The following is a 129,706-nucleotide window of genomic DNA, read 5'->3' as shown; positions in this document are numbered from 1 at the left end:
TCTTCGTTTGCAGCGGATATTTTCTAAAGTTTTGGTGACACAATGGCTTCCTGATCCGGGGCAGCCCACCCTGCAGATGGCTGGGGCTGGGGGGGGGGGGCAGGGGGGGGGGGGGGGGGATCAGAGGGCTGTCAGCTTAACGAGCCGGGGGCCTGCGCCTCGGCTCTGCGGGGGACGGCAGAGTGTGAATGGGGTGTTTCCACCCGCCTCTATAGCCCCCCAACTGGGCATTTGTAAAATGATTTGTGGCAAATTTGTTGAATCAATATGGATGTGAGGGTGTGGATAGCCCCCTGAGCGGTGTCTCCCATTCTCTCTGGCCAACCCCCCCCCACCTCTCGGTCTTTCTTGTGTCTGCGTACGAATCAGAAGTCAACAAGTGCTTCCACTGTAGGTCAGCGCTAACCTGTTGCGTTTGTTGTGTGTCTGCATTTCTGTGTGTGTGTGTGTGTGTGTGTGTGTGTGTGTGTGTGTGTGTGTGTGTGTGTCTGTGTGTCTGTGTGTGTGTGTGTGTGTGTGTGTGTGTGTGTGTGTGTGTGTGTGTGTGTGTGTGTGTGTGTCCGTGTGTGTGTGTGCGTAGGGGTCCTTATAACAAACAAATAAAATGTTTGACAGGACAAAATAGTTCTACTTCGTAGTATGTTTATTCATTCCAAATTATTTTCAAGGGTTGTGCGTGGCCTGCGGAAAAGTGTAAGAGGCTGTAGGTTTATTTAGTACTGTTGAATTCATCTAATGTGCATATAAGCTTAGCCTACAGGCAGAGAGAGCAACAATTCAAATCTTCGGGTTTAATAGACTAACCATGGATACTGTTCAGGATCAAAGGATGAACCACACCTGTAGTATAACATACAGGTTTTATCCATGTATCAGCATCTGGGTTCAGGTCGCCATTACCTTGTTGTATTCAAACATAGTTAAGGTGCTCTTCCGCTTTGATGCCGGCCTCAATGAAAATGTAGCAAAGCATTTAAGCACTTTGGTCACACACTCTTTCACCTGTTGAATAATTTTCACAGTCCCTTGAACTTTTATCCTCCCTCTTTCTTCCTGTGTGTGTCAGTGTGGTTGTGTGTGTGTGTGTGTGTGTGTGTGTCTGTGTGTGTGTGTGTGTGTGTGTGTGTGTGTGTGTGTGTGTGTGTGTGTGCGTGTGCATTTGTGTGTGTGTGAGAGTGTGCGTGGGTCGATTTGGGTGTGTGTGCATGTCCATACGCGTGTGTGTGTGTGTGTGTGTGTGTGTGTGTGTGTGTGTGTGTGTGTGTGTGTGTGTGTGTGTGTGTGTGTGTGTGTGTGTGTGTTTGGATGTGTGTGTGGGTGTATGTGTGTGTGTGTGTGTGTCTGTGTGTGTGCTTGTGTTTGGCTATGTGTTTACGTGACTTCGATCGATCATCGTTCTGAGACAGATGTTGGTAGAATTCTTAATGTGATTCAGATTCCTCCAACCTGTCAGCTTTGAAAGGGGGAAGTGGGATAGAGAATAATCGGCATAACATCCCCATAAGTGTGAATGGGGTGCAGCAGATGTGTGGATGGGGGGGGGAGAGGGGGTGTACCCACTGGGCCTCCCGAAGGCCCATCTGACCATTGTTCTGATTGGCAGCCATTTTTTGGTTGTCACGACAACAGGGATACACCTTTTTGTGTATCTACTATTGGTGCACACAAATGATAAAGCATAATGATTTAAAGTAATTAACGTTGGATGAATGAAAATGCTCAATAGATACATGTGGGATGTTCTTGGACCTTGATAAAATAACACTTTGAAACAATCTACAATTTTACTGAACAACCACACATTCAATTGAATACGATTGAGTTTATAAAGTTCTGTACAGTAGTCTCTAGGCACATTCAGCTGTTCTATTCACAGGCCAGGAAGGGCAATCAATACTTGAGGTTAAAGGCCGTCTCTGGTTATTGAGAGCCTGTTGTTGATCCTCCTACAGTTAAAGCACACCAGGTGTCTTATAGTCTTTGGGCCAAAGTATTATGACCAGAGTCATTGTTATTCGCCTTTCATATACAATGGAAATGCTCAATGGTGGAATTAATAATGTCAACCGGGTTCATGATTAAGTTTGGTGGGATTCACCATCCATTTCTGTTTTAAAAATGAATGTAAATCTGCATGTGTTTTTTATTTCAAAGGGTATGATTTATATTAGGAACCTTTAAAATAATTAAATACTTAAATTTATTTTTACAAAACTTATTGACTCATTATTAAAAAATACATTGGGTGACTATAATAAAATACATACGTATTCATTTATTAAGAAATGGGACTTTAGCATGTGTATTCAATTTATTATATAAATAAGTGCAAATACGATTACCTGCATGCGTAAAATGTAAGCATCTTTACTTTTTGCTTCAGGCATCACTGGGACCATATTTTACTAGAACATACTTTTATCTGCCTGACACTCCCTCAACAAAACAACATTATATATCATTGTTGATACTGGAAGATCGACAAAAAGACTTTGCAGAAAGTTTTCTAAAACAGGAATCAGGTACTTTGAATCAAAATGAGAGAGGTGTGATGATTTCACTTATCTTATTAACATGTTATTAATATTAATATTCTATAATTGTATATATGCAATAAATATATATATAACTGTTTTATGAAAAAACTTTTAATTACTTTTAATTACTTCTTAATCTTCTTAATTGTAAGCATAATTCCTTAATGCAACATATATACTGACATTTTCTACAGCCACATATGAAGTCAGTGAAACATTTGAATCTCACAATTCCTCTTTACAAACTCTTCCTTTGACCCACTTGCTTTCGTGTTCTTTGTGAGAAGCATATAGAGTGCTCTGTTTTAATCCTCACATTGTATGAATATGGACATCACTTGCCATTCAGAGACCTCTCTAATGTAAATGTGGAGTGACGCCTACTGAGTTTGTACACAGCCTCTCACAGAGGCCTGTTTTCTGCCGTTCCAAAATACTTGTGTAAGCTATTGTGTATCTCGCGCATTCCCATAAGCTAATTAGAGGTGGGACTGGGCTGATATCCTGCATCCCTGTCCCACCGCTTCCCACCCTGTAAACGTTTATGACCCCCTGGCGCAGATTGCCTCTGAGATTTGAAGGATTGGCCCCCTGTTGACTCACAGCTGGATGGTGACTGGCCAACTGCTTCTCTATCTCTCTCTACCCTCTCTCTCCTTCTCTCTCTGTCTCACTGCCTGTTTAATTCATTTATTAGTAGCCCTGATTTCCCCTTTCCTGCTAACAACTGAAATCAGCATCTTAACTTAAAAAGTTAGGCATTGAAATGAAATGCTACCACTGTGATTTTGAGGAGGGCTCACACAAGGGCTCACACGAGGGTGGGGGATTTAAGCACTCCCCAAAAACACAGCGGTAGCCGCAGTGCTCCGTTACACAAACCCATAATAAGCAGTGAGCCGTAGGGAATTGACCAGACAATCTCTAGTCAATCAGTGGCTTACTGGGACTGAGAAGCGGACACAGTGGGTGTCTTTCCATACATACAGTATGTCCTTGTTTAACCCCCACATGCTCTATTGTTGTTATTGGGAGCACTTGTCATATTCACACATTAACAAAAGCGGGCCTGTTGGTATGTTTACCTCTGCACAGGAACCACTGGGCAATTCCCCGTTAAATTACAGCCATGTGTGGGCCAACTGATCTCTCCCCCTCACCCGCCAGCCTCCCATTAATAGAGCTTCACACTCTTTCACACTTCTTTGGGGCTGGGCCAGTTCCTTGTTGACCGTTGTGATTGCTATGAAGTGTTAGGGAACGAAAACCACACAGACTTTCCTTTGTCACCCTTAGATGAAAAATACATGTAATCATTTTTTTTTTTACGCTTAACATTTCGCATTTCACTGCAAAAGCTTTAACCTAAATTGCTAGAAAGGCAAAATGCACAAAGACTTGTTTCTCATAACAAAGTTTTACATAACAAAGAAGCTTTGCCCAGAGATGGAGAAAAATGCTAAATTGTATAGAATGCTGGGGAACATAAATTCCCGCAGCCCAACCCCCAACGTTCTCCTGGTGTGAGACAAATAAACAGCCACCTTGTTATCTCTGAGGACTCACATCTCTGAGTTTTAACATCAGAGTCATTGGTAACTCCTGTGTCCTCCACTGACTTGGTTCTCTGGATTTAAAGACAGAGTCATCAGTTTTTCAAGTTCCTCAACTCGTTTGGTCCTCCGTGATTAAAGACGTTCATCAGTACTTCCTGTGTCTTCAACTGGCTTGGTTCTCTGTGTTTAAAGACAGATTCATTACAACTTTCTGTGTCCTCCACTGACTGGGTTCTCTGTGTTTGAAGACAGATTCATTAGTACTTCCTGTGAAGCCAAGTGGATGGTTCTCTAAAGACGGATTCATTAGTACTTCCTGTGTCCCCAATTGGATGGTTCTCTCTGTTTAAAGAAAGAATCATCATTGCTTCCTGTTCCTCAACTGGCTGTGCCTCAGCTGGCACAGCCAGCACACATTAATTGCCAATTGTTTTTATTTATTTAATATATATTAACGTGTTTTTATTTTTTATGATGTGCTAGCATCGATATACATATATATAATTAATAACCTCAATTTATACATATCTAAATCATATTTAATTATGTAACCTCTAAACTTTCAAACTGCAAGCCGTGCATAGTGCTTTTCAAAGCTGCAGAGTTAAAAGTACATAACATGACCTTGGATCGACAGAAGTGAAATGTTTCCCCCTCAGTTCGCACTGCCTTTATTGTACACTGACCTTACCAAATAATAGAACAAAATACATGTGCTTCTGAAAGGGATTACCATTCAAAGGAGGTGCTTTTGATCAATAATAAAAGCCACACTATAGCAATGACTGCCTTGCAGCCTCTGTGTGCTGGATAATGCTGTGTTTAACTGACAATCATAGAAGACAAAAGAATGCGCTCAGATGGATTCGGAAAATGCCGAATGGGCCCCTTTAGCAGTGATTGTATTGTACAACAGCGTCCTACGTTGCTGTAACACTGCTGCCACAAAGCGCCAATGTTGACAACAATGATGTACATTGATTTTGAATTAATACTTGAAAGCAATAAGTTGGAAATCAATAAAAGAAGAAAAAGTCAGTGCCTTTCTTTGCACACATAATCGGTTCCTTTCGCGGTACATTTTGATGTTATGTTACAAAATGTTACATTTGAACATTTTACATTGATTAACAATTAACAAAGTAACCAGGAAGAGCCCACTGAGCCTGTTAATGGGACCAGAAATAGTCTTGTTCTATTGTCACAGTCCCAGTTCCTGCTTCAGGAAATGTCTTCACTTCTTAATGTTTCTCTGCTACAAAAACACCGGCTGACCATGGTTCCCTTGCAGGCTGTTCTCTGCCGTAGGTCGGTGGTGGAAAGGTCCCTGGTTTAATACAGCGCTGAGGAGTCTCCATGAGCCTCCAGAAGCTTCCACCAATCTCCAGCTATCAAGAGAAGGCTTGTAAATGCCAGAAGTTCGGATCTCAGTATTACTATAAAAGGCGGTGGAACTTGCAAACGGGTTCATACATGTTAGTTTTATGTGCCTCAGTAATGGTAAAGTATCCTAACAAGAAATGTGTAAAGCAAAGTAAAGCAAAGCTATAGACAGAAATTTTATGGAAATGACCTTCATGAAAGCATGCTACTGTTAAACCATCGATTCCGATATTAGGGTCACAGTTCTCGACCCCCCTACAATGTCAACTAAAGTTTCACCCTTGAGCCAAAGAATGATAACATGTTTGAGGACATTACCGCGTTAAAACCTGCTATTCAATCAAGAGTTTGTCTCCCATATGCTTTGTCTCAACGAGACCTAATTTTAGAGTGAACCAGTTGTACCTTAATTGGACAGAAACCAAAACGACTGAAACCAAAGGAACTGGTTTTTAGGGCCCGGCGATGAGACACATTGGAGGGTACGGCTGTGGGAATACTGAAACAACTGGAGACAGGGGCAGCAACCCGTCAGGCTGGAGTATGCCATGGCTTATATGATGCATTTGTTGAGAACACTATTTACGGAGTCCATCTGACTTAAAGGATTTTCACACAGATGTGAAATATCTCATCCTTCTTAAATTCCTTCTTTGGTCCTTTCATCTTTTACTGAGTCGTAATAAACGACACATGTTCAATTCACAATTCTCTACCAAGTGTTCAGTTGTCTTTGTTTGTCCACCTCAAGGCCACTGTTGTTACTGTCGGAGGGAGATTCATTGGGCCATGCTTTGCTTCCTCAAAATAGGCATGTTTTCGCCATCCTTTAGAAAAGGGTTAGGATATAGAAAATATCAATTGAATGGCAACCTTCCATCGGTTGTTTTCTGTCTCCATTATTGACCACTGATGAGGCTTTTATTTATTTATTTACTGGCCCAGGTCAAGGTTTTTAGAAGTCATTTGTACTATGGATTCTTTATTGTCATCTTGGAACACCACCGCTGTTGAGTTCAACATTTTCCAATACAAATATACACGCAATCATTTCCTGCAAACATAAATACAGCTTGAATATAAAAAAGGCTTTGAAAAATACTTTGTGGCGAGGGTGAAAGGCAAAGAAATATAAGTTGAGCTTAAACCATTATCATTTTGAAGGATGAATAAACACAATTGCACAATTCAATTCTGTTCCAGATCTCAATTTGAGTGTTAGGCTCGCTCTTTATTCCATATATCACATTATTCTGCTCTGAAGGAAGGCAATATAGAGGAAATTGGTCATGATTTGGTCAACAAGTGTGGATTTATGGCACAACTGCGAACAGTTTACATTGTTTGGATTGATTGTAGCAGAAGCAGTGTATTCAAGCATAGTTTCCTATTGGGGTCATAAACTGTCTAGACAACTATCCCCTCTTTTCCACCTTCAACCAGGGCCCATAAGAGCAATTGCTTTGCCCAATGTATTGGGTTGTATTTGTCTTACAATTATCACATATGGCGTCATAAAAATCCCCTTTCACATAGAATGAAAGAATTTCCCATTGCATGAATGCTTAGTCATGTATATCAGTGTTCCTGTATACTCCATAGTATCCGTTTACATTTAGTCATTTAATAGACCCTTAATCAAGAATACCTTCCAAGTGACACTTGGCATATCATCTATAGTAAAGCAACTTTATGTCCAAGCCCTTCATGACAACCACAAACAACCAGATTAAAGCATAGCTGCTCATACGTTTTTGAACTTTGCAGTATTATGATATATTATAAACACATTCTGTGCTGAATTTGAATCTTGATTAACCAAAAGGGACGCCATCCTCCCACCTATTGAGATACAATTAGTTTGATAGATATTTTGTTTGATTGTTTGTACATTTTAGGTCCTCAATTAAGCCTTCTGCTCCCTTGCCGGATCTCTTTGCAAATGAGAAATTACTAATATCTCGCCGGTTATATTCATATATTTCTATAAGAAGGTATTAGGCATATACCTGTATATTGGTTAATATTGTGTTCAGTGGATCATGGATCCGTGCTTTTGAGGAGTACTGGTCTTCAGCTTTGATGACATGAGCGAAGATGAGCTGCAACAAGACAAAATGGGTTGGACCGGTCTGTCTCTTAATGAGGGCAATAAATTATTTTCCACCCTTAACATTCACCACAACCTCATGGACACACAGCATGACAGTCCCAACCGTTAACATTAAGTTCAAAGCTAATGCTAAAGACAAATGGTGCTTGTCATAAACTTACTTACCTACAGTTTTCCCTGAAGTGGATAGACATTATCTGAAAGGAAATAAGGGGTTGTTTATTATATTCCCCAAAGACAAACATGGAAAACAAACACCTATCAAGGGTCCAAAATGCATTAGTTGGCATAGCAAAATAAGTGGTGGCTTAACCTACAGATTCAGCTTTGTGAAAACACAGGTCATATTGTTAAGCATCAGCTCAGTTAAGTTCATTTGCGTTAACCGAATCTATGTGCATGCAATACTCTATTGTGTGTGGAACATTGTCATTAACATTCAGGGTCGCTTTTTACACCAATTTCAATACAACACAACTGATCTTATCAAACAAATAACACCTTGAAGGCTAATATGAATGAAATACTACAAAGTCCTAAATAAATATATTTATAGGCCTAATATATCTATAAAAAAAACATTGCTATGATCAATGCTATGATAAAGGATATTAGTATTTTTTTCTGAGGAAAAATTGAGCTTCGACAAAGCTCTAAGAAAAACACACAATTATCAGTTTTAATCAAACTATTGGTAAGACATATATGAAGCAAAATACGTCATTTGTAGGCCTATTTGGTTTGAGACCACGCATTAATAATCCAAGATATTTCACGTAAAATATCAACGAGTAGGCCTATCTAGTTGAAAAGTCAGTAGGGAAGGATTTACATTACTTCGAAATACAAAAAGAATCTTGAAGAAGGGAAGAAGGGTGGACTGGTGCTCCTCCCTCGTCTATCCACTAGTAGCGCTCCTCCCGCCCCCTACGGCCCCTCTGCTCTTCTCATCAATAGCACCGATTTGAATAATGTGTGAGCGCTTGGACTAGAGCCAATCAGCTGTCAGGGGGGCATGATAAATCGCAATGCATTATTGATAATAATAATTACGTTGACATGCGCATTTCTACTTGAGGGGCTAATTTCCAACCCGAAGAATTTGGAAAGAAGGGAGAAATATTTCAGGACTATTTGCTGCTGATGGTTGCACCATGTCGAGGCGCAAGCAAGCAAAGCCGCAGCACATCAATTCGGATGAACCCGGCTCGTCAGAAATAGGTAAGAGAGTGGATATTTGGTTTGTGTCCGCAGAGTTTACTGAAAGTTTGCTCTAGTCCTCTGCTGTTTCTAAAGTAGCACTTTTAACTTAGCTACCTTGCATTGTTCTCTCGCACTTTGACCTGCAAAGTGACCCTTGCTGTTGACCAAGTTTCGGTCTTTAAACTGTCTTCTGAGTTTTTTCATCTAGCGAAAGTGTTTGATCAAAGTGAAGATAATAGGCTGAATCTTTTTCATTCATCGTTTAAGGACTCCGATTCTCTCGGACGAGTTCTAGTTGCTCATCGATAACTGATTATGGAGGCTCGACATGACCACGAGTAGGCTAATTTACCCGAGTGGAAATTATTACAGTTCACTTTTCAACTTTTAACCAAAAGCGGGCATTCAGTCGTGGTATTCCTCTCGTTTTGTGTTTTGATTTAAAGGACTACCTTTTGATTCTGCTCACGTTACCTTTTGGATTTCCAAACTTCATAGATTTGTTTTGTGTTGCCAGTAGCCCGCTGATGGTACAAGTGGCATTACTATATAGTGACTATTAGTTATATTGAGTTTGTATCAAATCATTTTACATTTTTGTCGTGTGTAGTCCTATAGGTTGGGTTATTTTGGTTTATATAATTGGAAATTGCCCTTTTGTATATTCGCAATGTTGGTGCTGGCACGACAATATGCAAGTTTCAACAAGGTTTGTTGTAGTGTATTTAACAGCACGTGTTTATTGAGGTTCTGCTTCAAAAAAAAAAAGTTTGCAATTTTTTTCTTCCCTCTAAACAAAGGTAGTTTACAAATCCGTATGAAATGTGACTCGGGAGTAAGCTGACCTAAAGGCAATAAATCCCCTAGTTTAATGCATGACTTGTTTCCTTTGGTACATATGGGGAGTGGTGGGGGGATGGAATATTCAGCTCTTTTTTGAGACGGGGAGGGGGTGCGTTTGGCGTTGCCCTATTTAAACCATGTCGTGGACAAATCTCCTGATGACACAAATGGGAACGCTAACAAATGTCCACATTAATAAATACTACGCCACATTACTATTTCTTTTTTTTTGACAATTTTCAATTCTCTACCTTCATTGATCTGCCAAGTTATTTCAACTATGAACCCTACAATAGGTGACCAGAATCACTCATCTAGATTGCGTGCCACGAAGTGGAAGTGTTTTTTAATTGCTAAAGGCCTATTACTATATATATATATATATAGTTGGATCTTTTTAGATTTAAACACCGCTAATATCCCCAGGTTTGACTTACGGCCACGTCTTTTGTAAAGTGTATTTAATGAATCATTGATGAAATATCAAGGACAAGGTTCGCCTATTTTTTCAAAAAGAATGCGGGAGTCCGTTTTTCTTTCCCCCCACTGTATGATGCCTGGTGAGCAATTAACAACTCTACCATTTTTGTGTGAGAATGCAAACAAGTAGGCTACTTGCCCCTCGCTGAGTGCATTAGCATTTGACAATGCCCATACATAGGCCATTTGAGGAATGCACCATGGTGAGAAGATTCGCTGAATAAAAATGTATTCAAAGTTTAATTTGGCTAATGTAATTTACTTTACATTCAGATTGTTCTTGTAGGCAAATTAATCTCGCCAGCATTCATACCAACCTTGACATATGTTCAATGTCATATTAACCACCATATTTGTTATGAGCATGGGTTAGTCTCTTGTGGAATAATCCCAAATGATTTGGCATTGTTTGTTGTTGGTACCTTGGTGGTCCTCATGTACTTTTGAAAAGTAGATGGCGCCCTCTGCTGGACATCGAGATTCCATGATTATTGTCCTAGTGTAGAAATTCCTGTTATTCTAGCTACCTTTGTTATTTTTTAAACAAACCACTATCAATGTTTTCATTCACCACAAACCTGCTCTTATCAAGATTTTGTCTTTTCTTATTTTAGGAGTCACTTCATGTGGACAAGCTGAAGAAACAGGACGGGAGATGAAGAGATTCAGAATGGACAATACCAAGGTCTGCAACAAGTGTTGCGCTGAATTCTTTGATGAGACTGAATTCCAGGAACATGAGAAAAATTGCACTAAAAGTCAACAGGTGGTCATCTTGAGGAATGGCCATGGGAACGGGGTTCCGGAGGACTATTCACAAGGTTCTTCCGATGGTGCAAATAGTGACCCTGATGATGGCCAGTCAAGCAGTCACTCCCTATCCAACAACCATACAGAGTTGGCAGACGAGATCAAATCGATTGCAGAGGAGTCGGGTCAAAAAGACAGAACAGAGATGTCCCCCAGCTCTGAGATGACGTTCAGATCCAGCAAGATGCAAGATTCAAATGTAACTCTAGAGTCAATGAGTGCCACTAAGGTGGCTGTCACTCAGCATTCTTCAAAACACGCGCATCTGTCGTCATCCAAAGAGGCGCTGCAAACCATACCAATGATCTTGGAACAGTTGGTGTGTCTCCAGCAACAGCAGCTCCATCAGATCCAGCTGACGGAGCAGATTAGAATTCAGGTGGCCATGATGGCACCTCAAGGTCTCCACTCGGCTCTCGGGGCCGCAGTGGACCCACTCAAAGCCCTCGGTGCCCATCTCTCTCAACAGCTCTCTGCTGCCGCAGCTCTCATAGGTAAAAGAACAGGCAGTCAGAGCCTCTCCATGGAGACCATGAAGCAGAGTCGACTACCTCAAATCACTGGTATCCCCACCTCTTTGACTGAAGGACTGGGAAACTTCACCACTAAAGCAGACATTTCAAAGGGAGTTTCAGACCTGGCCCATCGCCTACCAGCAATTTTGCCACAGACTGCCGGGGTCAATGGTTTCCCCAGCCCCTTTGCTGGCCTTCAGGCTGGTATTGAGGCCTCTAAAAAAGCCAAGGCCAAGATGCTGAATCTTCCTTCTGAGTCAAAGAATAGCGAGTCACCATACAGGCACAAGTGCAAGTACTGTGGCAAGACTTTTGGAAATGATAGCGCTCTGCAGATTCACCTGCGTTCTCACACTGGAGAACGGCCTTTCAAATGTAACATCTGTGGTAACCGCTTCACCACCAAAGGAAACCTCAAAGTGCATTTCCAAAGGCACAAGGAGAAATACCCCAACATCAAGATGAACCCCCATCCTGTTCCAGAGCACCTCGATAACATTCCCACCAGCAGTGGCATTCCCTATGGCATGTCCATGCCCTATGACGAGGCCAACCTCACCGACGTGAAACCAGTGGTCGGCAGTCCAATGGCTGGGCCCCACCAGTCATCTATACCAGGGTTGAAAAATCCATTTGAAGGCATTATGAGTGATCAGTTCTCCCTGAGGCCCTCCCCATCACCAAGTGAGTCTGCATCGCTTTCCTCAAACATGTTTGGCCACGACATGGGCTTCGAACAGATCCAAGATTCTAAAGATCTGATCAGAGCACTGCACCACGTCAACGGAAGCGGCCAGTTGGGAGATCAAAGCTCTGGAACTGCAAAACTCCAGCAGATGGTCGACGGCCTGGAGAAAAGGACCAAGGATCCCAACGAATGTGTAATTTGCCACAGGGTGCTCAGCTGCCAGAGCTCCCTCAAAATGCATTACCGCACGCACACAGGCGAGAGGCCTTACAAGTGCAAGATCTGCGGCCGTGCGTTCTCTACAAAGGGCAACCTGAAGGCCCATTATGGGGTGCACAGGGCCAACACGCCTCTCAGGATGCAGCACTCTTGTCCCATCTGCCAGAAGAAGTTTACCAACGCTGTGGTCTTGCAGCAGCACATTCGTATGCACATGGGCGGGCAAATCCCAAACACCCCCATGCCAGAGAACCAAATCGAGGCTGCTGAAGCAATGGATTCCTTGTTGGACGACGAAAGGTCCATGGATATCAACGGCTTTGATGACAGTATGGATGAGCCAGAGGAGGAGCTGCATTCCAAAGAGATGCTGACCGAAGCGTCTCTACCACCTCCTACCACTGAAGAGCCAGCACACCAACAGCCCGCTCCTCTTGCATCTCCCTTTTCAAGCCTGGATGTTTTAAAGGATCTCTCCTCCGCTCTTTCACTGAAGCGCCAGAGCAGCACTGCCTCAGAAAGTGAGGGGATGTCCAAGGAGTCTCCCCCTACGTTGCAAGAGCAGGTCTTTCACAACGACCGTAGTCCTGCCATCTCGGAGGCTGCCATGTCCTACCATTCCTTCTCCCCCTTAACAAGCATGGCCAATGGCCACACAAAGTCTCCAGACTCTGAGGACGATTCCCCACAGTGCGCTTCGAGACCAGACTCTGATGGTGGTGCTCAAGAAGGCAACGAGTCCAGTGGAGCCCTTGACCTCACAGCTCCCAGCAGCTTCGTCCCTAAAGTTATTAAAGACGAACCTGGCCTGCCCTACACAAATGGAGATTATGGTAAATATGTTTTTTTTTTTTTTTTTTTTACATATTTCACAGATATTATTATGAAAATAATGCATTGTTGTTCCTGCCCTTAATATAATCTTTCTTTTTGCAGCTCACCTGCCTTTCACCAGAATGCCCCTTAGTCTTGCCGGTCTGGAGATGAAGATTCCTCCAGAGAATCCCCTGGGGGCCCATGGCTTGTTTAGCTCCCAGCTGCCACAGGGAACTGGCATGACGTCATCCAACTCCAGTGTGTCGCGAAGGTCTACCAAACAGCATCTCTGCAATGCCTGTGGCAAGAACTTCTCATCTGCCAGTGCCCTTCAGATCCATGAACGCACTCATACCGGGGAGAAGCCCTTTGCCTGCACTATCTGTGGGAGAGCTTTCACCACCAAGGGAAACCTAAAGGTATGCATCCTCTGGCACAAAAAGCTATCACCTATTATTTTATTAACACAACTTTTCAACAGAGCATTAATTATATTTTGTTTGTTTCTAGGTACATGTTGGAACCCACATGTGGAACAACACTTCGAGGCGTGGCCAGCGTATGTCATTGGATAATCCAATGGCTCTGATGGCCATGGGCTCCGAAGCGAAGATGCAAGAGATGATGCAAGCGCCCAAAGAGTTGGGTCCTCCAGCCATGAACTTTGACCCATCACTATGGAACCAGTACGCGGCTGTCTTCAGTAGCGGCCTGGCCATGAAGACGAATGAAATCTCAGTCATCCAGGGGGGTGGGATCCCATATCCTGGTAGCCTTGCTGGTGGGCCTATGGCTGGCTCTACCGGTGGCCTAATGAAGATGGACGGGTCCCACTCTGGCCTGCCTGCTTCCATGGCTGAAATGGAAAAGAACGGCTCTGGTGGTGTGTCAAAATCACAATTTTCCCATTTTATAGAAGAGGGTAAAATCGCTGTCAATTAGTCATGAAGGTTAGAGCCAGTTACGCCTGCAAACTACCTGTACAATCAATATCCTATACTGATAAATCTTTCACGGTGGAGAGTCTGTACTGTCATGCAGTTTTGAGTGTTAAGTAAGTAGTTTAAGTGTTATTTGTAGTTGACCTTGCTATAACTACTGTAGCTGTATTTACTTTTTTAACATGCGGGTATTTTTTGTGTGACTTGTGTATCCAGATGTTGAATGTATAACTACTTGAAACTGCTACACATTGTCTTTCTGACGTGCTTTTGAAGGATTTTCTCTAGGATTGGGAAACGTTTCAGGGTGTGACTGAATATGGATACTGTGTTGTAGTGTTTATGGGAATAATAGTGTGCTTAACCATATTTCTTTGTACATGACTACTCACTTTCCCCTTGTGTGCTATAGATTTTATCAAATTGTACAGTTTTTTGTTTTTTTTGCTTTTCGAAAAGAGTCAGAAGTTAGAGTCTGAATGATTCCAGCATTTTTTATTTTAACCAGATGCCCTTTGTCATCCAATTGACACAGATTACAAACTGGTTTTCACATGGTTACTGATGCTGAAATGTTGGTTGAAATGTATAATCTTTGTGCCTAATTCAAATTTATCTTGAATGCATTTCAATTACAATAAAGGCCCGTTAGACTTATACTTAAGCATGTCTTACAGTATAACATTGCATTTGTTTTTTCTTTTTTTTTACCCTTTTATTACAACCGTTTACAAACTCTGATTAAAATGTTTTTGCTACTCCATTCTAGTCCTCTTGTAGAACTGTTGGCTGAGCTACAGAATGTTCAATGCTGTCGTGCCTGCACTTTATTTATATTTTCAAATGTTGGATTTACATTCTATCATTGCATTTCAAGTCCCATGTTTTTTTTTGTTCTTATACATGCATTTCATGTTCTACTCGGGGATAGCAACTCACTTTGTTTAACTTTAACTTGTGAATTTCTTTTTTTTTTAGACTTTGTTTTGCTTAATCTGCAATTGTTCATGTTCTGTAAACTCATTATTTATATTACACAAATGTGATAGGGGGTCTATCCTACCTCATTTAGCTTATGATAGGTTTTCATTCTTGCCCCCCTTATATCAATGCAGAGTTTGTTAGCTGATACATTCGTGACGCAAAATCTATTTCATCCTCAAACTGCTGAGTTCAACAGTAATGAATGTATCACTGGACACTTTACACAAATCAGAATGGTCAGTAAAAGTTTACGGCTCCTCCTGCTGTAGGCCTACATTCCCCATTAATATGCATATGCCACGGTGTGCCTTTCCTAAAAAAAGAAATAATAAAAAAAAAAGCTTCTGAAACAGTTAAGTAATGTCTAGCCGTTTTACATGTTTACAATGTATTGTTTCTCACTAAGTGTTACTTCCAGGTCTTTAAAAAATAAAATCAATGTGACTTACCGATGGCTTTCCTTTCACATGTTTGGATGGTAGAAGATGAATGCATTTGGCTACACTAGGTTGGCTAACATGTAAATATAATGCTTTGGACGTATATTGTATATTTGAAAAGCTCTAACTTTTCACTACAATGAAGGGAAATAATATAATTCCTTCTACAAAATGTAACTTCTATAATATTGGGATGAATTTAAGGTTGGGTTGGATTCAGTGCTGTGTGTTACAGACTCATTACAACCCATTGAAGGACAGTTCTCGAGCCTCCGCCCAGAGCGCAGACAGCGGAGAGATTGTGCTGGAGCTCAGCGGAGGCTGCAGGAATGACGGACAATATTCCTTTACAACCCGTGAGACGCCACAAAAGACATGACAGTAAACACAGGAATGGGTAAGGGTGTTATACCGAATAAAAATCGCTGAAAACGTTTAAATATTTACAACGAAAAAGACCCGGTGTTCGCTCGTCACATACTGTCGATGCTGATGTCATTGTTTACATGTCGTCTTTTCGACATTGTCGAAACAGCGGAACAAGCATTTCTATTCAACATGGCAATTGAACCAATTTGACTGTAATATATAAATTGTAGTGTAATTATATATATATCATTTATTGTCTGACGGCTCCCTTGGCGCTGGGACATCCGTGTTCCGTTGGAACAAGTGCAGCGCGACGCCCATGTCAATATTTGCTCTGTTGACTATGGGATTGTCTCAAACCCAGACGGCTTGCCAACATGTACGCCATGGCGGGTTTAAAATTAACATACGTGGTTCGACACTTGCTATTATTCTAACCCGCCCGGGGTTAGGTTATCTCGGTGATAACCTTGTGTCTGGTGGAAAAGGAACGAGAATAGATGCTAGATGCTGGCTGCACAGATTCTAGGCTGGCGTCTATGGATAGCATCGATGATGTCACCTAAACACATGCTTAAGTACAGTCTTAGTGACATATTTGTTCTACTTTAGCGTAATGTAATCAATATATGTGATATAAAGCAGATGTATCAATTTATATCGAGAGAACGGCTATTATAAATATATCAGTTCTTGTCCGGTCTCAGCTCTGGTTGGCATCACAGGCCTTCATTGACCAGATAGAGAATACTGGTAGTTACAGTTTCCTTAGTTGTCTTAAATTTCACATGTATTCTGGAAGTCTCTATTACAAATCAATTGATGTAAACAATCAATCAATTAATCTGATTTCAAAATTAAATAAATATATATCTATATACAAAAGTAGCACAACATTAAATTGATTGATTTCAATACTTTCTAATCGAATGCTACAACCAATCAATCAATGAAGCTGGACTCAAACAATGTCTATCAATACATTCATGATAATTGAAAAAATAAGATGAATGAGATATGGATGCAAAAGGATGACCAGGCTATCAGCTAGACTAAAACAAATATTATATTTTCATGAGTAAGGCTTGCAGTTTCTCTCTTCTCACATGCCTAAAAAAAAGGAATCATGGTCATTCATAGAAAAGTAGGCTATGCAGTGACATTCCATAAGGAGTACAAATTTAAATTCATGGCAAATCATAACCGTAAACCTTAGCATAACATCATCTTAATATCCTCCTTTTCATAACAAGTAGCAAAAACCACAAAATAACGACATCCTACCTATTTGGACTATTTGGCACTGTTCTCTACAAATTCTTCCTAACGTATGAATGTAATTGTGAACCAGGTGCTGCCCGGTGTCTGGGTGCTGTGGCATGGGAGACCTCCGCCCCCGCACCGTGTGGCTCGGCCACCCAGAGAAACGGGACCAGCGATACCCCAGGAACGTCATTAACAACCAGAAGTACAACTTCTTCACCTTCCTGCCCGGGGTGAGTGTCAGCCACGGGTCACTCCCCAACACACTCCCCCAGCTCACCAGCCCTCAACACATGTAGGGACTAGTGTCAGACCACAACGTCTTGTAGGTACTAGTGTCTAGTCCTCAGACCACAACGTCCTGTAGGGACTAGTGTTTAGTCCTCAGACCTGTAGGGACTAGTGTCTAGTCCTCAGTCCTGTAGGGACTAGTGTCTAGTCCTCAGACCTGTAGGGACTATGTCTAGTCCTCAGACCCCAACGTTCTCTAGGGACTAGTGTCTAGTCCTCAGACCACAAAGTCCTGTAGGGACTAGTGTTTATTCCTCAGACCTGTAGGGAGGGACTAGTGTCTAGTCCTCAGTCCTGTAGGGACTAGTGTCTAGTCCTCAGACCACAAAGTCCTGTAGGTACTAGTGTTTATTCCTCAGACCTGTAGGGAGGGACTAGTGTCTAGTCCTCAGTCCTGTAGGGACTAGTGTCTAGTCCTCAGACCACAAAGTCCTGTAGGTACTAGTGTTTATTCCTCAGACCTGTAGGGACTAGTGTCTAGTCCTCAGACCACAACGTCCTGTAGGGACTAGTGTCTAGTCCTCAGTCCTGTAGGGACTAGTGTCTAGTCCTCAGTCCTGTTGGTACTAGTGTCTAGTCCTCAGTCCTCAACGTCCTCTAGGGACTAGTCTCTAGTCCTCAGACTTGTAGGTACTAGTGTCTAGTACCCAGACCTTAGTGTCCTGTTAGGACTAGTGTCTAGTCCTCACCCCTCATTATTTGGTTGATTAAACTAATCTCACAAAGTTCTTTTTTAGGTGATTAATTAACATATTTACAACAGTCAAAACAATCTTCATTAGTGGCCGATCTAATGACGCCCAGGAAAACTGGCTACGTTAGCTACTGAGGTCATGTGATCTTATGTGACTGTTAGCCAATCAGAAAAGGACACTAGCGAATTCTAATCTCATTCAATCTTTGCACATATTTAAAGTGTAAAATATGCCTTGTTGCCTAATTAGCAAGCATTCGCAGTATAAGGAAGTGTTCATTTCCACATCCAGACGTTTGAAATCATCTTACAAACTTGCAACATATGTAAGTACTGAAAAGTGGGCCAATTGTTATTTACAATAAGCCTTGTTAAAAGGTGCAGGTCACATCCTGTATAGGCATGTTTTGATTATTTGCTTGTGTTGAGCCATATGCTCATCACGGCCCATATGGTATTATACTAGATGCCGATATTAGGTCACATTTCAAGAATCAATAGAGGCGAGTGGTTGTGGTTTTCGCCCAACAATACAGTCTGCAGTCTAAGTACTGCTTATGCCAGCCACATATTCTCCACCTGTTTTACATATGAATTTGCTTTCCAGACATTCAGTGGTCTTATAGTCTTATGGGATTTTTGTGTATGGACTTAGCCATTAAAAGTAGCCCCAATTTGTTTGAAAGGGATAAGACAAGGCCAGCCCGTTTTTGCATTGCAAAGCGTGGTGCGTCTTTATTGAGTGCAATATCATAAACATATTGTAGAAATGTGTGCACTCAATATTTTCTAGCTTTCCGGTTCTATTTAGATTCAAATTTCCATTCGCATGTAGCAGTAATAACTTTCTGTCGCACCAAAATGGAATTTCCCTTGTTGGTAAACTTGCACATTGGTGGTAGGACACAAGAGGGAGTGGCGTGATATGACATGCAATGTCACAGCTTGACATTGCAGAAACAAAAGTATTTGTTTATCGTCTCCTCCCCTGTCTGCTCTTTGAGTTCTAGCTTCTTTTAAATTCTGCTAGTCTGAAATATGGTGTTTGCAGTAGGGAATATTCATTTCATTAAAATGTTCTAATATATTTCTTTATATGAATTTAAAGATGTGCTTACCAAATTAATGCAAAACTCAAAATGCATATGTTTGCTTTTGCTTGAATTAAACAAGATATTCAAAAAAGGCTCTTTTGCTTGTCTATTTTGTGTTTGCAGGTTCTATACAATCAATTCAAGTACTTCTTCAATTTATACTTTCTGCTATTGGCCTGCTCTCAGTTTGTGGACGAACTGCGACTTGGGGCTCTCTATACCTACTGGGTTCCTTTGGTAGGTAGCCCTTCATAGTTGTCGTTTTGGAAAAATGGATAAATTATCGGCCTATTGTTATGGAGAAAGCTTATTAAAAAATAAAGTACGCTGAATAGGCAACTTCTGTACTGAATAATGCTTTCGAATTTTTGTGTCTAATTGTATCATGATCTCTTCCTAGCTAGTGGTGTTGTTCATCACGATCGGGAGAGAGGCGGTGGAAGAGATCCGGTGTTCTATTAGGGACAAGGAAGTCAACTCCCATATTTATTCCAAGCTTTTGCCAAGGGGTAAGAGTGCCAGCATTTTGGATTGCTATACTTTACTTAACCACAATTATCAAAGATTGATGTACGCTTGCCTTGCTGTTTTATTTTCTCAGATGCTATAAGATGTTGGGGCTGGGTGCTGTTAAAATGTATAAGGGCTTGGGGAAATGGTTGGTAATTCAAAGCAGAGATTTAAAAGTGTACATAAGAGAGGTTGGTATAAAGTGCTACTAGCAATAAAATGCAGGAGACCGCTTGGGGTTTCCCTTGATGTGGCAGCTTGTCCGAACCATAAACAAAATGACTGGTGGCCTCCATGATCGCCGCCTCAGTGCAAATGTTGGCTGGTTGATGGTGTAAACTTAATGGTGTAATATGGTTGGATGTAGAAGCAAAGTTCACCACAAACATGTTTCTGTTGATTCCAATCAATGAAGCCAGTACAGCACCAATTCATTACCAGAAAACTTTATCGTTAAATACATAATATTCTTAGTTTCCAATGGAAGTTTTGTATAGCATAATGGGTGGATCTTGCACCATTGCGCAAACATATAATTAATGTTTTATCGTTATTCTTTTTTTATCTTGAAAAAAACCCATATAAGTAGTTAAGGGAAACATGAAACTATGCAAAGCCATGTGAACGAACTGCCTAGCAATATTAATGTGGTTTAATGTCTTACATATGCAAAACCTAGAGGTCACGGCAGGGGGCAGGGGTCAGTGACCCCCTCCCAACTCCCCAAACAATTTTGCCTCCTTATTCCAAACGGAATGAGAGGAAGGGCTGAACACACCCAGCATTCTTACATGAGAGTTTGTGTGCAGAAAATGACTTTGCTGCACACAAAATCCACAGTGGGACTGTTGGAGCACAGACCACAATATTCACAAGAGGTCACAGATTCACAAAGCATATTTTGCAGGGAGAGGTTTTACTATGCCTTTTGAATGACGTTAATGGTAACAGGATGTCAGAGGGCCATAAATCCTGTAGGATCCATGTTGAAAGTATACATGGATGGGTCAGAGTTTTGCCTGCTACCATCTGGCTGCACTCAGTCCGAAGCAGATTGAAATGTCCACAGAGCAGGTTTAAATTATTGTTCAACTTTGAATTACTATTACCACCGTTGTCTGCCCTTCATCTCTATCTTCCGTCGGTTTAATGATATCTGCCTTCATCTTTTCAGGCACGGTGAAAGTTAAAAGCAGTGGAATTCAAGTGGGCGACCTTATCATGGTGGAGAAGGTTTGTACTTTTCCGTCAAAGCAACACTGGTAATATAGGGGTAGGGCTGGTTAAGCCCTGTGCCCTGGGCCCTGTTCTGTGTCATCTTGTTCTGTTAAAGGATAGTCAGGTTCTATTTCCATGACAAGGAAGTTAAGGGACAAGAGGGCAGTTAATCTTCACAGCCACTAGACCTGGGACAGAGGTGAAAGGAGTTAGTAATGATTTTGCAATCTTGTGATCAATGCTTTGCTTCAGCCTGTCAGATTCAATACCCTTGTAGCGCATATACACCTTGAATAGCTTTTTGTTGAATCTCCGGCACAGATAAAATACAGCACTATTTATTAATGTTTTCCCCCCTCTCCTACAAAAACCTATAAGCATTTGGCAAAAAAACAAAAGGGTTTTTGTTCCATTTCACATATCTCAGCACTTGGTGTAAGCATACTGATTTCTTGATCCGCCACTCATTCTTGTGGCCGGGGAGGAATCTCTTAAGTCTGTCTGCGTGAAATATGAGATGCAGCCCGTCTTCAGTTTCCAACAGGAGACTTCTTTCTCAATCAACCAGTACAACACATCTGAAAGAAAGGTCACTCATGTGTGTTGCAACACACATTTCTCCTCAATGATTAATTGGCTTTAAACGTTTGCTGAATTAAAAAATATATATATATTATTATTATAACTTTATTCAAGAAACGGGAAGGTCCACAAAGATTGTTTTTATTGTTTTTAATATTGGCAAAATGGGCTGAAAGACATTCCCTTTTAGAAAAGTATCGGCAACAGGAGATCTGTCAAGAGGATCGGCCCAGGCAGTCAACTTGTGAATACATGAAGAGGTGTTACAGTGTGGGCTTAATGTTCAGGGTAATGTTAACAACCAGGCCCCATGGTTCCCTACATCACAGAGGGATATGTTACCGTGGGGGTCTTGGTGTTTAGCATGCCAGACTCCATGTAATGTGGAACATAAAACACTGAAAGTCTCACTTAATCCAGTTAAAGGGCGAACAAGGAGGCGGTGGAGGGAGGAGGAAACGTGCAGGATCTGGATATGATGCTTAAGTCCTGTGTTGTTGTTGTTGTTGTTTTTTCTTCTGCCTGTAGAACCAGCGTGTTCCTGCCGACATGATCTTTTTAAGGACCACAGAAAGAAATGGTAAACATCTGCCAGTCACTCATCCACATCTCCACGTACAGGCAAGCTACCAGCTTGACTGGGGAAACGGCCTGTAAAAAAAAAAGAGAGAGAAAAGAAGGGGTGTTGAGATGTTGGGATTAGCCCCCAAACGCCTGGACAGGAAGTTCCAGGCAGCATTGTAATTCGGTGTTGTGCTACATTGGTGAATGCATTGGTGGTGGGTGGTGACTCTTCTGTATAGTGTATGTGTGTTGAGATGGTGGCCATGCAAAATAACAAGCCTTTATTTTTATTTTGGTCTGTGCCGTTCCTTCTTTTGTCTTTCAAATTTAAAGATAATGGAAAGGCCATTTAAGGCATGCAAAACGAGAGAAAAAAAATGCAAAGACTTTTGCAGAAGGCCGTGAGAAGGATGCATCATCTGAATAATCAAATGGGGATTAGAGCAAAAGATTTGTCAACGATTGCACAAACTTGGGGAATTACGTTGCATTGTATATTTGCACATATACAAAATAGTCTTTTGTCCATTCAAAACAAGCCTCTCAGAAATAGAAAAAAAAAAAACCTGTAATGGATATGACAATTAAAGGTAACCCATGTGCGGCAATATAGAGATTGCATTGCTTTGTGGCAAGCCTCTAGTTTGGGAGCCTGAAGCCATTGGGTGTTGCGGTTGTGTCTTCCTGTTGCGGGAAGAAAAACACCAGCCTTGTTTGACTGGAAATAGTGCTTGGGTTATCTCTCTCCCATGTGGAGGCCATTAGGTCAATTATAAAGGAGCCTAGGCCAGCGTTGGGGGTTCTGGGCAGGATGACGCATGTCAGCCATCGGTGGAGGAGGAGGGAGGGAGGGAGGGTGGGGGGAGGGTGGGGGATGTGCTAGAGTGGTCTCCGCTCCCCCACTACTCTGTCCCCCTAGTTACATGTAGCCCAGACCCATTCAATAACTGCAAAACTAGTTGTAGTTTTTTCCCAAGTGGTTATTTACCATGCCCTCTATCGATCGGCGTTATTTTGGCTAATCATTCTGGGAGTGATTCTAAATAGTGTGAATAAGTTGTAAATTAAACAAACTAATAATGTACATTCGTTTTTACATCAACCATATAAGACACATTTGATTGTAATCAAATGGGACTAACACCCCTCACCCACACACCATGTAAATCCGATGTGTTGGCGCCCCCTAGAGGGTGAATGTATAAATCACTTATATCTCCCTCTGGCAGGCTCCTGTTTCCTGCGGACCGACCAGTTGGATGGAGAGACTGACTGGAAGCTACGCCTCCCAGTGGCCTGCACACAGCGACTCCCCACTGCTGCTGTAAGTCATAGGCTCAGCCTTCAGGCCCAACCTTTAGAGCAGGGGTGCCCAACCAGTCGATCGCGGTCTACCAGTAGACCGCCGACAGATCCCATTATTATTATTTTTTTAAATAAAATAAAATTTGCGCGGGACATATACGCGCGGTAGCACATGCGCTGTCAACAGCAGTTGAAAGCCGTCAACAGTAGTTACGCACTCCTAAACGTTGGCATGGCTGAGGGGAAACGAGCTTAGACCTACCATTTTCACCCTGAGTGGGAGGAAGATTATTGATTATTGTTGAGAAGGTGCCGCGCGCAGATGGAATGAAACCCCCACTGAACCCCCCCCCCCTCTCTCGGGCTACTTGAAAAGTAGATCTTGGGTCAAAAAAGGTTGGGCACCCCTGCTTTAGAGGCTCAACCTGTAGGATACTTTGCTAAGCCTACACTCCAGCTTCACAATTCAACAGTTGGGTGGGGTAAAGTAAACCCCTGGTATTCAACTTTGTTAGATTACCCTTGGGGGTATGAATTCTAAAATGTGTGAACGTGAATGGGTCCGTGTGATGCCTGTTAAACTAGCTGCAATAGGGACATTTCTGGAGCACAACTTTTCCCAGTTGTGGTGCTCATGTCAGTTGAAGATATATCATTTCAAAGGCCACCGTCTTTGTATTCATCAGATCTACTTAATTCACCATAACCACAAATGAGTTGTAATGCAGTTTCTGTGATGTTTATTTGCATCCATCTTGCACAAATCAGCTGTGTTTTTAAAATGAACCACCCGCTTTGCAACTTTATGTTTTTTAACCGAACTACGTTTTCTTTTTCCAAAGGATCTTCTTCAAATCAGATCGTACGTATACGCCGAGGAACCCAACATAGACATCCACACCTTTAACGGCACTTTCACAAGGGTACGTTTAGAACAAAACATCCGTCTGAGCTGATTGGTACATGTGTATACGCTCTCGGCACATTCTTATCATCACTTTGTTCTGTGTTGCAGGAAGACGGAGACCCCCCTGTCAATGAGAGCCTGAGCATCGAGAACACCCTGTGGGCGAGCACTGTGATTGCCTCTGGTAAACGTACTGGCTAGCTCACTCGCTTCAGCTTCCCAGAGTTTGAATCTAGTTGAATGATGACCTCCTGTTAGCTATTAGCTTACAGACTAGCTACGATCAATCATTATCTTTCCTTCCGCCATCACGGATATGGTAATCGATATTTTATCCTTTCCGAATGCATGTGGGTGGACAACATAAAGTAGCGCACACACACACACACACACACACACACACACACACACACACACACACACACACACACACACACACACACACACACACACACACACACACACACACAAACACGTTTGGTATATTGACAAGTAGCCAGAGGGCTCAGTAAGGCCTAACTAGCCCAAGTCAGCACGCTTCCTTTGTGGAGGAGCAGCCATTACACTTTAACCTATGGAGCCATGTGCAAGTCATTATGTAATTGGCCATCTACATCTTCTATTGGGAGTTACGAACATCTCTTCATGTCAACAGTTTGTCTGGGAAATCTCTGTGCTTGACATGTTGGGGGTTTTCAATGGTTTTCTGAAATGTTATGTTTTTGGCCTGAGATGATTGTGTGTTTATAGGTTCTATAGTGGGGGTGGTCATTTACACGGGCAAGGAGCTGCGAGGGGTCATGAACACGTCCAACCCTAAGAACAAGGTACGATGTCGCAGGGCACGCAACAACTGCATCTCACTGTTTACGTTGTGGTTGAAAAGTCCAACATAAGTCACTCATGGCCTTCAACCCATTGTCATTCCTCGCTGACAATATCAATATGCATACTTTGTGTTGTTCTTGTCTCTGTGATAGATGGGATTGTTTGACCTGGAAGTGAACTGTTTGACCAAGATCCTGTTTGGGGCGCTGGTGGTGGTGTCACTTGTCATGGTGGCCCTGCAACACTTTGCAGGACGCTGGTATCTCCAGATCTTTCGCTTCCTGCTCCTATTCTCCAACATCGTACCCATCAGGTGGGTTTCTCTGGACGTTGCCTTGTTTTAAATTAATACATTTCTACCTGCAGGCGACCTTAGCCAATAGAAAATGTGCAAAAGCCTTTGGTCAAAGGAGATACCGTCATGTGTTAGTTTAGCAAAGGCTTAGCTATTTGGGGCACTATTCTTCAAATATTCAATTGCTGTTTTTCTTCTTCTTCTTCCTCCTCATGATTACTGAATTTGTATTTTATGCACTTGATTTATTTTGTTATTGCTAATAGTATTCATTAGGTTGTTATTGTCCCCATTTCATCCAGTCTGCGTGTCAACCTGGATTTGGGAAAGATGGTCTTCAGCTGGATGATCAACAGAGACTCCAAGATCCCGGGCACAGTGGTGAGGGCCAGCACCATACCAGAGGAGCTGGGCCGCATCTCATACCTGCTCACCGACAAGACCGGTGGGGCTTCACTGATTTGTAGTACCGCACCCCAAGTCCATGTACATCCTCCTCTACAGACATTGGTTTTCTTGTTGTGTAAGACACAACTATATAAGGGCCGCTTACAGAGCCCAAAGTGAGTGAGTGTATTGGATTGTTTTGCCTGTTCTGCTCCCACCGCGTGCCACTAAACATGCTACTTATTGGTTCATTCAATCAAAAACGGGCCCCTGCTTTACACACCCTCCCAGTAGCACAACTTCTCCAGTGGCACTTCCTGAGAAATAAGCCATAACCTGTCAGATTTACAGCCGCCCCGCCCAATAAACCCATCAGGCATGCTCACCATTCAGAGCGCGAAGAAGCCGGTGGGGTCTATAGTTCAGATGTCAGCCTAATATATGTGCAGGGGCCTCTTAAGGTCATTTTGATATATGGACAGAAAATGCTTTTAAGGATGCCGAGGTTACAAAGGGGCTTACATCAGGATGCAGGGAATGGTTGCCTGGATTCAATTCACTTCTCTTTTGTTTTTGTCTATCAGAATCAAACAAAAGGGTTTAATTGTTAACTTATGAATTATGCTGGAAGTTAGATTTGGTTTAGAAATTGCTCGTAAATCACTTATAAAGTTATTTCTAAATCTGAGTGTATAATTTTTTTCAGGTGATGATTATATGCTAACAATCAACTAACTTTCTTTTCTAGTTAGTTGAAAACTGAAACTAAGCTTTAACCTTCTTCAAAACTTCGAAACCAGCTGGCAGAAATGTCTTAAGTCTGAGAAGAATCCGATGAGAAAATCCTATCACATAAATAAAAAAATAATGATTTAATTGGTTTTAATATCCCTGATTGAAACAATACATCTATTATCTTTGTCTTCACATTTACCAGGGACTCTTACCCAGAATGAGATGGTGTTCAGGCGACTCCACCTGGGAACCGTAGCCTATGGGATGGACTCCATGGACGAGGTCCAGAGCCATGTGTTCAGTGCATACACACAGGTGAACACCATGCCTCCAACAATGCACTGTTGTGGTCATCCCAAATGGCCATCTACAGTCGTTATGTGTTAACAATGACTGAATTAAGCCAGCTTGTTGGCATTTCCACTTTTTGTTTTTGTTGCTGGCTTTTCTGTTATGTGTGGTTAATCGCTGAAACATCTACACAATTTAAGGTTTTTATTTGAATTTGATTTTAAATCTGTGAAATCAGATTTAAAGGAAGAAACATGAGCAATAACAAACCAAACAAGAGTTGCTGTGCAAACAGCCCCGGGCAACGTGTTTTCAGAAATGCATCAGGTTTTGTCATTATTGTTTGGCTGAATGCTTCCTGACCTCAGATGGCACACTTTGTCCCTTTGACACCAGAGGTTAGCGAGACAGGAAACTGGATTAGTTAGCTAGTGCTAGTGCTGGCCGGACCTGTTTAATGACGCCTCAGTTAGCCCTCCGGAGCGCACAGCCTCCCAAAATAGAACGGCCATAAAGCCCAACGCTAATCAGTCATATTTTCTCTACACATCTGGTTTTGTTTATGAGCCACTGGCCTCTCCGCTAATGATATGAACAGAGGTCAGCAAATGGCTTCAGGGATGTTTTGAAGATGAACTTCCGCCAGTTCAGTCTTTAATATGCACACAGAAAAAAAAATACTCTTAGCGGTCCTGCCTCAACACTGCCTCAAAGCGCTCCGCACAAGCTTTTTCAAACAAGAGCCTTTTTGAAAGGCTCTTATTGAAATCAATAACCTAAAAATAAAGCACGACGGCAACAACAAACTGAACCGTCGGTTTGTCCTCCCCAGCCCCCCCACGACCCTCCACTGTCTAGGGCTCCGGCGGCCACCAAGGTCCGCAAGACCATCAGCAGCAGGGTGCACGAGGCGGTGAAGGCCATCGCGCTGGTGCACAACGTCACCCCGGTGTACGAGGCCAACGGCGTCACGGACCAGGCCGAGGCGGAGCAGCACTACGAGGACACCTGCAGGGTCTACCAGGCCGCCAGCCCCGACGAGGTACCAGCGCCCCACCTGCCCTCCGCCTTCGGGGGGGGTTTCAGACGACCTTATGACGCTGCACTGCATGCGTGGGCCTTGAGTCGCCTGTAGATGTTAAGACAGAAGATGGCACTGATAATTGGATACATTTGAAATATGGCAATTTGTTTCGGAGCCCAATAGGGTGAGAGAGGAAGAGAGGTGGAGAGGGAGAGGAGGAGAGGGAGAGATTAAGGTGGACCTGAGGGAGATTAAGGCGTAACAGAGAGAGATTAAGGCGCAGTAGAGAGAGATTAAAGCGGAGTAGAGAGAGATTAAGGCAGAGCAGAGGGAGATTAAGTTTTAGCAGAGAGGGATTAAGGTGTAGTAGAGAGGGATTAAGGTGGAGCATAGAGGGATTAAGGTGGAGCAGAGAGAGATTAAGGCAGAGCAGAGGGAGATTAAGGTGTAGCAGAGAGGGATTAAGGTGTAGTAAAGAGAGATTAAGGTGTAGTAGAGCGGGATTAAGGTGTAGTAGAGAGGGGTTAAAGTGTAGCAGAGAGGGATTAAGGTGGAGCAGAGAGAGATTAAGGTGGATCAGAGAGGGATGAAGGTGTAGCAGAAAGATGAACTGAACTGAAATAATCAACATCGATTACGTGTTAGTTATGGCGTCTTTTAGTATTAGAGCGCCGATGACGTCACTGGCATGGTAGGACTAGGTTGTTGCTGCACGGCGGAAAATAGTGATTTTAATATGGCTGGTTACGCGTTTGAGCCTGTGAGGGACATGCCTGTAGTGTCCGACTGCCACCCAGTAGAGAGGAATCAATTTCAGGCTCCAGGTCCAACTTCGGATCTTGTGGGTGTGACTGGTGTGCGTGTGGGTGCTGCCAGAGCATGGACACTGAGGTGGAGATTTTTAATTTGGGTGCACCAGCACGTATTTATGGTGCACCCAAGTTTTGAGTTGTTGAGGTGGGGGGGGGGGGGGGGCAGGCTCAACCATGTTATTATGGCTGCTAGAGCCACAGAGTAGGAGTAGGTTACCATGCCAGTGATGTAGCTGATTGTTGAAATCCAACATGGCGGCGCCCTGTAACACTTTCACCGTACAATTGAATCCCTTTTAGCAAGTTCAGCCATTTTTAGTTATTGTACCAATGAGAAGGCAGACAATACATCTGTTGTATCAACTAAACTTCAAATTTCAGTTCAGTTCATCTTTAAGGTGGAGCAGGGTAGGTCTGTTGGCGTGGACTCTATAGGCTGCGTCTAGGTTGTAGGAACCTGAAGGAGGAGGATTGTGTTCCACATTTATGTCCTTGATCAGTAGGAATCCTTTGAAGTTCAGGAAGAAGATTGTGGAATTCAACAGGGTCCATTTCCTGCGGTGTAAATACGGATTTCCTTAATGTGTTCCTCAGCCCACTGCACTGCGCTCCGGCCATTTCCCCCTATTTGAAAATTCCTCCTTGAGCCAACATATCTGAATGCAGTCATCGGCTGTTACTCCTTTCCGATGATCTATGGAATCTGTGTACTACATTGTTCACAATGATATTGATTTAGCAGGGTCATTTACTCACACTATGCTATGCTGGATAAGGTTATATGAAGTGTAGTGCAGTAATGAGCCACAGAAACCCCAGGGTTATTGTGTGCCAATGTTATTTTTGTAGCCGAATGTTCAATTGTGCGAAGGCTAGACCATGCGATTAATGTGTATCGAATTTCACCATGCTTAATGTCAAAGCTGTGATTGGTTATCATTCCTGGGGCCTTTCAGGAAGTCCTAATATAGACACGGACCATTTAGACTGTGTGGGCGCAAGGCTTTTGGCAGTTGCTCAAATTGTGTTTTTTTTATTCTATGTCTATGACTTTTCCGTTGGTGTTTTATATTTTTATACGATTACTGAGAAACCGTGGAAACCAATAAATGTGCTAATCTAATGATATTCACGATGGAAATAAAGCTGTGTTGACGTACAGGTCCAAAGTTGGAATCGATTTTATGCCGCTCAAGCTAAATTACGCCCAAATCACTTTATCATGTAGATCAAGGGTGATTCAAAGACCGTTTGTTGACATATGAATCATCTGCCTTGAAATCCTACTTAGAATGATGTCTGAGTCAAGCCACCCATCTTGAGCCCAGAAGCCAGGGCAAGTGATTCCAGAGAGCGGCTGCACAGGGCTGCTGTGGTGAATGCTGCCTCATGGCATTCCTCCACAGTGAATATCTCCAGACTGTGACTAAGACACAAGAGTCTGTGCACATTCCCGCTCCTGACGAAGGACGCTGAGGCCCTCGTCTGGTTAGAGCTCCAACGACCACGGGGGCTTAAGCACGACCCAGTGCAGTTCTTCCTCTTCGTTTCCAGAACCACAGAGAGGGGTTCCTCCTGGAACGGTTGCTGGATCACCGGCTTCCGTTTTTAGCCTCCCCTTTTTACGCCATCGGTCACCGGACTCTCGTCAGAGGAGCTGTGATGGATTGGCTGTGGGATCGTGGGTTGTAATCTCCGGTCTGGAACATTCTCTCTCTCTCTCTCTCTCTCTCTCTCTCTCTCTCTCTCTCTCTCTCTCTCTCTCTCTCTCTCTCTCTCTCTCTCTCTCTCTCTCTCTCTCTCTCTCTCTCTCTCTCTCTCTCTCTCTCTCTCTCTCTCTCTCTCTCTCTCTCTCTCTCTCTCTCTCTCTCTCTCTCTCTCTCTCTCAGCACCCCTTCCCCCCGCCCCCCACTTACAATTCATTAATGGATGTCATCTGTGGTCCTTCATGTTTGGACCAAAAATTTGATGTTTTCTTTTTTTTTTCTCTTTCTTTGGTCAATAGTCTAGAGTGCTGAAAATGATTAGGCTACTGATCACGGCCTGGATGGTCTTCGTGCTCTTAACCAATCAATCACACTTAAGTGTCCTTCAGTATTGTTGCAGCTAATTCGATTCATGTGCCGATGAATCTCATGGACATGATGGCGGAGCAGGGTTTTTACCATTAAAAAATAGTTGGTTAATCAATATTATGATAGACATCTTTATGGGCATGAATGGTGCTTTTAAAGTCCTCCAATGTAATTGTGGCAAGCACTTAAATGGTTTTCCCTGTTGGAAAGTACCAAAACAGCTTTCTTTTGCATTCATTTTTTCGTCAATATTATTGGTTGATGTTTTCCCCTCGCATCATCTTTTTTTCAGGTGTCTTTGGTGCAGTGGACAGAGAGTGTGGGCCTGACTCTGGTGGGAAGGGACCAATCATCCATGCAACTGAGGACCCCTAGTGGCCAAATACTGAACTTCACCATCCTCCAGATTTTCCCTTTCACCTATGAGAGCAAGAGGATGGGAATCATTGTTCGGGTAAGGCCTGGTGTAACCAGGGGGCGTATATATTATTTTATTATATTATCATTGTTGACAAATAGTGTAAGTACGGTGGTCTACAGTTTGATCAATATTAATTAATCGTTTAGGTGGTAGGGGTCTTTTTTGTTATCAATGTTAATTAATCGTTAAGGTGGTAGGGATCTTTTTTGTTATCAATGTTAATTAATAGTTTAGGTGGTAGGGGTCAGTTGTATTATCAATGTTAATTTAAACTTTAGGTGGTGAGGGTCAGTTGTATTATCAATGTTAATTTATAGTTTAGGTGGTAAAGGTCAGTTGTATTACCAATGTTAATTTATAGTTTAGGTGGTAGAGGTCAGTTGTATTATCAATGTTAATTACTATTGTTGGCGGTGGTGGTCATACAATTATTTTGTTTTATTATAGATAGAAGTAATCGAATACCTATGAATCATATGACTGAGGGCTAGGGTTTATTTGGTTTTATTACAAATATAAGTTATATAATTGACTCATTTGCAGAATCCCTTATCTGGGGTTCTGTTCATAGAAAATACTTTGATATCGTTTCATATTTGTACAAATTAGGAAGCAAAACAAATGCCTTTCAAAGAGTGATCTGAGAAAGAGCTCAACTTGTGGTGAACTCTGATGACTCACTTTATTATTCGTTGGCGTGGCTAGACTGCTCAAAAAGCAGGAAGCCTGGGATTGTAACTTGGCTTCCTTGTGTTTTCGAACCGCTTTACATCCCATGGGCATACCTAAATAAGCTCTGCTTCTCCCAGTCACGTGACCGCACACCTCTCCTTACCGCGCTGGACATGGCGAAAAAACAATAAACGTATAGATTAAACTGGCGTTTGTTTTGGTCCCTTTACATGGCCTATGCATGTAATGTGTGGAGTGTGTTGTTGGTTTTAGGATGAGTCGTCGGGAGAGATCACGTTCTACATGAAGGGAGCGGACTCAGTGATGGCCGGGATCGTTCAGTACAACGATTGGCTGGAAGAGGAGGTGCATATTGGTTGTTTTATTTTTCAAATGTAAAATGTATGAACATTAACACTATCCTTTTCTGTGTGCGTATTTAGATAATATATAGCCGCTACTGTTGCCGTATTTAGTTGAGTCACTTCTTACACGACTAGTCCAGAGCGTCATTTGTTTCTGTGTCTCCCAGCATAACAAGCAATAAAATACAGAGCCAGAGGCGAAACGTGGGCGACGAATTGCTAAAACTTTGACGGATGATTTCCTGCGGGGCTGTTTGTATGTTAACAGTGTGGAAACATGGCCCGGGAAGGCCTGCGGGTCCTGGTGGTCTCCAAGAAGTCTCTCACGGAGGAGCAGTACCAGGACTTTGAGGTGAGGGTCCTTGGGGGTCCGACGTGGGCCGCTCACCGCTCACAGTGGGGTCCTTATGTAAAGCACAGTCTTGGCTTCTCCTCTCTGGCTGCCTCAGTCTGTTGTTTGTTTGGCCTTGAGGGATAATTGAGCCTTGCTGAAGTCATTATCGGAGCTGCAGTCTGTAGGTGGCTGTTGGCCAGAACCCTTTTACGTAACTCAAGATCATTAGTATTATGTATTAGTGTAAGTATATAAACCGTTTTTATGTTTTCATTATTATTATTATTATTAGTAGTAGTAGTAGTAGTAGTAGTAGTAGTATATTAGTATATATTTTTTTAATTACATAAAAAAATACATATTTTTCTTATTAAAAGAGAAAGCTCCTAATAGCCCTTCTTCACACAAACATACAAACATGCACGCAACTGCCCATGCACAGACACACACACACGCATGCACCCCTCTTTTGCTATTGATATTGCATACCCGTCCCCAACCATTCAAGCATGGGCCCTTACTGATGCAGGGTGCAGAGCAGCCCTTTCACCCCATCCCCCTGGTCTCCTGCAGAGCCCCGTCTGTGTGAATGGGGGAGTGTGAACGTGTGAGAGTTTAGACAAACAGAGCCAAGCATGTGGGCAGCAGTGAGTCACTTAGCCAATGACTCACAGAGAGTTTGGGTTCCTGCATGAGTCATGCGGATTGTTTTAGCCTTATCTCACTTCTAAAATCACCAGAAGACATTTCAATGGCTCATAGTATTTGTGCGGCCACCCGAAACCATGGTAACTTGATCATTAGAAATGGGAGCCATCAGTAACATTGGGGTGACAATCTCTGTTTCCTCTTTCCAACGGGAGAAACATGCTTTTAATCATCTGGTCCACAATTGATTCGTTTAACATGCTTGCGATGCAGCAATTTCACAAATAAATAAATAGAACAGGATGGCTTTTTTCTTGATAGCTTCCTTCATGCGTGCATATGTTGCTCACCCTGCCCTCTAGGCGCGGTACGTCCAGGCCAAACTCAGCGTCCATGACCGCTCCCTGAAGGTTGCCACGGTGATCGAGAGCCTGGAGATGGAGATGGAGCTGCTGTGTCTGACAGGCGTGGAGGATCAGCTCCAGACCGACGTCAGGCCCACCCTGGAGATCCTCCGCAACGCAGGCATCAAGGTAGGCACCCTAGGGCTAAGCAGTTAGGAAGCACTCTAGGGTTTATAGCAACCTAGGGCTAAACAGATTGATGGGTCACACAGCACCCTAGGTTAGACAGATAGACAGCACCCTAGGGTTACAGAGCACGCTAGGGCTGGACAGATAGACAGCACCCTAAGGAAAGACGGCACCCTAGGGCTATACAGATATACAGCTACCTAGGGATACACAGCTCCCTAGGGTTGGATGACGAGACAGCACGCTAGTATGTGGTGTAGTATATACTCTACTGCTAGAAAATGTGTAGTGTAGTAGGCCTTTCACACATGCACCGTAAGCCGATTATTCTGTATGTGGGGGTTTATGTGTGAACGCAAATGTCAGAATCAACCCCTCATGTGTTGATGGTGTTTCTATCATGGGACTGGCGCGAAACCATGGGCACGGAGTGTAGCTGCGTCGTTTCTTTACCTCCCAACTTGCCTTTCAACTTCTGCTTTCCATGTATTGTATATCACCGATAAAAGAGTGCGTTAAAGTATTGGTAGCCTCACCGCCATTCTTTGATGTGTTGTAAACAGCACAATGCGACACACCGCTGCATACCTTTTTGGTGTTGTCCTGCCTCCTACATGCTCCACCCAGGAACCAGCCCTCGCCTAAAGTATATGGAGCATCTCCAATATGTGTAAACACGTCTGATGCCGCTTATCCCGGGTTGTGTGTTGCATGTGTGAAAGGGCGACTCCGGATCCTCTCCGGACCTGATTCTCCAGAGTTCATGTGCGAAAGGCAAATAGGTGTAATGGATAGGGTGGTCAACCCCAAATCTGAAAGGTGTGGGTTGAATCCAATGCAAAATACCTTAATAAATATCAGCCGAATGAGTAATGGCTGAATAGTGGTTTTTAGAAAGTGTAGTAAAGATAAGTTCATATTGAAGTTGCTCACATTGAAGAAACCAATATCTATCCTTACGGTAATTAGATTAAATGTTAAATGTGTCATTTCAAAACCAAACCACTCAGACCTCCCCCTGCGTCTTTGACCTGTTCAGGTGTGGATGCTCACGGGAGACAAGATGGAGACGGCCACCTGCACCGCCAAGAACGCCCACCTGGTCACGCGCAACCAGGACATACACATCTTCAGAGCCGTGAGTACACAAGAGAGGGACCCTCTCTTCCTCGTGTGTGTGTGTGTGTGTGTGTGTGTGTGTGTGTGTGTGTGTGTGTGTGTGTGTGTGTGTGTGTGTGTGTGTGTGTGTGTGTGTGTGTGTGTGTGTGTGTGTGTGTGTGTGTGTGTGTGTAGCGGGCAGCAGTCCATTGAAGTGCCCTGGGGCAGTGGGAGAGTAATCCGGTCATAACAGGGCACTTTTTTCCTGAATGGCCTCACGGGTGAGGGTTAGGGTAAGGCTAGGGGTAAGGTTGGCGTAGGGTTAGGGTAAGGCCAGGGTAAAGCTAGGGTAAGACTAGGGGTGTGTTAGAGTTCGTTAGGCTATGGTAAGGATTAGGGTAGGGCCAGGGTTAGGGGTAGGGTAAGACTAGGGTTAAGCTAGGGGTAGGTTGGGGTAAGGCTAGGTTAACTGGAGGGTTATGGAAGGGCTAGGGTTAGGCTAGGGTTGTTGGCCTAGCGCCCGTGGACCAGCCACTATACATCACCCAACCACACACCCCTCCCCAGCTCTCACCTTGGACAATCCCGGCCCAGACCAAATAAATCCCCTTGCCTGTCAAGCACAACAAAACCCAGGTCTAGCGCCCGGACCTCAAGGCAGGAGAACTCCCGGCCGGCCACTCCCAGAGGAGGCCCGGCGCTTCCTCATCTGTTTTTCAGGTTTTGAGCCCCCCCCCCCCCCCCCACACGCCTTCCCCTCTGGGTGGCTGCCAGGGGGAGAGGAGGGAGAAGGAGGTAGGCTTGCGTACAACGGTGGTTCAGTGGAAGTGCACAACAATGGTTGGCAGAGGTTTCAAAAAAAGAAAGCTCCCCCCCCCCCCCTCCCCTCCCCCTCTCTCCCAGTGGATGGGAGATGGGGGGGGGGGGGGGGGGGACTCCAGCGCTTGCATCTGGGTTGGCTTCCTGGACGACACCGGGGCCGTGGGCTGGATTGACGTACTCTGGGTTACCGCTGGTCAAAGGGTGTTGCTAGCAAGACCACTTGTTGACAGACTAACAATATACAAGATCAGCCCGATATTGTGATACCACAGTTATTTTGTACACACTTTTTTTGCGATGTCTGTAACAAAACAGTCAATTTTAAAACATGTTTATTTTCAACATGGGGGGGATAGTTAATAAGATAATTAATTAGATAATTAATATACTGTATAATATCAACTGCTGGGCTGCAGATAGAATGTGTCTACATATTTATCCTGTTTTTGTTGTATATTTGATGTCCCTAGAATGACTGTCATTATTTGTGTGTGTGTGTGTGTGTGTGTGTGTGTGTGTGTGTGTGTGTGTGTGTGTGTGTGTGTGTGTGTGTGTGTGTGTGTGTGTGTGTGTGTGTGTGTGTGTGTGTGTGTGTGTGTGTGTGTGTGTGTGCGCTAGGTCACAACACGAGGGGAAGCCCACCTGGAGCTTAACTCCTTCAGAAGGAAACACGATTGTGCTCTGGTGATATCAGGGGACTCACTAGAGGTAAGTGTGACAGACAGGCAGACAGACACTGGCCAGGACAAACACAGACAATGCACATCAAATACAGATAAACAGCACAAAGCAGGACATCATTTATTTTTTTAAATCAAAATAAGAATGACATCTAATGTTGTGTGTGTGTGTGTGTGTGTGTGTCGGTTGCGTGTCGATGCGTGATCCTCCAGGTGTGTCTGAAGTACTACGAGTATGAGTTCATGGAGCTGGCGTGCCAGAGCCCCGCGGTGGTGTGCTGCCGCTGTGCCCCCACGCAGAAGGCCCAGATCGTCCGGCTGCTGCAGGAACGCACCGGCAAGCTCACCTGTGCCGTGGGTGAGTCCCCCCCCGCCCCCACGACCCTGCTGCGGCCGTCCGACTGCACAATTGATCCAACAAAGCAATGTGTGCTTCCAGATAAGCTATCGGTTTCCCAGGATTACAGACACACACACACACACAAACGGAGATCACACACACACACACACAAAATAAACCAATCTCACAGACACATATCACACACGCACACACGCACACATACACACAGACACGTACGGAGATCATGCATGCACAGACATCACGTACCCACACGCAGCGGTGAGTCATAGATGTGAATCCTGACACTTCGACGGCTGTTGTTGTCTTTCAGGGGACGGAGGAAACGATGTCAGCATGATCCAGGAAGCCGACTGTGGCGTGGGAGTGGAGGGAAAAGTAAGAATCTGTCCCTCTCGTCAACACAATGCCGCGGCCATCTCCCTGCCGCCGCACCCCCTGTGGTCCTTCCTGCCAATATTGGCTGTCACATGTCAAGGGAGGGACGACAACTCAGAGCATTCCTGTGTCTTTTTACTTTTGACTATGTGACGAGAGATGGGAAACGGAGGGGATAGGGAATGGCACTGAGCTTAGGATGATAGAACAGGGGATGATAGAGAAACTATTTTGATCTTCAATCGCTTCCCAACACATTCATTCTAATATTGTCTCATGTGCTCTAACGGTAACCCCCGGTAATGCCTTTGCTGACCTTTAAACACCACCCCCCCCCCTTGTGTTGTCAACGACAGGAAGGTAAGCAGGCCTCGCTGGCTGCAGACTTCTCCGTGACTCAGTTCAAGCACCTGGGCCGGTTGCTCATGGTCCACGGCCGCAACAGCTACAAGAGGTCAGCCGCCCTCAGCCAGTTTGTGATCCACAGGAGCCTCTGCATCAGCACCATGCAGGTAGGCCCTACTCCTGACACATAACCACTGTGCCACAGTCCCTTCTAATGATACCCACAGTGGGTATCATTAGAAGGGACATCGTAGACCACCAGGTGTGAGTTTCATTAATCATTACAAGCCGTTTGAAGATCTGCCTCTTCTGACATCACAAGTGGGTCCACCCAAATGTATGACGGATAGATGAGCAACGTTTGCTACAGTCCACTGGGTAGGCTGGTAGACTGATCTATCCAGCACACATCTAGGTGGACACGTCCACTTGTGATGTCAGAAGGGGCAGATATTCAAAACGGCTTGTAGCAGTTTATCGCACTCACACCTGGTGGTATGATATGTCACCTTTAATGGTTTGTTTTGCATTTGATTTGTGAGGGTCGTCACCTGACAGCTTATTGATTTGCACGAGGCAACCACTGGGTTTGACGCCCCTAGTGACCGGAATCAGGTGTATCATTCAGGTGTGTTCGTTTTCAGTGTATCAACTTTGTTGGCTCATGTGAGTCGAGAGTTACAAAAACGGTCAAGAGGATTCTAGCTACCCCAAAAAAGGAAGTGAAAAATCTATTTGATGTTAAAAAAAAGATCTTGCGCTTCAGACGTTTTAGCCAACGAGACAAAACCAAAGCAGACTCTTAAGGTCACGGATGATCGGCAAGGTCCAGTGGTCAAGCTCGCTACGGCTCCGTTCAAAGGTCTGACCATCAAAAGGGCGCGGTCCTGGATGAGTCAGACCAAGTGGGCACCGTGGTGGCCTTTCTGCCCAGTTCCCACTCCAACAGCTGCATCCAAGGTCCTGGTCCAGCCCCCCCCCCCCCCCCCCCCCTGCACCACCACCACCACCACCACCGCTGTGGGACAGCCTGTGACTCACTTGACCCGCTCGGCCTTCTTGAGACCTCACAAGGCCCCCCTCCTCCTGCACCACATGGCTCCTGTCTGTCACGTCGAGACAAACCACAACAAACTACTGACCCGTCTCAGTCCTGGGCACACCTGGCTGGAGAATCTGTCTGGCTGCGTCAATATTCAATGTTAAATATTCATATCCCCATCCACATGTTTGATAGAATGGGTCTTAAGTGAAAGAGTTATTAATGCCGAAACGGCAATGGTTGCAGCCCTGGGGGGTCTTTCAACATCATAGGTATTAAGACCTCTTTTAGTAGTGAGTGGTGTGAATTATTTATTTCCTCATTGTAGTTATTTGGGCGTGAATGTTTTTCTCGCTTAGATACTGGACATGCTGCTATCCTCTTTTACCACAGTTTGTTGTTGACTTGTGTTTTGGTATGTTCTAGGCCCGGGTCCTCTCCAAATGCCCTCATGCGTTAAATATGAAAAGCGAGTAAATGATGACTCACACTTAATAGCTCAATGACAACGTTGTGCTCTCTGCTCGCAGGCCGTCTTCTCGTCTGTGTTCTACTTTGCCTCTGTCCCGCTCTACCAAGGATTCCTAATCGTCGGGTGAGCTAAATACTTTAACTAAGCGTGACGTCTCCCTTGGGCATCTGCTCGCTTTGTTTCACTTGACATTCTCTCTGTGCCTCAAGCCCTGTCCAGCTTCATGTCATAAGAATCGGGGGTGGGGTTCGGGGGTTACATTATGTCATCGACAGAAATGCACTTTTAGGTTGAACTGATCCCGATGGTAGAAGGATATTTTTTGTGCAGGGGGAAAACGCAATACTAGCACAATGCAATACAAATACAATACGGCCGCCCTGACTGACCACGGCTTTTGTGTTGCAGCTACTCCACCATCTACACCATGTTCCCCGTGTTCTCCCTGGTGTTGGACAAGGATGTGAAGTCAGAGGTGGCCATGCTCTACCCGGAGTTATACAAAGATCTGCTGAAGGTGTGTGACGGCACACTGTGTGGTTGGATGTTTGGTCCTTTACAAAGCATTGTATTCTACGATTTTCACGGACATGGGCAGCATCGTTTAATGGTTCTCTTGTTGACAACATTCAGTGAAATAATCCAGAAGAGATCAAGAGACTATGTCCGTGCATCTGCCAAACATTCCTCAGAAGATTGTCTGTCTAGAAACTTGTAGATGTAATGCTTAACTTTTGTGCCACACAAAAGCTGATTTGTTGTCCAAAAAACAGATGCATCCAACACACAAGCTTTTCACAAGCTTTCCTTGATTCATTGTACTTATTCCTGGAACAGACTTAACATGGATGTTTCAGAAAAATAGGAAGCCTTTTAGTACATTGAGGAGATGTTTGCCTGTGGCTAGGTGACCTGTCTTAAATGGATTTCTTAACAACACTGGTACTGTATGCCAACTACGCTGAGCATTTATTGGCTGTTCTCCAACCCTAACCCTACTCCTATGGAGGGATCCTCACTTGATCCTCACATTATTCCAAATATATTATATTGCTCTTATCGTTTATTGACTTGTTTTTGTCTTCACAGGGCCGACCGCTTTCCTTCAAAACATTCCTAATATGGGTGCTAATAAGCATCTACCAAGGTACGGTTTATCACATATAATAAACAAATTCCTGTGCAAACACAGCATTTTAAGATATTTTGTGAGATTGCGCTATCATTTTTGCGTGTGTTTGTGTTTCAATGCCTAATTTGCCTGCCTTATGTGGAGTAAAAATTGCAGAAAGGATAATGTTTAAAAAGACAACCATTCATTGCTTACAGGTGTCTAGTTTACTCTTTTGTCACACTTTTATCCAAAGAGACTTGCAGAGAATTTTGATGCATGTCACTTATGAGCAAGAAGAGGCTGGGAATCTTACAAAGACATTGGGGCTCCAACAGCCTAACACTCTTGACACTCCACATTATCCTGCCATTCTTTCAGCATTTCAGGCCTACTCATTTTTTAATTTCAATTCCATCCGTCTTAAATGGGAACAGACTGTTCCGAGTAATCTGAGTAAAAGAAGGACCCTTATGTCATGTTTTGAGGTATCGTCATGTCATGTGACTCGTCCCTGTTCCCGCAGGCAGCATAATAATGTACGGCGCCATGCTGCTGTTTGAGTCTGAGTTCGTCCACATCGTGGCCATTTCCTTCACCTCGCTCATCCTCACGGAGCTGCTCATGGTGGCCCTCACCGTCCAGACCTGGCACTGGCTGATGATGGTGGCCGAGCTGCTGAGTCTGTCCTGCTACGTGGCCTCGCTCGTCTTTCTCCACGACTACATCGGTGAGAGAGCACATCAATACACACAGATTGAACACATTCATTCAGTTTCACCATACTTTGGAGTCGCATATGCGGCCGCGGTCGAGAAGCATCTAGGTGTTTGACGCTACATTTCTTATCAATAAAAAACAATTAACAGTTTTGAAAGGTCTGGTACACACCCCATCTGTAACAAACAACTGAATGCTTTGTGTCCAAGAGCGAAACGGCTGCTAGCCACTAAGTGTGTCGCAATGTTCAAAGAGAAAAAACAATGGGTGTCTCCCAGACCTTTCAAAAGTGTTAATCATATTTATTGATCTAAAATGTATTGTCAAATACCTACATGATTCTTTCCCGCAAGTTGAGGCTGACCTTAACTCGGGATCACAGGCCCAGAACGGTTGGAAACCACTGCAATTATTCACAGACGTTCTACGCAAGCCGGTTTGACGGTTAATTATTTAGACATTTGCTTGTGGACACCGAAAAAAACGATCTGCTGATTCTAAACATAACCGTCTTGGGGGATTACTCGTGTCCAGAGCTTCCTAACCTTGGAATAACGCAGTGTGTAATAATAATTGCGGGGAGCTTCCATTGTCCCTTGTTGTGTTGGGCCGTCAGGAAAGCCAAGGTGAACATGCTGGGCCCTGCTCCGGAGAACATGTTGGCATAGCGTGATATTACAGGGGAAATCCTTGTTGCCTCTGCGACCGCATTGCAAACAATGCAAACTAGACTTGTTCTTTTGTTTATTCTATTACATACAATCCAGATTTGTTAGTGTTTTTTTTTATAAACTTGTCAAAGGTAAACATGCTATTTATGTTCTCTGATCTTTGTTTTCAGGCTTTTGGATATACTATTTCTTGGCCTGCGTGAAGGAAAATGTCAATTGCATTTCTGCTTGCTTAGATTATTCATACATCCTTAAAATGGAGCTTTTCAAACCTTTCCAATGCTTTATTTTGGGCCTTTATGTAGGGTGTGGAGGTTCAGTTTTAGCCTGCAATCTAGACCGCTGAGAATCATGAGAGGAATGTGGTCAAAAGTTGCCCTATTTGGGTAACTTTTTTAGGCTTCGGTCTTAAAAGTCAAATTTAGTCTAAAAACATCTTTATTTAGAACAATAGCTTGTACCTAATTTTAGTTACATTCTATCCAAGGCATTTATTTATTTTCCAGTGTTTATTTATTTTCCTATTTTCAAAGCATAATAGGCTTTATCCATAATTCTATTCCTAGCACTACCAAGAATAGCAGTGTCAGAAGCGGCATTTATTTACTGTATTAATGTTGTAATATACTATTGCTAAATTCTGTTGATTTTGATGATTCTTTAAGACATTGTTTGACAACATATCCTGTTACGTTCATGAATTTTTAATTGTTTTATCAAAAATCATACTTTTCCCTTTTTCTTTTTATTGTCTTCTTTTGTAGGACATTGATCTTAATCATACCCTATATATGGTTCGGCTCTGTGCGTCTCTCACACATCCCACCTTTATCGTGACCCCTGACCCCTTGTTACCCCCCCCCCCCTCTGTCCAGACGTGTATTTCATCGCCACGGTGTCGTTCCTGTGGAAGGTGACGGTCATCACCCTGGTGAGCTGCCTGCCGCTCTACATCCTCAAGTACCTGCGCCGGCGCTTCTCTCCGCCCAGCTACTCCAAGCTCACCTCCTAGAGGAGGAGCCCCGCCCTCACACTCACCCCCCCCCCCTAACACCCGCCTGCCGCCAGCCTCCCGCCGGGCTCGTTTACACCGGGAGGGAGCAGCAACGCGGCCTGGCCCGCGCTTCAGGGGAGGGCCAGGGGGAGGAGGAGCCCTGCATCCCCCCCCCCCCCCCCCTTTATTAATTTATTCATTCATGTATTGTTTATCTCCGGTTGAACCGATCCCTCCGGTGCACATCCGCAAGGAAAGAAAAAGAAGATCAACGATTTGTTTGGATGTTTTTTTTTGTTGTTGTTGTTGTTGCTGAATGGGAAAGTGAGTCGTGATTGTTTTGGATGTGTTTTTACTGGTGGTTGACACTGGTGTTTTTATGCTGCATGAGTGTGATGCATAGCCTATGGGATAGGCCTCATCGTGGTACAACACCCACAGAGCTCCGTACACTGGAAGATGTCAATAGCATAACTTACTAATACTAACACACAAGCATCGGGCGGTAAATGCTGACAGACGTCTCGTAATCTGCATTATTAAAAACCCTAGTTGGAAATGTATGAGAAAGACGCGTTATGTGAGTGAATCATGAGGCTAGCTCTTCCCCTCGTTCTGCCGAGGTGTAGCCAGGTGGGTTTATGGGGGCTGTAAGGATCTTTTAGAGTCATATCTAAAGCGAAACCATAAAGAGGGAAGGCTCATTTCAGCCCAAGCCGGTCATATATTCTCAGGACCCGATTCACACTATCCCTTAACCATGCGCTATAAATGGCTACTGATAATTATACGCTGAAACATTTTCACCGAGCATGGAACGTGTTGGTGCGTTCGTTGTGTACTTGTTTGTGCGTCATTTCCTGCTACTCAACCTCAACATGATGGAGGCGGTGTGGTTGTTTACTTGGAGTGACCCCTGGTCTCTGATGTTAAACCAGCCCCATGTCTTGTGTTTAAGGAACATGGTCGGCCAAGAGAAAAGTTCACTGCGGCCCGTCGTGGCTCCTTACTGGCGGTGTGTACAAGCCATGCTCGCTCTTGCTCTCTCCCTCTCTTTGACACACACACACACACACAGGGGGGGGAGCTATAGATGTACAAGCAGGGATACTTGACCTCCTATGTGTCCACTTTTAGAAGCTAACACTGGCCATGTTTTAGCTCTGCATGATGACTCACTCCGATGCACTGACCCAAAGCTAAATCCAGCTGCCCTCTTGTCTGGTTCTATTGACCACGACCAAACGGCCTAAAGGCCAAAGCTAAAGCTAACCCCCATGAATTTACCTGAGTCATATATGATTGGGATGGATTCAAAAAACCTTAGCTAAGTAGGTTGTGGAAATCTTCACTTTAGAATTAGTACACATTCTCAATCACTGAGATCTCTCTCATCTTCCTCTAAGGAATTAATTATACTTGCCGCAAATGAAGCAAATGGTTATAATGATTTTGCTTGTTTTTCACCTTGTGTAAGTGTGTTTGTGGACCGTTTTACAGATATCATGATGAAATGGTGACTGTGCTCATGATGGTAACCTGTAGAAAACCAGGAGGAAAAAATAAGCTACTAGGTGCCATCCGTACTGATTTATTGGGCATATTTGAATAAATATAAAAGTTTAAACCCATTTAATTTGCAACTTTTTGCACAACCTTTATAATGATTACACATTTTTGTTATAGGGACATTGTAAATGGATGATGAATGGAGGTTAATTAACGTGTATTTTGTTAAGCCATGATTAATGTGATCGTGCTTGTAAATAACTATTTTTGATTAAGCATTTTTTTGTTTTAATGATATTAACTTATCTCTCGAGAAATGAAAAAAAAAATGAAGAACTGAGTGGATAATGTTATGATGATGAATAAAATCATATGTTTTCTTTTTTTGGTCTCCGTGCGTGCGCATATGTGTGTGTATAAGTGTGTCCATAATGTGTTGAATCCTATAGGCTACGTTGAGTTAATACCCGACATGTTGAGCCCCTTCTCGCCAGTGGAGGGAGTCCCTGGTGGCAGAATATCTTCAGACCCCCTTTGCCATCTCATAATCGACACACTCTCTTAGACCAAGTCACTCCCCTGCCGTTTGAGATGGTTATAAACTAATAGTTCTATGCAAAAAGATAAATCATGTATTTGTTTATTACTTATCACTGTCATACTTCATTTTAAATGAAGACTTCTTGCATTGCCCATTCGGGATGTTGTGAATGAATTGGGATTAGTTGAGTCAGACTTTTTTTTTAAACCCCTTGTAATTGTACCAAACTGTATTTCAGTGTCAAAACTCACTATTATTTTATGGCCTTAGTGCGTAGGTTTATACCATTAATGTAAACCCATAAACTTAATCAGTCTTATAAAGCTGAAATTCCACCCCAGAACAAACAGAGCCGCCTCTTGGCTCTGACGTTCAAGGTCTCCTCTTTGGGCTTCTACGGGGCGCCCGATTGGACGACGGCCAAATGTACAATCCAATCAGTGGAGAGAACAGGTCAGTGAGTTTTGATTCAGAAAAACTGGAAACGGGTATAGCACACTGATGGGACCTGCGTTAAATATCCTGGCTGGAAGCATACATATTGCTACGTCTTATTATTGGCACCTCACAACATTCATTACTAGATTGTTTTTTCCATTCTGGAAATATCCTAACATGCTCCTCCCAATGGAACATTGTAAGAGAGAGTGTCTGTCTTTTTCTAATTCACGACAGAATACACCAAAAATATGTCATACGCTCATTGACTTGAGTGGCTAAGACAAATGACGCTATGGAAATCGTGTGGGACGGACACAACCGTACGGCCAGCGTAACCATGCCAACACCCTCTCCTAGAGAACTCAATACTATGGATGCTATGGGAAGTTTGTGACAGGTCAACTGGGGCTGCTGTGAGCGTCATAACCACTTTGGTAAAGAGAAGAATGAATGATGTTTTGTCGCAACATATAGATCTTAATGATAGCATAATTAGCCTAGCATATAATAATAAATAATGCATTGTAGTATACAGTGTGTGCTACAGTATAGCAGCACAGTGTTACGTTTGCAGTGGCCTAGTCACCATTACATTTAGTTTGTATTGACATTAAATGGTACTTACCCAACTATTCAGGGAAGATTAATTGTTTACTATATACTGTTCTTAGTCCTGTGTTAACACAGGACCCTGGTGATGCCAGGCACCCCGTAGAAACATTGCAAAGAACGAACACACACACCCTTTTTCTAGGGCTATTTATAGCCGATAGGAATGCTTTGAGTTGTTCTAGCACCCATCAGGGCTGAGGAAGCTGTGCAGATGTGTTTCCTGGCCTACTGTGTGGGACCCCTTGTGATAAATGAGCACCAGGGCAACACATCCATCATCACACTGAACATCAAATCTCCCTGTGATGTTCAGATCAAAGCTGTATGTGAAACTGTATATCTTACCTGAAGCTCGCTAGATTGGAATGTTTTTATGATGTGTTTATATATTTGATGGCGGTTATTGGTTTGTGGCACTTGTTGAAGTAGAGGATATGGACAGGTGGACTTAGAATTGAAATGCCGGGTCAGGCAGAGTGTAATGAAGCCAGAGACAGTGATCCTGTCTCCTTGTTACTATTCCACACTGTGGCTGCTAAGAGGGAAAACTCCATGAGCTAGTCAGTCTGCAACTTTCCACTGGACTCAAGACACTCCAGAATATCGATCTGAATCAGGTTACATAACAAGGTTGTTTTATCCGGCATGGAGGTATGCAGTTTCCATACTGATGGAACATATGAGTTCATAGTGTTTGGAAAAAGCAGCTAAATGTTTTCCACATATCTCTAGTTGTGGCAGGAAGGAAGCAGGATTCCTTATTACACAATGGCAACACCAGCGCTTTCCAAAGCAAAGTCTGCCAGCGGTGGGCTGCGTGCCACCTCACAAGCTCTACTTATATCCATCCAATCTATATGGTTTCAAAAATCTACAATCTGTGTGGAGGGAAAGAAACTCCTTCTATGTGAAACAGTTTACGTGCATATATCTTTCATCAAGGGTTTGTAAATAATGTACTTTATTAGATTTTTATAAGAAACTTTGATCTAAATAAATAAGCTTTTTAGAAACAGTATCGTATTATCCATTGAGGCATGTTATGGCTGGGTTATAAATTACCTTACATGTCAGACTGGTTCAGGTCTTAACAGCAGACCGACACATGCTATAGGATTGGTCCAGTACTTGTCTCAGCCAATAAAGGGTTATGATTGCTTCGAGGGCCGAACAGATCCTGTGATGAGTGTTAATGGTTAAGGGGAATGATCTACATATTTGCATTTTAAGTAATGCCCCAGATTTTTTGTGTAAATTAGGTTGTCATCCAAAATAATAGTATCACATACATATGTTTTAAAGTGAAAGGGTTATGTAGCACTCTACAAAAGTAATTTCTTCAGAAGTCCTAATTTTCCAAAGTCAATTGTGTCCCAGTAACATTAATAAATTGGGAAGTTAAGTGTACAATTATATTAACTTCCTTGCTATAAATAACGTGAAAATACATTTTTATTTAATATCAGGCAAATGATTTAGTCCACTCTTCTATTTTTTTAATTCATGCACACTTTTGCCCCCAAAATGTCCTCGATAGAATTTCCATGAGCCACGTTTCAGTGTAGCATTTCCATATCAAAGTTCCACTGTTTGGATTCAACTACTCAATCACACATGTTAGCCTTGGAAAACTATTACAGGGGGCAAAGCTCTAACCCAGACTAGCCTACTTCACTGAGCTGTTTCTCGAGTGATGGAAAATACTGCACGGACTTGGAAAAATTTGGCTCTCCAAGTTTAAAAAAACGGAAATGCATTTTGGCTGTCTGGACTCAGGCAGCTTTCCTTTTCCCAGCCTGTGCCGTTTTCATTTACTCATTCATAATTTCAATTGCATAAGAGTTCCATAGTGGTGGAGTCACTTACATGTGTTAGACGAGACCCAGTCACAGAGTTACCCCCAGAAACATGCGCTCCTCGAGCTACTACAGGTTACAGAGTCAGTCCCCTTGCTCACCCGAAAGTCTCCAGCACAAACTATATCAACTATAATCTAACGCAATCCAAAACAGATCCTCTCTTCGCCCAACAAGGAAACTCTGATTTTCCTATGAGCTGGCTGGCGTCTGACTTCATAGATGCCAGCACTGTTTCAGGCAATGCAATTGGTGTACACATATTTCCAGCTAGATGACTTTGATAGAAACATAAGAAGAGAAGGATTTGCTACATGTAATTCTTTATTTCCATTGACGGCCTTCATGGGTTGAGGTTTTAATTCCAAGTTGGCATAAGACAAAATGGTTAGTAAAGGCCATTGAGGAGAATAAGTAAAAGTAAGTAAGAACATTTATTTGGTTTGTGTATACTTAACAATATAAAAAAAAAAGTGGAATATGTAATTAGCATATTAGCTGTCATCCTATAATCAGCCACCAACAGCTGAGACATCCTAACATCCTGCCATCTCTGAGAAGAAATTGAGGTGAATAAAAAATAACATAAGCTGCATCTTGCTGCATGGTCAGGACATGTTGTTCCACTATCTCAGAACCTGAAACATGTGAAGCTCCTCTGCTTCCAATGATCCACACAAGAGGATGTTCCATCAAACTGCAAACATGCTGTTCTTCTCCTCCCCAAAAACATACGGGATGCTTTCAATTATTCGAACATACGAGCCGAGGATCCACATAAGCCGATCCAAACGGGCAGCCTTGCAGGCTTCCTGTTAACGTACATCTGCTGACAATCATCTGCAATCGTAAATGCATGGCTGTCATGATTTGGAGTAGTATGGTAGTATGTCTCTGTAGGTGCAGTCTCAGTAGAGGTTGATAAGTTTAGCGCCGCGACAAATTCAAACAAGTTGCACTTCTTGACTGTTGTGTTTGATCTCATGGTGGGTCAATATATATAAAAGTATGCTGTTGTTGTTGTTGCTGTGAGAGAAGGTTCTGAGAGATTGAACTTACTTGTTGGGGGGAAGAGGTGCTGCTGGGTGATGTTTACTCTTTCATGTCCTCAATACAGCAGAGCACAATCTTCCCTGCTCCCCACTTCAAACTCAAACCATCAATGTCATTCAAATCTTAATGAGGAAACTATTGAATATTGACAATAATTTAAAAACATGAAGTTAGGCATTAGCCCAAAATGTATGTTGATGTTATTACCTGAAATTGTACCTGAAAAGTTTTACAACTTGTTGAGAGGAACCTATTTTTCAGTACTTTTTCAGGCGTCTTTGAAAAAAAAAGGACGCTTTTCATTACTTTTCCCCCAGGTATAACATGCATCAACTTTCCATTTAAAAATAACAAACATTCCATTCAAGGGATAAACAACAGTAAAGTTTCCATTGAATATAGTTATTAACAACATGGAAACAAGATGGCTAAGCAGGATTTAACCACCAAGTAGTCTGGCTTCATAATTCAGTGAAATAAAATAAACAGTTGGAAGCACAACATTTGGTCTAGCAAAGCATTAACGATGTTGAAAGACATACCACTGCAAACAGAGGACAGTCTTTAAACCGTGCAGCTCAATTGAATGTAATGTAGGCCTATAGGCTACCGTATCAAGGCACCGGGACTATTTTTTCGTATTTTTTCTCAGCCTACAGTATTTTTTTTATCCCTACAATGAAGTTCTTGTGCGCTACTGTCTGAGAGAAGCCGCAGAAATGCCTTGGCGCATGAGCCGGAGACGTCATGGATTCCTGAGTGTGGGCTTTGCAGGAAAGCCCTGAGTCTCCAACATGGACCGGCTCCAGGTTTCCATGGCAAAGCGCATAAACAGGAGGAAACACAGAGGGAATCCCGTTATTTTACAGCATTGGACCATTATAAACACCAAGAGCGGGGAAGGAAGCCGCTCTTGATACTCAAGTAATCCTTAGAGCTAGGAAAGGGACTTCATACCATAACCGCCTGCGATAGACGCCGATGCAGCTTCATACTTTTGACCATTATAAAGACAAGAGTTGCGTCTACAGCAGCCTAACTTTACAGCTCAATTTCCTGAACAAACCAAAGGAGTGTTTCACCTAGTTTTTTATTTTTTCCCAGACGAAGGAGGTCTGAACTGTTATGGTTACAAGAGGAAAATCATTTTTCAACTTTTTTTTTTAGGTTTTACAACTTTTTCCCGTCAAATGTTCAAGGAGGCTTGGAGACTGCCCCAGTACCACGCGATGAGGTCCATGGATCAAGGTATGGATGCCGCGCGTGGTGACGTGTGAATGATTATCTGGTAATCATTACATTTGATTTTTAACAGACTTCTTTTTTTAATGTATGATGTTCTTAAGTGTAACTATAACGTGTTTTCCTAAAAAGAAATACTTTAATCTTAAGAAAAATGCACTCATTTGCAGTGCACGAGCACAGTATTTCGGGCGGTAATATCCGCGCGCGCATGCCAACGGCGGCGGGCAGGGGCTCGCGGGGAGGAACGGGAAACACGTCGCCGTTTAAGGCTACAAATAACAGCTAACTACGTCACTACAACCGAAGTCTACAACCGAACACAACGCGGCCCTGATTTGATCATGGATACAAAAAAATAGAGATTATATTCGACAGGAAATTCTGGCGTACGTCACGTGTTTGTGTGTCGTTTTCGCAAACAGATTTACTACCGGGCAGAGAGGAGGCAAACATAAGCGAGATGATAAACCAGGGTTGCCCATTTATAAATAAAAAGGGGAGCAAATGATCTCATGGAATTATAATAACCTATAGCCACCGACTGCGTCTAGGGATCTGTACTGCATCTAGATTCATTTCGTTTTGATTAATGTATTTTTTAACCTATAGGCTGCATTGTATAGGTCTCAAAAACATCAGATGGACCTTGCCTATTTTGTTGACTGAGCATATTACCTCTTGGTCGGGGCTATTCCTGTGGACGCCCCTGTCAGGGCCCATGCGCTGGTACAGGCTGCTATCTATCAGCCTGGGTGGAAGGAGGGGAATAGCCGATCTTGATAGGCGTGATCCTTAAGGCATTTCAACTCATTAATTATGTCCAGTGCGTAAAAAATAGAGCGCATCTATCATTGCGCGCGCCGCGCACACGCACAAGCACACGCGCGAACGCACTATCCCCCCTACCTCTCTCTCTCTCACACACACACACACACACACACACACACACACACACACACACACACACACACACACACACACACACACACACACACACGCACACGCACGCACGCACACACACACTCATGCACAAACACACATGGTACATTTTTATAGGCCTACATCTATTGCGTAATTGCCACATGTCAAACACCCGGGGGCAGCAGTAAGTCAAAAGAGAAGCTGTCCATTCACTTAAAAGGTGCCTATGTTGAAGTCAAATTATAAAACAACTAACCCATTAAAACATTCACGAAATAAAGCCACGGTGATAAGAATATACACTCCAGCCTTCAACTTTTGACTAAAGTGAGAAAATGCAAGAAGGAAACTTTAGTGCTTTCTTCGCCCTGCTGTTCCTGAGCGCTGGCTGTTGCATCACTTGCTTCCATATTCAACTACAGCAACAAGTGAACAGGTTCCCCCTTCAATGCATCTCATCTCGATACCAGAGTCTCTCCCTCGTTCGTCGCATGGCCTCTGTTAGGGACGTCGCAAGTGTTATATTTTCTTATCGCCTGAACTGGGAAACCGCTAAATAAGACAAATGACATATTTTTACGACGAAACCGAGGCTGCGGAGGACCTGAGCAAAATGAACTACCCTGACGAGGATTTGCAGTTCGAATATTTGTTTGAATACGAACCTCCTAGTGACGATTTTGCAGGAGGAAAACAAGGTTGGTGTGGCTTTTGAAAGCGGGATGCCATGCCAAATAATCCCCATGCCTACTTAATGTCTTGCACAGGTTAATAAGGCTATTATTTAATAGAAATAGTATTTACATGTGAAAGTTAATTTGACATGTGTAATCCAAATATTACACATTTGATGATGTGTTTGTTTAAGTGTTGGCATCGCTGCCCTTTTTTTAATCGAGATTTTAGTCTACAACTCTTGTAATGTAGCCCCTAAGGGTTATTCTAGAAAGATTAATCTGTATATGTTGATCCCTCTTCGGTGCATCAAGTGGAATAACAATGTTGGAATCACAGCAATGATACTAATACTACTAGTAATAACAAAATCAATAAATGGACCAATACAAATGATGAACTGCTCATTACTGACTGCTGATAGTATGATGTGGTGACCATGATGTGATAATCAGTAAAATAGGCAAGTATTTTAAACTGTATCTTGCGTGTTGTTCACTCTGACTCTGTTCCCACTTATCCACCCCAGATGACCCGAACCTCACGGCCCAAAAGCTCCTCAGCCCAGAGTCTGAGCAGGCCTTCCCCCTGGAGGAAGCCCCCTACGGCATCAAGCCCTGCAGCCCGTCCTACGGGGGCCACGCCGTGCAGGTCCTCGCAGGCTACGACGCCCAGGAGCTCTCCCGGAGCTACCTGGACCACCACCAGCACCACCACCAGCGCCCCAGCGGCCTGGCTCTGAGCCCCCGCATCGAGATCACGCCCTCCCGCGAGCACTACAACCATGTCAGGGACTCCCTGCAGAACCACCCCCTGAACACCAGCCCCCGGCCCACGCTGACCGTGCCCGGCCACGAGAGCCAGTCCTACCGGGAGCCCCAGTGCCTGAGCCCCGCCAGCAGCAACTCCTCCACCAGCTGGCACTCGGAGAGCTACTCCCCCTTCGCGTCCCCCTGCGTGTCGCCGGGCAGCGGGCAGACCGCCGCCGACCTCTGCCCCCGCCTGCAGAGCATCCACGCCGGGGGCTCCCCGGGCACCTCCCCCCGCACCAGCCTGGCCGAGGACGGGGGCCCCGGGGGGCCCCGCTCGCCGTCCCCCAGGCCCGACTCACGCTCGGTGTCGCCGCAAGGGAAGCGCACCTACGACATGTGCCGCAACCAGGGTCTGATCCCGGGACACCGCTCCCGCAGCCCCTCCCCGTCGCACGCCGCTCACGAAGAGTACAACATCGGGGCCCACTACGGCCCCAACGCCCACCTCCACCAGCACCACCTCCACCACCACCACGGCAGCCCCATCGCCAACGTGGTGAACTGCTTCGCCCCCGGACAGCCCGGCCTGGTGCCCAGTAAGATCGTGAGGACGGCCAACCACAACCAGGTGTACACCCTGTACCCTGAGAACCACGTGGAGGGGAACTACCTGGTGTCCTGCGACCAGGACATGAAGTCCAGGCCCGGCTCGGAGCCCTTCTTCGTCATGCCGCCCATCTGGCCCAAACCTCTGGTGTCCAGCCTATGCAGGTACACAAGACAACCGCCGAATGAGGTGTCAACATCAACACCCATCCCCTGGTGGGACCGTGATCCGGTGTCTCACTTAGCAATTACAATATAAGGATCATGAATAAATTGTAAATATGCAGATATAATTACATCAGTGTACGTTATACGTATGTATGGGAGTATTACATCTGTGTATGTGTGTGTGTGCGCGTGTGTGTGCATGCATGTCATGCGTTAACGTCATCCCCTCCTTTGAGTGTCCTGGGTTGTCCCTCCGCAGCATCCCGCTGGCGTCCCTCCCTCCCCTGGAGTGGCCCATGCCCAACCACACGGAGCACTACGAGCTGCACATCGACGTGCAGCCCAAGCCCCATCACCGGGCCCACTACGAGACGGAGGGCAGCCGGGGGGCCGTCAAAGCCCCCACCGGCGGGCATCCCGTCGTCCAGGTGAGAACGCCGGCAACTACATGATTCTGGGATCGCGTGAATGAAAAAAAAACACAAACGGAATTTCCTTTTGTGTATCCTCTGTACGGCTTAGGAACCTCCTCATGTTACGCGTTATATCACCCGTGTGAGTGCGGATACAGGGGTCGCTGCTGGCGGTGTATTGGCAGCTCTGGGCGGTCTCCTCTCTCTCTCCCCTTGTGTGCCATGGTTTCCATGGGATGGTATTTCCTAGTCATTATGCAGCGGCTGCCGGGGCCTCTGTCTTGCAGACACGTGTTTGAGAATTGCTCCGCAGGTTACTTTGACCGCCTGTGTTTGGGCCCTCACACGCATAGACCATGTCAGGTGCATCATGTGACATGACCGGTCAATCGGGGTCCTTATTCAAAGCCAAATAAAATAGAGCTGAACAGCACACTCTCGAGGGTGGTGTTGTTGTTTTTAGGTTGACAATCTGACTTGAAATAGTATTTGTCGGCTTAAAACAATGCTGTCACCCTCCCTCAGTCTCATGGCTTCAAACCACAGACACACCCGTGTTCATAGGAGCCTTCCTCTACTATGCTAGGCACATCTCAACACTCAAGGCTAGAGTTGTTTACCATCGATGTTGATACGGATACTGCTTACTGTTGGACTTCATTTATGGTTTCACATCTGTTTTTTATTTATTTATTTTTTGTGTCTGTGTTACCATGACAACATCTTGCGGAGGCCTGCCTATTTGCGTGTGACGGAGGTCATTAGTTCCCTGTTTGAATTGGATTCCTTGTCTTGAATATAATGTGGGGTTAAAGGCAAAATAATTTTTATTTCTGACCCTCTATTAATACCCAACCTGACCTCAGTCTCGCCTGGTTTGTCAGGGCCATTCAGATAGACACGGTCTGGCTAGACATTACTAACCCCAACACACACACACACACACACACACACACACACACACACACACACACACACACACACACACACACACACACACACACACACACACACACACACACACACTCTTAAACTACTTTTTCCTCTTCCTTCATTCAACCCCCCCCTCCCTCCACCCCCATACCACCACCTCTCGAACCATCTTCTCTCTCTCTCTCTCTCTCTCTCTCTCTCTCTCTCTCTCTCTCTCTCTCTCTCTCTCTCTCTCTCTCTCTCTCTCTCTCTCTCTCTCTCTATATATATATATATATATATATATATATATATATATATATATATATATATATATATATATATATTTCCCATGCTTTCCCTCTAGCTCTCTCTTTCTTTCTTTCCCTCTCTCTCCCTGAGACTCCAATACTCCACTTTACTTTTCCTAGCCCTCTCCTGCTCATGACTCATCATCACTGCCCCCGGCGCCATGACAACCACCTGTTCACATGGCCCGTGGCGTGTTTACGGCGAACTTCCTCTACTTCAGTGGTTCTGCAGGCCATTTTGCCATAGTGTTTTTTCCCCCCCTTTTTTTTCTTCTAACTCCTTATTTGTCAGCTGGTCATGGTCGCTGCAATGTAAACATTATGGTTTGAGTGGAAGAGACAAACTTGCTATTTACTATAGTGTTTTAGAACAAAGATTAAGGTTAAGTTAAGAACAAATAATATAATTACATTTTTAAGTTTGATGATGAACACGGTTCAGTAACTTCACTGCCATTGTTTCCTTTTTTTTAAATCGTGTTCTAGATGCAGGTACGACTGCTGTGGTTTCTGCACATTTCCTCAGTCATTGGTCTCAGGTTTCGTGTCAGTGCCTCTCCCCCTCTTTCCCGCTCTCTCTCTCTCTTACTTGCTCATATGCAAAGTCACTGAACTTACTGAACACTGTACAAGCCCCAAAACCACAAACACATAAGCACACACACACACACACACACACACACACACACACACACACACACACACACACACACACACACACACACACACACACACACACACACACACACACTTACACACACGCCCACTTCAATTGCAGGTGCAATCCATTCACGGCTCTTGGTGTCTGCCGTGTGTTAACGTGTGTCCCTCCACAAAGCTTTTGTCAATCTGTCATTAACTTCAGGAGAGGGTGGTTCCCGTTTTCGATACTCAGTCCATGCATGCTATAACTGAAGGAAAAGACTATAAAAGCTATATCGCGATATAATAAGCTATGCTGCAGAATGTTATTTTTTTATTATTAGATGTTATTCTGAGCCCAATGAGGTTGCCTTAAATGTAATAACTTGTCAATAGTTCTGGCTTAATCAAGTTCACTTACTAACCACTCAACACTTTCCAAATAGTTTGAATAGACCACGAGAATAAGCAACAAAGGATTGCCTTCAGGAACTGAGAAACAGACAGCGAGCAGAGTGATTGTGTCTGCATTCGTGTGCAGAGCTGTCCCAGTAACCTACACTCCTCGTTTTGACTCAACAGCTGCACGGCTACAAAGGCAAGGAGCCCCTCGGCCTGCAGATCTTCATCGGCACAGCAGACGAGCGCATCCTGAAGCCGCATGCCTTCTACCAGGTCCACCGCATCACGGGCAAGACGGTCACCACCACCAGCCTAGAGAAGATAGTCAACGGCACCAAAGTCCTGGAGATCCCCCTGGAGCCAAAGAACAACATGAAAGCCATGTGAGCGTTTTCCTCATGCATAGCTTCAGAATTGCACCGAGATCCGAGCCTAGCATCCGGCCATCTGCATTTTTTTTTTTAACGGGACGTTATTTTGACATGACGTGTTTACGTTTTTTAATTTCACAGAATCGACTGCGCAGGAATTCTGAAGCTCAGGAACGCCGACATCGAACTGAGGAAGGGGGAGACGGACATCGGGCGGAAGAACACCCGCGTGCGCCTGGTGTTCCGAGTCCACATCCCTCAACCCGGAGGGCAGCACATCTCACTGCAGGCCGCCTCACATCCCATAGAGTGCTGTAAGCAAGACACGTCATATACATTACACACACACACGCACACACACATAGATTAGGACTGGCAGGGCTTTATGCTGAGGTTTTAAGGGCAAGGCATTGGTCAGGCTTCTTGCAAGCGTTTAAGGGCCTTTTGCATGTCCAGTGAGTTTGGAGAAATTCTGTTGCTGAGTAATATGTTTGGTGAGTTGGGGTTGTTGTGTCTTGATTGGCAGGCTGCAGTGTGCATGTCTGTATGATTCTATGTCTTTGTGTGTTTGTCTGTAGGTGAATGCATGGCTGTGAGCATGTTTGTGTGGATGTTTGTGTGTGTATGTGTGTGTGTGTGTGTGTGTGTGTGTGTGTGTGTGTGTGTGTGTGTGTGTGTGTGTGTGTGTGTGTGTGTGTGTGTGTGTGTGTGTGTGTGTGTTTGTGTGCTTGTGTGTGTGTGTGTGTGTGTCTGTGAGTGTGGGTGTCTGAGCGAGTGTTTTTGTGCATGTGTGCATGTCAGTGCATGTGTGTGTGTGTGTGTGTGAGTATGTGCGTGTGAGTGCTTGTGTGTGTGTGTGTGTGTGTGTGTGTTTCTGTGTGGGTGTGTGCAACATGTGCACATGCACATAGAAGCTCATCACCAAGCAGTCTGACTATGTGCACACGGATCACGTGTGCGTTTGATTCACCAAAGATCAGTGAGGAAGTACACACATGTTTATTAGGCACCTAATCAAAGACAAACAAGGCCCTTTATTAAGCCTTACGCCACTCGCTCGTCAACCAAACAATGCTCTGCACATCCACCGCACACTAAAGTCCTGGCGACAGAACATGGGCGAGGTAATTTCCCTCGGTAGATAGTGCAGCGCAGTCAGTTACCGCCGTCCTATCTCCCACCAGGATATTACCATCAGACGAACATCCGATCCAGTGCAGTCAGTAAAAATACAATCAAGCGTGAGCCTGCGTCGTGTGAACCTGCGTCGTGTGCAGCCTCACTCCCTGCAGCTCTTCTGCCGGGGCCGGGCCGATGAGCAAACGGAGAGACGATGGTCTCTCGTCATGTCCGCCTCGTTGTTTTGTTGACTCACACACGGTAGTAGGTCCAAACAAACCTGCGCAAAGGTCACACGAATGTTTGCCAACTCCTCAGCTCCCGCTCCAGTGGGTAACGAATGGCACCTGAGCTGACAAGTGATGCGAAGTGACAACACAAGCGGTGGTGTGTTTTTCGGATTTTATTATTCTGTTGCAGAGCAGGTGTACCGTGCGCTCGTCGAGCCAGAATAAGCATAAACATGATGCACAACTTTCTGTGTAGCTCAGGCTGCGTTGGTGTTGATTTTAAACGCTTCTGCCTGCAAGGAAGAGCTTTGATTGATTAGGAACAGCTCAACGATCCTCTATTGTTGTTAATTGACAACAATCTCCTTTCTGCATAGTTTATATTCAACATTTACCATTCCGTCGTTTTTAATCGCCTGGTTTCCCACCAGTGTGCGGAGGAAAACTGGTTGGGTGTCCTTTAGGCTACGCAGGGTGTGCGGTGACAATTTGTTGGATTGAGTCCATAATCCTGACAGGTTGCTAATATAATTGGTTCCATTTATGATTTGCTTTACAATTGATGAATTGTTCCGTGTAATGCATCTTGTTGATTCTAAAATAAGAATACTTATAACCTACATATAATCATGGTGATGTAATATTCTGGTAATAATGTGTGTGTCAGTCTTCAAAATCATGGCAGGGCCATAGACTGTCTCTTATTTCTTCTTCTACTGTGTCTCCCTCCTTTTCGGCTTCAGCCCAGCGCTCGGCCCATGAGCTCCCTCTAGTGGAGAAGCAGGATATGGACGGCTGCTCCGTCCTGGGGGGCCAGCAGATGATCCTGACGGGGCAGAACTTCAGCTCCGACTCCAGGGTGATCTTCATGGAGAAAACCCAAGGTGAGCAGTAGCATAGGGATCCCCTAACCACTTTAACGCTGCACGTCTTTATTCCCCCAACTTCGGGAAATCCTTCCCTTAGTGATTCACCTTCGGTTGCTATAAACCAAACTTTATATTGGTGAGCAGCGGCAGCGCGATGAGACCTTCTAAAAGCATATGGTGTCATGACTCACCGGCTCCAGGGCTGTCAGAGAGAATAGCCCTTGGCTCGTAAACATCGCTGGCTCTCGGAGTGCTACTGAGACTACAACGTCCCCCCCCCCTCACGTTTTTCCTGGGTTCCCTGCCATCGCACCACAACGCAGAGCAGATTAACACAGACAATTAAACACCGGTAGAGAATAAAATGACTGTGGGATTGCTATTGTTTTGGAGAGTCTGTGTATGACACATGCGCTCTGGACCAGGGCAGCTGTGAAGGCCCTTTGAATGGGAGACAGCTGCGCCCGGCTGGGGCTCCCCTGGCTCCGTGTTCAGGGGAAGGTTTACCCTCAGCCAAGCACAGCCTCCACAGCTCCCAGCAGCCCCTAACGGCTGGCTCCAACATCACCCCCCTCCCCCCCCGTCCGTCCCCCCGTCCCCCCACCACACACACACACACACACACACACACACACACACACACACACACACACACACACACACACACACACACACACACACACACACACACACACACACACACACACACACACACACACACACACACACACACACACACACACTCCACCACTCCACTCCATCCACCTAGTCCCCTCACAACCAGCTCCCGAGGGTATCCCATGGAGTCGAGTTGCAACCAAATGCACAACAAACACGGGCGCCAAGAAAGCATTGGTCATCAACTTCTGTTTTGGGAAAACTGAGCAAATTGATCATAAAAGTAGAAATAAGATGAAGGAGGGATTTTTTGGAATCCCCTTCATTTGCTTGCTGACTCATTTCAGTGTTTTTCAATTGGTTGTGCATAGTTTCCCACCTACCTTTCAAACTCTCAGCCATGTTGGACAGAGTGCTTCCCACTCACTTTGTCAGACTGTGCACTCTCAGCCATGTTGGACAGAGTGATTCCTACTCACTTTAACAGACTGTGCACTTTCAGCCTTGTTGGAGTAAGGGCTTCACAGCTAACTCTGTGCACTTTCAGTCCTGCTGTATGTCAAAGGCATTTGGAATTTACAAGCATTCTTTATATCTATATAGCTATATTGAAAAATATGTGAGGAAAACATTCATAAGAAATGGATGAACTAAAGTTAACCTGTTTTGCATATGTATTGTATGCAGTCCAACAGATATGCTTACAAAACACAATCTTACAGTTTTTCATTTGATTTCATATTCTACAGGCAGTTCATACATAATAGACCTATATTTTGACCCCTAGCCTGAACTCTCTTCCCTAAATGTAGCACTCTGTAGGTGGTAGAGCGCTACATTGCTATAAAGCAGAACTAAACTGTTGGGAAGTGAATTTGAAACTGAATTAAGGTTAACCTATCTGTTAACATCATCTCCAATCTGCTATCCCTTCAGCAGAAAGCAGTTGTTTCAAATCGCAAATGTTTACTATTTACTCACTATCTTACTTACCGTCTCAATACTGAAAACGGTTTGGTTGGCCACAGCCTGGTAACATATCTAGACATCAACTCTTCTGTTCAGTCATCTCCCCGCTACCCCATCCATCCAACCAATCGCCCATGTTCTGTACTCTACCGATATTAAGAACATGATACCCATAGACTCGGTGGCCGTGGGTCCACATGCAACATGCAAATGTTCTATGCTGCATGTGACGCGGTGCACTTCATGGTGTAAGAGGGAAGGGCCAGCCGGGGAGATCTCATCTGGCTTTACTCTAACAAAGAGTTGTCTGTGGCTGCGCCCACCGCCCTCACGCTGCCAACACACGGAAACGCGTCTTCTGAACAGGACGAACAAGACATCAATTCAATGGCCGCTAAGAGCGCTTTTTCTACAATTTTCAATTGCGAGTGAAGGTTCAATATAGAGTGTAGTGAAAAAAAAAAAAGGCTTTCTCTCTTTATTAATTTCATATTCAAATGATCATTGGTGCTCTGTGCTGACCTTCCCTGTCCCCTGTGTTCACCGTCCAACAGACGGCCAGCAGATATGGGAGATGGAGGCGACTGTAGACAAAGACAAGAGTCAGCCAGTAAGTGGAGAACCACCGTGTCCCTGTATATCTCACGTAGAAAGCCCTTCTCACTAACCCCACTGCACAGTTACGGTCTGATCCTAAAACGAGTGGACCATAAGCCCACTCCTCATGGCTCCCCTGTGCTGTAGAACCTGCTGTTTGTGGAGGTGCCTTCCTACCGGGAACTGTCCGTCTGCCACTCGGTCAAGGTCCACTTCTACGTCATCAACGGCAAGAGGAAGCGGAGCCAGCCGCAGCAGTTCACTTTCACCCCGTTGTCAGGTAACGGTTCAACGGAGACCACATTGAATCATTACCTGTAGCACACAAGCGTGACACGATAAACACACATTTAGAGTCTGCTCTTTGTCTGTACCGGGGCACGCTGTCCCCGGTCAATGTGTGTTAGCCTCACTAGTGTCACTTTATACTCTATACTAGACGTGGCAGACACTAAACAGGGTTACGAACGATGGCTGCATCTGTCCCCTGATGAAGCCCAATCCGCGGGTCTGCTTGCAAAGGGTCCGCCCTGTGGCTGTGTTCTCTGTCCATCCAATGACCACCGTGCCCCCCCCCCCACCCCCTTACCACAGTGCCCTCCATCAAGACGGAGCCCCAGGACGAGTACGAGGCGGCTCACATGGGCTTCGCCGTGCCCCAGATGCTGGGCCTGTCCCCCCACTCCTACTACCACAACGCCCGGGCCATCCTGCAGCCGGACAGCGGCCTGGTCTCCGGCCTGGCCTCCTGCCTGGAGGGGGGGCGGGCCCCCCAGGACCCCCGCTACCAGCAGCAGCAGCAGCTGCAGAGCCACGCCATCATCAACGCCGCCGGCCTGAGCAGCCCCGGCCTGTACCAGCAGATGCCCGAGCCGCACCGCTCTGTGCTGGTCCACGCCGGCTCTCCGTCCCAGCCCCTGGGGGGTCCCCACCTGGCGGCGGGCCAGCACCCGTCCATCATCCAGTTCTCCCCCAACGGCCCCCCCGCACACCACCACCTTCTGCTCCGAGGGGCGGGGGACCCCCCGCCCACCGCCGCCCCCCCCGCCGCCCCTCAGGCCGACAACAGCAGCAGCCAGCAGCCCGTCACCTACGGCGAGGACGGATACTCCCCCCAGTCCACGCCCGACACGCCCCCCCACACCCAGGGGGGGCCCGCGGCCGGCCAGCCGCAGCACTACGCCACGGTGATCCAGCCCCAGCCCCAGTACACGCAGAAGGCCCCCCCGCAGAAGGTCCGATCCCCCCCTACCCCCGGGGCCCCTGGCCCCGAGCAGGCGGGCCAGGAGGGACCCCAGGAGGGGGCCCCGGCCCTGGGGAACGGCCACCAGAGGAGGGTGGCGGTCAAGGAGGAGAACCTGGACCAGGCCTACCTCGATGACGGTGAGTGTAAGTCTGGGCCTCTCTACTTTGTGTGCATGGCGGCGTGTGACTCTCTGATGGTGTTGTCGTCGTCGTCGTCGTCGTCGTCGTCGTCGTCGTGCGCGCGTGTGCTACTGATGAGGTTAAGTGAGAGTAGGTGGAGGTTTTCTTTTTCTTCCTGCCCTTGCTTTCCGTCCGAGTGTCCAGGATTGATTATGGCCGCCGTCCGTCACTGTAGGGAAGCTATATGTTGCGATAGCGATGTCAACGGCGATTAGGGGACGAAGAACTGTCGAGGAAAGATGAAACATTTCCCCGAGAACAATTCAAGGATATTTACAATTTCGCTTCACCGCGTATCCTCGGTGTGGCCAATAGTGTCCCTCGGAAAAAAGAATAAAGAAAACAAACACCCAATCTTACATCTTTAAAACAATGTTTGCCGAGGGGGTTCGTGAGTCGCATGTTTCTACTTGTGCTTGTCAACCCCGTTGCCCTCTTGATAGAATTAATGTCAGGCCACGTTCAGCCGCAGTCAGGAGGTTGAATCTTTTCCTTGTTTTGCAAAGGTCCTCCCAACTACACCTTGTTACGCCCTAATGGCCCCTTCTGAGAGTCAATCGAGTCTCTCGTCCGCAACAGCCACATCGGTGAGTTTTTACAATTGATGAGTTGCAGGTTTTTCCCCCATAATTTGTCAGTTCACGGGTGAACTCCCCACCCCCGTACATGTTGGCTTGTCTCAAAAATGGGGGGGTTGGGAGGAGGGGGTGGGGGACGTTTTAGAACATTGTCAAAACATACAGCCCCTGTCTCTTGAAATATGATGTGAAAGAAGAGACACACGAAAAACAAGACAACGACAAAAAAATAAGAAAGGAGGTGTCAGTTCTCCTGATGGCCTGGATGTGTTGACACTGTTATTAACTGAAAAACAACTTCCATGGCAACCATTGTCACACAGTGGAACCGGGCTGCCTGGGAGAGCTGGGGAAAGCCTCTGTGTTTGTTGTAGTTGGCCGGGGCTCCCTTTGGCCCCGCGCCACCCAGTTCTGCGGGGGAACCCAACAGAGGATTAGCTTTTTTTTCCGACCATGGGATTCTGCCAATCTGGCACTAGAAATTCCCATTTGCAGCTGCGCCCCTCCAGAAAAACCCAGCCTGATCCCTGTAAGATAGCGGGGAGGAGGGTGGAGCGGGCGGTCCGCAGGAAAAGGGAAGGGTGGTGTGTGGTGGTGGGAGGGGGGGGGGGGGGGTGGGCTGGAGAGGAGGGGGCCAGTGGAAAAAATGAAACGAAGAAAAGAGGCCAGCAATGGAATTTGTGTTTTTTGGATCTGGTAGATGCAGGGTTTCCCTACACGGTAAACAGCAACAGGGTTTTGGGGCTGGGTGAATTCACACAGGGTTGTTTTCGGAGCGGGCAGGGCTCGGTCCAGGCATGTCGGGTCAGGGGGAGACACACTGATCACAGGGTGATGGCCAGGCCACATTATCCCCTCCTGGTTGCTGCCTGATGTGGCTGTTCTCCTCCATTCCCCGTTTTAAACCCAGCAGCTTTGCATAAAACGGTAAAGACGCTTTGGTTTAGCAGGGTGGTTCCTCTCTTTGAGGGCGTGGTGGGATTTAAAGCATGACATGCAGATGTCAGGTACACCAACCCCCCACCCCCATGGAATACATCTGATATTTCAACCCATTGTGTAGGTTGCATACAATACAGAGCAGAACCGAAGCAGGTGTAGGCTGGGGGGGTGGTGGTCGGGGGGGAAATCCAATACACTTCACGCCGCAGAGAGAGATTGCCTGTGTGTGTGTGATTGGATCGATCTTAAATCGAGGGCCTATCAGTGTACATGCATTTAAGTGAACCGTGTCAGCTGTCAGCTGGCAGGCGAAGCAGGCCTAAAGTTTTCCACCAGAAGTAGCTTGGAAGTCTTTTAACTTCATAAGGATTTAAACGTGGAGCAGATCTATGTTGAAATTTAGAAAACACACACCTCTTCATCATGAAATGAAAACCATATATCGTGCCGTTGCTGACTGATACTGAAACACTTTTAGCCTCAAAAAACAAATGAGGGGCTGCCCCTTAATGTCCTGCATATTTAGAGGAAAGCACACATGATATTTTGCAGAAAATTAGAGTTATTTTTTCTCTCTTCCTTTCACTCGTTGGAAATGAGGGAAACGATACCGGCGTCATTTCCCTTGAGGGGGTTGTCCGTCACGTGTCTAAGTTGTACATTTGCTTCATGATATGTCGTGCCCTTTACTTCTAGGTCAAAACAACTTCACAAACACTGATTCCTACCCCACACATAGGCTTGTTACCACGTCCATCTAATTTTTCCCACGACTGCAAAAGTGCCAAGTTTAAGCAAAAACTGCAAATGATCGTTTCCATTCCGGTCAAATTCTCCCGGGTTCGTCGGTTGTTCTGAATCGGTTAAATACCTCAGTAAGTCATTGGGGCTTTTTCCGAACATGTTTTCTGTCAACGTTCACGCGGCTGGCTGAGGAATCACAAAGACCATTGTGTTGGTTTCCCTCTGAAGGCCAGGCGAGGCCCAGGCTGAGGCTGTGGCCCACTGGCTGCTGTCCGCTGCCTGTTCAGCAGGAGAGGGAGCGCCATGGGGCCCGGCCTGCACGACCTCCTAGGGCCCAGCTGGGTGGTGGAGGGGGGGAGGCGAGGGTGCTGGTGGTGGTGGTGGTGGTGGTGGTGGTGGAATAACGCCCAGAGGCAGTGGAGCAGGTGAAAAATGTTCCAACAGGTGGAGAGATAAAGCACACGGAGAGAGCATGGCGGACAAGCATTAGTTTCACTTCACTTCCACCCCATCGGAGAGGGAGGACCAACGATACATGCCATGGTTTCAGCTTCCCTCCACCTCTTAGACTTATAAGTGTGTTTGTTTTGTTGTCTACTTGTGTTGGAGGAGGAGTTAGCTGTTGGTCCATCTTAACTAGATCATCCTTTATCCACTCCCTCAAGGTTGGCTTGCCTTCCTCTCAAGGTTACCAAGACAACCTCTAAGCAGCCATGCTCAGTGGCTCTGTGTTCCAGCCCCAAACTGCCGTCGAAATGTCTTGTGAGCCCCTTTGAAGCAGTTATTATTATGATGACTCATCGGCCCTATGACCCAGTGGCATTATACTACCGTCCATTTCATTGAAATACATTTTTACAACAACAAACAATAACATCCCAGCGGTTGAGTTGCACTCACGTCAACTCGATGGCGGTATTAATAAACCAACATGTTGTAACTTTTTTGCACCCATCCATGGGTGGATGGATTAATTCTCATAACACAGATCATTTCAAACCCTTTTAACCCAAAGTGATGGTGTGGTGGTATAATCCAGTGAAAGAGTGTAGCTTTAAAGTTAAACATACTGCTGTATGTACAGTATTCATGAGCTGGCTGCTAGGTGTGTGTGTGTGTGTGTGTGTGTGTGTGTGTGTGTGTGTGTGTGTGTGTGTGTGTGTGTGTGTGTGTGTGTGTGTGTGTGTGTGTGTGTGTGTGTGTGTGTGTGTGTGTGTGTGTGTGTGTGTGTGTGTGTGTGTGTGTGTGTTGTACTGCACATACAGATGGGTTTCTGCTCCCTCCACACACCACTGACCCACTCTTTGTCACTCTTCGTTTGGCGGTGGCGGCGGCGTGCCCGTCTCTCTTGAGTCTCGTTTGGGGGCAGCACAGGGATCCCCTCTGTACTCCTACGCCGGTGAACCAGTCGGTAAACAGTCCAGACAGACACTCACCTATTGTGCAGGCGCAGGAGTCCCTGAGTGCTCCTCACGCCAGCCTCGGCCCGGCCGTTCCCCGTGCCAACCCTTCATTAGGCTCAGCAAAGCCCTTCTTGTGTGTATTTGACCGCCTGTGGCTCTCCCTCACTCGCATCCCCCCCCCCCCTCTCTCTCTCTGGCTGGCTGTCTCTCTCTCTCTCTGGCTATCTCTTTCTTTCTCTCTCTCTGGCTATCTCTTTCTTTCTCTCTCTCTGGCTGTCTCTCTCTCTCTCTCTCTCTCTCTCTCTCTCTCTCTCTCTCTCTCTCTCTCTCTCTCTCTCTCTCTCTCTCTCTCTCTCTCTCTCTCTCTCGCTCTGTCTCTCTCACTCTCTCTTGCTGTCTCTCGCTCTGTCTCTCTCACTCTCTCTTGCTGTCTCTCTCTCTCTCTCTCTCTCTCTCTCTCTCTCTCTCTCTCTCTCTCTCTCTCTCGCTCTGTCTCTCTCACTCTCTCTTGCTGTCTCTCTCTCTCTCTCTCTCTCTCTCTCTCTCTCTCACTCTCTCTTGCTGTCTCTCTCTCTCTCTCTCTCTCTCTCTCTCTCTCTCTCTCTCTCTCTCTCTCTCTCCTCTGGGTGTGTCTCTCTCTTTCCTCTGGCTGTCTCACCCTCTCTCTCTCTCTCTCTCTCTCTCTCTCTCTCTCTCTCTCTCTGCCTGTTTTTTTATGCTCAGGAAAACACCCTCAGGCCCCACTAGGCGAGATGAAAGTGTCTTCGAGGCGTGAGGTGTCAAAGGGAATTCCACCGCAGACTTAAACAAACAGGAGCCCAGCCGTGTTGGTTACTATACGTCTGCAGGGCATCCACGCTCCCGTTTGGTTTCAGAGAAGCAGTCCTGGCTATCCATTGGGCTCAGTGTGGGGGTTACTGTACTGGCTTTCCTCTCACAGCGGCTGCAGATGTTCAATGACCGCATGCTTTGGGGAAGTTGAAACTGGGTTATTGTTTGCTCAAAATCACAAGACTAGATTGAATGTTACTCAAGTGTAAAAAGGTTAAGAGGGAAGAGGAAGTAGAATAAGAGGAAGAGAGCATCACTTTCTAAATAAAGCCAAACGGAACAAAAGAAACAACACAGCTTCACATCATGCAGCTGATTTATGGCCACGTTTGGGTCAGCTCAGGCATCATATTTTCTCGTTTCAACCGCGTTTCATTCTTAAATGCAATCGGGCTGCCAAAAAAAAAGGTTTGTTTTTTTGGTCAAGGTTACCAGGACAACTTCTAAGCAGCCATGCTCAGTGGCTCTGTGTTCCAGGCCCAAGCTGCAGTCAGAATGTCTTGTGAGCCCCTTTGAAGCCGTTATTATTTTGATGACTCACCAGCCCTAATGACCCAGTAGTATAATACTCCATAGTAGCAACGACTATACGGCCACACTGTGCTACAGAGAGAGTTAGTGTGCACGTGTGTTTGGGTGTTAGCGTGTATGTTTTAATGCTCGCTCACAAACACGTGCTCCGCGGGGGACTGACAAAGAGCAGAGAACAACACTCTGTGGTGCTCTGCTCAACATATACTATGCTGTTGTGTTGAATGTGGCCTTTCTGGTAGGACAACATATGTTCCATTCCTCACAGTTGTCGGTAGGCTATTTGACCGTGATCAAACCACAAGCATCCAGACTCTACGTCTCGCCTGTTGACAGGAGAAGGCAGCCACTTTGTTCGTGGTGTTAGAATTCTTTGGGATATTAGTTTATTTAATTGTTTTTGCAGATGGATGAGCTACTATGTTTTGTTTGGGCAAAGTTATTCTTGTTTTTTACTGGGTCAGGGTTTTGGTTATGGTTAGGGGTTGCAAACTGACCTAGGGTTAGGGTTACCTAACTTACCTAGCTAACCTTTGTAAATGTGAAACCTTGAGACTCAATTCTCTGTCGTGGCAACTGGCTCTATTATTCGTCTTTCAAGATTTAAAGAGTGAACATTTCCTGTTCAACTCGCTCACCTTTACTCACTCCACCGCATGAAGAGAGACACCTAAGTGTTGCCTATGTGTGCAAAACAGGAAACGGATAGAGATTATTATCATTCTCTTGACGACACAAGAAAAACTGTCACGGGATACATGGACATCTTTCATGTGTTTTCCTGTTAATAATAGCTTCACTCTTGTTCTCATTCACTTTCACAGTTATATTGTTTATGATCTTATTACAACATGAGCTAAAGTGTGTTTGGCTTTGTACGCTATGCCTTGTCCTCTTACTTTCTAACATCCTCTTTTCTTGTTTTCTTCTGCTTTTCTCTCTCTCTCTCTCTCTCTACAGTCAATGAAATCATAAGGAAGGATCTGACTGCTGTCCAGGCCAGAGGGCAGACATAGAGGAAAAACCTGCAGGACACGACATCATGTCAACTTCGTCACAGCTATAGCCCTACCCCGCAACTCCTCTTCCTCATCCTCTTTATCCATAGAGATGTCCGTTTACAGCCGTTATATTAGAGTCATCTTTTAGTATTTCATGACTGTAAAGTCTTTACTTAAATGTGGAAAACAATCAAAATAATGTGCTTAAATCAATGTTTTTTAAGCGAAACATCTTCTTTTTATTAAAAAAAGATTAATAAAGAGAGGGTCGATAACTAAAATACATTCACATGCTGGAAAACTGTTAATACCTTTTGACTATTGGAGCTACTTTTTTGAATATATACTCAAAAGTCAAAATGTCTACAGATGTACAACAGCAGATTGTATGTACTTTAATCATCTCATTTTAGGTTCAGTTGTGTATGAAGTATGTGGAGAGAAAAACACACTACCTTATTATTTTAGTGACTTAACTAAAATAAAAAACAATATTTGGCACCTCCTAAAATGCACTGTTTTGCCAAAACTTGTAAACATTTCTTTGATGTGAATAGTGCCTTTAATTCTGTGGCTTAAATGATTGATTAAAATTATGAAAATGATCATATGTGCAGCAGTTTATTAAAAGCCATACGTTAAAGGCTTTATAGTGTAAAGTATTGTCCAAGTCCAATATTCCAAATTATTGGGGATGCCAAATGCAGCAGGCAAACACAGATTTGAAATCTGGTTGCTTGTCTTTCTCTTAAATACCTTTTCTATTTGTATTTCTCATAATTGTATTGTAATTATATCTGTGTTCGTATTTCAATTCACAGAGAATATATCCAGTGCCTTTTTTTATGTAAGATGTTTTGTACAGTGCTTGCAGAAGTCTGAGAGCATTTATACAGGCAGCCCTTGTATTCAAAGACATCAACAGACTTGTCCTGTCCCTTCATGTGTTATGCACTAGTGTGCCTTCAGTGCCTTGCATTTTTAAGGTAAGCCCCCATTTTTAAAAAATAATACAGAAAATACATTATTATTATGACTATTTTTGTATTAAATTATTATGTCAAATATTTTTTATTTTGTCTTAACAAAGTTTTATTTCATACAAATATAGTTTAAAATAGTGGTTGAAAAGAGTGCCTTTGTCTTTTAAGTGCCATTAATCCGACTTAAAATATGACCAATGAAGTGCAATTAAAGCTATTTGTTTTAAAGGCAACCATTGGCCAGAAAATGGTTGTCTAATGTTTAATATTGGATATCATATGGGTATTTTGCAGGAGTGAGATTTGATAAAAACAGTTACATAAAATGTTTTCTCTAATGAGCCATTCTCTCCATGTACAAAGAGTTTCTGAATGTAAACTTTATATTTGTTTCTGTAAATATAAAATGCAAAGTATACCCTGTTTGTCCAAGAATTAATTAATTCAAAGGTTAAAGAAGGAATGTAAAGTACATTTTCTCTCTTTTTTATGTTCTTCATGAGTTACATTCTTTCTTTTATCAATCCATTAGTTTTCAAGTATACACAAAGTTTGTGATTGATTTGCACGTTTTACTACAAAGAACACTTATGGTATATTGCACTGTAAGTATTACTTTGCGTTACTATGAGGAAATATTCAATTTTTATTTTAATTTGCAAAAATCGAGAATCAATGATTGTTTTTACAAAGGGAATTATTATAGGCATATTTCTACTGCCGATAGTGTTTAATTATTTTGCTTTCTGAATATTTTACTATCATTGTTACAAAAAGTTTGTTCCATCATTGATAACATGATTTTCCCTCATATTTTTTTTTTATAATTTGTTCTATTATGAATGTATCAAACTGTATGTTTAAAACAATTTGTTTCATCTTATTTTTATATCCTTAAAAGTAGCAATAAATAATAACCATAGACGATTCGCTTGTGTTGTTTGTTATGTTTTCACTTAAATCAACCGAGTTCTTTAAATCATCAAAGATTTTGTTTGTTAACATCCTATTAAACATGAGTTTGGCTTAGGGTAAGTTTGTTTAACCAAAATCATTAGATAAGACACAAATATTGACCTACATCGAGTATTAAAGCTACTAACTCTCAAGAACAGACATATTCCAACCATATCTAATATAGAAATAGACAAACAGAAAAAAATGATATGTACATTTGATGTTAGAGATTATTTACAACATTAAAGGGTCACCTGTTCTTTAAAGGTGCGGTATGCGGGATTAAGTGGCATCTAGTGGTGAGGTTGAGGATTGCAACTAATTGTGTTTTTTAATTGTACTATACTGGAATCTGGCTTGACTTGGTTTTGACTCATGGCAGTCCAGCATGACTGGGATTTGCAACGCCATCACAACCAAACTATCCACTTGAAGGTATGTCTTTGGCTTGATTGAACACACACTTTCATATTACAGCCTACTGAAAAAGATCGGTCTTGTTTACACATTTGACAATGTTTAACACATATTTTCCCAAGTGCCACATGATGTCCTTGATTTTAGTTTTAGGAATGAACTAATAATAAAAAATCTAGGCATTGATGCGTCTCAGTCACAAGAGTACAGTTATTGTATTTTCATAGGTCTCTAGTCCTAAATTTGACAGAAACTTCTCGCTCAGACCAGCAGGCAAGGCTTACATCACTGCAGCCTGCTTAGAGGCTGGTCGGGTGCACTCTGGAGATGGTCTATCTCTGGCACAATTAAACTGGGAATGAAAACGTGAATCGGCGTGGCATGGTGTGATGAAGCCAAAATTGCCAATGGAAAAGGGCCATAACTGATACATCTATAACATGGTTTTACTCTTCACCGGGGCTTTGATTTGCTTGCAGTTACTATGGGCTGGATTCAGACACACACACATTTACAAGCTGCGTACGGGAATCGCACATATACTTTCATGAATGCATGCACACACACACAGACACACATACACACACCCACATACAACCCCCCCCCCCCTCACACACACACATACACACACACACACACACACACACACACACACACACACACAAAGACACACAAACACAGACACACACTGTGAACATGTGCACACACTACTCACACATGACAACTCCATCCCTCGTTCAAACAAATAACAGAAAGGCCCACATGCATGCCTTGTGGCCCTGTTGCCATAGAGACGAGTGTTTGGGAGCTGGTGCTAGTTGAGGGCTCTGTGAATGAACCCTGTGTTCAGGAAGTCTCTGGCAATGACATCACCGCAGGGGGTGGGGGGAGTGCAGCACGTGGGCTTCTCTTGCTGAGCGACTTTCACCCCCGACTCCTACGGATATATGCCACGGTGACTCACGTGCCCTTTAGCAAGGCACTAAGTGGCGTAATGAGTTCATAGACTGTATAGGGATTTCTTGCTCGCCATCGGAAGAAGAATAAACTGAGTGATCTTTTAACATGCTTGGTATTTCATTCCGCTCATCACTTTGATATTTCGCATCGCGGAGACGTTTCAGAGGGTCGGCCTCGTAATGCTGTCACCATGGCATCATGCTGAAATATCATCCGCGTGTCGGTTCAACAACCCTGAACTGTAAGAGAGTAAAATGCCACTTAAATGATAGGCCTAAGAAACGGTATTCAGAAACAGTGAGGGGATGTTCACACGTTCAAGTGTCACACTTGTCTAACTTGAGTCGAGGTTCCTCAACAGAGACATTTCGCGAGAACATTAGTCAGTAGTAAATGTAGAAAATCCACGGATAGAGACATTTGGACATGCCAAATGAACAAACGCATACACACTCACATACAGACAGGCAGGCAAACTGTCTGTCTGCCAAACTGACCGACTGGCAGACAGACAAACAAGCATTCAAACAGAGACAGTCAGACAGACAGATGAACAGACAGACAGACATACTGACGGACATACAGTCATGCATACACATACACACACACACACACACACACACACACACACACACACACACACACACACACACACACACACACACACACACACACACACACACACACGCACACACACGCACACACACGCACACACACACACACACACACACACACACACACACACACATACACATATAAATACTGAACATAAAGCAACATATTAAAAACAACATTTCTAAATGAATACTAGCAGTGAAGTATATATTTGGGTAGGGTTGCTATTTCATATTATTCTATTTTACTTTTTTATTATTAATGTTTCTTTTATAACATTTTGTTAGTGTGCTATTTGTATCGGTCTCTTGGGTAAAATAAAATCCAAGAAAATCCATCTGAGACACATTACCCATTCTGGGAAGAGAACTTTTTGTTTGCCTTTGACCGCTCATTGAAAGCAGAGACTACTGCTGCTGTGTGGCATGTCTTTTTCATTCATTATACTATAGCGACAACTAGCGTTCCAAGCGGGTATAGGTCCAAGTGCAACCACAGGTTTATGGGATTGGGCCTTAGTTATACTGTAGGAGGCGACAAAAACCGGTGCTCCACGAACAGGGCGAACGAGGAGATATTTTCGCCCACTTTCACCAGATTCGCCGAATGTAAAAGCATTTAATTGCCATGTTAACTTAAGATGTACCAGGAACTTATGGATGTAAATCCACTTATGATTGAAAAAGATAAAATAAACAAGATTAAGTAGTCAAGCTAATGTCCTTTATTTTATGCAACCCGACAAACATAGATTATGGAGTCTCTTCTATGGTACCGACGCATTTAATTCAAGGGACCCATGCTTCATATATTGGGTCTGCGAGTAGCCTACCCAAATTACGATAGCCTATATTACTATAAGGCCTGAATTGTATAAGCTATATATAGGCGGTAAATTGCTACATTGAACACTGGTAGTCTACTGATCCACATTGGTTCGACCAGGAAAATGGCTGTTTCTTAGCACTATTTATAAGACCTCCATATTTTATCAGAGGTGATAGGGCAAGAGCTTTGAAGTGCATCAGTCGCTCATTAAATCAGATGGAATAACAAGTTCCCACTGTATCTATAGCTTCCGCCCACTACTTCACTCAGTAGTTCCATAACATAGCGTTTGGCGTCATGACATAGACCACTACACAATCCATCGCCACCACAGAGCTCGACTCCATACACAAGGCAGCCTACATCAACGGGTCAACTGTTGACAATGGAATGATAACTGCGACTGAGAACCAATTGGATATTTAAAAGGGAAATGTATGACATATTATTGTTCTTATCATTATTAGTATAGTATTATTATAAACAATTATTAAGATGACATATCTTTATGGTTGTTTATAATAATACTAATGATACTAAGAACAATAATATGTATAGTAATTGATGGTGTGAAAAATATCAATACAGGTTATCTGTGCCTGCCTTTGTGTGCATACTGGGGTCCATGCTGGCATGGACCTGCGCAGCTCTGTCACCTTGTCGTGGTGGTGATCAGGGCAGTGGCAGGCAGCTGCAGGGTTTGGGCCTTAAGTACATCCAGTCTGTCCCATTAGAAAGACTAGTTGCTTTCTAGAAATTCACACTTATATGCACACAAACAGACACACACACACACACGCACGCACGCACGCACGCACGCACGCACACACACACACACACACACACACACACACACACACACACACACACACACACACACACACACACACACACACACACACACACACACACACACACACACACACAACACTCTCTCACATGAGCAGAATCTAAATGATAGTGTTGGTATGGGAAATAATTCATAGGCTACATTGATTTCAAAATCAATCAGTGTCAGTGCCACCAACAGTGTGCCTTAAAGTCATCATGAATTCATCAGATAATCATGAAAAGATTTCAATAACAATAATGGGTCACCTATAACATCCTTTAAAGCTAGTATGGATGGGCTAGCTTGAGTCAAAACCACTAATAAGAAAAAACAAATCACACATCCCTGCAAGCAACTCCCCCAAAACACTTGACTAGTTCGCTGTTTTAGAAATATGTCTGCCAAGAGCTAAATCTCGCTAATAGCTCTGGGTCTTCCCAGAGATACACGCTCTGGGTCTGACGACCCTGGTGGAAGACTGCGGTCATGCCCAATGAATGCACGGGCAGAGTGCACACAGGTAGCTCGGCAGGTAGGTAGACAATCGAATGACTTAATTTGGACCGAATAAATTAATCTGACTGGGTTATTACAGGCCTGTGTTGCTTGGAGATATTTCATATGGTGATGGTTATGTAACATCCAACCCTTTCTTGGAAATAACACAGAATGTCCCTTGATGAGTGAGGACGCAGTGAAGTCAAACACCAATCAATGTGATATGATTGATAATCTAACTATATTCCAAATACATAATTGGTATTAATGCAAACAGAAAATTATAAGCATGCAATAATAATATACAACTCTTAGTATAATTGTTTTAATTATGTTGTCTTTTATATTCCATTTTATATGAATCCCTCTGGATTCTTTTTTTTCACATGTACATGTGTCTGTAGGCGGGATCTCCATGTGTCAGAGGCATGTGTCTCTGATGGCATGTGTCTGTCATCATGCCAAGGTACAATCCACACCTTCACGACAGCCAATGGCCCCGTCCGGACAGACATCGGAAGCCACAGTCATTCCCATTTGCTATTATAATTACCTCTCAAATGCTTCCTTCAGACATTTATAAAATGGTTATTTTATCTGAGTTTCTATTCGTACCCCTGGTTCGTTTAGCCTAGGCCACACAGTTGGGCCTTAAAGACCCACAGAGCTTGCACAGAGCTTGCACAGAGCTTGATGCAGAAAATCTTTTGAAAATAGTAGTTGTGTGAATGGGTTGGTCCCCTTTGACTAACGTTTCAGCATCTTTCGCCTAATGATACGCGGGTCGGCCCTGTGCCATATAACTGCAGCGATGGCTCTGAGCAGAACAACTATGGTAGTAAGGTGTATGACCATTTATTTCCAATACTGCCTTCTGATAAACACAGAAAATAATAATACCACAGCATTAACATCACTGCAAAAAGAAACAACCGTAAAGGCGTAGTCGGCCATCTTCATTGCACATTATGCAGAACGAGGCAGCGCCTTAATGAGCCGCTCACCGTCAGGTAGGGAGCTGCTATTTTGCCCCGAGATAATCAAAGACATTATGGTCAGCGTGCTCCAACATACCTTACCTACGCTCTTTGTGCATGTGTGTGTGTGTGTGTGTGTGTGTGTGTGTGTGTGTGTGTGTCTGTTTGTTTGTATGTGTGCGTGTATGTGTGTGTGTGTGTGTGTGTGTGTGTGTGTGTGTGTGTGTGTGTGTGTGTGTGTGTGTGTGTGTGTGTGTGTGTGTGTGTGTGTTTAAGTTGTAAGTGTGTTGTAGCAGCTTAAATTGTTTAGCATCTGGGTTTTTTCGTGTGTGCATTTGTATGCATCTAGGATTTTAATGAATGTGCCTGTTACTGAAATGTAATTCAACTAGAGTTTTAACAGTGACCAATGGCGATATGTATATTAAGCCCTCTGTCTAACTGCAATGAACTGCAATTGCCTTAACATTGAAGAATATACACATCAAAAAACACTTCTTACAGTAAACCAAAGTTGTGATCAACTCAATGGAGCTATATGGACTGTCTGGACAACATCATACGTGTACCACCTCAATCTCTCTTACACTGTCGCGCAACAATATGGTATCCATAGTAACTGATTAAAAACTTTAAACAAAATATATTAATAGCTTCTTCAAAGTCCCCAAATCTTTAAATAGGTATGTATTTGTCACAATCAAAATTGCTCTCACAATTTGGAATTGAACCTTAAATAATGAATCAGTTAAAACATTATGCGTTATGGATATTAGAAAAGGGACAATAATATTATGGACTATAAAACATTGCATTGTTCAAGCGATAGAAATGTGTAATCGGTCCATTTGTTTGGTTACACAGAGCGTTAGGATGCATTGAGTTCATGGCGTTCATACCCTCCAGTTCTTCTGGGCTCGTGGCCATCATGGCAGCCCAGTTGGGATTCCCCCCAGGGCAGATGGTTCGTCACACTATCAACAGGCATCGACATTCCTTAATGGAAACATTGCAAGTCATTTTAAAATTATGATTCAATTCTAAATGTGATGGCCTTGCATGAGTCAGGTGGATGAAGGGGCTTGAATTATATTTGTACACTTTACATCATTTTGTTAAAATGCTTTAAATTTGATTCCCATTTCGTATGGTATTCAGAAAAAAGGTCAATGCTACAGCCATTGACTGAGATACCACCGTGAAGAAACAGAAACACACCTTCCTCTATGCCGTCCGCAGAAGAAAATGTCAAGCGCACTCAGTGTGTGCCATGACATGCTCTAACAACGTTGTCGCTGAATACTAAAACAGAACCTCATCCGAAATAAACCTTTGCACACCTCATGTGAGCCACCCATTACGCTCTCTTTAAGAAGAAGAAGTCTCAATTGTCTTGACTTTCGTAGCAATCAATCCGAACCCTAACCCTTAACAATGTCCTCGGCAAGGAATTTGATTTTTTTGGTTTATCGTAAAGCTATCAATCCCCAGGCCACATGGCTCGCAGGACTAAAGGGCAGATTGGCAGATATAGAAACTACAACCTATCACAGTAGCACAGCAGTATAGCAATTGGAAAATGGTTTTATTCCTACAGTGCACCGCATGCATACTCTAATAATAGCAGGCAGGAGATAAGAGGTCACTGGGTTCAAACCGGAACATACAATCACTAAAGAGGAGGCATCAAGGAGTAGATGAGCCACTTGCCCGCAGCAACACAAAAAATAATAACATAGCGATGATGAATACGAAAACATCACCTCACACTTGCTGCAACCTCTCCCTGATTAAAAACCTGTGCTTGCTTTTGAATGGCCGTGTGCCATTTCAACCGCTGGAACAGGGATGTGTGAAATCTCTACCACAGAAGACATGATATCCTTTACTTCATGCCAATTAATTCCTTCTCTTTCAAAGTGTATCTTCATAAAGTGTATCGTCTGGTGTGACCTTTCCTCACAGCACAAACCATACAAGCTTTCTAGTCAATGCATCATGAACACATAATATACCTCTTTAAAGGTCCTCCAGGTAAGATGTTGTAGTTGTGAAGAGAACAGAAAAGAGCATGGGAACTGGATTTTGACATTAGACAGCCCAAATAAGGAACTGAGGGAATAAGACAGACCAAATAAGGAACTGACAGATGGCCTTGGCATTTCAACTAAATTACCCTCAAATTGATAGCTCTTCAATCGTACCTACAGCCCCTTTAACTAATGTAAGGAAGACAATGATCTTTATTGTCATTTTAATGAAGATTTATTCGCATTCATGTGTGTGTGTGTGTGTGTGTGTGTGTGTGTGTGTGTGTGTGTGTGTGTGTGTGTGTGTGTGTGTGTGTGTGTGTGTGTGTGTGTGTGTGTGTGTGTGTGTGTGTGTGTGGGTATGTGTGTGTGTGAGTGTGTGAGAGAGAGAGAGAGAGAGAGAGAGAGAGAGAGAGAGAGAGAGAGAGAGAGAGAGAGAGAGAGAGAGAGAGAGAGAGAGAGAGAGTGTGTGTGTGTGTGTTTGTGAGAAAAACATTGATCCATGATGAAGGCTCCACAAATGGTCCCATTACAAGCGTTCGGCCAAAGGATAGACACCATTAAACAGTAATTTAGACACGTTGTGATGGTTTAGGTTTTGGTATATACCTTTGTATATCCTCCTGAAGTCATTATAATTATATTTAGCAATAAAATTGAAAAAGATAAATAAACACTAACACGAAACTAACCAATCATTTCAAACATTAGTGTGTGTGCAGATTAAACCCATCCATTCATGTTGTACATCAGACAAATGCATACATGAGTCTGTGTGTTGTCTTCTCCTTTGTGAGCTGTGGTTGGCATGTAATGGGAGGGAGGTCCTATTGATCTGTCATGTGCAGCATGGATAGAGTGGCCGCCACTGTCCTTATCCACACAAGGACAGCCTCGCCCCTTCCTCTCTCTGACAACGACACAGAGGAAATGAACCTAAAAGGAAACCAGGAGGAAATAACCGAGGAAGCAATTTAACCTGCCAAGAGAAACCTGATAAATAAAGACAGATAGGCCGTGAGCCTCTTACACCCACACACACACACACACACACACACACACACACACAGACACACACACACACACACACACACACACACACACACACACACACACACACACACACACACACACACACACACACACACACACACACACACACACACACACACACACACACACACACACACACACACACACACACACACACACACACACATTACACACAGGTCCAACCACCAACAAAACAGAGAAGAATGAAAGCAAGTGAACAAAACTAATTGCTCCTGAAGAGAAGGACATTTCAGGTTTACCCGAAGTGGTCAAACGGATGTATGTTAGTACACATTCTTAATCTTAAGATTAAGTGTGAAACGTCAAGCACTTTTTCATCCAATGACCATCCAATGACAATCCAATGACCATCCAATGACGTCGAATGACGGATCAATGCCTGATGCTTCCCTTTCAGTCAAGGGCTTGTAGAAGAAGCAATATTCAATCTTCTATTTTAGAATTTATACTTTGTACTCCTCTATTATTGACATAGAATACAATTGAATTAGCATTGGAATTACCCAGCATGAAGTGATTCTTGGGATTTTCCTATTCAGAGTTTATTGCCCATTGTATTTAAAATACAATACAGCACTAACATTGGTAGTTGTCAAAACACTGCATTCCCAGAGAGCCTTTTAGCTCAACAGGATACTGTTAAATTGTTATGTAGCACACAGCTACTTTGAAAGGGTAGTTTGTCAGGATGTTTCACACCACAGATGGAGCTCAAATCCTGCCAAAAGTTGTCCCTGAGCTACTTCTGCAAACACACAAAAATCATCAAGTCATCACCGAGAGTTGTCATATTCAACAGCATGCCATGCTAATCGTACTGCAGGGGAAAATGCTGCATATGAAGGAAGAATGCAGTCAAGGATAAATGAAAGTCCAACTCAATCTGCATTCCATTAGGATCCCACATTACAAAACATATTTTTTTTATATAGAAGGGGGAGTCCTCCACATAGTCAGTGTAATGGTGTAAGAAGCTAGTTATAATATGTGAACAAGGGATGTCTAAACATACACTGTGTTCCTTGACCCTTCAGCTGTCAAAAATAGGCTGGGGTCAAAGCCTCTTCCTACGCAGTCCCTCACTGTCGTACATCATGCTCCATCTCTCTCTGTCTCCATCTCTCTCGCTGTCTCTCTCTCTCTCTGTCTCCATCTCTCTCGCTGTCTCTCTTTCTCTCTGTCTCCATCTCTCTCGCTGTCTCTCTCTCTCTCTGTCTCCGTCTCTCCCGCTGTCTCTCTCTTTTTCTCTCTGTCGCTGTCTCTCTATCTCGTTGTCTCTATCTCTATCTCTCTCACTGTCTCTCTTTCTGTCTCTGACGCTGTCTCTCTCTCTCTCTCTCTGTCTCAATCTCTCTCTCTCTGTCTGTCTCTTTGTCTCTGTATATCTATCTCTCCCTGTCCCTTCCTCTCTCTCTCTCTCTCTCTCTCTCTCTCTCTCTCTCTCTCTCTCTCTCTCTCTCTCACTCTCTCTCTCGCTCTCTCTCTCTCTCTGTCTCTCTGTGTCTCTCTCTGTCTCTCTCTTTCTCTCCCTCCCTCTCCTTCACTCAGCGGTAGTGCCCAGAGATATTTTTGATACAGTGTTTCCTCCTGAATAATTTCATCATAAACTCAAGGGCTACTGTGTGGGATCCAACCATATTTTAAAGAGAAGTTGAAGGTAATGTCTGTTTATTTCCTCCTGCCAATGGCCTTGGCAACCACACATCCTTGGGAATTTGTCAAACACAAGAAATAACAAGTTATCCCTCCCAAGCAAGCAGCTGTTGAGGCAGGCATGCTGTAATTCCACAGCTCAACTTCAGTTTAAATTGGAATCTGAACCAGTCACCTCAGCTCCAGGCCACTGCTTGAGTCTTCCCATCACCTTTGGGCTTGACTGTAGAGGGGTCACGTTGAATTGCATTAGACACAACATTTGCCATTTGGCTATTATCATACAATGACAGGAGCCGAATAAATGTATTACATCCTTTCAATTAGATTATTCCAGCTGGTTGCCTCTGTACCTTTTATGAGACAGCTATATTTAACACTCGGCTGCCCCTGACAACGGGAATGCCTCTTCCTGCCAGATCAGTGCTACTTTACCTCCATAGGTTGCTGATGAGAAAATGTGTTTGTTTGATCTCTTGTGTGCTGCCTACACTCAATCACTGAATGCCTGGGTAGGAGGCTTTGTAATGTTTGTCACAATTATGAGACCCCTTGATGTGGTTAACATTTACCAATGTTAATTGCTGTCATAAATGCATCCGTTATGAATTGGTTTAGAAAATGCATCAAGTTATGAATACAAATAGCTAAAAAGAAAGCACAAGAATACCCACAATCACTTTGATTGTGATTTGGATGGTAGGAAAAATAATGCATTAAGTGAAATGTAGTTATTTTTTCTTTATCCTGGTTCATATGTCCTTTTCATGTCAGCTTGAGCATGAATGACGATGAATATATGGCCTCTGCCAGATCAATAAAACATAAGAGTCCATTTGATGGGATTCAATCTAAGAACCATAACACGGAACGGAAGGACGGAAAGTAGCTTACTGTGGTACATAGAACCACAACCACACCATGATTTTATCCAATGTGAAATGGTATAATGAGGATTACCCCCTAAGAGCTTGCATTTTCAGAACAACTTAGCATGAGGAAATACCTAGTTCAAGCGGAGAAACCAATCAGGAACTAATCAGTTTGAATCAATATCACTTACCGCATTTCCGTTACTTACATGATCAAATCTCCTTGCTTAATCTGCTGCCTCTGCTACATACATATAGATATGTATATATATATGATATTAAAGATATTTTGGTTTAACTGCTGCTACTACTACTACTTAATATTCATATGATATTATGAATGTATAAATAATAGGGGTATGGCCTATTAATTAATCAAGTATATTAATCTGCCAACATATCTCGATTTCCTTAATGATGATTTCTCAGTCGCTTTGGTACAGATCAGAATTGAAGTGATCTGTACCAGGGCATTTCTCAAAACAATTCGTACAAATAGCAAAACACCATGGATTTCATGCAAAAGCCAGTCTCTTGCTTAAAATTCTTAGCTTCGTTTCTCAAAATTAAATATCTCTGTCAATGAACATGTCAGTGCCATCACAATGACAAGTCCCTTTGTCATTGTGTACGGATAAGACAGTCAAATTGCTTAGTCATGCTGTCAATATAACAGTGTACTCTGGAGGGATGTTCTGATGTAAACTATGGCTAAAGTTTTGAAGACAATTATTGTAAATTGTAAGTTACACCTTAGCGTATGTGGGAGATTGATTGCAAGAGACTGGACAAGATTCACATTTACGCTTTGACTGTTTGTACTGTAATTTGTTGACACACCATGTCATTGCTAGAAATGTGAACATAGGAAAATCTCCTTAGGGTAAACTGTACATGCTTTGCTGTATGAATTACAGTGCAGTCTTCCTACACCTCCTGACGTTCCGGTCTGTTGGGCCAAAAATTCTCATTCTCAGGCAGCCTCACTCCTCTTCCTCTTCCTCTTCTCTCTGGCTGTTGACCCTGTCCAATTCCTTGTCCTTCCATTGTCAAACAATGTAACATTGTGTTGTGCTCCAGCTATATACTTGCCAGTTCATGGTTCAGGAGATGCACCTTTGAGCTATTTCAGTAAACTGGTTGATCGTTGATTGATCTTACACTTCACACATTTCCCTTCTTTAGAGAAAGTCAAGATTCACTTGGTAGCAATTTACCAATTCAGGACAAATTTAGAAAAAAAGTCTAATTGAAATGTATAGAAATATGCTTAACATATTATGACAACTTGTTCAACCATTTTGCATGTAAAGACTTATCTCATCTCATCATCTCATTTTCGTCCGCTTATCCGGGGTCGGGTCGCGGGGGGAGCAGCTCGAGCAGGGGGCCCCAGACTTCCCTTTCCCGGGCCACATTGACCAACTCTGACGGGGGGATCCCGAGGCGTTCCCAGGCCAGTGTTGAGATATAATCTCTCCACCTAGTCCTGGGTCTTCCCCGAGGTCTCCTCCCCACTGGACGTGCCTGAAACACCTCCCAAGGAAGGCGCCCAGTGGGCATCCTTACCAGATGCCCGAACCACCTCAGCTGACTCCTTTCTAAGTAAAGGAGCAGCGGCTCTAATCCGAGTTCCTCACGGATGGCTGAGCTTCTCACCCTATCCCTAAGGGAGACGCCAACCACCCTTCTGAGAAAACTCATCTCGGCCGCTTGTACCCGCGATCTCGTCCTTTCGGTCATCACCCAGCCCTCATGACCATAGGTGAGGATAGGAACGAAGATCGACCGGTAGATCGAGAGCTTTGCTTTGTAAAGACTTATGCAATGAACTAATGCCTTATGTTGTGGGGGTGAGACTATTCAATAGAGACCCATTACAATTCATTTTGATCAACATGACATAAGCAATTGATAATGTAGGAAAGAGCAGAGAATTGTACATAATCATTTATCTGAATGTAACAAGCATCTGCAACTTGTTCAAAGAAATGAGAAACTGCTTTTTTGATGTGCACAAGTGAGACAATGATGTGAACATTGAACAGGTCGTTTTGAGAATTTCAATTCTGATCTGAGAAATTCACCAAAGCGACTGAGAAAAACTGTAAGAATCAACAAGTGGCCCTTCAAGGTTTGCAACTCTCTGCTTGAACATGCTATTCCATCATCACCACAAATGATCTATTACTATAATCCATTCACAAAACCTATACTAACCAACCCCATGGTATTTCTAAAGAAACGTTTTTACAAATTTTAAGAAAAAACAACAACTATGTTCCTGTAATCAAAAATGTATCCCGTCAATACTGCTGGTCGAGGGCTAGTCCTGGAGATTGGTGAACATTTCATTCCAACGGCTCCCACAACATGTACTATAATACCGCGGGGAAATGAATAATGGGTGAGGGGGCACCAGAGCTATTTCTGAAACGTTGGCAACTTCAATAGTAAGGCATGAAGGTTGGTTGTAAACAACGTCTTTACCACATATTGGGACTGGCGTGTGCTTTCAGGATTTAATTATCTTAACCCTTTGGTCAGCTCAGCAAACAAAGGAAACATAGCATTCCTCTGGCCTCCTGCAGCCCTTGTCCAGAGCGTTCTCCCTCCTCCTGGCCAGCTTTCATTCCCATAGATCAATAGGTCGAATAGGAAGGGACTAGGTCTGTGAGATTAAAACGTTATACTAAGGTGAGTTATGTATTGCTACTTGACATCCAGGCCGATTCAAGTTTTTAGTTTAAAGGTATCCAGTTTAGGGTTGCTGACCTCCTTGTCTGAATTGCACTTTTTTTTTTACTTCAATTCTGATGTTTTGAGGACGATTATAGTGACGTAGACACTTAAGACCACTCTTCAGCTATATAATTATGATCATTATTATCATTACAGTAAAGAACTACACAAAATTAGGATTACGTCCATCTGAAGAGGGCCACTATGTGCTAGGTGGTGGTTACCATGGAATCCTTGCATAGATTTCTCCCCAAAGCAACTTCTGATGTCAGAGATTGGAGCTGTGCTGATGTGAAGGGGTGGGGGGAGGGAGAGAGTTCAGAGAGGGAGAGAGAGAGGGGGTGGGGAGGGGGAGAGAGAGAGAGAGAGAGAGAGAGAGAGAGAGAGAGAGAGAGAGAGAGAGAGAGAGAGAGAGAGAGAGAGAGAGAGAGAGAGAGAGAGAGAGAGAGAGAAGAGAGAGAGAGAGAGAGCGAGAGAGAGAGAGAGAGAGAGCGAGAGAGAGAGATTGGAAAGGAAAGGAAAGGGGCGGGGGAGAGACGGCAGCCTGTTGAACGCATGTGATCATCAAATAAGCTCCCCGAACCCATCTACAAACTGAACTGAGGCAGCGATAGCAGGAGAAACGGTTCATATGTGTTCCCCGTTTGTTCGCATCTCAGAGCCATCCGTATTTTCCAACTAACCACGCTTTCCTACAGAGATCTTCCGCAACAGGGACCCGAGGTGCACAGTGAGTATTCCGCTTGATCATTTATATCACTACAGGGTTGTGATTGTGATTCCGCTGTGATTGTGTGACACGTGGAACCGCAATATATCTCGCATGGTATGTGACTAAAGTTCATGCAAATAGTATTATTGAGTGCAGTGTGAAGATGAATTTGAGATCACCTATCAAATCCTTGTTATTGCACCCAAATGCTTAATTTTTGTTAAATGAATATGCTAATCCTCAATTGCATTTATTTTTTTGCGTGAATCTGCTTTTTTCAAACGGTTGAGTACACTTAAAGAGAGCAGATGTCGTTTATCAATTAATATATAAACAATATTCAACAGATGCTTGAATGGTAACATTTTGTCAAATACGGAGGGCCATTACAGTGTATCATTTCCCACCATCAACAAATCACTGGTCACTTGACTTATTGTTTTAGCTGTGTCGTTAAAGACACAGCCTCGCAGAGTTAATGTACTGTAAATCCCCACATGATCTTTAGTTGGTGATCAGAGGTCATTAATGATAAGATGGAATGTAACATGCAAGATTGGGTAAGCGGGCCATACATAATACATCGGTCTCAAATTATGTTTATGAATCAACCATGGGGATAATACAAGGAATACAATGAATACATCCCATGATACAAGGATTGTATTCCATGCTGTCTTTTTGCAAGCGTCTCTGCATGCAAGCCTCTATGCAAGCATCTCTAAAAGCCTCTTTGATGAGTTATTGTTATGTTTCATAGATCAGCTTGTCTCCTTCCTTCACAGCATTGTGATTATAATAAAAATACTTATTGGCTTCCCATCCTTAGTGGCAGTGTTGTTAACTTAGTGGGGGCAGAAAGAAAAAGGTGGTATCCTGACATTTATTGAAAATGGAGGAGAACAGGTCTTTACTCCAGACACTCCAGAGCATAAGAAACAAAGGGTTTCTGAGGCATTATCGTATGGCATGGCTGCAAGATTCAATTAAACTGGTTTACGGATTTGTTTTGAAAATAACCAGTAATAGTAGTTTGAAAATGTTTCAAAACCTACCCCGTTGTTTACATCTGAATTGCACAGTGATTGTCCTTCATTTCCTATTTATGTTCTCTCTGGATGATCTTTTCATCATCCAGAGAGATCGTTTCCTGTTTATGTTCACTTTCAAACACTGTATTGAATTGTTAAAACAAAAGATGCATACTACCAGAGTCGTTAATATGCACAACAAACACTGCTATCATAAATCCGGGAAGCAGAACGCCACAGCAAACACATTAAGCCCAACTTAACCAAACAAATGATGTTTACACTGTCTGTGACAGGCCTCAATAAACTCAAACTTTCACTTTAGTCGATGATGTGCAGGACTTTATGATACAGTTATAACTTGTGGTCTTTTTCCCTATACACTTTAAACCCATGATACCGATCCCTAGGTCTGTTCTGCCCCAACACACACACACACACACACACACACACACACACACACACACACACACACACACACACACACACACACACACACACACACACACACACACACACACACACACACACACACACACACACACACACACATCCCTGTCCTCACATGGATCCTCAGTGTGGTTTGGTGGTGAGAGAGTGCTGCTTTCAGCGACGGGTCCAGGGGAGTGACAGTGACAGCCGACCCACCTGACTGGAACCCGAGGGAGATGGAGAGCACACACAATCCCCTCTGGCCCACAGGGACAATGCCATGGGTTTCAGCGGAAAACAAATTGTTGACATACCTCGGGGGCTGATCTGGTTGGTTGGCTTTGCTGCGGAGAGAGGCTGTAACGGAGGGACGGTGGAATGGAAGGCTATAAAGTACAAAAGCAGAACACCACCAAGTTACGTCATCTTTATGTAATCAAGTTTAGCTGAGTACTTCAAAACAAAAATGAGTAGGACAGCATCCATTTATAGGCCGAAATGAAGTTGAATCAAGTTGATTTAAACAAGGCACAAACCGCTAGAAGTTCTGAAGAGCTTTGTCCACATCTTATAAAGCTTTCATTCTATTGTTGCGGCCCTTGTTACAGGCATCCCTCCTCACCGACGCATGAACAATAGGTCAGCCTGTGGTGGGTGCACAGAAGCAGACGTATGCCATGTGCTGCGTCAAAAGGTGAGGAAGCTGCTGTTCTGTTGCCTTAAGGTGCCCGAGGAGATATTGCTCGTCACGCTTAGCTTGTGCAGAGAGTGTGGCTGGAGGAGTGTGGAGGTATATCCTATGGGCCAGTTGTTTACCGACGGACGGATGGCGGCTGGGGGTCGTCGGTGTTGTTTCAGTCACTGTCTGGGGATGAAGAGCCTAAGGTAAAAGGGCAAACAGAGCAGGGGGAATAGACTGGGTTGAAAACGACCTATAACAGTCCTATTTGCTCATTATGAGATATACCTTGGAAAAATACCGTGGAAAAAGGCGATACGGAAATGGATGGCAATAAACCAAAGGAATGGTTTCAAGTTGATGGGTATTTAAATATGATCGGAAAACAATGAATAATACATGCCTAGAGATGGCAGGTTAACGTTATATGTCACCTCTATATTTAGTGGATGGATGGATGGATGGATGGATGGATGGATGGATGGATGGATGGATGGATGGATGGATGGATGGATGGATGGATGGATGGAAGGATGGACGGACGGACGGATGGATGGATGGATGGATGGATGGATGGATGGATGGATGGATGGATGGATGGATGGATGGATGGATGGAAGGATGATGGATGGATGGATGGATGGATGGAAGGATGATGGATGGATGGATGGATGGATGGAAGGATGATGGATGGATGAGTGATGGATGGTTGATTGAGGATAGATGGAGGAGCAAGAACGCTTGTAAGCAAGTCAAAATGTACTTTCTTTTGCAGGGTCATATGCGAACTGTATATGCAAATATAAGTGTGTGTGTGTGTGTGTGTGTGTGTGTGTGTGTGTGTGTGTGTGTGTGTGTGTGTGTGTGTGTGTGTGTGTGTGTGTGTGTGTGTGTGTGTGTGTGTGTGTGTGTGTGTGTGTGTGTATTTGTCTGTCTGTCTGTGTTAATTTGTCTATTTGTGCTTGTGTGTGTCTGTGTTCATTAAGCTCTTGTCCCAAAAGCCCCAAAAAGTCCCCCAAAAAAACAACAACTGTCATTTAGCTTTTTGGAATATTGATGACCATTATACAGAACGAGCACCCACCCTCTGTTTGCTAAAGTCTGTTTTAGCAACCTCTGGCAGAGCAAGAGGCTGATGAACAGCTGAAACATAACGATGGAGCACAGAGCGGGGTCGGGGAACCATTATTTAGCAGTGGAAGATCCTCTGTGTTTATCTCCAACCCCCCACAGGCAACAGGAAGAGAACCTTCATGTGCCTTAAACTGCTGCTTACAGACGGCTGGAAGAAAACATCTTAATCAGTTAAGATTACGGCAAGCTGAAGACATGATGCCAGGAAGCTTTGCTCATTGAGTGGGGGTGAAAAAGACCAGAGAGTAATTGAGAGTCCGGGGTCAGTGGGACTTGTGGTTACAAGTCAATTTATTCTATCAAAAGCCTCTTATCCTCCCATTAGAGGGAAGAAGAAGTGAGCCACTTTAGGGAGTCGTGAGAGCCCTAGTTGTAAGAAGACCTTCTTCGGTCAAGCGAAGGGTCATAAAGTCTTGGGATTAGCTAACCCTCATAAAGAATGAGGGATAGGGTATGCCAACCTCACCCTAAGCCTCATAAATACTAAGGCTTGGTCTTCAGAAGTATGGCTGCTTTTTAAGTGTGGCGGAATTGAGGTGTACTTTTATGTTTGAATATATAAGAAAAAGATAATCAGCAAACAAAATAAGGTTGGCGTGATGATGATGTTGATGATGATGATAATGATGATGATGATGATGACAATAGTGATGAGGATGAGGATTTCGATGATATTGGTGCTGATGATGATGATGAGGAAGAGGATGATGATGTGATTAAGAAGAAGATGATGAAGGTGATATAATATTTGTATTTGAGAAAACAGACATTATTGTGGCTTTTGAAATTTGAGCATGTGCAAAAAAATCAATACTCAGGCTTTGTGAATTAGCATTTGCCCGTGTGTGGAGCTGTAAGACAACTGGTGGATCATAACGGTACAAGAGAGGTTGTGAACACTATAGCCGTTCTCAGATGAATGAAGCTGCTCCTATGTGGCCAGTAGGCTCCAAGGCCGCTGAAATCAATCAAAAGGCATTATTATTCGACACATTGTTTGTGGCTGTGTGTGTATGTGTGTGTGTGTGTATATATCAATGGCCTGCGTATCTGTATATGGCGTGTGTCTGTGTGTGTGTGTGTGTGTGTGTGTGTGTGTGTGTGTGTGTGTGAGTGTGTGCGTGCGTGTGTGCGTGTGTGTGTGTGTGTGTGCGTGCGTGTGTGCGTGTGTGTGTGTGTGTGTGTGTGTGTGTGTGTTCTTGCAATGGCCAAAGAACGGCGGCTTCAAAGTTTCTAACTTTCTGAAACTGTCAAACATCCTCCTTTGAATTCCACTGGTCTCTTGTTGAGGCACAACGTGGTGTCGTCATCGTACTCCAGCCGCGATCGTCCACCCCCGCCACGTCCCCCGCTGGGTCCTTAACAGGACCCCCTAGCTGGCGTTCTCTGGAGGGCAGCCGGCCGTCTCTCAGACCAGACGCCGGTGGCGCTGGGTGATTCTAGCAGCGGTGGTGGTTGGCGGTGGCTCTCCTCGACTGGCTCAGCCTCTCGATGGAGGACGGCGCGGGACATGCATGAGACACGCAGTCACGCAACACTCGCATCACAGCCCAGTGAGTCACGCAGCGACCGGCAGAGCACAATGGGATGGAGCCGAGGTTCATGGAGAGAGAGAGAGGGAGAGAGGGAGGGAGGGAGAGAGGGAGAGGGGGAGAGGGAGAGACTGCTCAAGGGTTTGTTAGCGACATCGCTAGCTCTGTCTTCAATCCTTTGGTTTCAATGGATCTCATCCCCCCCCCCCCCCCCCCCCCTTCCCCCCTCCATCAGCCCAACCGTCCCACCCCGCCTTCCTGCCTGTGAGGGAGAATGAAAATAAGAAAAACATAGTGCCCCAGTGTCTGGGTCAGATGGAAGAAGAAAAAGCAGCACAGACTTGGAAGTTTGGATAAACGGATGGCTCGGAGCGTTCCCGTCATGTGTTCTTAATGCAGTCAGAGAGCAGTGGTGGGCAGGGCGGGTAGGCCTGCTCGTCCACCCTGGCAGGGTGTTGTAGGCGTATCGATAGCCTTAGCCACAAGCAAGGGAAAAACATCAGAGAATTTATGGATTTCTGTAGCAGCACGGAGGCAAGATATTTCAGAATGGCCCTGGAAAGAATCGATCGTAATAAATCATTTTTCGTTTTTTCAGTTTGCAGATCTAATCAGTGTTTTGGAAGTCACGTCTAGGTTCTGTGTGGTGACGTGAATTTGATGGATTGGATTGATTATAATGTTTTTTCTTACATTAATATCAAATAAAACATGCCCAAAGACCTTTGCGAGACAGCAACTGTTTTCCACTTATTAGAAATACATAATTAATGTATTGATTAAAGAATTGATATATAATGGCTTTAAACATGAAAAATCTAGAGCTGACTTAATGTAATCCCCTTGGTTTCCATAACTTATCATGTACAGGTTCCCTTTACCAGGGGCAAAATGGAGGCAATGTGCTTTGACCAAACATGAAAAGAAAATACAACTTCTGCTGCCTATACTGAACACATGAAAAGCAGGCCGACTGTCAAACAGAACAGCTTGGGGTTGGTTTCCTCTAATTTGATGGGTGGGAAAGTGAGGCTTGGCTGTAATCAGCCACTCACACAGTGACAGTGCAGGTGCCTAATAATCCTTCAGTGACGCACTTAAATCCCTTTCTTAGAAGCCAAGAACGCCTTCCCGAACACAGAATTCACGGGGATTCATGCAGAATGCGCTGACATTAATTCCGCCCCCTAAATCACTGTAATTGATTTAATTAGTTTGGACAGAGGCCAACGTGGCCCACACAACACTTGGTTGTTCTATTCCTTCTTGACGCATTTACATTGTTATTTCTCTCTCTCTCTCTCTCTCTCTCCCTCTCTCTCTCTCTCTCTCTCTCTCTCTCTTTCTTTCTCTCTCTCTCTCTCTCTCTCTTTCTTTCTCTCTCTCTCTCTCTCTCTCTCTCTCTCTCTCTCTCTCTCTCTCTCTCTCTCTCTCTCTCTCTCTCTCTCTCTCTCTCTCTCTCTCCCCCTCTATCCCTGTCTTCTTGTGTGTGGTGGTATTTGGTTGCTATGGTGTTACCGAGGCAAGTAAGTAATTTTTATACATCTGAAAAATGATGCTGTATTATTTAAATGTTGTTGGAAACAGCCAACAGTTTGAAAAGGAACACTTGTCAAAATTAATTCTAATTACACAAACACCACAAAGGAAACTAGAAGGAAAATTAATAACAGGGAGACATAAAGAAAGGAGTGTTTACATGCCTTCAATTCATACGGTTTCCTATACATTTTTTGAATTTCTGACTGATATTACACATCCATCACCAATTGGATGTATAGTTGATATTTATCAACTATACATAGTTGATATTTATGATGTTTATGTTTGAAAGGGATGTATCTGGATAGACTAGATAGACTGTATTATTAGTGTTGGCTTCTACTCTGTAATAGCTTTTAGGAATATAATAATCTATACAAAGACCAAAACAATGGTTAAAATGTATTTTAGTTTGCTCTAAGATAAATAAGCTGAATAGCAAAACATTGAGAGCCATAAGGGACCTGGCCATATAATCAATAACAATGAATATTGTTTCCCTTCCTTTGTCTTGGGCGGAAAACACATCTAAGTGCACATCATTATTCTTCCAGTGTGTGGTATTATATAAGCGGCCATGTTCATGTTACCTGCCTCAAATGGAAGCTACAAATGTAATTTAAAACGGTCCATACATATGAAGACGTTATCAAAATGAAATGTAATGTCAATAATTGTTTGAACTGTGTGCGATCTGTGTGTGACATCATGTTTTTAAAATCCCATTTTAACCATTTTAAATCTCAAATCTAAATTGGCTATAACTTGCCTCACAACAACATTACACGATTATTCAGTGGAAGGTATATATAAAGGTATATCTTTTAGTATATTACCTGCTATTCTATGATCTAAATATAATAAGTTAAGACGTGGGGATGTGTTTCTCCTCTCTGGTCCTATCGCAGGCTGCCCCAGGCCGCGCCGGTATACAGCTCTTCGCGGGGGATGTGAGTGGCGTCCCGGGATAGGAGGGAGAGGAGGAGGAGGAGGAGGAGGAGGAAGAGGAGGAGGAGGAAGAGGGGAGCCAACATGGCCCTCCTGGCGGGCGACGGCTCCGACTACGACTACAGCGCCCTGAGCTGTGACTCCGACACCTCGCTCAACCTCCCGCCGCCCCAGGAGACCGAGGCCCTCAAGGGGGCCTTCTACAAGCGGGCCCGGCTGGCCCCGGAGCCGCCCGGCGGCCGCGGGGGGACGGACGCCGCCCCGCCGACGGCCGCCAGCGCCCGGCGCCGGCCCTACGCCGTGGTCAACGTGGGCGGCGTGCGCTACCAGCTGCCCTGGAGCACCCTGGAGGACTTCCCGCTGTCCCGCCTGGGCCGGCTGCACCTGTGCCGCAGCTTCGACGAGATCATGCGCGTGTGCGACGACTACGACGTGGCGCGCAACGAGTTCTTCTTCGACCGCAGCCCCTGCGCCTTCCGCACCATCCTCACCTTCCTGCGCGCCGGCAAGCTGCGCTCGCTGCGCGAGATGTGCGCGCTCTCCTTCCGCGAGGAGCTCCTCTACTGGGGGCTGCCCGAGGAGAGCATGGAGTGGTGCTGCCGCCGGCGGCTCCTGCAGCGGGTGGAGGAGTGCGAGGAGCTGGAGCGGGCGGAGGACGAGGACCTGATGGAGGACATGATGGAGACGGAGAGCGGCGGGGGCCGGGCCGGGGGGTCCGGCGAGGGCGGGGAGGGGGCCACGCGGACGAGCCGCTGCATGGCGAGGCTGCGGGACATGGTGGAGAGGCCGCAGTCGGGCCTGCCGGGGAAGATCTTCGCCTGCCTGTCGGTGCTGTTCGTCACCATCACCGCCGTCAACCTGTCCGTCAGCACCATGCCCGCCATGCGGGAGGAGGAGGAGGCGGTGAGTACAGGCACCACGGGCTGTTGGAGCTGATCCAGGTCTAATTCTGCTTGGATTATTTGCAGCCTCTTTGGTACGTTGTTATTTTTGATTGCAAGGCACAGCCTGCCAAATGACGGTCACGCGTCGGAGTGCTCGGTTCGATCAGCATGTAATCAGGTCATCGTTTATAGGACGACCATGGTGACAAGGTACAAGATGTTTCCACGATAAATGGTGATTATGTTTATTGATGAATTATTATACTATACTATTATAATTGAGGCTCGGGAGCGTGACAATCCCATGTTGTATGCCTTGCAAGGCATTGTCCTTGCCTTGCCTTGCCTATAACAACAGGGATGCTACTAACATCAGCGTCCATTTTCAAGGTCCCTTTTTTAGGTTTTTAAATAGTATTTTATTATATTTAATACGATTGATGATAAACCCCTAATAATTCCCGACCACGTGGGGGGCGTAGAAAATCGCAAGCAGAACTCCTGTGACCTCATCTCTGCCCCGACGGGAGACAGGCTCAGCTCATCATCATTAGGTCCACCATCTTAGAGCACAACATCCAAATAAGCCCAGTGAGAAGGAGCCATCTGGTAGTGTAGCGTCATTTCAATGACTCTAAACGCCTGCCTTGTGTCAGCTCATCGGACATGCACATTGGAAATCTTGAAAGTTGATTTATGAAGGAAAAGTAAGATGGAGGGCAAGCAATAATTACTTTCTTAAGCAGATCAGATGCTTGTAATTAAGTCTAACAAAGTTTCCTGTCCCCTTTAGTCATGCAAAATAAAATAAAACACCAATGAATAATTCAGGGCTCACACAGACTTCTTAGAAAAAAACCTGATGTGTGTGTGTATCTGCATGAGGGCGTTTGTGTGTATGCCGTGCGTAGGGTGTGTGTGGGGGTTTGTGCATGTGCGGGGGGGATCTCCATCTTTACTCCTCATTATGTTGATTCAGCTTCCAATAGTTAAGCTGAGATTCAACGATGGGCTATTAAGTTGTGTGAGGAGATCTCACTGTGTATTCATTCTCACACAACGCCTGACTGAGTCTCATGAAAAGAAGATGACACTTTAATTAACATTGCTACTCAGGTGATTGTAGCATCTCCCATGGTTTAGCGCCTGTGTGTGTGTGTGTGTGTGTGTGTGTGTGTGTGTGTGTGTGTGTGTGTGTGTGTGTGTGTGTGTGTGTGTGTGTGTGTGTGTGTGTGTGTGTGTGTGTGTGTGTGTGTGTGTGTGTGTGTGTGTGTGTGTGTCTTAATTATCAGGGTATTTTCTATTTGGTGGTTGTGTGATATGGTTTTCTCCTCCATTTGTTGCTATTTATATTGCAATGGCGCCCTCTGGTGGCTACAGTAAATGTTCCGCACATAGCATCAGCGATGCCTTTTAAATCTCCCCCGTTTGTATTCTTCCTCCCTCCGTAGGGAACGTGTTCCCAGATGTGCTACAACATCTTCATCGTGGAGACGGTGTGCGTGGCGTGGTTCTCCCTGGAGTTCACCCTGCGCTTCATCCAGGACCGCAGCAAGCTGGCCTTCCTGCGGCGGCCGCTGAACCTCATCGACGTGATGGCCATCCTGCCCTACTACATCACCCTGGTGGTGGACAGCACCTCCACCTTGGAGAAGCGGCCCGGCTCGGGCAGCAGCTACCTGGACAAGGTGGGCCTGGTTCTGCGCGTGCTGCGGGCCCTCCGCATCCTGTACGTCATGCGCCTGGCCCGCCACTCCCTGGGCCTGCAGACGCTGGGGCTCACGGCGCGGCGCTGCACGCGCGAGTTCGGCCTGCTGCTGCTCTTCCTGTGCGTGGCCATCGCCCTCTTCTCCCCGCTGCTCTACCTGATCGAGAACGAGATGGCCTCGGCGCGGGAGTTCAGCAGCATCCCGGCCACCTACTGGTGGGCCGTCATCACCATGACCACGGTGGGCTACGGCGACATGGTGCCGCGCTCCATCCCCGGCCAGGTGGTGGCGCTGAGCAGCATCCTGAGCGGCATCCTGCTCATGGCCTTCCCCGTCACCTCCATCTTCCACACCTTCTCCCGCTCCTACGTGGAGCTGAAGCAGGAGCAGCAGCGGCTGCTGCAGCGCCGGACGCACTTCCTGCTGCGGAGCCGCATGGCCGGCATGGGCAGCAGCGACCTGTCCCTGGACAGCCTCTTCCCCGGGGGCGCCGCCGAGCGCCCGGGCAGGCTCTGAGGGGGGGCAGGGAGGAGAGGGACTGAGGTCTCTGAGGGGGGCCGGGGGGCTGAGGTCTCTGAGGGGGGCAGGGGGACTGAGGTCTCTGAGGGGGGCCGGGGGGCTGAGGTCTCTGAGGGGGGCAGGGGGACTGAGGTCTCTGAGGGGGGCCGGGGGGCTGAGGTCTCTGAGGGGGGCCGGGGGACTGAGGTCTCTGAGGGGGGCCGGGGGACTGAGGTCTCTGAGGGGGGCCGGGGGGCTGAGGTCTCTGAGGGGGGCAGGGGGACTGAGGTCTCTGAGGGGGGCCGGGGGGCTGAGGTCTCTGAGGGGGGCCGGGGGGCTGAGGTCTCTGAGGGGGGCAGGGGGACTGAGGTCTCTGAGGGGGGCCGGGGGACTGAGGTCTCTGAGGGGGGCAGGGGGACTGAGGTCTCTGAGGGGGGCCGGGGGACTGAGGTCTCTGAGGGGGGCCGGGGGGCTGAGGTCTCTGAGGGGGGCCGGGGGACTGAGGTCTCTGAGGGGGGCAGGGGGACTGAGGTCTCTGAGGGGGGGCGGGGGGCTGAGGTCTCTGAGGGGCAGGGGGACTGAGGAGAGGGACTGAGGCTGTGAGCAAACTACTGCATTGGGCTTCTATTGCCGCAGTGTGTGTGCTCAAACTAGTCCAACCCCCCCTTACCCATCAGATGTACTGCTGCCTGCATTCAGAAAAATACCTCATCAATGACTGCGTCTCATCGCACGCGACCCGCATCATTGAACAAACCCAAGCCCCCACATCGCAGTGCCTGTGTTGTATTGTACTCTGCTGTGTTCCTAGGCCGCCACAAACATGCTAGCTCAATTTGGTTTTAAGGAGCAAAGAGACGGAGGAGAAAATAGGGGAAGAGAGTAGGAGAGTGGGCTGGCGGTTGGGAAGACGGATCAATGAACCAATGAACAAAGGGTAGCGATGATTGTGGGCTAGAGAGGAACGGAGGGGGGGGGGGGTTATAGACAACAGAAAGCATCTTAAGGGCAGACCATACAAAATACTTTCCATTGGTTGGAGCCACACAGCACTTGGGGTCAGGCAGATAGGGTGTGTGTGATGATAATGACAGGAGTGAGTTGCCGAGCTCTTCACTGCTGAAACCTTTCAGCTCTTGTTTTGTCATTTTGTGTGTTCACTAAGTTCACTAATGCATATTTTAAATTGGATATATGTTGCAATATTATAACACTCCTTTGTATAGTCATTATTTGTGTATTCATCTCTAAGAATAACACACATAATATATGTGGTCTTAAATAAATATATGTAATTAAAACTGATTATAAGCATAGTCCAGCTCATAACTAACAACAAAGTGTTTTAGTTGATGTTTCCTTTACCATTTTGAATTAACATGACCGTTGAGTATGATATTTATATTAAAGTACTTATTTTTCTCCAACTGTTTGTATTTTCTGTCTTTTAAAGATAAAACTTCTCTTCCAACCTGAAATAAGACTGGATTTTGGTACAATACACTATCCGTATTAACGTTTTGAAAGTTTTGCTGTCCGTGTTTTCCTACCTTGTACAACACTCCTGGGTTTGCAATTTAAATATATTTCCGGTTTTTTAAACATTCCTTTTGTCCTGTGATTTATCTTATGAGGCCCGTCCGAAAGCGTTTGCTTGATTTTCTTACCAACCAATAGAGGGCAGCAATGTGTTCAATAAAAGAGAATTGCCATTGAGACCCAAATGAAAAAGCATAATAACAAAAAACATGTTACATTTATCCTGGATAATTAAAAATATATTCTAATATATTAAACTAGTAGCCCAAGTGTATCATTCAGTCAAATGTGACGTTATAGGTGTCAAGTGTTTAATTATCAAATATTTTCTTTATGCATATACTTTTCTACATTTAATTTAGAAATTATCTAACAATTGTAGGATTAGCATTTAAGTATGGTCAAGTAGGTTCTAATTCATTTCTAATAATTGGACATGTATTCAGCAATTGCAAATTAATTTCATATTAAATTGACATGGAGTCTGCTAATTGTTCCCAGAGTATTGGACGTTTTATAGATAAATCTGGAGCAAATAAATGTCAACCTATCAGAGAACATTAGCCCTCCCGCTTCCTCATCACGTGCCCCCACCCACTTTATTCACCACCAGTGTTTGGATCCTGGATCGCAATTGGACCAACTTTTGTATGCCTACCGGTCTGTTTGAATGGAACCAAGAGTAGGCCTATATATTGTCGTTATCGGAGAGATTTTTGACCAGTTATGAAGTAGCCTAACGCTGTGTTTAAACACTTGAGATCAGTGTTTGGGGCAGTTCTTACAGCTGTTGCGCATTGAAAGCCTTCACCGTCATGACGTCAAGAAGCCCCTAGTTCAGAATGGGATCCCTCGCCTCACCAGCCAGACCCTATCGCCTTGGATGGGACACCTTGCCTCAATAGCCCGACCCCAGTCCTGAATGTGATCCTTCACCTTACTAGCCTAGCCCAAGTCTTGAATGGGATTTCTCTCCTCACCAGCCACTGCCCGTCCCTCAAGACCTGGATGGGATCCCTCACCTCACTAGCCCGCCCCTAGCCCTGAATGGGATCCCTCACCTCACTAGCCCGCCCCTAGCCCTGAACGGGATCCCTCACCTCACTAGCCCTCCCCTAGCCCTGAATGGGATCCCTCACCTCACTAGCCCGCCCCTAGCCCTGAACGGGATCCCTCACCTCACTAGCCCGCCCCTAGCCCTGAATGGGATATCTCGCCACCACCACCGCTCTGGCATCGACTCGCTGCTGCTGTGTAAGCATCGACAATCATTCGCAGTCTGAAAGCAACGTTTTGATTTTGCTCTCCTCGAACAGTTCCCCTCATGGTTTGACGTCAAGTCTTCCGGCGGCTGGCCATTGGAAAAACAATTCCGTAGCGTCTCCCGATAACCTTCGGTAAGTGACGAGTTATTTTCTTAGGAACACCTTTTAAATTCTGATATTCTATATGTTCAGGAGCTCGAGGCTAATTAAAATGCACTATATGTATTTCATAATAATTATTTGAATAGTGTTGGTACACCACATAATTTAACTTAAGGGTGTATAGTTGTATTGTAGCGAAGCTTTTTTCCCCCCATCATAACAGCACTCGATTTTGGCTGCGCACCATGTTCGTGTTTGGGGCAAGCTCCGCTCTGAATTGCCGAGACGCTGCTGTCTGGGAACAGATAACGTATAGGCCTGCGCGATACTTGTGTCAACTCTCTGCATGTTTGAAGCGATCTGGTTTTGTAGCCTCTAATTCTCTCGTCGGACAATGTCTACACCTGTAGTCATGTAGGCGTATTTTATGACCATTGAGCTTGTCTTATGGAAAATGCCCTGCCTTTCCCCAAAACATGGGCTGTGTCATATGCACAGGATTAGTTTCCCACTGAAGTCTCCAACTTGACTACCAAGCAAAATGTGTCCTAACCGCGAAGTAACAGACAATGACGTCTTACAGCATAGATAGACTTGAAATCATTTTCGATTCTCGATTGTATCTTACTTCTTGTAACTTCCTTGTTGTCGAAAAGTTCGGTGAATACCACACACACACACACACGCACACGCACACGCACACGCACAAGCACACACTCAATCTGTTGAAGCCGTTCAAGCTCAGAAATGTCAAATAAGAATAGATTTGAAGTTGTTTCTAAATGTCCTTTCATAAATTCCTTAATGCGATTTCGAATCACTGCAGCATTCCAGTGTGTAAATAATCCTCTACAGCTGATAGTATGGCCTTGTTTTGTGTTTTGGTCATGCTCCTGGGAGAATTATGATGTTTGGCACTAGTGGAGTACAACTGTATTTTATTTGCTAAAATAAATGTCCATATTGGGCCAAGCAAGTATGTGCCAGTTTTAAGCAGTCCAGGTCAGGCATGACTTCGATCTAAAAAATGTTAACAAGAATTATCCTCCTGTTCAAAGCACCCCTATTCTTAGATTATTCCTAACAAAGACGGCCAATGTTTGGCGTCAGACCGTGTCCCACCCTGTCAACTATACAGTAGACATGTCATGGCGGGTTTAACTGGAGAGTGTGCCCCAATGGCTCACCAGCTGTAGTCTCCACCGGAGAGCCAATCAGCCAGGGAGAACGTGTTGTGTCAAAGTGGTACTAGGTGGTTCCATTGTGATGCTGTCTAATGTCCAGACGTCAGGCTTCATGGACTAGTGTGTGGGGGGGGAGGGGGGGGCTTGCCGTGGCTGGTGCAGGGTGGTGCAGGGGGGCCCTGGAAGTGGCTCCTGGGGTCCGTGCTGACATTCCTGTTGATTGGCAACATGGCCCAATGGACGGGAGCGCTTTTGTTCTCACTTACGCTGGAGGGTTCTGCCTGCCTGCCTGCGAGGTCTGTCTGTCTGACTGCCTGTCTGACTGTTTCTCAGGGTGATACGTGGGCTCTTGGCGTCAATGAGCCGCTTGTTTCCTGGGGCCCGTCGCCTATCCGGCCCTCTTTTTGTTTTTAAAGGCAAGTTTGTTTCCTTTTTCAACATGGTCTTTGTGCTTTCCACCGGAGAGAGAAGGGGCCCATTCAGGGCTCGCATTCAGACCAGGCTATTTATTATCAGGCGTCCGAGAGATACTATCCTGATAGTATTCAGTCTTTAGTCTTTAGTTTATCTAATGTCTTGTTGTGTAGGTCCGTTTTGTTTTCTTCGCTCGTTCGCCCGCTCAGAGCAGAATGAATGGTGGAGTGAACGCCGTCCATGAGAGGAGGAGCGAGCAGTTCTCTGATATCATTTGCACACAGTGTCCCCGTTTAACTTGTTCTTCCCCAACGCTCGCGAGGTGAAACTGCAAGTGATACCACAGCTGATGACCAGGGGTCCAAGATGGTTAACGCATAGAGGGGCCGCAGACCAGCTGTACGGTGGGAGGGGTACTGTAAATGAGCCGTCAGCATCTCCAGAACTGACTAATGGAGCCGGGTCCACTCGCTTTGAGGAATCAACGTAATGCTCCCTCATGGCTACAGAGTGCTTAACAAACAAAACACTTGTTTTTAAGCCAGGCATCAGGCACTCCTCAATTTGGCAGCGAGATGTATAATTTACTTCAGACAGACAGAGAGAGAGTGAGAGAGAGAGTCAAGAGAGATATTTTATGATCAGAGTGCATTGTGGGTGGGTGTGGGATGGGGTGGGGTGGGGGGGGGGGGGGTTATACGATTATAGGATTTGCTACGACCTCCTGCTGATGCAGCCATTGAATATTTCATGTGGCAGACACCAAACCTCTGTCGCACTGGCCCAGTTTTGGGTGCAGAATGGTGGCCATTCCTTAACAAGAGCATTTGCTTTTGAGTAACGGAATGCCACTACCACCTGTTATACCCCCCCCTTCCCCCCCTCTCCCTCTTTCCCACCCAAAGGCCAATCCCCACCATGTCTCACTCGCTCCTTCCTATCCTTTACCCTCTTTCTCCATCGCCGCAGGGGGTGGTATGGTTTAGACGTCATACATTCTTCTTGTCATTTCTGTTGGGCGGGCAAGTGATACCCTGAGTTTTGAGGTGTAAAACATATTGTAACATCTCTGGTCAATTTTCCCATCAATCAGCGATTGTGGCATTGCGTTCAGAGAAAGCCCCAAAGCTGTCTGTTTCTCCTATTAAAGGCTTAGCAGTTGAATAATAATGAACCCGGGCAACTGCGACTTTCTTCAATCCACCCTTTCAGTTCTCCATGAGAGAGAGGCTGCTTTGGCCCTTTTGAATGGAGCGTCTGAGTGGTTTTGATAAAGAGGAACAGAGGAGGGCTTGTCATCTTCCCTGCATCCCCCCCAAGTCCACTTCCTGTCAGTGCGCTGTGGGAACGGGGCAAGAGGACCGCATCTTCCCCTGAATCCCTCCACTGTTGGCATTGTGTAGAGATACCTCCCCCCCCCCCCCCCCCCCGCCACCCTTACCCGCACCCGCCATCCTCACCCTCACGCACAGAACTGCTACAAAACACGTTGGGACGACATGGACGTACAGAACCACTACACAACACAAGGGGCCATGGACGTACAGAACCACTACACAACACAAGGGGCCATGGACGTACAGAACCACTACACAACACAAGGGGCCATGGACGTACAGAACCACTACACAACACAAGGGGCCATGGACGTACAGAACCACTACACAACACAAGGGGACATGGACGTACAGAACCACTACACAACACATGGGGACATGGACGTACAGAACCACTACACAACACATGGGGACATGGACGTACAGAACCACTACACAACACATGGGGACATGGACGCACAGATCCACTACACAACACAAGGGGACATGGATGCACAGATCCACTACACAACACAAGGGGACATGGACGCACAGATCCACTACACAACACAAGGGGACATGCACACACAGATCCATTACACAACACACAGGGACATTAACGCACAGAACCACTACACAACACATGGGTAAATGTGCGTACAGAACCACTACACAACACAAGGGGACATGGACGCACAGAACCATTACACGACACATGGGTACATGTACGCACAGAACCACTACACAACACAAGGGGAGATGCACACACAGAACCACTACACAACACACAGGGACAAGGGAGCTGGGATTGGCTGTTGACAGGAAAGGCTTCTTCTTTGGCTTTCAGAGAAAAAGCCAAAGAAGCCCTGTCAGTGTGTCTTTGTGTGTCTTTGTGTGTGGACGCAGCTGTGGAAGCCCGGCACGGACCCGGGATGATGATGAAGAGGATGGTGAAGAGGCTGAAGATGATCTTGATGATGAGGATGATGAGGAGGCTGACTGGGCGGAGGGGAAGAGGAGAACATGACTGGCATGGACTCCTGCTCAATCTAAACCCACTCCTTCCATCTCAAGTCCTTCCTTCCTTCCTTTGCTCTGCTCCGTGGCGAAGGGGGAGAACACGAGAGTGTCCTGGCATGGGTCCTGTGTTCTCAGAGAGCCCAGCAGCAGGCTGCCCCCCGGCTGTCCTGCTCTTGTCGTGCGGGGGGGGACATGTGACTGAAACAATATTTATGGGACATTTCCTACATGTGGCTTTGATGGTGAGCAAGGTGCCTGCAGGAGGAACCATGCAGTCTCACATCCTTTCTCCGGGCCATTTTGACTGTGATGTTGTAAAACATTGAGTGTAAAAGCCTTTCGGATTGTACATCCCAGGCATTGTTATTCGGTGTCGTGAGCTCCTCTTTTCCGAAATCTATTTTTAACTTTGCAGAGACCCATTTTTTTCCAAGTAGGATAAACATTCTTAAGGCGCTGAGGAATTTTGATATGGAAGTTATGTAGCTATAGAAAAGACGACGTGTGTGTGTGTGTGTGTGTGTGTGTGTGTGTGTGTGTGTGTGTGTGTGTGTGTGTGTGTGTGTGTGTGTGTGTGTGTGTGTGTGTGTGTGTGTGTGTGTGTGTGTGTGTGTGTGTGTGTGTGTGAGAGTGTGAGATTGGTTGGCGCCGTACCTACGGTCTGGGACATACTTGGCGAGCACCACTGGGTTCAGCATGTCAACAATTCCTCCCCGGCTCTGACCTCCCTGTTCCCCACCTGTCTGCCACCTCCTGTTTCCCCACCCACCTCCCCCCTGTTTTGGGGAAGGTGGTGGGACATGGTAAGGCTTGGGCCGGGGGGCTGAAGTGAGGTGAGGTGAAGTTAGGAGAGCTCCTTTGATGAGATCCTTGTGGTTTCTTAGGGAAGTCTCCTCACTGCTGTTGTTGTCTGAAAGACAGCGTCCTGATGGCTGCGTTTTGAATATTGAAATCAGGGGTGTGTTGATTCGAAGGGGATGGGGGGGTGGAGGAGCAAATCCTCCCCTTTGTGTTTGAGACCGAGGTGGTGGTGAGGTGGTGATGGTGGGGGTGGGGGTGAGTTCGAGGGGATGAGGGGGGGATGCTTTACCTCCAATCAGTTATGGAAATACCACTACTGTTTATGGTTACCTTGTTGCCACAGGGAAATGTTTTTAATGTTTGATGCTGAAACCGTGCCGTTTCGCTGCTGGCTTATGCCCTTATCGTTATTAGGGGTTGTTGGGGACATACCGCACTATTTGTCACTGATGGAGAAGTTCAACTCTATTGTAGCTGTCAGAGGAGAGTGGAGTTCACTGTGAGCAGTGTTCTTGGTGACCACAGCGACGGGAGCACCGAAACAGTGCTCTATTGAAAATCTTGTTTGCCTTTTGTTTTGTCCTTTCTTCCACGCGCGCCACTTTAACAGTATTTCACATGTGCAGTATTGTAGATTACAGGGCTTTTCATTGCTTTGCAGCCCCAGCTCTCGGCTGTCAGAGTCGGCCTGGGCACCACTCGGAGACTGTAACTGGGATAAACAGCCTCCAGAATTTGCCTTGACTTTTACGATAAAGCAGCCCAACTGAAACTTACTTTTTATGTCCAGGCAAGCATAAGTGCACCGCCAAATGTCCATTAAGGTATTTATTACTGCCATGTGGCATGTTTTCCCTCACTTATATTCAAATGAACCGAGAGCAGGTTGTCCTACTAATCTCTGAGATATGTTATAAACCCTCCCCAATTCTACATGCCCTTGCCATGCCCATGACAACCATGGAATGTTCCGGGTTTGCGTGTGTTTCTCCCCATATTGAGGACAGAGTGTCTCTACCTGTGCTGCATACCTCGAGAGAGGGACAGGAGTTGGAACTCGCCCTCTCTCTTCCACTCTTGCATTCCTGCACCGTGACACACACGCACACACACACATACACATACACACACACACTATGTAATTTTAGTCATAAACGTAGACTTGAAAAATCACCATTTTATTCCCACCTGGAACGCATGGCTGTGTAATACATGTGTCATGTCAAAGTTCTGTGTTGTAGTCTAGTCTCTTTTTTGAACATTGCTCAGCAGAATGGAGCGTCAAAGCTCTCTCAGACGCTTCTTAATAGAGGCAGACTAGATTATGGAATATGGAAAAATAAATAAAGGGAAATGGCCAAGACGAGACACCACAGAAGCACGCGGCCCTCAGCTGTCTCCGGGGAGAGTGTATGTCATCCTGTTATCGGCTTTCTCTCTGACATCAGACCCGACGACCCGGGAAGAGTCCCTCCAATCGGAGTGCGTGAGTCAATACTGGGCCTACTAGGGCTTGGTCCAGGTTTTAGATGACAAACGGACCAGGAAAACACAAAAGATAACATGTGTTATGGTGCGTGTATAGGCCAGCGATCTGGTCCCAGCCACTGTCCCCTTGTCTAACACGTTCAGAGCATGTCTAGCGGTTCTTGTCGTTGTTCTTTGATTGAGTTCCCCCCCTCCTCTGTGAAACAAATTCCCCCTATCGCATGAGGCAGGATAAGTACGTAAGTAAGTAAGGCTGGATCTCTTCGGGGACGCCTGCGGCTTTAATCATATTGAGGGAAACGGATAAAATGGGATGGTGTTTTCTTTCTTTCCCATCCTCATGTCACTAATGGCTTTCTTGTCCCCGGACATCAGGGGAAGAATTTAAGTCCTTTTTTTGTTAAACATTACCCCTCTTCCTCCCTCCTCCTCCTCCTCATCAGAGATCAGCAGCCAGTGTAAGTGTGTGGGAGGACGGGGGGGGGGGGTCGTTAAACCTCTCTCTCTCTCTCTCTCAAGCTCCTTCTTATTCTGTATTTCAATTGTGAATAGAATTTCCTCAGCTCTGTTTTTGATAATGATGCAGTTTTTTGGGGGTATTGTGTTAATCACGCTGACGCCTGCTGTGGAAAGTGTCTGGCGTCTGAGACCATGTGACGGGCTGGAGGGAGAGGCAGAAGAAACTGACGACAATGAGGTTGATTCAAAATTAAAAGTTGAACAAAAGCTAAAAACAATAAACAATAAGACTTCTATGACTCTCTTCCCTCTTGTCTAAAGGGCAGTATATTGCAGTGCATAAAGACAGAAAAATAACAGTTTCAAAGCTGCACCCTTCCAAATAGAGATTTTGAATTAAATCAGTACAAATACATCAGGGGTCCCTGTAGTCTACTATAGCTACAACCTAAGGCTTATAAATCCATGAAAAAAAAAATAGTTATATTTAACGCTTCCAATTATAAGGGTGCACTCTTCAAGCTCCTTCGCAGCAAATCTCCTGCAGCCTCAGAGCACTAGAATCTCTGTCAGAACACATCTAGAACCGCTGTGACTACCACGGCACCACCCTTATCATCTCACCCTACACAGACACCGCTGCAGCGCCGCTCTGACCACTCTCACTGTCAAGGCCCCCCCTCACCGGACCAGGCTGCCTCAGCCAGACCCGGGCCCTTAGAATGGACCCAACCCATTGAAAACCCTGACGTTAAAATTAAGCTCATAGCCCAACACATTTTTCCCTGTAGTCGCCAAGGGACTTTTACAAACATAAAAAAAAAGGTCTGGAAAAGATAAAAGCTTTTATTGTTGTTGTTAATTTAATCATGGGGAGAAGATGAGGGCCGAAAGAGGAGGATTATGGATGGGGCCCTCCTAATCGGTAGCCTGGGAACCAGACGTCTCAGCCAGCTCATGTTTCATTTGCTCTGACATCTTCTCCTGGCCGCCCTCCAGCTCAGACACATTTCCAGCAGACCTGGTCCGGGTGGGGCCATCACCACCGTTCATTTACTGTGGGGCGGGTTTTGAGACCATGACTGTACAGAGTACCGCTGAGGCATCTTCATAAACAACGGCAATTGCTGCCCCTGATTTATTTGTACCTTTTTGATTTGTAGTCGGTCCATCCAATCACGTCCAGAGGCATTTTGGTCTGTGGCCGTTGATAACACCCTTTGGGAATTGAAAAATTAACTGAGAGGTTCCAGACTAATAAGCATTTGCGATTGGTCTGGCGATGTCCTGCTCGGTAATCACTAGACAGGCATACAGTTATTTACCCCTTCCCCTTTGTTGCTAAGGAAACGCTGGCATGTATCATCTCTTCAGAAATGGCCCAGATATGATCTTGCTTCAAATAATTTGATGTGTGTCACTTTTAGATTAGAAGATTTTAGATTAGAGTTTAGACGAGGGAACACGCGGTGGATGCCAGGGTTTGTTTTGCAAATTGGAGAAAAAGGGGTAAAGAAATCCCATGTGAACATGAGGTTGAGTCCCACTTTAACATGAGGTTGAGTCCAATGTGAACATGAGGTTGAGACCAATGTGAACATGAGGTTGAGTCCCACTTGAACATATGATTGAATCTCAGGTTGTTAGAGACTTACAGCTTGCTTCTGAGATGTGTCCAACTCTGTGCTGCTGTCCTTGTAGTCAGAATTGGTTTCTAGGTTTCTAGCAATCAATTTTTTGCCTAGATTGCTTTTAAGGCACACACCCCACATTGAGCAGGATAAGGGCTCACAGCTTTGATCCTATTATGAGAACCAGAACACTGTGAGCTCCTGGGCTGGGGGAAGCAGTAAACAGTTTTCCTGTACTAGACCCTCACGTGGCACAACCCACAAAAACTGTCTGGATGGAAAGAATTTCCCCAGGTACTTTCTCTCTCGCCTGCTGTTCTCTTCCTCTCTCGTTGTCTTTCTCCCTTTTCTCTCCGTGTGTGGCTGATGTTTTAGAGAAGTGACAGACTCCCCAAACATGACCAACAGACTTAACCCTTCTTATTTTCCTCATCACAAATAACATTCACTCAAAGTGTGTTGGATAGAAAACCCAGCATTTGTGTCTGTGTAGAGATAGCATACAGCGAGCGGAATGCTGGGAATCGCCTCCATGGTAACGGTGGTCCTGTGTGTATGTAGTGGTAAATATTGACTTCAGCACCTCCCAATCACACACACACACACACACACACACACACACACACACACACACACACACACACACACACACACACACACACACACACACACACACACACACACACACACACACACACACACACACACACACTCCTGAACTTTGCAATGGCCTACCACCGAGGGAGTTTGTTTATACCTCCCCTCCTCCAAACATGGAGGATCTTCCTGACTGTTGGATACACAACGCATTGGTGCAGGTGACCCCCCCCTCGTCTCCCTGCGAACAGCCTGAGTAGTTGATCTACTCATCCTCACATCTAGCCCCAAACACAGTGCGAGTATTATATCCCTCTGCTACGCAAGAGATGAACCCTCTGTCCTTGGTTAATGATTGTCACGCAGGTTAACTGGAAGAGGAAGCGTGGAAGCTCTGACGCAAATCACTCTGGTCAGAGTGGCCAACCATGTGAACGGTATCCCTCAGCCAGGTCCTGCTTCCCATTTCAGAAAGAGGAGAACCAAAAAATTGGAAGTCTTGTGTGTACGTGTGCGTTTAAGGCGTGCATGCGTTTGTGTGTGCCACACTCCAAACCAACCGCGACATCACGCTCGGGGAGAGCCCCGGTTGGTTTTGTGGCGGCGGGTTGTATGGGAAATTTAGTGGGTGATGACCAACAGTAGACGCATGTCCCCTATGCTTGTATTTCTTTCGAGCAGCTGTGCTGAGGTCTGTGCGAGGGGCACTCTGTTGATTTGCGCGTGTGTGCGGTGCTGATGTGAGTGGCTGCGGAGCTAATGTGCGCATTGCTGATTGCTGTGATGCCGCTGCTGGATCCAGGCCCCGGAGGATGGGCCGCTGCTGGCTGCGCGTCGGGAATCACTCAACCGGAGCAGACGGGAGGCTGCGGCGCAACCGGTCCATCCAGCGCGGATGTGTTCCCGCTAACTCAAGTCGTCTCACAGCCTCCCCACATGGAACGCCAGCCTTGTACCCGGTGCACCAGATTAGGGGACTGATGTTGATAATCTGGGCAGAACATGCAGGGGCTGGATTTACGCTGCGATTGGCTGCGGCAGGAGCCAAGCCCCCCCTAACCCACGCACTCGTAATTACACAGAAAGCATTAAAGATGGAGGAACGTATCTGTCGCCGCGGTAGGCACGTTTCACATGCGATCAGAAATGCAGGGGGCGCTTCGCGTGCAGGCAGGCGTACTTATTCATGTGTTCACTGTAAACACACACACATGCACACACTTTGCCCTGCGCCATACCGCCTCCTACCCAGTGCTAGATCATAACACTGGTGCATTTACATTGTCCTCAGGTATTAACCAAAAAAATGCTATTGTTTGCAGATAAGAAAAAAAAAAAGGCGTCAGCCCCTATCCGTGTCACTCACACAGTGTAAAATGTAGCCTAGTCCAGCTAGCGTACACCTGGTTTTGTAGGCCGCTCCTCAGGTTCAGAGACTGCAGCTATCAGTCTGTGAGGCATACCTGGCCACGCCAAAACAGGTTTAGCAATGGAAAAAACGTGGGCTACCTCACCTTACGTACAGCTGTCTCCGCCGCTGAACCTGTGGGGGATTAGAGCACTGCTTAAAGTCGCAACGGTGTGGAAACGCAGCGCACATGACAGGGAATTACCTGTTTGTCCGTCTGTGCCTGCCTGTTGTTCACTCCATCTGGATGGGTGATTATTATTCTATATTTTTTAACATTCCCAGTAAACTCTGTGAAACCGGCACGAGATCATGCATAATGTGAAAAGTTAATTTACATTCTAGAGTGCTGACGCACACACGGTACAATTTATGTGTGCTTATGCAAATGGGTTAAAAAACAACAAAACAGTGGAGGTCTGGCCCCTGATGTTCCCTGGTCACTGTCAGCCAGATTGTGCGTGCGTGCCTGTCTGTCTGTGTGTGTTGACTTAGTCACGCCATCACTTGCTTTGAACCGCATGTCGGATTTGATAATGTACTGTTGCATATAATAAAGTACGACCGGTCAGCCAGTCAACAAGCCATCGCCGACCAGCTTGTACTTTCTATTCTATGAAAAACAACCTGATGCAGTAAAGGAAACAAACACCCCGTCGTTGAGTCCAGTGTCATTCAAAATAACAAACAAGCAACAAAGCCACGCGTTACCAAAACAAACTAACAGAGATGGAAGCCACTGCAGAGGTTCACTAGCGAGAGGTTGCACCCTCCCTCCTCCCCCCCGTCCCGTCCCGTCCCGTCCCGTCCCGAGGCCCTTAGAGCTGTTGTGCCGTTGAGCAGGGCAGATCGGCCGGGACAAGTCCCAACAGAGCTCTCAGACAAAGACGATGTAGTTATCATCCTTCCCATCGTGCAGGCCCTGACCTGCCGCTCCTCCTCCTGGGAGAGTTTAACTGTCTCTTCTTCTGAGGACTTCTCTGGTCCCTGCAGTGTACTGTACAGAGTATTGAGGATATCGTAATCAAACCCGATGGATTTGACTTGTTCCAAAAAGGCTGCCATTAAAACGGAGGGAGTGGAGGGGGGCAGTGTTCGAGGCAGAACGTCATCGGAGACCGTTTTCTGGGTCAGTGGGTTCACTGGTTGGCTGCCACAAGCAGAATACCGGTTGTGTTACTGTAGCCTAGATTGTATTAATTCCATCCAAAATACTCAGCAACAGCCATGCATTGGGCTGTTACCGAGTATTAACACAAGCGTATACATAATAACACAAGCATGCAGCAGAGGATCTGGGAAGAAAGACTTCCCGTTCAATGCCCGTGAGACCTGGGAAGGGATTTGGAATGGCTTGCCAGATCTGGTGCATAATTAAACACATCCCCCAGCCCCCCTCCCCTCCCCACACACACTGCCATCCCCCTCTACCCCTCTCGGCCCCCTGCCTCGTGCCAGAGGGGGGGGGTACTCCTGCGGGCTTCTTCCCACAGAGAACGCGGGCCTATGGGGTGCTCCGCCGCAGGCTCAACTGGACCCAGATCAGCCTCCGTCTCCATCCGGCCCGTTGCTCAATCGGAAACGACACCCCGGCGCACATTAACACTGGCGCACCAAACTGGGCGTCCAGAGTTTGGTGTGCGAGTGGATGACGGTTCGTCTCTGCGCTTGCTTGTGTGTAAGGACTGCCTTCTGAGGACCGTAGTGTCTGGGCCAGGCTAACTAACGCTACCACGTTCTCTCTTCCCACTGAGTCTTGTGTTTGTCGCGTGCTTTCCGTCGACAATGGAGGCCTTTGTTTAAAGTAGGAAGCAGTCGGAAGCGACCCCAACGCCTTCATCACTCCTTATAGCTGCCTCGTGTTTTTGTTTGCGCTCAGACCAGCTCTTTTTGTCCCCCTGATCGGCATGAAGAGTAAAGTGACAACAGACAATGTCTCCATTCGTCCAAAAAAAAGAAAAAAAAAAGTATGAATTGGTTCAGAATATGAAGTGATTCTTTTTCAGCTAACTAACAATGTAAACCGTCATCTAACAATACCCTTCCTAATTAACCATCCAGCTATCTGGTGGATTAGCCTTACAAAGATTGCCTGCCAGTATTGCAACATATGAGTGTGAGTGCACTTTGATGCGTGTCTGAGGAGAACGCACACATTTAAACAAACACCCAATCTCCACTCCTCTATTATTCATTCATAAAGCTCTCCAATAGTATTTATTCTTATTTCGCCTTGTTATTCATTTTCTCTCGCGCTACAAACAGAAATGCAGTGTGTGAATCTGTATTCTGTAGCCAGCCCCCTTGTGGCTATACCGGACCATGATAGTGAGGGCTTGAGCCCCTAAATTATCCTTGGCTTAGCGTAATGATTTCCCTCCTCCTAAGCTGTCATTACACAGGCCAGAGATACTTAACGCATGCCTGAGTAAGCAGCGAGGCTTGAGAATTTACAGCGAAATGAGAGCGGGAGATGGATGAGGTGGTAAGAGAGGCTGCATGCAGTGCGTCGTTTTAGCCAGGATGAAGCGAGAGCCAGGTACAGGCCCTCCACGCTCAACGCCTACTTCTCCAGCAGTCACCCCCCCCCCCCCCACACACCCCCATCATAAGCTTTTCAATTCACTTACACATTTTCTACATCGTGCTCATTTGATCGCCTACTGGGGTGCAAAGTCAAAATGTTATGTTTTATTTTGATGCTTCTATGAGCTCACGCCCTACCCCTGGTGTGTGTGTGTGTGTGTGTGTGTGTGTGTGTGTGTGTGTGTGTGTGTGTGTGTGTGTGTGTGTGTGTGTGTGTGTGTGTGTGTGTGTGTGTGTGTGTGTGTGTGTGTGTGTGTGTGTGTGTGTGTGTGTGTGTGTGTGTTGCACACGCACACCCCCATGCAGGCTCTCTTGTCTCTTTGGTGTCTGAAGGGTGCGTTTTACAGTCATATGAATGCATGCAGCCAGGGTGTGTTCGGCATGTATGCCTCGCGTCGGCTCCGGCGGAGGAGGCGTTCAGGGCAGCCGACTGACAGCTGCCGGGGGGCATCCCTGGGGAGTTGGTTTTTGTGGGCCTTCATGACGCTGCGGCGGCCCTTGTGGGTCTTCACCAAATCTCTGGTTACTGCATCTGGCATCAGCCCATCCCCGGGAATGTGTCCTGGGAATGCATGACTGATCTCCCGGATGGCACTGGTGCTCTGCTTCCATGACACCCCCCGGCCCGTACCGCATGCCCCATCCCAGCCGCACGCCGCACTGCACATGTGGCGCTTTCCGGGACTTTTCGTTTGACTTCATTGACTAAATCGACATTTAAATATTGCATTTGTTGTATTAGGTTTATGAGTTATTTTACACAATAACAATTATTGTTTGCTCACTTAGTAGACCTACTAACTTAGTAAACCTCAGCCCAATTTTTTTTAATTATATGTATATATTTATATATATATACACTTTGCTAAAGGGACCATCCGGAGGATAAACCTTCACATTGAAGATGCTAATCAACGGAAATCGCATCCCGTTTTGTCGTGCATGTTTGTGTTTGGCTCGCGTGTTTGATTGTTACACACGGTGAAGGGGCTGTAGAGCAAGCTGCAGTGCCCGTGAGCAAGAAGGAATGGCAGGAGGTACGGGTCATCACGGGGGTAGTGATGCTCCCGAGGAGGAACGTCTGGACTGTTTGTTGTCGTCAGGTCTGCTGGCTCACTATCTCCATGTGTGTCGTGTCTGGCAGGCCTAGGCCATGGGGGGGTCCAAGAGCAAGGCGAAGGACGCGGGCCAGCGCACGCGGAGCATCGACGACAACCTCACCGCGGGGGGCGGAGTCGGAGGCCACCACCTCAACCCCAACCAGCAGTCCGTGACGCCCAATCGGATCTCGGGGGCGGGGGATGGAACCTCCATGCGTGGCAGTCAGCCGTCGGCCAATAAGGCGGAGATGGCGCTGTTTGGGGGCGTGGACACCAGCAACGCCGCCTCCCCGAACAACAGATGCACGCTATCAGGTAGGATCCCGATGACCTTGCGGTCAGTTGTAGCGTTGACCTTTTACGCCCGCCTCACACTACTTTAACGGGCCCTTGACCTTGGCCTACATGAAGATGTTTGTTTGGTTTCCGAGGCAGCCAAACACAAGAATAAAATGAATGGCGATAACAAAACACTGTTTTATCAGTTGTTTGCGTTACGTTCACTTTGATCCACGTCGTGTCTCTCGAGTCCCGCCGCCGGTCTTCCGGGGGCACGTAGAAGTTTAGGCTCCTCGCCAAAAGACATATTTAGTTTTTTCCACGACGTTACGATGATCTATCTCTGCCAACAGGGGGCGTGACGACCTTTGTGGCGTTATACGACTACGAATCCCGGACGGCCTCCGATCTGTCCTTCAGGAAGGGCGAACGCCTGCAGATTGTCAACAACATGTAAGAAAACGACACCAAACGATGGATGTGATCAAACCTGCCAAGGGAAAGTACTGCTTCGAGTACACCGACTGGAGCTAATGCAAACAGCCCCCTGCCACCCCCCCCCTTTCCCCTTTCATGCACACACACATCGACAGGGTGACTGTTTATATAGAATCACTAACACAGGCAGGCCGGATGCATCAACACTGTAGCCAATAGTGTTGTCAACGTACAAGTCACAAGCCCTCTTCCTGACCCCCCCGCAACCCAACAATACCTTTTATTTGTGCTAACTGACACGTATCGCCCTGTATGCCTTCTCCTTTCCTACCCCCCCCCCCCCCCCCCCAATCAGCTCCTGCACTGCCACGGCTAAAATATGGGTGAACTATACACACTATACAAACCCCTTTATGATTGGCTGCATACCAACCAATGGGATCGCTGAGGGGGCAGGGGGGGGCTGGGGGGTGCTCGCTACAGTGATCCAGGGGGGGGGCCAAGCCGATGCAGTTAATAGCGGGGTGACCTAGAAGGTCTGGGCCGAGGACAATGGCTGGATTAGCCGTGCGTCGCCCCCCCCCCCCCCCCCCCCCCCCCCCCCGCCCCCCCCGCCCCCCCCCCCCCCCCCCCCCCCCCCCCCCGCTCCGAGTGAGAGACCCCGACCTCGGAGGGAGGGGCGGTCCATTACTGGGTCAAGCACACGGTCTCTACCACCACACTACTGCTACTACCGACTCTGTTGACATTACTCAGCACATGCTAATGGTCTGTAAGGGGTTACGTTCAAGAGTGCCCTCCCCCCTGCCTTCGGTTAGTTTTCTGATTGATGCACCGTATTGTACGATAAGCACACATTGCCTTTTTCCTTACCCTTGTCCCACTTTCGTTCTTCATTTTCTCTCTCTCTCTGTCCCCCTCCTCTTAATGTATTAATTAAACCCTTAGTGGTGATTTTGATGCATTGGATTCGGGTGTTAACCAGGAAAGACTTCGATTTAGAAACAATCCAAGGAATTGAAGACCTGTGTAAGTGCTGAGCGGCTTCGAGCCCGGTGAGGATGCTTTCTTCAGCGGTGGACGTGTTGTGTTTAACCTCTGTTATTGTTCCCCGTGTCCTGTACAAGCGTACTGTACCTGCTGCTGTGTGGACACGCTGTCGCCTCTTATCTCTGACCCTCCTCTCTCCTTCACTCTCTTCTCCTCTCTTATTTTCCTCCTCCGCCGCTCAACGCTGCTCTGTGTTTTAATAGGAGGAAGGTAAACAGCAGGTTTGTGAAACATCCTTTTTGATTCGTTTTGGTTTGTATTTTCTATGTGAATGCACGTGTTGGCCCACTTCATTTCATATTTGTTTTATCCATGTGTGTTTTCATCACCCGTCCCCCAAAACATCACCCTGGGGACCCCCACGCTTGCTCACCCTAATATATCTTTGGTTAGATCGACACACACACCGTTTCATTCCCATTCCCACACTCCCTTTGCAGTCGGTGAGGCGTGGATCCAGTGTTTTCAAGCCCCAAAGGTATCTTTAGTACTTAAGATGCTGCCTTGTTAAATGCTCACTGTATGATCTGAATATAATGTCATGGTATTCACCTCTTCATCTAATATTAAAAAATATATGCATAATGTAATAAGGCTATCTATAAGGCTTCAAGCATTACGGGCTATTGCCATGATGCTACCAGATCCATAATTTCAACCACTGAATCAGACCATGTTGCTGCTGTCCTTCGCATAAAGCCTTGGACAATACAGGGCTGTCAATAAACCATACCATGTTGCCACAGCCTTTAATGCAAACACACAACTAATTAAACGTGTTTTGTCACTTTAACAAAAAAAAGAGTTTCACCAAAACTCTGAGGGCAGAGCTTTTGTCCTACTGTCCGTTCGTCACAATATGAAAGTATGCACTTCAATACACTGGATCTACTCCACATCATGTATCACCACGCGTCCCTTTCCCCGTCCCCCCCCGGAGATGCATGACGTCACGTGGTAGCGTGTTTTAACATGGGTCCCTGTGGACACCGTAGCTACTAAGTCCGGCACTCTAGCACGGAACTCGCCAAAGCCTACCCTGAGGTTGACCTCTGGACGCCATCGGTAGGCGGGGTCGGTGGTGTGCGCGATGCTTGGATAATCCCCCTTAAGATACTCACGGTGCGCTAGTGTTCAAAAGTGTGTGCATTGGATCACTTTATGACCATGGTTCAGAAGTCAGAGAGAAAAAATAAATAAAACGGTGTTATTTTTGGTGCTGTTCTGTTGAAGCAGTTTTTATGACACATGTAGCACGTAGTTTTAATGTATAGCCCTCCCTACCATCATCACCAAGGGTCCTTTCCGGTGTGTCCGATTTGTATAAGTGTGTGTGTGTTCTCTCCTTTACCCACCAGAGAAGGGGACTGGTGGCTCGCTCGCTCGCTCAACACCGGAGAGAGCGGATACATCCCCAGCAACTATGTGGCTCCTTCAGACTCCATCCAGGCAGAAGAGTAAATCCCCATCCTTTTTCAAACATGCATCTCGCCCCTTTCTCTCTCTCTCTGTCTCTCTTATCTATCCCTTTCGTCACGCGAGTGGTGCACTGTGCACTAATGCATTCTTTTTACGTTGCCAATTTCTGTTTAAATTCAGCGCAAATGTTTTTTTTCCTCTTTGTACTGTGTACCCATGGCTCCTTTTAATGAGCTCCACTCCTTAAGAGTAATGCAGCCTGTGAACTTCCATTTCATGGTTTTCTAACCTTTTTCTAACATCTTCGTTTCTCCTTCCTTTTATTTCTTCTTCTGCTCCACCAGTCATATCAGACTGACCATGGAGTCCAGGTAAGCATCTTTCCTCTCCTCATCTGTACACACTGTACTGCTCCAGTGCAGCGTGGACAGATAGTTCCCCAGTGACTCCATGACTCACTTGTTTGCCTCCTTTCTTTCTTTCTTCTTTCCTTTCAAACCTACATTGTTAATTTTACCCCCCCCTGGACCCATTTGCCAACTTGTGCTCTCTCTCTCTCTCTCTCTCTCTCTCTCTCTCTCTCTCTCTCTCTCTCTCTCTCTCTCTCTCTCTCTCTCTCTCTCTCTCTCTCTCTCTCTCTCTCTCTCTCTCTCTCTCTCTCTCTCTCTCTCTCTCTCTCTCTCTCTCTCTCTCTCTCTCTCTCTCTACCTCTGTCTCTCTACCTCTGTCTCTATCTCTCTCTCTCTCTCTACATCTGTCTTCCACATCCCTAAATCTCTCTATCTCCCGCTCTACCCCTCTCTCTCTCTCTCTCTCTCTACCTCTGTCTCTACCTCTCTCTCTCTCTCTCTCTCTATCTCCCGCTCTACCCCTCTCTCTCTCAGGTGGTACTTTGGTAAGATCACGCGTCGGGAGTCGGAGAGGCTTCTGCTGAGTTTGGAGAACAGGAGAGGAACGTTCCTGGTGCGAGAGAGTGAGACGACCAAAGGTGAGTGTTCTGCCGTGTAAGAAAACCTCAGCGTTCAACACAACACAAGTCTGTTTCACGTCATCAAACAAAATATAATCAGGCAAAACAATCAACTATTGCGTTGATGATGCATTATCTTGAGTAGAGACGCGCTGTTGATGCTCGAGATGGTATCCTGTTGTCTTCAGAGATATCTTAGAGTTATCTTGCCGTTGCTTTAAACCTATTCTTATTTAAGATCACCTGATTTGATTCTTCCTCATTTGAGTTAGTTGGTTCGTATGGCGTCCCTACGGTACGACACGACTTCTATAGTCCGCTCATTCTACGTTTTGAGGAACTTGGGACATGCAGTCCCAATGCATGCCCCGAGGGTTTCACTGTGACTCAAACATGAATCTTCCCCGCTGCCACTGAAGCACCCCCACAATCGCTCTGGATATCCCCCAGCTGTCTGGCGTGTTTGCATCTTGTGCTCGTGTGTCACGTGCACACACACAAACACACAAACACACACACGTAGAGCTCACACGATCATAGGAGCATAAGAGGCCGACGAGTTTGTGTTAAATAATTTGCATGTTAGCTTAACCGGCAGAGCTCTATGCACGTGCTCTGTGTTGCATGGGAGCTGAACGGTACTGCGTCCCTGAGGGGGCGGTTGTGGGGGGGGCGGGGGGCGGGGGGGGAGGGCGGCGGGCGGTAGAAGTAGGTCAACGGGAAGCCAGGACTGAGCGTGCTGCTCATCCGTAGGCCATATCAGACCTCCTTGTGACCGAGAACAGAGGAATTCATTAACCTGCTGTAGGTTGTCAGGCTGAGATTGCCCTCTGATGGCGGAATGACTGTATTGTAGTTAGCTTTTTTAATAATAATGCATTTTACCATACAGCACTTTTTGTAGAGACTTGAAGACATAAAAGACAAGCATAAAGGACAAAAGAATATATATATAAAAAGTTAAACATTTGAAAAGCATAAAAGTATTATTACAGTCATTATTACTTTAATTGTAATGATAACAGTCATTATTACTTTAATTGTAATGATCAACATTTTTATTTCATCGTCATTACTTTTTATTTATTTTTGAAAAAAATGTATTTAGTTGATATAATCCGTTTAAAATACCAATTCATTTGACCACGCCTTTCTCTGTTGCCAGGTGCCTACTGTCTGTCTGTCCTTGACTACGACAACACCAAAGGGTTGAACGTGAAACACTACAAGATCAGGAAGCTGGACAGCGGCGGCTTCTACATCACATCTCGCACGCAGTTCACCAACCTGCAGCTGCTGGTCAACCACTACCGCAGTGAGTTGACCAGATAAGAAAATACTGTTCCTCATTCAGTCCAGGGGATCACAGCACATATAAAAATAATTGAGGAGGTGAACATTTTGAAAGAATAAGAACGAACAAAAAATGTATGAGAATATAAAATGATTGTGAAGGTATTTTGTTACGTTCAGAACGGGTGTCTCAAGGCTGAACTCTAGTACTGAGAAAGTCATTTGTTTGTTTGCCTTAAACCACTTATTGATTCTTCTTTTTATCCATTCATCAACTAAGAAATATTCAACATTAGCCTTTGAAATGCTAATATTAGTTGTGGTGCTCTGTGTCAGATTATACTATTACTATTGAAGGGTGCTTTTGGCTGTTCATCAGACAATGCAAGCTAATCTAAGAAATCCCTTCGCTGCGCTGGTAAATTATTAATTCCATAAATAAATATGTTGACATTTGAAAGGCAGAATGAACGAGCCAATGGATGAAAAAAATAAACTTGATCACTGCCCTAACCATGTCTCTCTTCCCCCTCGCCCAGAGCACGCAGACGGCCTGTGCCACTCTCTGTCGGACGTGTGCCCCATCCTGAAGCCCCAGACCCAAGGGCTGGCCAAGGACGCCTGGGAGATCCCTCGGGACTCGCTGCGGCTGGACCTCAAACTGGGCCAGGGCTGCTTCGGAGAGGTCTGGATGGGTGAGTAAAGGCAGGAGGGCAACACGACGCCGATATCCGTGTCAAAGGTGACTCGCAGAAACTTTTTGGGGTTTACATATGACGTCATGACCGCATTTGGAAATGCTTAGTCGTTTCATTTCCCTCAGAGCTGGTTAAAATGGCAGTATTGGTTCCCTGTGTGAGAATGTGTAGGGGTGTCTGGGGACAGAAATGGCACCTTCTATTGGTGGCTCATATGACATGTAATGACATCTCATTATTCTACATGTTTAGTGCCATCAACCCAACCAACCAACTAAATTACTTGAGGCAAAATGCTATAATATTAATTAAAAGAAAGGGAATAAACACGCAATGGTACTTGATGGTGATTCCTATTCCTTGGTGGATTTTTGCAATTGTGTCCATACAGTTGACGGTTTATTTACTTGATTTACCATTCAGTCATTTAGCAGAGGCTTTTATTCAAAGTAATTAAAGTGAGTTTTTATTTGTGTCATCAACACTTAAAGGTTAAGTTTGTAAGGTATATTGATACCCCCTCCCCCCAAACACCTCTCCTTTTCCAACAACGTAAGAGAAGCTGCAGTGGCCTGTCCTGGCCTGTATGTTGCCAATAGGTACCTCCAAAATGATCAAATCATCGGCTACCACAGCATTGAGTAGCAAAGTTTCAAGAGATTAGGTTCCTTGATAGATTTATACTTTATAGTTAGTCATTCAGCCTGTAGAAATATAGATCACAGCTCACAAAATTGGGGAATGTTGTGCGTTCTGGGCTACTGTAGAAAAAAATGGCAGTGCAACATGACGGTCTCCGTGGAAGAGGACCTGCCCTCTATGTAGATATAAAGGGCTTATTCTAGGGTTACGAAGACATGATTCTTATTTTTCTCTATTAAAAAAATAAAAAAATAAAATAAAAAAGAATATATATAATATGAATATTATTTAATAATTTGAAATTGTATATACAATTTCTGCCAAGTCTGTTCCACTAGATGACACTCAATTCTTCAGACTACACCTTTAAATGTATAATTTGATACATCAAGCTATGATACAAACTTCTGAAAGTATTCGTTCTAAGCGAAAGAGATATTGGATATGAGGTTGACTAACGCGACGGACGCCCCTACGGTGGCGTAGGAACGTGGAACGGCACGACGCGCGTGGCCATCAAGACCCTGAAGCCGGGCACCATGTCCCCCGAGGCCTTCCTGATGGAGGCGCAGGTCATGAAGAAGCTGCGGCACGAGAAGCTGGTGCAGCTGTACGCCGTGGTGTCGGAGGAGCCCATCTACATCGTCACCGAGTACATGGGCCAAGGTCAGAGGTCCCCCGTGTTCAGCAACGCGCTGTTCATTACCGTGGAATAATCACTGGCCTGTGGATGTGGATGAACACCTACTGGATGTTGCTATGAAGGTTTTTTTTTAAGTGCTACTGAATATATGAGAAAAACGCACAGCCGATTTCTATGAACTTATCATACACGAGGAATTTTCATACACAAGGCAGACTCACATAGTGCTTCACATAGTCATACCATACAATCAAGTAATAAAAGAAAATAGATATGTAAAAGATAAAAAGGCAAAGTCAAAAAGTCTTCAAATAATTGTTAAGTCTTAATGAATAGGTTATAGAAGCTTACAGTTGGTTGCTAAGATAATTGTTAAGTCTCACTGCATGTTACATACACTTCTGAGTCGGTTGTTATATATTATTATTTCTCCGTTGTGAACGTGGTGTAACTGTATATCTTGCAGTAGGTAACAATGACTATCAATAACACAGTGGTATGTTATTGCCAACAGGTAGTTTACTGGACTTCCTGAAGGGTGACATGGGTAAAATGCTTCGTCTGCCTCAACTCGTCGACATGGCGTCACAGGTAGGCACTAAACAAAACAGAACCAGAAAGGTTTTGCTTACATGACTAACATTTGACTGAGTCACACAAGGTTTCAATCTGGTATTATTATAGAGGTGTGTCAAGCCCTAAGCACACAGAATGTTTGTTTTGATTCATAGAAAGAAAAATCTAAGCAAATCACGTTGTTTTATGTAGCAGGGCTGTATTGTAAGTTTACAACCCAAGTCTCTTTTGGATGCCAAAATGCAAAAACATAAAAAAAATTCTGGCCCTTCACAGCCTTGTGTGTTGGATTAAAATAATAAGAAATCCGTTATGTATTTAAATAGCGTTTTTTGGACTGTGTCCCTGTAGATTGCGTCTGGGATGGCGTACGTGGAGCGGATGAACTACGTGCACAGAGACCTGCGGGCGGCCAACATCCTGGTGGGGGACAACCTGGTGTGCAAGGTGGCCGACTTCGGCCTGGCGCGGCTCATAGAGGACAACGAGTACACGGCCCGCCAGGGTGAGACCCCGACTGCTGGACCTCCGGTTCCACAGTGCAGATGAACCCTACTCCCACAAGTCTGACACTAGAATCTGATGGCAGACCGGTTCAAATCTTGGGCACTTCACGCTATTTTGCTTTGTATTTATTACACAAAGCAACCAATAACCTCCACCAATCATGTTGCTGGAGGTGTGGATCTGTATGCACGTTATTGGCTTAAAGCAACAAAAACACAGCCAGCATCTGTACACTTTTCCCGGCGGGAAGACAAGCTAAAACATCCTATTCTGCCATTCTTAGGAAAAGAGGCTGTAATGTTTTCAAAACAACGGCGTGTCGCCTTCTGAACGCTACATTCAATCGCGCAAATCCGTCTCTCTTCGGTATAATATCTCTCCGTATCGCAGCTCGCTCATGAGTCGTTTCATTGTCTCCGTGGTGTCTCCGCCTCTACCTGGCAGGAGCCAAGTTCCCCATCAAGTGGACCGCCCCAGAGGCGGCGCTGTACGGCCGCTTCACCATCAAGTCGGACGTCTGGTCGTTCGGGGTGCTGCTCACTGAGCTGGCCACCAAGGGCAGAGTTCCCTATCCAGGTAGGAGGGCCTGTCCAGAAAATGACACCGTGGGAACGCACATTTAATTCGTTTTCATTCATCTTTAAAACAGGGCTCAAGCAACAACTGTGCTGATTGTTTTGCACCGATATTGGCTTAAGAAGGATCCAACTAGAACATATATTGTACTTGTTGTAGTAGTGAGTATTTTAAAGATGACATTACTGAATAGAAAGAAAGGGGACCAACACCCAAGTATGAAAGCTGTGCCTTTTATTTATTTTTTACACACACACATAAGAGACCAGTAGATTTCGTTTTTGAAAGAACAAAGCGTATTGTTTGTCAAACATTATGTTTGACATACACACTAACAACAACCGGTTCTAGACTGTACAGGGACCCGGCGAGGCCTCTGCTCTCTGTAATCCCTAGTCGGATTCACATTCAGATTCAACTTTATGTTGAATCTGAATCTTCTCATCAAATCAGCCGACGGGCTGATTTCATGAGAAGCGGTCCACTGTCCCCACTGCCATGTTGTTGTGGGTCACGGTGACCTCACGCCACCCTCCTTCCCTCCCTCCCTCCCTCCCTCCCTCCCTCCCTCCCTCCCTCCCTCCCCCAGGCATGGTGAACCGCGAGGTCCTGGACCAGGTGGAGCGCGGCTACAGGATGCCGTGCCCAGCCGAGTGCCCTGAGTCCATGCACGAGCTGATGGGAACCTGCTGGCGCAAGGAGCCCGAGGAGAGGCCCACCTTCGAGTACCTGCAGGGCTTCTTGGAGGACTACTTCACCTCCACCGAGCCCCAGTACCAGCCCGGGGAGAACCTCTGAGGACCCTGGTTGTGTGTCTGTGTGTGTGTGTGTATGGGGGAAAGAAAGAGGGAGAGAGAGAGGCGTAAGGATATGTGCATGCACACATGTATAAACTGAGAGAGGCAGGGAGAGAGAGGGAGAGAGAGACCATGCGTCATCCATTTTCACAATCTGCCTCTCTCTCTCTCTAGGGATACCATGGTTAGGTTCACCTCTGACTTCCAAATGAGTTGTGTGGCGTTCCCCTCACTATTGTATTATCATTTGGAGGCCCATCGTACATTACACTGTGTTTGCTTGCGCGTCAAGCTTTATTAAGGAGGTTTTGACAATGGAGCCAAGAATCCTTTATTATAGATTTTTTTAAGGCGCCTTCATGGTACTTCAGACCTGGGGATTTCTACCTGGTAGACGGGTTAAAACCCTGCGCCTGACTTTGACACACCTGGGAAGATTTCCAGACGTGTGCATTAAAAGACGACGACGGGGGGTTGCCTAAGAGATGAGGAACTATCAATGTCCTGCTGAAAGTTTCATTTCAGGATCATGTTTGAAACTCCAAACAGTTGTATATTAACTTTGTCTTCCAATTAGGATCATAAAACTAAAGCAGCATCCAATTTTCATGAAAATTAACTAAACCATTTTTTTGGTTTATGTGAAAACTGTATAGACTTTTCACATTTTGATTTAATCAGTGTGGGTGGGGTTTATACCTGGATCAACTGGAGTGTTCTTTGAGGTAAAGGTTGGTTTAATATTTGTTTCTAGAAGCATCCATGACTGTGCACCACTGAGGATAGTAATTTGGTAAGTCGTACCTGCTGTGAGGTTTGGAATGAGGCGGACATGGGCCTGTGTACAACTTATTCAACGGAACGTGCAGTCGCTCTGGATGGATCTCCAGGACTTGGACCAGTGTAACATCCAACAGGGAGAAGTTAAGCCCATCTTCTTCTACTCCCGTCTCTAACACAAGGAACTGACTACTGATCACCGGTGCTCTTCTCAGTACAGGGGAGAGGACCAGAACATTGCTGCTCTTTTGTACACTGTTAAAAGTTAAAGGTGTATTTTTATGACTTTGAGCTTTACTAACCGTGGGGTCTGACTCCGGCACGACAAGGGGAGGGGGGGATTCTTATCCAATCTTATTCCACCATGTTCTCTCATGGCTTGTTGCGGACAGTTTATACCAAACGGATATGAGCTCACTTCATAATACAAGGATCTTTTGACAAGAGCTTCCAAATTGTTTATTGTGGAAACATTGTTTAATAAACCACTTCTGCTAAATTCAATGACTCCAAATGATCAAATAATAACAAAGCATTTAACCAATTAGCATTTTGGATGTGGTATTCCTTTAAAGATAAAATGTACTCAAACATACATCTATCTCATCAAATTGAGCCAGGGGATTTCATACTTAAACAAGTTGGTACATGCTATTCCCTAACCCTATAGTTAGTGCTCTGCCCTAAACCTTACCCATTTTCCTTCCCTAACGCTGTAGTGGGGGCTCTTTCCTCACCCTAACCCTCTAGGTATCGCCCATTCCTAATGCTATTCCTCTTTCCTCACCCTGAATTAGTGCTCCATCCTAACCCTGACTGTCTTCCCTAACCTTCAGTTAGTGCCCTTCAGTCTGAGCTTAGTATTTGGATACTCTTTCAATTCAGAATGAGAAGTACATTTTAAATCCCTAATCAAATTGATTTGTTACCCGCATAAAGTAGGGGCAGACCCTTCTTGGTTCTTCTTGTGGTGCGGATGTTCATGTATCATTGCAATGCTCTTATTTATCCTGGGGGGGTAAGCCAGAAATCATTTTCCAACTTGCATAGGAGATGATTGGCCTTTCAGAAAAAAAGGCATTGTAAATGTATTGCTGATACATTGTAAATATCACCTTTATCTTTATTTATTCCTTCAGAAATACCTTCATTCGTGTTTTTCTTTCTTGGTATTATATTGTAGCCCTGGATATCATCTCAGGGTACCTGATCGAAAAAAAGAAACATATTAGCAACACTTTCTCTGAACAGTATTGTTTTCAGACGTATTCAGGCATTCATGTTTAGCCGGTGAAAAGATGTGCTTAATGCATTTGGCCCCATTTTCTGTACCATTCATCCCGTTAATTTACATTCTTTCAAAACATGTATTACATCGTTGTGTTTTTTTCCCCCAGATATTTATAAGCTTATTAACAGCTTGTCTAATCCTACTTACAAGGCATCCCATCATCTGTTTCTTTGAGTTCAGGAAACAAACAAAATAACACTATTGTACTAGCATGGGGCGCATGTATTTTATCATATGGTGCAAAAAATGTCACCACTGGGATCCAGGCTTGTATTCTTCCTGTAGGAATGACGACCCGTGTAGGTAAGAGGTAGTGCTGGAAGAGCGTAGATCAGGCCATCATTCATTCATTGGCTTGTCTGTTGTCCCCAGACAATCGACCATTCTCTTATCTATTTATTATTTCCTGGGCCTTATCAATGAGCACGTCCCAGTCTGAAGGAAGAGAAAAAAATATATATATTTTCTAATTATGTGTTGAATGGAAACAGTTCCTGAAATATTATTATCTATGCAGTTATTTTTACAATCTGTAATATATTATACATCCCCTTTTCTACTGCATTCAATGGGAATTTAAAGATTTTCTCTGTAAAATACGTTTGTTTAAATCTTACAGTTACAATGTTGGAATAAATTGGTTTAATGACAAATGTGTTGGTGAGGTTATTCATTGTAAGCATTAATCCATCACTCATTGTTTTATTTGCAGGACATAAGCTTATCATTTCAAACCAAGTTAGAAGTTATGCAAGTTGGCAACTTTCAAAAAGTCTGCGAAAGAGTATCCTATTTATTTCAGACGTTGCGCTTTTTGCGCGATGCGATTCTGGCTAATGATACCCAATGTTAAGTCAGATAGGATCTGAAATTGAAGAAATGTTATATTGTAAGAGTCACGACACGTTCTTACGTATTTAAATTAAACAGGACTTCCCCCATCCCTCCCCTGCACTGGTGGTTTACCTGCGCGTCACATGTCCAGTGTTTGTTACCAGAAGGTCCGGGAAGAGTGTGTTTCAGTGAACCCACCGGTCACTAACAGGTGAGCCAATAGCGTTCCAACTTCCTACAGATATAAAAATAAGTTAAATGTTTAAACGGTTTGATCTTATTCTTGTGCTAATTATAAGCCTGACTCAAGCTGGTAATGTAATAGCCTATCGGAAACCAGAAGGAAACCGAATGAAAATAGTCTTCGCATTTAACAACTTTTCATTTAGCTACTTTATCGCTTAAATCATGTTTATTATATTTTTTTATCATAGATGTCTTTATCTATAAGGCATTTCCTCAACACTAACGAGAACATCTGTGAAGAGGTGCAGTGTTAATAATGAAGTTCATGGTTTAGCCTACCGGGGTATTCTCATTTAACGTTTGTTAAATGCTATTGCCTATGTCATATCGTTGGTATTTGGCTACATTAATTAACGTACAGTTGTATGCTCAATATCGTACGGCAAAAACAAATACGATATGAAGTCTCTTCCATTAAACCACGTCGTTTCTTTGTCCGCAATTTCTGATCTGAACACGCCCCATGCTTTATTCTGACGTGCAGCGTGGATTTTGTTATGAGGAGCTAAGACTTGGCAGAGAGACTTGCAAGACCAAAATACCATGAACGATGTGCTAGTATAAGGTAAAGTATTCACTTCATTTGACACTCGTTTCTGTATCAGATTACATTAATGCTGCTTGTGTATAGCCGTCTCAACATGGCCGTGCTATTCAGAAATGTGAGTCTTGTTCACACTTGTTGTGTTTCTGTGTATTAATGGTTTGTGTCTGCCAGTTGCTTAACAAGGAATTAATTACAGTGGGAGATGATATCGTTTCAGAAACATAAATTGTAACCAATTTATATCTAGAAATTATGGATTTTATTTCCGATTGATCTTATTAATGACGCAACTTAGACATGGCATATCAATCTTGTGCTGGTCTGTTCTCCCTCACTCCTGTCCTCTCTACTCCCCTCCTCTTATTTGCATGTCTTCTCTCTACTCCTCCTTTACTCTCCTCTCCTCATCTCCTCCTCTTTCCGTGTCTCCACTGTGAGTGAAGTTCTGAATACAGCAAAGCAAACCACCCCAAAATCTACGGAAAGGGATAACCACATCTGTCAATATTTTATTTTTAGAAAAATACATGAAGGGGAAGTATTTATTTAGTATAAGTACGTCTAAAAAGTCCTGTTGTTCCTGTTTCCTATATTAAGGTCTGTCACGTCAGTTCTCATGGCCTAATTTGACCTAAAGGTATAACAATTGACGTTTATAATATTTGAAAATATTGTATTTCTGTATTTCAAGGGGGCTGTCCCCCCTGGCTATGCCACTGCTGTGTGAATCTTTTAGAAAGCTATGCATAGCAATACTCTATGTATATGTGAAATGCTTACTGTATGTAAAGCGTGTTCAAAGTCAGTATTTTGCAACTTTGCAATTATGCTAGGCATTCTATGTCTGCTATTGGCTGTACACCACCTCTAGTGTTTGACTTCGTTACCTGTTCTTCCTTCTTCAACCCTGTCTGAACAGCACAGACAGTACGACCCCCCCGAGGCTCACACACACACACACACACACACACACACACACACACACACACACACACACACACACACACACACACACACACACACACACACACACACACACACACACACACACACACACACCTCTAATCTCCTGTTTGCTTTGTGGCGGTGCTAATTACAAGGTTGTGTGTGTGTGTGTGTGTGTGTGTGTGTGTGTGTGTGTGTGTGTGTGTGTGTGTGTGTGTGTGTGTGTGTGTGTGTGTGTGTGTGTGTGTGTGTGTGTGTGTGTGTGTGTGTGTGTGGTGTTTAGGGCTGAGGATGTTGAACCAGTGTCAGTTGGTGGGCTGTAGAAAGGGTGACACCAGGAAGGGGAGATTGAGCTAACCGAGTGTTGAGCTGAAGGAAACGCTGTGGAAACCACAGAGAAGCTGCATACGCCTCGGGCAATGTGTCACTTTCTGTAGTTTCATTTTGTCGTCTTCTTTTAGAATATGTCATAATGATGTATTTCTCTGGAACATGCCCTGCATCATTGAAATACTTGGTTCTCGTGCAGCCTGATGGTTATCTGTTTTTCATGAAACTTCATGAAACTGCATCTCTTGAGACTAGCTGAGTATGTAGGGCCATTGTTAAAGCAATCTTGATTATTTTCAAATCGCCACGCCCACTTCTCAAAAGACGCAGCATATTTCTGTCACACAGAATGTACTTTTGAAAATAAGGGCATTACGGGGTTACTAACTGAATAGTATGCATCTGTTACCAGGTGGGTACAAGTAGACAATACTTGATCATTACATGGGATAATTTTAATATTATTATTGTATTATATATTGCATTATATTATATTGGAAGGCTAAAGGTGTGTTCTTTGACTCGCCTCCAATTTGAAATGATTTAATCTTTGACCAGTCCAGCCACATGACAGCTGGGATCGTTGGTTCGGAGGCCTCATTAGATGATTATCTCTAACTCGTCTATGTCAAAATGTTCGAAAGTGAGTTGCTTGGATGATTGGCAGCTTGTATCCAGGAGAAACAAACCTTTTCTGGCTGGGGACACTTGGATGGTGTCAGGGGGAAAAGTCTCCCAAACTGATCTTAATCTGCTACCAACAGTTCCAGGGAGATCAGAGTTTGCGTGATTGCAAAGAGCTTGGCTGGGAGAATGGGATTAAGGCTGCAAGAGTTGAGTGGCTAGAGTGGTGCTCTAGCGGTACACTGCAGGAGCAGACAGGGGGGGGGGGTACACTGTGTTGATGGCCCCACCTGGTTTGTTATCTTTTGTTCTAGCATTTAGTTGTGTCGCCGAGCACGGTCTCTGGGAGTGTTTTGATACCTAACCACACTTTCGTTTCGTTTCTTTTTTTTTTTTTTTTTTACAATTTAGCACATATCACAAAAATACTCCTATTTCGTTTCGGTAGAATTTATTTATATTTTTGCCATGAGATAAAAAAATAATGCACACAATGCAAGCTGCCATTCTATGCAGAGAGAGGGGGACAGAGAGTGTTTTTATAAGGCTTTAGTTTTCATGTGTATCTTTGATGTTGTAACACATCCCAGACCAGGTTTATCGCCTGGCCAAACTAATGACTTGCTGACTGCTGAGTCCTGGTGTGAGAATGAGACGTCATTGTGTGTGTGTTTGTGAGTGTGTGCACGTTTGAGCAACTCATAAAGTTGCAGAGGAACCACTGTGGGGAGGGGGGTAGGACCGATGACTCAGAAGACAAGCTACGCTACAATTGAGGCTTGTACAACACGACTGAAGGGCTGGGCATGGTAGTCTTGAGATGCCAGCACATAACACAAGTCCTCTTCAAATGAGCAGACTCCCTCTAGTCTGTGACTCTGACTCTCTCTCTGTCTCTGTCTCTTTCACTATCTCATCCTTACTCACCAAGCTCCCTCCCCCCTCTTCCTGCCCGATATCATTCCAACCTTTATGATTTTCTCTTTCCAGTTCTACAGCTGAACACCAAAGCAACTAAAGTAAACCAAGGGGAGACGCCTTGGGGTCTCTATGGCGAACCAGGAGCCCACCGACCCCTCGCATGCTCTGTTTGACCTCTTCGTTGGAGCCAAAACCTGCAGGGATGTGCAGCAACACTTTTCGGCGCTGTGCGTGCAGCTCCAAGTGGATCCCAAGGACTACAGGGTCTTTTACTCCAAGCTGAAGGAAAGGCTGAACTACTGGAAGGCCAAAGCCCTGTGGGTGAAGATAGATAAGAGGGCGTCACACAAGGACTACCAGCAGAGGAAGGCCTGTGCCAAAAACAAGGTAACGGGTTCCCCTATGACTTAAGCAACCACTTTGGATTTCATTGCTCTATATAGAGACACATGGCTCGATTACTTTACTTCATTTGACTTTAGAGCAGCGATGGACACTTTCACTCTATTTTATATTGATTTGTCTACAACATTTGGCCAGAACATATCTACCAGAACAGGTTGTCTTGCAACTGGTGGGTTGCAGGTTACATTTCCGTCTACTCAAAAAAAGAGCATGACATTATATGCACTGGAGTAAAGTCGCAGATGATCTGAAAGTGCGTGCGAGTGTGTGGGAAATTTTGAGGCATTGACCCTAAAAGGCTAAAGCGCTCACTCTTGTTGTGTTGACACTCTATGAAGTGTCAACGCACTAGAAAAAAATTACCACACTTTGACTATGAACACCGTAATTCAAGTAGTAGTAGTATGAGTTCTACCGCTAGGAGTTATGTTCTCGTTCTTCTTGCTCAGTGTCTGGTGCTGGGGGCCGGACCATGTGGGCTGAGGGCCGCTGTGGAGCTGGCCCTGCTAGGGGCCCAGGTGCTGGTGGTGGAGAAGAGGGCGTCCTTCTCCAGGAACAACGTGCTGCACCTGTGGCCCTACACCATCTACGACCTCCGAGGGCTCGGAGCCAAGAAGCTCTACGGTCGATTCTGCACCGGGACCCTGGACCACATCAGTGAGGAAACACTGGGAATAACTGGGAGTGTGTGTGTGTGTGCGTCTGCGTCTGCGTGTGTCACATGGTGTGGTGACATGGGACTATGTGACCATGACACGTTACCAGGGGAACGTCAATGATTCGGTAGATGACGACTCAAATTCGGTCTACCACAAAAACACAAATACATACGCGACACTGTGAGCTGGGAGTCACTTGTGTGCATAGACCTGTTATCAAATATTTAGTTACTGAGGCTTTTGAAACTGTAGCCATGAGCCATGTTTTTTTTTCGTTATCTCGTTATATTGGGCAATATCCCATGATTGAGATCTCAAACAAATTTTGTACTGCCGTGACGGCCGTCTCGTCACGCTAATAAAAACAAATAAACCTCTAATAAAAACACATAAGTCCCGGCAAAAACATTTTTGGAGTGTTCACCTGTAGTATATACTTAAAGGGACAGTGTAAAAATTACTCCCATCTAGTGGTACAATTGTATATTGCATTCAAACTAATAGTGCTCGCTTGTCCAAAAACTACGGTGGGCAGTATGTGCCAAGAAGCTGTGACATGACACCTACTAGGCTACCTCATCGAGTCATTCGAGTGACGATGAGGTTCGTGGACAACTGGACAAATTAGATGGACAAATCAGATCAGGTTTATTGACCAAGCATTCTTACAGACAACGAACTTGACTCCAGCAGTTGTGGACTTTCCAACATGACAAATAACTATACAGATGATAAATAACAGTAGGTCATTTAATGTCAGATTACATAAAATGTCATAACATAAAAGTTCACATAGCCTTTGGTAGTCTTGGAGTTACCGATAATCAAAACAATAATTCCCATAATGCGTGCGGCTGAGCACGCATCCTAATCAACGCATTGTAACCCGTTGATTTCAACAATGTAACAGTATTCTAAATACCAACAATTTACATTGTAACTAACGGAATCAAATCAAAATCAAATCAAATCAAATCAAATTTATTGTCATTTTGTTGATTGAACAACAAAACGAGAAGGCGTTTCTCACGGATCAAGATCAACATACATTTCAAACAAACAAA

The 129,706-nt window shown here is 45.1% G+C and overlaps 7 protein-coding genes and 1 long non-coding RNA gene across 16 annotated transcripts in view; all 8 read left to right on the top strand.

Annotated features, from left to right (window-relative positions):
- Positions 1-8,556: 8,556 nt before the first annotated feature.
- Positions 8,557-15,536, top strand: sall4 (spalt-like transcription factor 4). The gene is made up of 4 exons (XM_060047199.1): positions 8,557-8,810; positions 10,730-13,180; positions 13,284-13,582; positions 13,674-15,536. Exons 1-4 carry the CDS (start codon positions 8,744-8,746, stop codon positions 14,103-14,105), a joined length of 3,249 nt encoding a protein of 1,082 aa, XP_059903182.1. The 5' UTR covers positions 8,557-8,743; the 3' UTR covers positions 14,106-15,536.
- Positions 15,537-15,767: 231 nt separating this feature from the next.
- On the top strand, positions 15,768-44,329 carry LOC132454052 (probable phospholipid-transporting ATPase IIA). The gene is made up of 28 exons (XM_060047214.1): positions 15,768-15,925; positions 17,249-17,393; positions 19,363-19,476; positions 19,640-19,748; positions 20,924-20,982; positions 22,078-22,129; positions 23,343-23,437; positions 24,261-24,341; positions 24,434-24,509; positions 25,076-25,152; positions 25,306-25,466; positions 25,751-25,893; positions 26,773-26,885; positions 27,694-27,903; positions 31,065-31,226; positions 32,139-32,231; positions 32,499-32,582; positions 33,575-33,745; positions 34,785-34,883; positions 36,284-36,373; positions 36,559-36,703; positions 37,017-37,081; positions 37,438-37,593; positions 38,999-39,063; positions 39,349-39,457; positions 40,030-40,087; positions 40,578-40,781; positions 42,318-44,329. The coding sequence occupies exons 1-28, from the start codon at positions 15,858-15,860 to the stop codon at positions 42,452-42,454; spliced, it is 3,141 nt and encodes a 1,046-aa protein (XP_059903197.1). The 5' UTR covers positions 15,768-15,857; the 3' UTR covers positions 42,455-44,329.
- Positions 44,330-49,213: 4,884 nt separating this feature from the next.
- Positions 49,214-69,633, top strand: nfatc2a (nuclear factor of activated T cells 2a). Of its 5 annotated transcripts, none has more exons than XM_060047172.1 (11): positions 50,859-51,312; positions 51,819-52,812; positions 53,075-53,243; positions 55,676-55,878; positions 56,008-56,180; positions 57,959-58,099; positions 60,226-60,281; positions 60,416-60,548; positions 60,863-61,657; positions 62,200-62,280; positions 67,683-69,633. In XM_060047172.1, the coding sequence occupies exons 1-10, from the start codon at positions 51,180-51,182 to the stop codon at positions 62,241-62,243; spliced, it is 2,841 nt and encodes a 946-aa protein (XP_059903155.1). In that variant the 5' UTR covers positions 50,859-51,179; the 3' UTR covers positions 62,244-62,280; positions 67,683-69,633. The 5 variants fall into 5 exon arrangements, with proteins under 5 accessions (XP_059903171.1, XP_059903155.1, XP_059903138.1 ...); XM_060047180.1 differs by having other exon boundaries at positions 50,862-51,312; positions 60,863-61,651; XM_060047188.1 differs by lacking the exons at positions 50,859-51,312; positions 62,200-62,280 and adding an exon at positions 49,214-49,696.
- Positions 69,634-83,489: 13,856 nt separating this feature from the next.
- kcng1 (potassium voltage-gated channel, subfamily G, member 1) lies at positions 83,490-94,326 on the top strand. Its single transcript, XM_060047146.1, has 3 exons — positions 83,490-83,891; positions 91,132-92,074; positions 93,507-94,326. Exons 2-3 carry the CDS (start codon positions 91,256-91,258, stop codon positions 94,278-94,280), a joined length of 1,593 nt encoding a protein of 530 aa, XP_059903129.1. The 5' UTR covers positions 83,490-83,891; positions 91,132-91,255; the 3' UTR covers positions 94,281-94,326.
- A 347-nt stretch (positions 94,327-94,673) lies between these two features.
- LOC132464330 (uncharacterized) lies at positions 94,674-95,868 on the top strand. The gene is made up of 2 exons (XR_009527234.1): positions 94,674-94,793; positions 94,846-95,868. It is a non-coding gene; the product is annotated as an uncharacterized LOC132464330 (long non-coding RNA).
- A 627-nt stretch (positions 95,869-96,495) lies between these two features.
- Positions 96,496-124,750, top strand: src (v-src avian sarcoma (Schmidt-Ruppin A-2) viral oncogene homolog). 4 transcript variants are annotated; one of them, XM_060047106.1, is made up of 15 exons: positions 96,496-97,198; positions 111,217-111,487; positions 111,805-111,904; positions 113,143-113,160; positions 114,298-114,396; positions 114,703-114,729; positions 115,243-115,346; positions 116,494-116,643; positions 117,161-117,316; positions 118,448-118,627; positions 119,119-119,195; positions 119,532-119,685; positions 120,132-120,263; positions 120,853-124,176; positions 124,400-124,750. In XM_060047106.1, exons 2-14 carry the CDS (start codon positions 111,226-111,228, stop codon positions 121,059-121,061), a joined length of 1,668 nt encoding a protein of 555 aa, XP_059903089.1. In that variant the 5' UTR covers positions 96,496-97,198; positions 111,217-111,225; the 3' UTR covers positions 121,062-124,176; positions 124,400-124,750. The 4 variants fall into 4 exon arrangements, with proteins under 4 accessions (XP_059903089.1, XP_059903097.1, XP_059903106.1 ...); XM_060047114.1 differs by lacking the exons at positions 113,143-113,160; positions 124,400-124,750 and having other exon boundaries at positions 96,648-97,198; positions 120,853-122,339; XM_060047123.1 differs by lacking the exons at positions 114,703-114,729; positions 124,400-124,750 and having other exon boundaries at positions 96,653-97,198; positions 120,853-122,339.
- The window catches only part of LOC132453960 (F-actin-monooxygenase mical1-like), a 57,325-nt gene continuing 51,671 nt past the window's right edge, over positions 124,053-129,706 (top strand). Inside the window, exon 1 of the mRNA XM_060047087.1 lies at positions 124,053-124,176. The gene's annotated coding sequence lies outside the window, so the exon portion shown is untranslated. The remainder of the gene's footprint in view (positions 124,177-129,706) is intronic.
- Positions 124,091-129,706, top strand: part of LOC132453948 (F-actin-monooxygenase mical1-like) — a 25,042-nt gene continuing 19,426 nt past the window's right edge. The window contains exons 1-3 of one of the 2 annotated variants that reach the window (XM_060047059.1): positions 124,091-124,176; positions 127,656-127,965; positions 128,433-128,640. In XM_060047059.1, coding sequence (XP_059903042.1) covers positions 127,708-127,965; positions 128,433-128,640 — 466 coding nt within the window. In that variant the 5' untranslated portion in view covers positions 124,091-124,176; positions 127,656-127,707. Of the gene's footprint in view, positions 124,177-124,695; positions 124,777-127,655; positions 127,966-128,432; positions 128,641-129,706 lie in introns of those variants that run through there. The other variant, XM_060047050.1, reaches the window with a different exon arrangement.

This window comes from Gadus macrocephalus, chromosome 1 (assembly GCF_031168955.1).
Source record: "Gadus macrocephalus chromosome 1, ASM3116895v1".
Taxonomy (NCBI): Eukaryota; Metazoa; Chordata; class Actinopteri; order Gadiformes; family Gadidae; genus Gadus; species Gadus macrocephalus.
Note: the sequence above shows the minus strand (reverse complement) of the source record. Positions and strands in the feature narration are given on the sequence as shown.

Excerpts from the sequence above, each read along its gene's own strand:
- sall4 (XM_060047199.1), top strand. The coding sequence starts at position 8,744 with ATGTCGAGGCGCAAGCAAGCAAAGCCGCAGCACATCAATTCGGATGAA. Across the intron at positions 13,181-13,283 it reads CTACACAAATGGAGATTATG|CTCACCTGCCTTTCACCAGA; the intron begins GTAAATATGTTT and ends TTCTTTTTGCAG. Across the intron at positions 13,583-13,673 it reads CCACCAAGGGAAACCTAAAG|GTACATGTTGGAACCCACAT; the intron begins GTATGCATCCTC and ends GTTTGTTTCTAG.
- LOC132454052 (XM_060047214.1), top strand. The coding sequence starts at position 15,858 with ATGACGGACAATATTCCTTTACAACCCGTGAGACGCCACAAAAGACAT. Across the intron at positions 24,342-24,433 it reads TTAACGGCACTTTCACAAGG|GAAGACGGAGACCCCCCTGT; the intron begins GTACGTTTAGAA and ends TCTGTGTTGCAG. Across the intron at positions 24,510-25,075 it reads GAGCACTGTGATTGCCTCTG|GTTCTATAGTGGGGGTGGTC; the intron begins GTAAACGTACTG and ends GTGTGTTTATAG.
- nfatc2a (XM_060047155.1), top strand. The coding sequence starts at position 51,180 with ATGACATATTTTTACGACGAAACCGAGGCTGCGGAGGACCTGAGCAAA. Across the intron at positions 51,313-51,818 it reads TTTTGCAGGAGGAAAACAAG|ATGACCCGAACCTCACGGCC; the intron begins GTTGGTGTGGCT and ends TATCCACCCCAG. Across the intron at positions 61,658-67,682 it reads CTACCTCGATGACGGTGAGT|TCAATGAAATCATAAGGAAG; the intron begins GTAAGTCTGGGC and ends CTCTCTCTACAG.
- kcng1 (XM_060047146.1), top strand. The coding sequence starts at position 91,256 with ATGGCCCTCCTGGCGGGCGACGGCTCCGACTACGACTACAGCGCCCTG. Across the intron at positions 92,075-93,506 it reads TGCGGGAGGAGGAGGAGGCG|GGAACGTGTTCCCAGATGTG; the intron begins GTGAGTACAGGC and ends CTCCCTCCGTAG.
- src (XM_060047106.1), top strand. The coding sequence starts at position 111,226 with ATGGGGGGGTCCAAGAGCAAGGCGAAGGACGCGGGCCAGCGCACGCGG. Across the intron at positions 118,628-119,118 it reads CACCGAGTACATGGGCCAAG|GTAGTTTACTGGACTTCCTG; the intron begins GTCAGAGGTCCC and ends TATTGCCAACAG. Across the intron at positions 119,196-119,531 it reads TCGTCGACATGGCGTCACAG|ATTGCGTCTGGGATGGCGTA; the intron begins GTAGGCACTAAA and ends GTGTCCCTGTAG.